At 44.3% G+C, this 125,735-nt stretch overlaps 4 protein-coding genes across 4 annotated transcripts in view; 3 read left to right on the forward strand and 1 right to left on the reverse strand.

Moving 5' to 3' along the window:
- Positions 1 to 10,416, reverse strand: part of NKX1-2 (NK1 homeobox 2) — an 11,469-nt gene extending 1,053 nt beyond the window's left edge. Inside the window, exon 1 of the mRNA XM_063433823.1 lies at positions 10,251 to 10,416. Within this exon, the coding sequence (XP_063289893.1) occupies positions 10,251 to 10,416 (166 nt within the window). The remainder of the gene's footprint in view (positions 1 to 10,250) is intronic.
- A 32,836-nt stretch (positions 10,417 to 43,252) lies between these two features.
- On the forward strand, positions 43,253 to 62,016 carry LHPP (phospholysine phosphohistidine inorganic pyrophosphate phosphatase). Its single transcript, XM_063435038.1, has 7 exons — positions 43,253 to 43,435; positions 53,964 to 54,151; positions 54,664 to 54,817; positions 55,125 to 55,188; positions 55,265 to 55,357; positions 61,143 to 61,234; positions 61,319 to 62,016. Exons 1-7 carry the CDS (start codon positions 43,317 to 43,319, stop codon positions 61,416 to 61,418), a joined length of 810 nt encoding a protein of 269 aa, XP_063291108.1. The 5' UTR covers positions 43,253 to 43,316; the 3' UTR covers positions 61,419 to 62,016.
- A 2,616-nt stretch (positions 62,017 to 64,632) lies between these two features.
- Positions 64,633 to 73,708, forward strand: EEF1AKMT2 (EEF1A lysine methyltransferase 2). Its single transcript, XM_063433938.1, has 6 exons — positions 64,633 to 64,767; positions 65,678 to 65,743; positions 69,323 to 69,437; positions 69,979 to 70,089; positions 71,398 to 71,614; positions 73,525 to 73,708. Exons 1-6 carry the CDS (start codon positions 64,727 to 64,729, stop codon positions 73,626 to 73,628), a joined length of 654 nt encoding a protein of 217 aa, XP_063290008.1. The 5' UTR covers positions 64,633 to 64,726; the 3' UTR covers positions 73,629 to 73,708.
- A 23,352-nt stretch (positions 73,709 to 97,060) lies between these two features.
- On the forward strand, positions 97,061 to 121,545 carry ABRAXAS2 (abraxas 2, BRISC complex subunit). The gene is made up of 9 exons (XM_063433590.1): positions 97,061 to 97,148; positions 108,617 to 108,707; positions 108,877 to 108,913; positions 109,093 to 109,159; positions 110,572 to 110,762; positions 110,867 to 110,986; positions 113,652 to 113,736; positions 113,880 to 113,994; positions 119,071 to 121,545. The coding sequence occupies exons 1-9, from the start codon at positions 97,077 to 97,079 to the stop codon at positions 119,445 to 119,447; spliced, it is 1,155 nt and encodes a 384-aa protein (XP_063289660.1). The 5' UTR covers positions 97,061 to 97,076; the 3' UTR covers positions 119,448 to 121,545.
- The last annotated feature ends 4,190 nt before the right edge of the window (positions 121,546 to 125,735 follow it).

Consider the following 125,735-nt stretch of genomic DNA (forward strand, 5'->3'; position numbering starts at 1 on the left):
TCAGTTATATTCACTATTTTGTCGTTTCCTCAACATAAACAAACCAGTACAAAACAAAATAAGATTTACAAAAAAAAACAGTTACCAGTAGGAGGTCAGAGTGACATCTTAACCACTTAGTTGAGGGTGGCAGACATGTTCAACCACCCCTATCTTACCCAAGATACCACCTGCATGGGTCAGGGTCTATGATCTGCTATTGCTCAGGACAATGAAAAGCATTTTGGTTATGGAAGGAACAATAAAGGAGGTCCACGGTTCAAGTGCTCCGTTACACCGTTATCATAGCGTGCATTGAAAGACCAAACTAAATTAAATGGAACAAATTAAACTAACTGCCGGTTTGCCGTAACCCCCCGCCCTCCCATACAATTGTAAGCAAGTGCTCGAGAATATGGTGAGAAAAGCCCATCAAGTAATTCATGCCAGGTGGTCTCGACCGGCCACCACCTCAGCCGAGAACCATGCCATGTAAGCCAAAGTGTTTTTTACCTTGGTCTTGAAAGATTCGTCTAGGGTGAGTATATATGATCTCCAGGTCAAAAAACATTTTTTGGCTAGGAGTTCTTTGTTAGTTAGTGTGTCCAACCAATCCTTTATAAATATAAAAGCAATCTTGGTTAGAAATAACTCCAAGGTGGATGCGTGCGGCTGGTTCCAGACCTGAAGGATGGTTTTGCGTCCCAACGCTGCTACGATAAGGAGGAATCGTTTGTTAGGCAATAGGAGCCCTGGTAAGCAGGGCCGCCATCAGGGGGTTACAACCATGACGGTTGTCACGGGCCCGGCGGTCCTTGGGGGCCCGGTCTGCACAGGTAATCCTCTGCATGACCGGGCCCCCAGCCCTTTAATCGGCATATATACATAGCGAGTACCGCTATGTATATTTGCCTCTGCGGGCCCAGCTGGCTTCCAAGCAGGGCCCAGGATATACTTACCTTCCCCTCCAGCACTCTCGCGAGCCACAGCAGTAAAGCGTTGCCGCGGGTTGTCATGACAACGCTCCGCGGCACGCAATGCATGCTGGGCTCGCATAGAGCACTGGCTGCAGGAGGGGGAAGATGGAGGGAGTCTGCTGGGCTCCTCCTTGCTGGTCCTACAAGCGGAGACACCGGACCACCAGGGAGTCCAGTGTCCCCCCTCCCTGGCTACAGGTAAGAGGCAGGGAGGGGGGAATACATGTTTTTGTTTTTGTTTTTTTATAAAAATTCTACATAAAAAAAAAAATACCTCCCAGCAGCATTTGTCACACATTCACCACACACATACATCATCAAACAGACAAATTGCATCCACTACACAACCATACACATCATCCACTACACAACCGTACACATCATTCACTACACAACCACACACATCATCCACTACAAAACCACACACATCATCCACTACACAACCACACACATCATCCACCACATAAACACACAAACGGCATCCACTACACAACCATACACATCATCCACCACACAAATCATCCACCACACACATCATCCACTACACAACCACACACATCATCAACCACATAAACACACAAACTGCATCCACTACACAACCATACACATCATCCACTACATAAACACACAAAATGCATCCACTACACAACCACACACATCATCCACTACACAACCATAGACATCATCCACTACACAACCACACACATCATCCACTACACAACCATACACATCATCCACCACATAAACACACCATAAACCACATAAACACACAAACTGCATCCACTCCACAAACACACACTCTGCATTCACTATACACACACTACATACACTACACATACACTCTGCAGTCACTATATACACACTACTTCCACTACACAAACACACACTGCATTTACTATACACACAAACACTATATCCACTACACAAACACACACTCTGCATTTACTATACACACAAACACTATATCCACTACACAGACACACTGTATTCACTATACACACACACTAGATCCACTACACAAACACACACTCTGCATTAACTATACACACTCTATACATGCACTCTGTCTCACTTAAACCTGCTTAACAAGAATTTAATGTTTTAACAATGCTTCCTCATAGCTTAGAATTAGCATTATTTTACATTGCCTTTAAAAACAAAATATATCACAAAGTTAGCGCCTGTAATGGATGGAGAACGCCCCCTATCCAGGATCCGGCGAAAATCTCTCTGAGAACAGACCCAGCGAGGTAGAATGTGGCAATGTTTTTGGAATCTGTAAAAAGTATTGAAGAGGCAGTCTAGGTACCATAACCACTACATATCAATGTAGTAGTTATGGTGCTTCTAGTGGTTATGGTGCTAGCAGTTTGTGTGCATCGTTCACCACTGCGTCCTCAACTGTTCCACTACCACATTAACAATATTAGTTTTATCCACATTTTAATTACATTAATGCACCATAACCACTGCCCTTGTATTTATTTATTACCAGTATAACGTGATGGAGTGGGCACAGAAGGGGTTAAATTGTGCCATTAATAATGTAATAACTGTTAACCTTATAAAAGCACAATGAATGTACAGACTGCTGACCCCATGTATAATATACGGTTATTAATACGGTTAGTAATACTGTCTATAATATGGATATCGCACATCATACCGAATCCATGCTCTTCATTACAGGCAAGTTGGAGAAATGCAAAAATATATCATTTCATTTTAACTCAATAAATAAAGATTCCGAGTAAAATATTATCACCCTGTTATTATATAAAACTCCCTCTGGAATAATCCATTTAATTGCAGATTTACAGAAATAGGGCCCAACAGATATAAACACACAATCTGCATTCACTATTCACATACTACATCCAGTACACAAACACGCAATCTGCATTCACTATTCACATACTACATCCAGTACACAAACACACACTCTACATTCACTATTCACATACTACATCCAGTACACAAACACGCAATGTGCATTAACTATTCACATACTACATCCAGTACACAAACACGCAATCTGCATTCACTATTCACATACTACATCCAGTACACAAACACGCAATCTGCATTCACTATTCACATACTACATCCAGTACACAAACACACACTCTGCATTCACAATTCACATACTACATCCAGTACACAAACACGCAATGTGCATTCACTATTCACATACTACATCCAGTACACAAACACGCAATCTGCATTCACTATTCACATACTACATCCAGTACACAAACACACACTCTGCATTCACTATTCACATACTACATCCAGTACACAAACACGCAATCTGCCTTCACTATTCACATACTACATCCAGTACACAAACACGCAATCTGCATTCACTATTCACATACTACATCCAGTACACAAACACACACTCTGCATTCACTATTCACATACTACATCCAGTACACAAACACGCAATGTGCATTAACTATTCACATACTACATCCAGTACACAAACACGCAATCTGCATTCACTATTCACATACTACATCCAGTACACAAACACACACTCTGCATTCACTATTCACATACTACATCCTGTACACAAACACGCAATCTGCATTCACTATTCACATACTACATCCAGTACACAAACACACACTCTGCATTCACTATTCACATACTACATCCAGTACACAAACACGCAATGTGCATTAACTATTCACATACTACATCCAGTACACAAACACGCAATCTGCATTCACTATTCACATACTACATCCAGTACACAAACACGCAATGTGCATTAACTATTCACATACTACATCCAGTACACAAACACGCAATCTGCATTCACTATTCCCATACTACATCCAGTACACAAACACACACTCTGCATTCACTATTCACATACTACATCCAGTACACAAACACGCAATCTGCATTCACTATTCACATACTACATCCAGTACACAAACACACACTCTGCATTCACTATTCACATACTACATCCAGTACACAAACACACACTCTGCATTAATTATTCACATACTACATCCAGTACACAAACACACACTCTGCATTCACTATTCACATACTACATCCAGTACACAAACACACACTCTGCATTAACTATTCACATACTACATCCAGTACACAAACACGCAATCTGCATTCACTATACACACAAGACATCCACTATTCACACACACTCTGTCCACTACACAAACATACAATCTGAATCCACTTTAAACAGCGTATCCACTTTACTCACGCACTTTGTATCCACTACACACATTCTATAGCCACTACACACACAAACAAATTCAGTACACACACACTTCATCCTTGTGGGTGGACTTAAGATGGGCCCTGTGGGTGGATTTGGGGGCGGGTCATGTGGGCAGACTTGGGGCAGGTCATATGGATTGACTTGGGGGGCCCAGATGGTGGGCTGTGTCAGGGGCCCCAAAATTTCTGGTGGCAGCCCTGCTGGTAAGGGTAACAAAAGCAAAAATTGAGGGGTAAGCGGTAAGCCACCTCTATCTAAGTAACAGATTAGTTGGGTCCAGAAAGATTGGATTAGAGCGCACTCCCACAGACTGCTCAATTTTTAAAAATATATAAATTATAAAACATATGAAGAATGGGCAGTCAAACAAATGGCGTATATATAATTTGAGCCCCAGTCATAAAATGATAAGAACCCCTGATCTAGCTGGACTTGTGGATAACAGGGGGAGGGGGGTAATTGTTGGATGAATTACCCGCTTTGAAGTGGTGACTTTAGGGTCAGAGAGAGCTGGAGCTGATGTTAAATCACGGCTGAGGAAACACGCATCCGAATGAAGCAACTATGTCTTTCACTATGTAACAATACAGTAACACAAGCAGGATCCTTTATTACATCCACAATCTTACTGTTTTGGATAACTACACACTCTTTTACAGAATGTTTGTGTGTTCTCTCTGTTAAGTCTCCATAATTCCCAGTTTAGTTGGTGTACTCCTAAATACTATGTCGCTGGTAAGAGGACGGGGCCATGTTAAACGTTTTGCTATTTGTAGAAAAATCTAAATCATTGCAATTAAAACTGGCATGGCTATTTACTAAACTCCAAATTGTAGCAAATTGAAATCTAAATAGCGAAATTAAATCTAAAATAGAAAAGCCGTGACTTGCTAAATTGGAGGAAACCTCCAAATCATCTACCTGTGTCAATTCGGATTTAAATTTATTTCAATTTGCAGTTCAGTAAATAACGATGTCAAAATTTCTAATGTCAATGATCATTATAGTAACCAGACATTTGCACCAGGGAAATTTTCGTTTCGTACGAATGAATTCGTACTAAATAAAAATGTAATTCATCCATTCAGAATTTCTTCCGTAAAACAATCCTTTTTTTTTTTTTTTTAGACAAAATTCAGTAAAAAAGAATTTGTTTTCGCCCGTTAGGACGAAAATAACACTGCACATGGGCAAAATAAAAAAGCAAGGAGGGAGCTGACAGCGCTACCAGCAACTTCCTTGTAATAATAATTAACAATTCCTACCCCCACTTCCCCCCCACATTAAAACCTATATGGGTCACTATGACTCCCATATTAATAAAAGGCAGTGTGGAGCCCACACAGATAGGAACACTGGTTTTGCCGCCAAGGATGTGTTTTTCCCTTCTCTCAGGAACTCTTTTTGCAGCAAATCTAATAGTAGTAGTAATAAAGAGTATAGTTTCCCAAGAAGTATAATTCCAGAGCAGGTATAGCTTTCCCCCACCGACGTTAGTCGAGACTGAATGCTGGGAGTGGACTGATTTTATTAAGGGCCACACACAGCCTTTTATGCATGGACCCCTACATGGTGTTTCCAACACAAAATTACAAGGTATTTTCTCCCAAGATCCTCTGTGCCTGAGAGATAATTGCGTGAGAAAAACTACAACTCAATTATCTCTCAGGTACAGAAAAATCTATAATTTTTGTAACCCAAAACAGACATATAACAACCAGGTACCCCCTAAAGTCTTATATCCCCGAACAGCCTGGATCTGAGCGCACAACGTATCCAAAAAGCACTCAGATCCTACAAACACAGCCTAATCGCCACAGGGGTAAAGTTTTGACCGACCGCACACGAGGCGCCTGCCCAAAACAGTTCCAGGAGAAAAGTGGTGGCGGTCGGTCTCTTTCGGGAGTAAGAAAACGAATAAAATACCGAACGTATGCTGTAGCTGGTATGCAGATAGTGTTCACCTAATCCATGCAAACGATTCCACCGAACAGTGCTCTTCCAGGATGTAAAGAAACAAACTCAGGCGGGAATGGAAGTTCAGCGGTGTTCGCGAGGTTGAGTGTCCAATTTTAGTTCCATGCACTCGATGACCAAACACTGCTGCCTGCGTTCGTGCAAACAAGATGGCCGCAACCACGTGTTCGTGCATAAGAACGGTGGTAACCCAGCCGACCACCTAGAACACTAAGGTGTGAATTGTTAGGGAGGTGCTAACAGGAGTGAATGAGGTTAATAAGCATATGGGTGGTCTGGGTATTTCGTAGTTTTGTTCGGTTACCGAACAAAACAGGGAAAAAAGTATGTAAACACGGTATTTACTGAACAAAACAGGGAATAGTAAGGAACAGAGTATTTCAGTGACAGTGTTCTGTCACAGGGAGGTTAAATCTTCCAACATGCCCCTACTCTCGGCATGTCGCAAGTAGGGGCATGTTGCCTAAACATTTAAAACTACTAGTGACTGGGAAGCTATTAAGCAATAAGGGGGGACCTGGCACAATCTCAGGCTGCAGGGAGAACCAGCGTTTTTTTGTTTTTTTCTCCGTGCTGTGGGGGTTAATTGTCCTGCAGCACAGAGTACACCAGCAGTGAAGTCTCCCGGTGCAGGGAGAGCTAGCAATAGCATTAGCCACCAGTGTGGGGAGACTCTCACACGCACAGGTTAAGTCTCCTGCTGCAGGGAGATAGTTTTTTTTGTTTCTCCTTAGTGCTGTGGGTGTTAATTTGTCATTTGCCCTTTCGTTTCGTATATAATTTGTATGTAGGATTTTTGTTTATGTTATAGTGAACGAATACGAAAAAGTCTGAGAATTTGGACGAAATCATATTCGTCCGATAACGAACGCACATGCCTAATAGCAACATTGTAATGATGCTACATTCGTAAAAGTGCAGTACCATAACAGTGCAGTATATTATGATGCATGTCAGTATAATGAAGGGGGGGCTTATCCCACTTTCCACAGAAGCTAGGGGTACAGTGGTGTATCCCCTAACCCAAGAGGACGCTGGAGCTTTGAGATTCTAGTATTCAAATTCTATAATTGAGGTTAAATCTGGATATAAATAAGGGTAGTTACAGCATTCTGAGACCTATGTACCCTAAGTTAACATTTCTAGTGCCCACCACTAAGTGCTTTTTAACCCTATTAACACATTAAGAATAGTGCTGTTATGAACAGATCTGTAGTGGTTTTCTTAATTTCTGAATCTTTTATGAATACACTGTAATGACACTTGACAGTTTGTAATTGTATTCACTAAACAAGAAATTGTGTTAAGCTGAGCACTGAATTGATCGAATTAGACTGAAATAGTCAAGCTACGGCGATAGATTAGTTAGAGATTTTTCCATATGCGCCATACTGCCCAAATCATGCTATTCACTTCTCAATGCCGCACAGTTCAGTGTTAATGAGTAACATCATCTATGAGCCAGTCAAGGGTTTGTGGGCTACAATGGCAGTTAGAAAAAAAGTTACATTTGGAATTTTCCAACTTTTCTATATGGCTTCTATTTCAGAATTCTCTTGCTTCCTTTAATAACCCCCTAAATCCACAAGTGGCTGATATCAGCACACAGTACTCAATACCCAGGTTCTCCTCTTCTACAAACAGCATGAGACCCATAACCTGTACACCAGAGTCCAGTTAGACCAAGCTCAGACTAACTGATCTTATTATTAGACAGAAATGATTAAGTAGAAATTGCCCGCTTCCCTACACCCTGATGGAGTGACTGGTCGGTGATGAGGATCGATAGCTGTCATCTTTATATTACAGGGTTCTCTCATCAGGCTTGGAGTCTCTGAGCCTTGTGCACAGAGATATGCAGTCACCAGTAATGGGATATTGATCACTGCCAGGGACAGGACTCCTGCATCTAAACCTCCTTGGCCCTGCATCCCATTGGGGCAGCGTAATAATTACAAAGTCTTCATACCCCACCTAATCAGTGGGCCCAATCTGTGCGTCATCGGCTCTTAAATCCTATAACCCTATCTAGACCTTTCAGGTGTAAGTGCCTATAATTCTGTCTGTGATTAGACAGGTGATAAACGTCAAATACTAACAATGGATTTTATAAAGCACTGCTCTGGATAACACAGCATGGTACTTAACAGGTTAACACAGAATAGAGGCACAAATAGATTCACATGTTTAGGTTTTTGTTTTTTTAATCACAATATATTAATTTCTATATTCTTTATTTTATATAAATATTTAGAAATATATATTTTTTTCATGTGAAGTATTTTTTTTTGTGTAGAGAACCAACATAATGGAGAACTGTATAATCCTGAATTACCTTTTTATTGAACATTTAAATGGTATATTTTTTAATAGTAAAGATGCTACATTAATAATGTTTACATTATTTTTCATATGTTTTAAACTGTTTAATCTAATATTGACTACGGAAATTGTTGGCGCTAAATAAATGCCAATAATAATAATAATAATAATATGGTAAGTCTTTGAACCATGGGGACCATAACCCATGTATTGACATAAAAAGTTGTATTTTCACACAGCGCGGCATTGTGAAGGCAGCAATCAAAAACGTGGATTAAAATCTGAAAATGATGATGTCTGTTTGTGCTTACAGGTGATGCCAAACACCACATTTCAGAATCCACTTCAACCGGTAGGAGTGTTTAATCGTGTTATCTCTCACATCAAGTATATATATGTCCTGATGAAAGTCCACAGTGGTGGACTGAAACGTCGACCCTCAGAAAAACTGGAATAAAGGTTTTTTTCTTTTTGACTATTCTAAGTCCTTGAGTGCTGGCTTTTCCCTACACGTTATACATTTGTGCAGCCGAGCACCGGGCAGACACTTGAGGAAGGCTGGAGTGCAACTCCCATCAATCTGTAGATATATATATATGATGAGCCCTAACATTTTTCCAACTCTGACTGTACCTCAACTTCCTCAGTATGTGGAATCATCAAACATCATTCTGAATAATGACAGTGTGAAGTAGTTATAGTCTTATTACTGTCCTTCTTTAAGCAACAGCAATGTTTTAAATGTGTATGGTGTCAATACTTTATTATTTTAGATTGTAAGCTCTTGGGCTATCTAGTTAAGTACTGTATAAAAAGGGTGTAAATATTAGATCGCATCTCTCCGGCTAAATCCTCTGTTTCTTTTGTGCTAGTTTGTCTATACAAAACATGCTAGAGGTTTATAAATACCAGTAATGATGATAATATTGCTAAATGTGTTTCTGTCATTGCTACCATGGGACAGAATAAAAGGGGTTACATATTACAACGGGCTTAAAGTTCAGGGTTTGTTTTTTGTTTTTTAAACTTGGCTAATTTCCTCCCAGAATATAATAAATCTATAATATTAAATTAATTAAGGTACAGACCTGAATTTCATGATCCACACATCACTGTCTAATGATTCAATCTGTCCTTGCCAAGATCTATTTCTCCCAATGGGGAAGTTATCTATCAATTAATGGCACATTACAACAGCAGTTTATTGATCTTGTGTTACAATTGCTTTGTTTAAGTGGGGATGTTATCACTGACTAATCTGATGTACCATGTGGTCAAATAAGCAACTGATGCTTCGTCCCTGGCTACTGCTGTCCAACTTATTCATTTCTCCATCGTATTACATGTGTACCAATGCTGATCTAGGGGATCCCGCTTAGCTTATCAACTGTTCAGACTACCAGTCCTATCATCCTTATAGGCAAGCAATATATTTAGCACAACGGAAGTTGTAGTAATAAAACTAAGAGCAAAGTTTCTTTACTTAAACATCACTCCCTACCAGCCAAGGTTTATTGTAGACCCTTTTGTAAAAACTCTTAACTATAGTCGTTTAGATAACAACTGAGTGCAATAATTCTGGGGAAACATGGCTTATGGCTACACAAACTTTTTGCACTACAGCTATTGTGGTGTGTAGTTTCCCATACACTTTGAAGAACCTATAGTTTGAGGACCAGTATGTGTGCAGTTCTTCAGGAAAGCTTACATTAAGAAGGGAAACATTGTATTACCTGAGTCTTCTTCCTCTGACCTGGACTCCTGCTCAGCTTCTCCTGCTGCTCTTTGTCCACTGCTCCTGGCATGATTCAAGATGTCCAAGATGGAGAAAGGAGTGTGGGGGTGTCTCTGTCCTGTGACAACCTTTTCATCCACCGGGTCACAGTTTAACATCCCCATGAAAAGTCTTAAGAGGTCACACAGCTGCTTTGGATACAACCAGGTAACTTGCAGACCTGGTGGATGGTCTACTGTCCATGAAATGTCCTCCTAGATGTTTGAATCATATGAAGGACCTCCTTAAATAACACAAGAATGGATCTCTGTCCTCCTAATGACTTATTGGTTTGAAAAGTGCTGGTGAATAAGTTGGCGCTATATAAATGCCAAAAATAATAATAATAGGAGCTGCAGGTTAGTTTCTAGATATCAACCTTTTCAGTTTCCTTTCAGCGTCTTCTCCCTTTGATGTGAACTCTGTGTGTGAGCCTAGAGTGGCTGGGCTACTGAACATGCACAAGAGGAGGAGACATTAAAAGAGCAGGAGTAAAGGGGAGGAGAACGTATTAAACTACAAGGACAAAGGCTACAAGACCAGGGGCAGGGAACAGTCTATTGATCTTGTAGTACACGGTCCATTTGATGGTTGTCAGAGGGTCAGTATAAAACTCTTTTATGTCTACATGTGACTGGACATGTATATTACCTTGTCCTACCAGCCATTCATGCCCCATCTGCTGTTTTTATATGGTTTCATTGTATAAACCGTATGTGTTTGAGGTGGTGGGTAATCTGAGCATCCCTCTGCATGTTAGAAAGACACTGTATCATCACCGCTAAGATCAAACATTCCACTCTGATTTGAAATTGTTTTGTTTACATTTTTGTTTTGCTTTACATCTAGCTATTGGCACAGATAAATGTAAGAATAAACAGAGGTGATTGTATTTGTGAATTTCTATCCAGTAAAACAAAGGACACTAAAATGTATTAGGAGCTTAAATTAAAAGGCAAAGGTTAATTATTTGGTGAGTGTTTTTTAGGATCAAATGGATAAAGATCTCTGCAAGATTGCTATAAGATCCAAGTAAATTATCATTTAAATAAACTGTTGTACTTCCCTAAGAGTTCTTTCAGATGTAATAGATAACTAGCACGTAGTTCTTTATGATTCTTAGAATAATTAGTTATTTTTTTTGTCTAGCCCACGCACTGGACACAAAGGTTTCTTGCATTCACTTGTAAGAATAAATCGTATTTGCACTTTTGCAACTGCATTGTACATAGTATTTAATGTCTCTGCATGAATAACCTGATATGAATGTGGTATGAATCATTAAAAGTATCTTTCTGTTGTTTAAAGCATGGTTGTAAAGAGGCGCTATCACTTTTAGCACAACCATGTAGCTAACTAAAAGTTTTTTAAAATTATTTTTCTGTCTTCAAATATTAGGTAAAGTATTTTTCCTGTCTAGGCTGAAATATCGCAGCAGTTCCCTTGTCTCTTGCTCACAAATATGAAGGAAACTATGCAGGTGCAATCATGTAATATCCCACATTAAAGGGACACTTCACTGACTAAATACAAAATAAATAAAAATCAATCTGTAGTAGATATACCCCAAATGAAAGCTTGCGTGGATTTAATATTGTTTTTTTTTTATCTAAAAACAGCCTGCAAAACCTGCAGTTCTCCTGTCTCCAGCCTTTGCAAGCCATCCCCTTCTAACCCCGCCCAGACCTTTTGTGACTGTCCAATCACATGTTTTCCAATGCAGCTCAATGAGTAGTCTTTGTAAGACAGGTGATCTTGGCATTGCTGCCTCTTGTGTTTAGCTCCACTGAGCTAACCAAACCAGGAAGTAAAATAACCTGTTGTCCAATCAACTGCTTGGGGGTGTAACCAGTTCAATTTATAAAAGTGAAAATTTCTATTGAAATGTGCACTTTTTTCAAATGAAAAAAATAGTACACACTCTTCACATATAAAGCTTGTCAGCAAGCTGAAGTGGTTAAGGGGTCTGGAGTGACCCTTTAAGATAGATACAGACACTCGTAGGAAGTTAAAGGAGCCCAGTACTTTGTATATGTGAGTATGCAGAGGTGTCTCACTTCCTAACTACATATCAAAGACAATCCCACAGTGCTGTGCCCAAAATGTATGCAATCTAGAGGGTGACTAAAAATAATATCTTGGGGGGGAGGGGGGAGGCTAACAAAATTGGATAAGATTTTAATTAGAATTTGGGTGGAACAAGAAAGACTTCAGAAGGAGGCAGCAAAGACAAGAGATGGTAAACAGCAATGGAAAAGTAGAAAAGAGAACAATGGTGGATATATGTTAGAAACATGAGGACTGAGGGTTAAAGACTATGAGACTGAAGAAACTTAGGTTTAAGAGATTCATGGAAAGAGGACAAAAGATGTAAGGACTGAGTGGACCAAGAGTCTGAGCATAAGAGACCTGGATTTTAGAAATAGATTGGATCCTCAGCAAGATAGGCACAATAGGACCGATAGAAAAGTCATATTATCAGAACTTAAGAGTTGCTTAACACAAGGGACAGAAATATGAAACTAAAAAGGAAGCAGAACTAACCCTATAACTACCGTATATACTCGAGTATAAGCCGACCCGAGTATAAGCCGAGGCCCCTAATTTTACCCCAAAAAACTGGGAAAACTTATTGACTCGAGTATAAGACTAGGGTGGGAAATGCAGCAGCTACTGGTAAATTTCTAAATAAAATTAGATCCTAAAAAAAATATATTAATTGAATATTTATTTACAGTGTGTGTATAATGAATGCAGTGTGTGTGTATGAATGCAGTGTGTGCGTATGAGTGCAGCGTGTGTGTATGAGTGCAGCGTGTGTATGAGTGCAGCGTGTGTATGAGTGCAGCGTGTGTATGAGTGCAGCGTGTGTGTATGAGTGCAGTGTGTGTGTATGAGTGCAGCATGTGTGTATGAGTGCAGCATGTGTGTATGAGTGCAGCATGTGTGTATGAGTGCAGCATGTGTGTATGAGTGCAGCGTGTGTGTAAGTGCAGTGTGTGTGTATGAGTGCAGTGTGTGTGTGTGTATGAGTGCAGTGTGTGTGTATGAGTGCAGTGTGTGTGTGTATGAATGCAGTGTGTGTGTATGAATGCAGTGTGTGTGTATGAATGCAGTGTGTGTGTGTGTGTGTGTGTTGCAGAGCATTGGTGGGGGGTGGGCAATTTTATTATTATTTTTTTAATTATTTTAATATTTTTTTATTATTATTTCTTCTTATTATTTTTTATTTAATTATTATTATATATATTTTTTCGTCCCCCCCTCCCTGCTTGATACATGGCAGGGAGGGGGGCTCTTCTTCCCTGGTGGTCCAGTGGCACTGGCAGTTCAGTGGGGGGGGGGGTGTGGGGGCTGGCAGAGCTGTAACTTACCTCTCCTGCAGCTCCTGTCAGCTCCCTCCTCCTCCGCGCCGTCCGGTCAGCTTTCTTGTCAGCTCACAGTGTAAGTCTCGCGAGAGCCGCGGCTCTCGCGGGATTTACACTGGGAGCTGACCGAGGTGCTGAACGGACGGCGCGGAGGAGGAGGGAACTGACAGGAGCTGCAGGAGAGGTAAGTTACAGCTCTGCCAGCCCCCACAACCCCCAGTCTGTATTATGGCAATGCAAATTGCCATAATACAGACTATTGACTCGAGTATAAGCCGAGTTGGGGTTTTTCAGCTTATACTCGAGTATATACGGTACTTAATATCAGGCCAGATAAACTAACCATGGACAAATCTAAACCCAGCGATACAAAAAATGCAAATCTGAGTCACAGCTAGCTGTGTCAAGGATACCAGGGGACAAAAAAAGGTAGAAAAAAAAATGAAAAATCCAAAAGACTGAAAAAATAACATGCTTAAAGGAGCACTATAGTGCCAGGAAAACTAGTTTTCCTAGCACTTTAGGGTTATTAGGTCCCCCCTCCATCAGGGCCCCCCTCCTGCTGGACTGAAGGGGTTAAAACTCCTCTCAACCACTTACCTTAATCCAGCGCCGGGCTGCCTCGGCGCTGGTGACCTCTCCTCCTCCTGCCGACGTCAGCTACGAATGCGCATGCTGGCCAGAGCCGCGCACACATTCAAACCGCCCATAGGAAAGCATTGCTCAATGCTTTCCTATGGACGTCAGCGTGTCCTCAGTGCAGTCATGGAAGCGGCCTCTAGTGGCTGTCAGGCAATGTAAACATAGCTGGATTAACCCTCAGTGTAAGCTATGTTTACAGCTGCAGGGTTAAAACTAGGGGGATCTGGCACCCACAACACTTCATTGAGCTGACGTGGTCTGGGTGCCTATAGTGGTCCTTTAAAGGTCAGGAACCACATGAAGACTCCAATCTCCGGGTGAATTGAGTTTAAAAAGGATCAGGTCCTGACATCATAAACCTCCATCAGTGTCAAAACTTGGCGGTGTATCAAAATTTAGCCCTTGAAGCACATGTCTTGTCTGTGAAGCTCCACCTTTTTGGCTGAGATCTTTAAGATTGATGATATCAGCCAATCCAATTCTTTCCCATAGGTATGTATTGGGAGGCTGGTGCACATGTGCGTCAAAACACCAAACTGCGCCAAGTCTCTCTGTGACCATCTGGTTGAAATAGCAGAGTTTTACTTTATGCATGGAAGCACCTCTAGTGGCTGTCAACATGTTTAATAATGATGACAAAGCATCAGGGGAGATGTAACCCACAGCATCTAGAATGCTGAAGTTTGCCTACCCCTGCATTGGAGGCAAGTTAACCCTGCAAAGAAGAAACATTGCCATTTTTGCTGCATGGTTAAATTGCCACAATGTAACCATGCAGCACCCATACATACAGAAAATATAACAAAGTTACACACCAGAAACTAGAATATAAAGAAATTCAAAAATATATATTACTCATTTGGATAAAATATTAAGATTCTTATATTTTGTATAAATATATAAAATATACAATCTATAAAAGAAAAATGTGATAGTAATATTGTAAGAGTCTATATAACTCTGGTAATAATATTGCACTTACAGGATTAAAATTGATTGCAGGCACATAAAGGTGAAGCCTTCTGTTCTTCTCTCTTATCCCCTTAGTACATGGATGCCAGGGTACCTGCGGTCTCTACCTCCGAAAGAGGTAGAGACTTAGCTGTTCCTCCATCCAGACGGCCTGATGGCTCCCTTCCCCAAGGTCTATCCGGTCATGCAAGGCCAGCCGCGAGGGAGTGACTGCCTTTTACAGCATCTAGGCAGGAAGTTGTCATCAGGACACTCCTCCGGAACGACCTGTCACTCAATTGCTGCAGGACCAATCAGGACGCCTCGGAGGCGTGGTTACTGCTCTGAACAGGGTATTTAACAGAGCTTCGTTCATTAGCTCATTGCCCTGTCGTGGTTCTAGCTTGTTCTAGTAACTCAGTGCTTGTGTATTCTATTATCCCTTTTGGTTTTGACCCGGCTTGTTTACCTTACTCTGCTTATCTCTGTTACCCTTGATTCGGCTTGTCTCTCGCTTACCTGTCTTCTGTTACCCTCGACCTCGGCTTGTCTTTGACCATTCTATACTGTACTACTTACGTTAGTCCGGCCATTCTAAGGTCCGGTATACGTATCTGGCTACTGTTTGTACTCTGCGTGTTGGATCCCTGTCCCGATCCTGACAATGGAAAAGAGAGGAGGAGACACATACTCGCTCTAGACACCCCCAGGCACTGGATGACACTCGCTTTAGACACCCCCAGGAACTCGCTCTAGACACCCCCAGGAACTCGCTCTAGACACCCCCAGGCACTGGATGACACTCAGTCCTGGGAGCTCTAGTCCTTACAAGGACTTGTCCGTTGAATCCTCCATGTTTGAACAAACTGGAACAGTGATTAGCCCTTTCCCCTCCCAGTAACCAGACAGCACATAGTTCTGGGAGTACAAGCTGAAATACTTTAATGGCAGCCACAACTAGCCTTATATGCATGTTCCCATGCATATAGGGCCAGTTGTGGCTGCCTTTAAAGCCTGGACCTGGACCTTTAAAAACAAATACACAATTACATTGGCTCTCAGGTCCAGGACAATCCCATACAAAAATCAGAGTATCCCTCCTCTGTGCTTGGCAGATAATTGGATCAGGAACTGTACTAATCTAATCTAATTATCTTCAAGCACAGAAAAAAACATACTTTTCCCAAACACCTCAAAAGTACCCTAAAAATAAAAATGGTTTGTGCGGTTGTTCGGTAGTCGAATGGCAAGAACAAGGTCTTTTATGAGCCTTATTGCATGGCCCATAGTCCTAATGCAGGAGGATGGCAAACAGGCCTCTCCAAGAACTCATGGCAAACTCACTTTAAAAGGGGAGTTTGTCACAGCTGCCTTTAATGTAAATAGGGTCAGGCCAAGGTCAGGGGAATCCAGAATTTAGAGTAGACGGTATAACAAACCAATAAGTCGGTACACGCAGCTAACAAAGAGTAATCAGGACAGGCCGAGGTCAGAAATCCAAAATAATCAAACCAACTGATAAAGTCACATACAGAATGATTCAATAATTTAGCTTTGTATGAGTCCAAGAAAGCTACAATGACCAGAAAGAGTGCTCCAACCGATAGGGAGACAAGAAGGAGCAATCTGGTCTTAGGTTTGGTTAGGAGACAAAAACATCATACCAAAGATCTTCTTACCGTCTACATTGTCTCTCTGAATTAGATAGATGTATTAGCTTCTCTTCTTTAACCTCCCTAGCGGTATTCCCGAGCGTGACTCGGGGTTAATTTTCGCTGCCAGAAGCGGTAACCCCGAGTCACGCTCGGGGTAGAAAACTCAGAGTCTCCTTACCTTCTCCCTGCGATCCAGCGATGTCCCCGCTGTGATTGCCGGTGAGAGCCCCGGCGGATGCCTCCATCTGCCCTCCCGGATCCGTCTCTGTGAGCCGCAGAGGCTCATGGGTGCGGAACTGGGCGGGTAATTCAAATGTCTAAAAGTTCTAAAAGTGACACACACACAAAGTTAGGTGATACAGTGTAATCCTGTCAGATTACATTGTATCACCTCAGATTTGACACAGTATCACCTCAGATCATCCTACACTGCCCTGCCTGCCCCTTTTGCTGTAATTTCTGCCCATAAAATAATTTTTTTTACCATGGCATCAAAGCGTCACTTTAGCATCTCCAAAGCGGCTTTGGATCAGATGAGTGACAGCGGCAGCGACACAGAGCCCCTCGCAGAATTGAGCGACGGCGATAGCGATTCGTGGCAAGATTCGTCATCCGACTCTGACAGTGACCAGAGTAGTGGCGACAGCGACGATTCTGCACCCGAGCTCAGTTATGTGCGCACTTGGTGCCTTATTGATTGCGGTATGGATGAGGTACCGCCGCCAAGATTTCCGTTTACTGGATCACCTGGGATGAAGGTAGACGTTGAGCACAATGATCCTTTGGCAAACCTAAAATTATTTCTCTCAGATGACGTCATTGAAAAGATTGTCACGGAGACAAATCGCTACAACGAGCAGCAATCAGCTACTCTGCATAGCAAGTTTTCCAGGAACAGAAAATGGAAACCGGTGACTAACGAGGACATCTGGAAGTTTCTGGGGCTAATACTTCTTCAGGGGGTGGTGGGGAAACCCCAGCAGAAATGGTACTGGACTACCAATAAATTGCTGGCAACCCCATTTTTTGGCACCATCATGTCCGAGTACCGATTTTCCCTCATAATGAAGAATTTGCACTTCACCAACAACGAGGAATTTGACGAAGCCACACATCCAGCGCCAAAACTCAAGAAGATCTGGGAAGTATACCAAATGATCCTAAAAAATTTCCAGCAGGCCTATGTGCCAGATAGAGACATCAGCATTGATGAAAGTCTGATGGCTTACAAGGGACGCCTCAGCTGGATTCAATACATCGCATCCAAGAGAGCACGGTTTGGAATAAAATCCTATATGCTCTGCGAGTGTGCCACTGGCTATATATGGAATTCCGTCATATACACCGGTAAAGGAACACAATTCAACCCCAGGTACAGCGGCTATGGGATGGCAACGTCATCAGTCCTTACACTGCTTGAGCCATTGCTGAATCAGGGGTATTGTGTGACAACGGACAACTTTTACACATCGCCTGAGCTGTACGAGTTTCTGATAAAACACAAGACTGATGGATATGGAACCGTTAGGGCCAACCGACGTGACCTGCCATCTATGTTTGCCAAGCAAAAACTGAAAACAGGAGAAATGGTTGCCTGGCAGAAAGGAAAGATGATGGCAATGCGTTGGCGTGACAAAAAAGACGTATGCCTAATGAGTACAGTGCATAACACCTCCACTGCCATGGTCCACACAAGAGGTGGGAAAGATGTCATGAAGCCACGACTTGTGATTGACTACAACAACACCATGGGAGGAGTCGATAGAGCTGATCAGGCGATGACATTTTATCCGGCTATGCGGAAACAACAAAAAAAAATTACAAAAAAATCTTCAGGCATCTACTGGAACAATGCCTCTGGAATGCCTATATACTGCACAAAGGAAAGAGTGACATGCCTCTTGTTCATTCTGACTTTATCTGGAAGGTGATGGAGCGGATTTTTGTGAACTACCAAACGGCATCAGTGGCCTTGAACAGATCTGGACGTCGTGCTGTTGACGTTGTCAACCCAGAACGCCTGACTGGTCGTCACTTTATGGATTACATCCCGCCAACCGCAAAAAAGGCAGCACCTACAAGGATGTGCGTAGTTTGCTGCTCAAAGCGAGATAGCAATGGAAAAAAAATCCGAAAGGAAACCAGATTCCATTGCCCTGATTGTGATGTCGGTCTCTGTGCAGTCCCATGTTTCAAAATTTACCACACCCAGGATGTTTACTGAATTTTCTTTGTTTGACAAATTTCATTATTTATTACATTATTGAATAAAATTATATTATTTATTAGATTATAATTCATGATTTTATGTTTCAAACTTTATCACATCTGAGAGTACTTTTGGTCAGGTTTAAGAAAGTAATTACTGGCCTACAATACATAACACCAAATTTCCATGCAAAAAAATGGTACCGCTTTTGGTACAAAATTCCTGACATAATCATACCGCCAGGGAGGTTAATAATACTTTGAGGAGCAGTGGAGGAACAGGGTCCAGTTGCACCAAAATATAATTTTAGAGCTAAACCCACAAAGGCCCTTGGGGGCCCCTCTTTCTCTCTCTTTAATATCTTGGTGAGTCCAGATACATGTGTCTATCTGATTCAGATAAGCAACCAAACCTTCAAAATCAGCAGGAAGGCCTCTAGCCACTATCTCGTGCAATATCGGATCACATAGACCCTCCAGGAAAGTGCAACTAGCGAACTGTTGTTGAAATTGAGCTCAGCTGTGGACGTTCTGAATTCATTGTACTCCCCCATTGATCTGTAGCCTTGTTTAAGGTGAAGAAGAGCCTTGTCTGCAGAGAGTGGGTTCCTTAGTGCCACTATCATGGGAAGTAGGAGGATGAGATACAACTGCTTGAAAAGCCACAGAAGCTGATTCACTGGAGGGTGGTTCATTATGTGCCAACAGGTTTTGCAAGGTTTTTCAACCTGGTCTGAAAAGAAGCTGTGGACTTATACCCATTGGATCCATTGGTGCTTTATTAATATCAGGAACTAATTTGTAAGTCAACTCCTAACAAAGGAACAGTAGGAGAGATAGAAAAGTAGAGTGGCCTGACTTAACGCTTAAAACAGAAATGAAAAATAGCAGAATCAGTGCGATAACCGATAACCACTAGGCCAGATAAGCTAACCAAGGACAAAACTAAACCTGGAGACACATAATAAATGTAATTAAAGCCAGAAGTAGCCACATCAATGATACCAATGGACAAAACCAGGTAAAAAACCAAGCCGGGTCAGTGAAACTGAAAAATACCACACACAGAATAAGAAATGTGACAGAGCTCCTGTACTCCAACTGAGTACCTCTGCCAGGTCAGTTTCCTCGTTACTGCAAGGGGTTTTGGAGCACTTCAAGCCCAGTCGCCAAAGCTTGGCTGGGGGTTTTGAGGACATCTTCCACCATACAATGCAATGCACAGTACAATTGTCCCTCCCGGGCACCACTCAGTCTGAGGACTTAATTACATCATCCCCAACTAACTCAATCAGCTCCCTCTTGTGCCCTCACAGTCCTAGAACACAGCACAAAAAATGTCCGCTAGAACCTCCTTTACCTGGACCCCTCCCCCACACAATATATATCTCTGGAAAGCCTGTGACCAAGTACCCTTTCTGTCCAAATAGCTACCTGATTGGAGAATCTGCACCCGAGTTACAGAGTGCTAAAGTTTTACTGGGTTGCGGCTGCTTTACGATCCACCAAGGAGTTCTGGCTTAGTTCCGATCTCACAAAAGGGATTCCTAGACCCCTGGGGAAGGGTGCACACTCAAGTCTCAGGAATCCTCTGATGCCTTCCTACTTGTCCCGACCTCTCTTTTTGGAGTTTGGGGGTCCGAAAGATGCCCAGTAAAGATTTACAGGGACTTGGCACAGTCTCGAACCAAGCAAGAGTTCCGGACTGTTTCAGGGCATCTCACAGTCAGGGCATCTCCCGGTCAAACAAGGACAGGCAATCCCCAGAGTTCCTCCAGTCCAGCTGGGCAGCACAGTAAGCATCCAGGGCTTCCATATACCTCCCCACAGTGACAATAACCCCTTTTAGGGGCTCTTGGGATCAGGCCCATAGACTGTGGAAGATATATAGAATTTCTCACACACTCATGGATAGTGTCCACATACAGTGCTGTATAAATCTCAATTCGAAAAGTGATTGTGATAAAAAGTGAAATAACTTCCCTTAGCAATATAGGATATGCCCGAAGATTTCCTCCTATCTTCAATTCAACATGTGTATGGTATAGGGCTATTCCAAGCTAGGGAAATAAGAAATATATGACATAGTGCAATACTGTATATACTATAATTGGATATATGGGCAAGTGACAAATGCTCACTCACACTTTAACATCCCAAGAAGTGCCTTCAGAAATATACTTGGTGTGTCTTCTTTGCTTCAAATACTTGGTAAATGTGAATCTCACATAAAAAACAAAGTGCAAAAAAATAGATTGGATGACTGTATGAGTAAAGAGTAAAAAAAAAGCATTTGTTACTTACATCAAAGTAAATAAAAGCAGGTAAATCAGTCCAACGCGTTTCTTCCCTGTTAGGGACTTCCTCAGGGACAATCTTTAACAAAGATGATGAATAAAAATACATACAAACTGTCAGGATCGGGACAGGGATCCAACACACAGAGTACAAACAGTAGCCAGATACGTATACCGGACCTTAGAATGGCCGGACTAACGTAAGTAGTACAGTAGAGAATGGTCAAAGACAAGCCGAGGTCGAGGGTAACAGAAGACAGGTAAGCGGTAGACAAGCCGAATCAAGGGTAACAGAGATAAGCAGAGAAGAGCAAACAAGCCGGGTCAAAACCAAAAGGGATAACTAGAAAACACGAGCACTGAGTGACTAGAACAAGCTAGAACCACGACAGGGCAATGAGCTAATGAAAGAAGCACTGTTAAATGCCCTGTTCAGATAAGTAGACACACCTCCGACGAGTCCTGATTGGTCCTGAACCAATTGAGTGACAGGTCGTTCCGGGTTGACGTCCTGACGTCGACTTCCGGGCGTCATGCTATAAAAGGGAGTCACTCCCTCGCGGCCGGCTTTGCATGACCGGATGGACCGCGAGAAAGAGGGAAATCAGGCCGTCCGGATGGATGAACGACTAAGTCTCTACCTCTCTCGGAGGTAGAGACCTCAGGTACCCTGACAGTACCCCCCCTCTCAGATACGCCCACCGGGCGGAAGGAACCAGGACGAGAAGGGAAGCGAGAGTGAAATGCCCTGCGGAGACGGGGAGCATGAACATCCTCCTGAGGTACCCAACTTCTCTCCTCAGGACCATATCCTTTCCAATCGACCAGATATTGTACTCTCCCCCGGGAGATTCGAGAATCGACAATGGAATTGACCTCATACTCCTCCTGACCCTCCACCTGAACAGAGCGAGGAGGGGCGATCGTGGAGGAGAATCTGTTACAAACTAGTGGTTTCAGCAACGAAACATGGAACGAGTTAGGAATGCGTAAGGTAGTAGGCAAAGCTAGACGATACGCAACTGGGTTAATTTGAGCCAACACCCTGTAAGGTCCAATATACCGAGGAGCGAACTTCATGGAAGGCACTTTTAACCGAATGTTTCTAGTACTTAACCATACTCTATCGCCTGGAACAAACACCGGTGCTGCCCTTCTACGTTTGTCAGCGTGTTTTTTCACCAGCATAGAATTGTGCAGAAGAATTTGTCGAGTCTGGTCCCACAACTTCCTTAAATTGGCAACATGGACATCAACCGACGGTACCCCTTGGGAAGAAGACTCCGAAGGAAGAATGGAAGGATGAAAGCCATAATTCATGAAGAAGGGGCTAGAATGCGTAGAATCACAAACGAGATTGTTGTGTGCAAACTCCGCCCAAGGAATCAAACCGACCCAATCGTCCTGGTGTTCAGAAACGAAACAACGTAGATATTGTTCAACCTTTTGGTTGGTGCGTTCAGCAGCTCCATTGGACTGAGGATGGTAGGCAGAAGAAAAATTCAATTTGATGCCTAGTTGAGAGCAGAAGGATTTCCAAAAACGGGAAACAAATTGGGAACCTCTGTCAGATACAATTTGGGAAGGTATCCCATGTAAACGGAAGATCTCCCTAGCGAATATCTCTGCTAACTCGGGCGAAGATGGGAGTTTAGGTAAGGGAATGAAGTGAGCCATCTTAGTAAATCTGTCCACCACAGTGAGGATAACAGTCTGCTTTTTAGAGATAGGCAAATCAACAATGAAGTCCATAGCCAAACAGGACCATGGCTTTTCAGGAACCTCTAAAGGGTGCAGAAATCCGCATGGGAGCGAATGAGGTTGCTTATTCTTGGTACAAACTTCACACGCCCCGATGAATTCTTTAATATCTTTACGTAAATCAGGCCACCAGAAATCTTTAGAGATCAAAGCATACGTCTTGCGAATGCCAGGATGCCCAACCACCTTGCTGTTATGGAAACAGCGTAACACTTCTAGTTGGAGAGTGGCGGGAACGAAGTGTCGATCCCCAGGAGTCTGTTTGGGCGCAAGATGCTGTAATTTCATGATCTCAGTAAGCAACGGAGAGTGAATCCTGAGATTCGTGTTAGCGATGATGTTACCCTTAGGAACTATCGAGGAAAGGACTGGCTCAGTTATAGTGAACGGTTCATATTGACGAGACAAAGCATCGGCTTTAGAGTTCTTAGAACCAGGTCTATAAGTAAGTACATAATTAAAGTGAGTGAGGAACAAGGACCAACGAGCTTGCCTGGCGGACAGGCGCTTAGCCTCCCCAATATAAGACAAGTTCTTATGATCCGTTAAAATAGTAACAGGGTGTAATGTCCCTTCTAGTAAATGTCTCCACTCCTTTAAAGCCTTAATGACCGCTAACAGTTCCCTATCGCCGATGTCATATCTGCTTTCAGGCCCAGATAATTTCTTAGAGAAGAAACCACAAGGGTGTAACGGTTTGTCCACCCCTAACCTTTGAGACAGAACAGCACCAACTCCCGTCTCAGAGGCATCGACCTCGAGTAAGAACGGCAGAGTCGTATCAGGGTGGACTAGAATGGGAGCAGAAGCAAAAAGTTATTTGAGAGTCTTGAAAGCAACAAGAGCCTCAGTAGACCAAGTCTTAGTATCAGCCCCTTGTTTGGTCATATTGGTAATAGGCAAGATGATAGAAGAGTATCCCTTAATGAAGCGCCTATAATAGTTGGAAAAAACAATAAACCTCTGAATAGCCTTGAGTCCTTTAGGCAACGGCCAATCTAAAATAGATTGGAGTTTGTCAGGGTCCATTTTAAAGCCTTCCCCAGAAATCACGTAACCAAGAAAGTCTATCTGCGACTGGTCAAAGCTGCATTTCTACAATTTACAGTATAGACCATGTTGCAGAAGTTTGTGTAGTACCTTTCTGACTTGTCTATGGTGAGTCTCAATCTCCCTAGAGTGTATCAGTATGTCGTCCAGGTAGACAATAACACATCATGTTGAAACTCCCTAAGTACCTCATTAATCAAATCCTGAAATACTGCAGGAGCATTGCAAAGTCCAAATGGCATAACTGTGTATTCATAATGGCCATACCGAGTATTGAACGCCGTCATCCACTCGTGTCCATGCTGGATTCTCACCAAATTATATGCCCCTCTGAGATCTAATTTGGTGAAGATTTTGGAGCCCTAAAGACGATCAAACAACTCGGTAATCAATGGGATAGGATAGGCATTTCTGATAGTTATTTTATTCAAACCTCAGTAATCAATACAAGGCCTCAGCGTGCCATCCTTCTTTTTAACGAAAAAAAACCCAGCCCCGGCAGGAGAAGAAGACCTCCTAATGAATCCTTTCTCTAAATTCTCACGAATATATTCCTCTAGAACAGAGTTCTCCTGAACAGATAAAGGATATACATTACCCCTCGGGGGCATAGTACCAGGTAGAAGCTTAATTTTACAATCAAATGACCTGTGTGGAGGTAATGAATCGGCATTCTTCTTGTCGAATACTGCCTTTAAGTCTTGGTACAGGGACGGTATCTGTTTCTCTGTGGACTGCGTAGAACTACCTGGTGTATTAATATTAGCCAATGGAGAAACCTTGCGTAAACACCTCTCCTGGCAGCTCTGACCCCACGAGAGTATCTCCCCTAACTCCCAATCGATAATAGGGTTATGTCTCTTCAACCATGGATACCCCAGAACTATGGGAACAGAAGGGGACGAAATGAGCATAAGAGATAAATTATCCACGTGTAGGATACCAACATTTAAGTTAATGGGTATGGTCTCACGAAAGATAACGGGGTCCAGTAATGGTCTACCATCTATGGCCTCAACGGCCAAGGGTGTCTCCCTTAACTGGGATGGGATATTGTGTCTAGTGGCAAAGGCTTGGTCGATAAAATTCTCAGCAGCTCCGGAATCTATCAAGGCCATAGCCTTTACTACTTCCTTCTCCCAGGTTAAGGAAACTGGTAGCAGAAGCCTGTGATCTTTATAATTAGAAGTAGAGGACAAAATAGAAACACCCAAGGCCTGTCCTCTAGAGAAACTTAGGTGCAAGCGTTTCCCGGGCGGTTTGGACAGTTCGAGAGTAAATGACCTCTGGCTCCACAGTACATACATAACCCCTCCCTTCTCCTGTACTGTCTCTCCTCCTCAGAGAGGCGGGTATAGCCTATCTGCATAGGTTCAGGGAGCAATGAGACCGTGGAGTCAGGACTTAGAAATGCGGGAGCTAACCTAAAGGAAGGTCTCCGGTTCCTCTCTCGAGTGTTCTGTCTCTCTCTTAAACGTTCATCTATACGAGAAATGAACGAAATTAAATCCTCTAAATTCTCAGGAAGTTCTCTAGTAGCAACCTCGTCAAGGATTACATCTGATAGCCCATTCAAAAATACGTCCATATACGCCTGCTCATTCCACTTGACCTCTGACGCCAGAGACCTGAACTCTAGTGCATAATCCACAAGTGTTCGGTTCTCCTGTCTCAGGCGTAACAGTAATCTGGCTGCATTAACCTTTCTACCTGGAGGGTCAAAAGTTCTTCTAAAAGCAGCTACAAATGCGTTATAGTTATATACTAACGGGTTATCGTTCTCCCATAGTGGATTGGCCCATCTCAGAGCCTTCTCAATGAGTAAGGTGATAATAAATCCCACCTTTGCCCTATCCGTAGGATAGGAGCGAGGTTGCAATTCAAAGTGGATACTAATTTGGTTTAAAAACCCACGACACTTCTCAGGAGCACCACCATAACGTACTGGTGGGGTAATGCGAGAAGAAGCACCTACAGTGGCTACCTCTAGGCCTGAACCTACAGGAGAGATAGGAGTAGTACGTAACTCCTCTGGTGGATTATTGGCACGAGATAATAACGCCTGTAGCGCTAGCGCCATCTGATCCATTCTGTGATCCATGGCTTCAAACCTAGGATCAGGAGAACCAAGCTGACTGTTTGTACTTGCAGGATCCATTGGCCCTGTCGTAATGTCAGGATCGGGACAGGGATCCAACACGCAGAGTACAAACAGTAGCCAGATACGTATACCGGACCTTAGAATGGCCGGACTAATGTAAGTAGTACAGTAGAGAATGGTCAAAGACAAGCCGAGGTCGAGGGTAACAGAAGACAGGTAAGCGGTAGACAAGCCGAATCAAGGGTAACAGAGATAAGCAGAGAAGAGCAAACAAGCCGGGTCAAAACCAAAAGGGATAACTAGAAAACACGAGCACTGAGTGACTAGAACAAGCTAGAACCACGACAGGGCAATGAGCTAATGAAAGAAGCACTGTTAAATGCCCTGTTCAGATAAGTAGACACACCTCCGACGAGTCCTGATTGGTCCTGAACCAATTGAGTGACAGGTCGTTCCGGGTTGACGTCCTGACGTCGACTTCCGGGCGTCATGCTATAAAAGGGAGTCACTCCCTCGCGGCCGGCTTTGCATGACCGGATGGACCGCGAGAAAGAGGGAAATCAGGCCGTCCGGATGGATGAACGACTAAGTCTCTACCTCTCTCAGAGGTAGAGACCTCAGGTACCCTGACACAAACCTAGTTACAAACATCCCCTAATATATACCACCCCCAATCAGTCCCAATAATGGTTCTGCAGATGATTCCATTTCTCTTCAGCTGTTTTCAATTCAAATTTGAGTTACTTCCGGGTTTCGTGTGTCCTGTGCGGTCACGTGACGTGCGTGATGACGTCATGCGTTCCAGCTATGCGTTCCACCTTCGTTTCGGCTGTCACTCATAATGACAGGCTGAGATGTTGAAAAAAAGTCCAAAAAAGACTGTTTCTGAATAGAAATACAAATGGGGGGAGTGTACAAAAGGGAATGGCAAAAAGGTTAAAGAGATATTACTAATTTAAAGGTTTTTTGAATAATCTTTATTTATAAAAGACAAAACAGGTTAAAGAGATATTACTGATTTAAAGATTTTTTTAAAATAAACTTTATTTATAAAAGACAAAACAAACACACCAGTAACCTGTGTTTCTTACATTGATATATTTATATGTCAGTGTGCATGAATGCCTAACTCCATACTGCATAAGGCAGCATGCACACTGCATAATGTAATATGCACAAGCCAAGATATTCCAAATAATGCCATAAATGCATTAAAAAATAATTCTGCAAAAAATAAATATATATAAAAAATAATAATAATAAAAAATGTGTAATAATAAAACATGGTAGTTTTTCTACCTTCAACAGAAAATCTGTAATTTTAAAATTAAGGCATATCTAATGCCACTAGAAGACCAAGTATTTATAATTTTGAGAGGAAACGTTCCTCTATATTCGATGGTAGGAAAAAATAGAATAGATTCTTGGCTTGTTCCATACCAAAAAACATATAGAGCGATATATGACAATATACACCACCCATAGAGAGCAAAAGAAAAAGAAAAAGAAAAGAGAGCAGAGGAAAAAATAATTACTCTAAGAAGCACCACAGATCTATATCTGCATTTAGTCCTCCTGGTTGAAGGGTTTTTAATATATTGATCCAATACGTTTCTCGCTGTGCCAATCTTTTAATAAGATTGCCACCCCTCCAATGATTATTAATTGTTTCTAAACATATATAGTGGAAATGTTTCCAACTAAAATTAGGACATGAGTTACAATGCATGGGAACTGAGTGTTTATCATATTTTTTTCTAATATTATTTTTATGTTCCAGGATTCGTTCTTTAAGTTTTCTACACGTGCGTCCCACGTATTGCTTTCCACAGGGGCAGTGTAGCAAGTATATTAAATTTTTACTATCACAGTTTATGTTGGTTTTGATGTTAAATTCCCTACCTGTAACCGAACTTCTAAAATGTGTTGCTTTCAGAAGCCTCTGTGTCAAACAGGCTTTACAATGATTGCATGTATTTTCTTTCTTATTTTATAAATCTTTTATACCTTTCTTATTTTCATGTTTATTTTTTAAAGCATAGCTAGGAGCCAATAAGCTTTTCAAATGTTTAGCTTTCCTAAAAATCACAGGTGGCTGTGATGTAGAATTATTTAAAAATCTTTATTGAACTTGTATTGAATTATTGTACTAACTCCATTTTAACCTTACACTGTGACAGACCCTCCATTTTGTCCTCATTACCTGGCAGATCCTCCATTTTAATCCATTTTAAACTACATTACATGACAGAATTTCCCAGCAACACTTAATACAATGAACAGAGACTGTATTTTCTATAAAGACATAGCTGACTCCGGAATTATTGAATCTCCTGTAACATGCAACAAAGTATAACCAAGGCCAGAGCCAAGGCCATGAGAACACTGTACTAATGAAATGTTCTATTCATAAAAGAACCTTGCACCTGACCACAAGACCTGACATCACTGACTGTGTAAAATGACGCTCAAGCCCCCCTTTCCACCGAGTAAAACTCATGCTGGGAAAAATGGCGCCTGAGCCTTCTGTCCACACCCTTGTCCAGAACAATACCACCTCCCGGTGGGAGGACACCTAGCTAGTCACTCAAACCCCTGAGCCAATTAATAATATTGATGGGTGGACACTGATATAGTCACATAACATTTAATCCAATTAATGATGTTTATTTGTTATTATCTGATATTCAATGATGATGTCATTTTGCCTTTAAAAAGGTCTGCATAACTGTTTTCCAACGCGATGCCATTAAATTTTCTGAAGTGCTTTTAACCTGAACTCCATGTGTCAGTGTGAGCTTACTTCTGCGTATACGCAATTTAATCATCTCAGATTTGGACAGGAACAGATAGACATTTAAACATATTTGTTTATTTCTAAATTAATCTACATCAGCTGTTTGGGTAATGTCTCTCCTAAAATCGGATCTTTAAGCGAGATTCCCCAGTGCTTATTTAGAATATTTGAAATTTTTCGATATTGGGTATTATACTGGGTGATAAATGCATATTTGAAATTTTCTCCCTTGTCTTTGACTCTTTTCTTCTTTTTAATTAGATCATTTCTGTCTAGTCTTCCTGTCTCCTTAATTTCCTTGTCTAATACACTTCTTTCATATTTTTTGGACATGAGCTTATTACATAAATGTAACGGATCGCCTGGCACCCCGACTGGGTACCTCCGTTAAAGGATGCTCCTAGCGCTCCTGAGGACTCCAAGCACTCCACCAGACACCATAACCACTGTAGACTCCCACGAACCGCCGCAGCTTGGTTGGGGTCTCGCCACGCTACCCACTCTGGACCCAAGACCAGGGTCTAGCTTCCAGTAGATGGACCTCTCAGAATTCCAAAGGGCAGGCACAATAAAATACAATATGCCCCAAATAATCCAGGGGCCATAGTCAGCAGGTAGGAGGCGGGCAAACAAGCTTCTCCAGGGCCCAGTGGCGAGGTTGGTTTCGTCACATTTCTCCCCTTTTCCAAACAGACTAACAGGGTACCTGACCTCTTGCCGGTCAGTGCCCTTGTTAGTCCAGCAGCCCACCCACAAAACAGAAACAGCAGTACAGCCCACCCACAATAAATGGTTATTACACCTGAGTAAGGGAAAAACTTGTCCAGGTCCAGGTGCCTCACCACGGCTGTGTGGGGGACTGGTAGGCTGTTTTGGTGGGTTGCTGAGTGGGCAGAGGCCAGCGGTACTCTGCCCTGGTGCCAGCACTACCACGGGAGTAGTCGGGTTGGAGCCTGGTTGCTGGAGACCGACTGTCTCCCCTTTAGCTGCGCAGCTCTGTTGTTGGAGACCGATTGTCTCCCCTTTGGATACATAGTTCCGCTGTTGGAGGGGGAGACCGACTGTCTCCCCTTTGGCTAAGCAGCCTTGTTGCTGGGGGACAGGACTGACTGTCCTTACACCCTGTGCTGTAGGTGCAGAGACCGTAGTCCCATCTGCACAGTTGTGGGGCTTACAGTCTCCCCCTGGTACATTAAGCTGCCGCTGGGGAGAGGTGGTAACCAGCTCCTCTCCCATTAGAACACCCTGCCGCTGGGGAGAGGAGGTAACAATCTCCTCTCCCATGCATACTTTCATACTCTGGGGAGGGAGACCGACTGTCTCTACTCCCAATACATGGTCCTGCTGCTGGGGAAAGGAGACTGGGCTCTCTCTTCCCTGCGGGACACTCTGCTGCTGGGGAATGGAGACTAGGCTCCCAATTCCCGGCACCTCCCTCGGCCGCTGGGGAATGGAGACGGAGCTCTCTATTTCCGGCACATCCCTCGGCCGCTGGGGAATGGAGACTGAGCTCTCTATTCCCTGCACATTACGGATCCGCCGCTGGGGAGAGGTGGTAGCAAGCTCCTCTCCCATACATACCTCCATACTCTGTGGAGGGAGACCGACTGTCTCTACTCCCAATACAGTGTCCTGCCGCTGGGGAATGGAGACTCGGCTCCCAATTCCCGGCACATCCCTCGGCCGCTGGGGAATGGAGACTGGGCTCCCAATTCCCAAAAGATCATGCTGCCGCTGGGGAGGGGGGACGGCCCCTTCAGCTCCCTGTAACTTGGGCGCAGAGACCACGGTCCCATCTGCGCTGGGGTGGGGCTTACTGTCTCCCCTTGATGTGCTAAGCTGCCGCTGGGGAGAGGGGGTAACAAACTCCTCTCCCTTACACACCTTCAGCCGCTGGGGAGAGGGGATAACAGGCTCCTCTCCCTGCACCGTAGACTGCCGCTGGGGAGCAAGAACAGCACCTTCAGCTCCCTTCACTTCACACTGCCTTCCTGGCACATTACTTTGCTGCTGGGGGGCAGAAACCACAACCTCTGCCCCCTGTAACTCAGCCTGCCGCTGGGGAGGAAGGACGACACCTTCGGCTCCCTGTAACACACACTGCCGCTGGGGAGGAAGGATGACACCTTCGGCTCCCTGTAACTCACACGGCCGCTGGGGAGCAAGGACAGCACCTTCAGCTCCCTTCACTTCACACTGCCTTCCTGGCACATTACTTTGCTGCTGGGGGGCAGGAACAACAACCTCTGCCCCCTGTAACTCAGCCTGCCGCTGGGGAGGAAGGACGACACCTTCGGCTCCCTGTAACACACACTGCCGCTGGGGAGGAAGGACGACACCTTCGGCTCCCTGTAACTCACACGGCCGCTGGGGAGGAAGGACGACACCTTCAGCTCCCTGGGGTACACACTGCCGCTGGGGAGGAAGGACTGCACCTTCCGCTCCCTGGGATACACACTGCCGCTGGGGAGGAAGGACTACACCTTCGGCTCCCTGTAACACACACTGCCGCTGGGGAGGTTGGGGCCGAATGGAGCTAAGGAAGCGGTGGTAGTCCTGCTCCAAGGCCCACTCCCGATTAACTCGGTAAGCGAGGTCTTGTCCCAACTCAATAACTGAAGGCAAGGGCAGCATCTTTTTCCGGTACCGATAAATAGCCCAGTACCGTGACACCTCTGGACTCCCAAAGTCCTCATCTTCCTGCATGGCCCTGAGCAACAGGCCGGGACCATAGTATCCCTCCCCCTCTGGCTGGACCTCCTCTGTCACCCAGGTGTCTCGCTGGACTGCGTACCACCACAGCGCCCGGTATGAGTCATCCCGTATCACCTCTCTCTGAACTAGGAACTCAAGGTATCTTACCCACTCCGTCAAGGGTTGTTCTCCCAGGATTCCCATCTGCTGGGCCACTTGTTGCTGCCAGCGCTGTGCTCTATTTGGAAGCTTCTTCCTCCGCCGCAGCTGTGCGACCTCCAGGGACTCCTGCCAGAGCTCTTGCATTATAGTCTCTCTATAACTCAGTTCCACCTTGTCTGACTCACGACCATATTTTTTCAGGGTGCCTTGCAATCTCCGCTGGAACTCCTCCACGTATGGGGTCGCTGTGTAGGGGCTCCCAAACTCCATGCTGCTGTGAACAGGGGCGCTGTACAGATACTAGCGTTGCCCTCAATTGTAATTCCAAACGTTACCAGTGTCTCCGAGCTGCTTCTCCTCGCACTAGGACGCCATCCCACCGCTGCCACCAATGTAACGGATCGCCTGGCACCCCGACTGGGTACCTCCGTTAAAGGATGCTCCTAGCGCTCCTGAGGACTCCAAGCACTCCACCAGACACCATAACCACTGTAGACTCCCACGAACCGCCGCAGCTTGGTTGGGGTCTCGCCACGCTACCCACTCTGGACCCAAGACCAGGGTCTAGCTTCCAGTAGATGGACCTCTCAGAATTCCAAAGGGCAGGCACAATAAAATACAATATGCCCCAAATAATCCAGGGGCCATAGTCAGCAGGTAGGAGGCGGGCAAACAAGCTTCTCCAGGGCCCAGTGGCGAGGTTGGTTTCGTCACAATAAATGTTTAGCTTGTTCCTGATAATCATAATTATTGGTACAGTTTCTTTTGATTTGGATTAGTTGGCTTTTAGGTACAGAATTTAGCCAATGTTCATGATGGCAACTCTTTTTGTGAATAAAACTGTTCCCTTCTGTCTCTTTGAAGTAGCACTTCGATTGAACCTTATTGTTTTTAATATAGAATGTAATGTCCAGAAAATGTATGCTTCTGGTGTCAAATGTATGTGTGAACTTTAAGTTATAGTTATTAATGTTAATGTAATTCAAGAATTGTTCTAGTTCACTCTGGGTTCCCTTCCAAATTAGGATAACGTCGTCTATGAAACGCTTCCAAAGGACCAGGTTTGCAACCCAGCCATGCCCCCTCCACACGGAGTTGGCCTCCCAATCTCTCATGTATATGTTGGCATAGCTGGGGGCAAACCTGGTCCCCATGGCTGTGCCAGTTTGTTGAAGGTAAAAAACATTGTTAAAGGAAAAATAGTTATGGTGTAAAATAAAATGAATACCATCCAATACAAAATTTCTTAAATTACTTGATGTATTAATGTCCTCCTTCATGATTTTCTCTACTGCTTGAATACCCAATTCATGTTTGATTATTGTGTATAACGAAGTTACATCAATCGTTATCCATATGTAATCTTCCTCCCAATTTTTATTTGCCATCAACTCCAAGATATGAGAAGAATCTCGTATATAGGAGGGTGCTTGTTGAGCAAATGTTTGTAAATGATAATCTATAAATTCGGAAAGGCGTGATGTAACTGAATCTATCCCGCTTATAATAGGTCTTCCTGGGGGCTCTACAGGGTTCTTGTGCAACTTGGGTAAAAAATAGAAAATCGGGATCACAGGAAATTCAACATAAAGATATTCAATATTTTATTTAGATACCACATCTTTTTCCCAAGCAAGATTTAGAAGTGTTTTAGTTCTTGATTAAACTGAATTGTAGGATCACATTTTTGTTTTAAATACATTTTATTGTCCCCTAAAATTCTATATGCCTCTTTTAGGTAATAGTCTTTAGTCATTAGGACTATTGCTCCTCCCTTGTCCGCTTCTTTAATGATGACATTTTCCATACTTTGGAGTTTTTTTATACTGGCATTTTCCCCTTTAGTCAGATTGAATTTATTCTTATTTTTATCTGTTTTTTTGCTGTAGATCTAGTTGTTCTAGATCACTGCAGACCATATTACTGAAAGTTTCCAAATGATGGCCTTTTTGGCAAATAGGGTAAAAATGGGATCTCTTTTTAAACTTTTTCTTCTCTGGCTGTGAAATTTGAATAGGATTTTCTTTAGCTGGATGTTTTAGAAAGAACCTTTTAAGAGTCATCTTTCGAACAAATTTTTGTAAGTCTATATAGGTATTAAAATAATTCATACCTTGATTGGGTGCGAATTTAAGACCCTTTTTAAGAGCTTTTAGATCGTCTGGAGTTAGCTCTATATCTGTTAAATTATAAATGCCTAATTTTATTTCTAATTCCTTTTATTCTTCCCTCCGGAGGTTTTCCTCTGCTCTCTTTCTTTTGGGTGGAGTTTCTATGGGACTTTCCAGTGGGGAGAATCTGTTTTCCCACTGGTTGTTGCGGGGTTTGAAAAACTGAGTTATTCGCCTTTCTTTTTGGTCTGGCTCCCTCTCTAAAAAACGTTCCTCCCTCTCTTGAAAATTTTCCCGACCAGAACTAGCTGTTTCTGCATATGTTCTCTGATAGGTAGAGGTACTAGGTTTCTGTGTGGAAATGCTAGATCTCTGGATGGGAGGATTTCCTGAAGCTTTTCTTGTTCTATCTTTAGTGTGAAAAAAAAGGTGGAGACTGTCCCTTTTCTCCTCTATTGCTGTTACGCTTAGGTGGTACAAATTGTTCCTTTCTATTTGGAGTTTTGTTCTCATTATTACCCCAAGTGTTAGAAGGTTTAGTATAGGAATATTTCCTCCCTCTAGGATCATTTCCATATTTGTTATTATAACGATTGTTTTCTGGACCAGTTTTTCGTCCAAAATCTCTATTCTCACCAAATTTTCTGTAATTAGATCTGTGTTTCATCTTATTTACAGTAGAGAAAGTGTTTTTAAGTTTATCGTCTCTATCTCTCAATTTCTTTTTATTTTTAATATTAGCTATTTGTTCCTCTAAATTTTGTATATTTTCATTAATAGCTTGCTCTCTCTCTTTAAATTCTAAATTGTCTCCAACTATGTCTTCCTGGTTTTCCATGCTTTTAATCTCGTCTTCTAAAGATTGCCTATTTGTTTTTTCAAATTCTATGATTAATCTCATGAGGTCCTGGGAACAATTCTCCAATATTGAAACCCCATAGACTGTGGGCAGGAGGCTGGACTTCAAGCTTCTCCAAAAGGCCGTAGTACAGGAGCGTCCATCACAGCATGAATTTTCTGAGAGGGCCTCACTGTAAGCGACGAGATGTAAATTAGCTTGGTACTGATGGTAAAAATGTTGGCACTTAGAGTACGAGATCAGGGTGTCATGATCTCTTACCTCTCACCAGCACGCCCATGTGGTTAGGCACCGGACTCCTCTTTCAGGCGGATGAGCATGTCCCACGCTGGACGCTGGATCATGCCCCTTCTTATGACGCAATGCTTGACGACATTCGGTTGATGACGCAAATTTGACTGGATAAAAACATTTTGGAGGAGTGGCCTTAAATCTAAAGACACTCCCATATAAAAAGGCCCCTTTTGCTTTGTACTTTGCCCTATTGTGGTTCTTGCTGTTCCCTATATTGTCTATTAGAATTCTCTTGGTATAATTGACTCGACTTGGTTATTGACTATTCTGTTCTGGTTTCCTGACTCCGCTTATATCCTACATTCTGGTATCCTGACCCGGATATTCCTGTATGTCTTTTATATTATATGAGTATTCTCTAAATATTCTTTTCTGTCCAACGTTAAGCCCGACCATACTAGGGTTCGGTAATAATTTCTTTGTTTTCCATGGGATTACACACTGCGTGTTGGGGTTTACCAAACCGTGATACAGAGTATTAATAGAGTCTAAATCTACAACAACTACAATTTTTTAAGGTTAAAAGTGGTCCTAACCAAAATCTTTCTGACAAAATTAAATAAATAACAGAGAGGCAGAGGGTGTCGGTGAAGTAGGACCCATCTATGTATCTTCTTTTTACATATTTACTAAGATGGGAATCAATCGTGGATACAAATTCCAATATTCTCTATATTTTGCATGCTTGCTTAAGAGTATGCCTTGTGTGTCTGTTTATCTAAAAAAGTTACATAAAGCAAATTAAGGGTGATCCCCATTACTGAAATATATCTTAAAGTGCTCCATAAGGAACACATAGGACATAAACCGTTCCTTAAATGTTCTGCAGTAGAACCCATGTTTAACTCTAAGGATGCCATGGCTACATGTAGCAGAATCTTACGCATCCCAACCTCACACCTCTACACGATATAAGGCTGCTATAATTCTGATATCTCTGCCAACCCTGTCAGATGCCTGACAGCTTGTCACTAAAATGATTTTCTCCAAAAATCCTGAATTCTATGCCTGGTATGTCTGCACAGATTACTGATTGCAAAAGGTAATATTATTATTGAAGGCAGTACATCTAATACAAGTTGTTGCTTATTATTAACATGTCTTGAGGAGACCTGGATGGTATCTCTTTTGCCTCCAATCTCATTATAGCTCCATTCTCAGCACTATTAACATTCTGCTCCAGCTCTGTCTTTAAATTGCTTTGATCCTGGGTGTGTTTCACCTCCGACCTGTCCTGATGAGTAGAGAAAGCAGAAATCAATACACTCAGCATGTGTCTGGGGCTGATAAGGCTGCTCTCTGCAGCTTGGCCTTGAGAATTTGCCGCTGGTTGGACGCACTATTAAACATAGACTTCATTCATGCCCAAAAGGCACATTACACAGTGTAGCTCAGGTGATCACGGCATGGAAAAATGACCCCCAAAATGGAAAAACCAATGTCTGTGACTGCTTCACAGACAGTAATTAAAAAGGGAAATGTAGGAGAGAACAGAGGTGAATATGTTTGGTAATATACCTAAAAGATTAAAAAAATAAAATAAAATCAATCAATCATGTAATCTCACAGGTTTAAATCTGAAATGTGGACAACACTGTTCAAGAGTCTTAAATAAAAGGATGAATTATATTGCTAAAAAAATAAAATAAGTCATATGTGCATCTGAAAGAGCCCAAAGGAGATCTCATATTTTTTTATTAGTTAAATTTTCTATGCGTATACACTTATTGGTCACTTTATTCTATGTAGCTGATCATTAACACAAATAGTCAAATAGTGAGTTATGTAGCGCGCACACAAAGCATGCAGACATGAGTAAGAGGTTGCAGAAACAGGTGACCTCCTGGGGTTTATAATCATTGCCGTCTCTAGAGCTAACAGAGAATGGCGTGATAAATATAAAGCATCTTGTGCTTATTTGTGATGTTGGTAAAAGCACCTTGACATAAGAAAGGTCCGGGGAGAATGGCAAGCCAAGCCCAAGATGAAAGAATGGCAGTAGATACTAAAATTAACCAAAATGGCAGTTTCCACTCCGTCCAGTTGAGGGCATATGATTCTCAAAACTGGACAATTAAAGATTGGACATATCAATTTCTTCTAAAAAAAAAAAAATGCAGATGATATATTTGGAATTTGGAGTACACTGTATGAGTCCTTAATGACATACCTTCCATTCCCTCGTTGCTTCCCGCATTCGGATCAATCTTGCATGCTGCACAAACTTCTAATTGGACTCCAGTCTGTCTTTCCTGCTAGACTCCAATGCCCACTACTGGAAGCCAGTCCTTTAATCCTAGGCTTATTCATAAATACATATTCATATATTATTATACTGCAATCCTGTTCACTTTCTGGATTTTATACAACAAAAACATTTATTGTCTGCAGCTCAGTTCTTCTCTGTAATTCCTGAAAGAGTCCATGGATTAATTGTGCCTTATGGCAACTGTATCCACTTGTCATGGTAGTGTCATTGTATATATTCTTTTTTTTGGGCACACATTAGAATCCTTAAATGAACACTTCCAAGCTCTATAGCCACTACAGCACACTGTAGTGGTTATGGTGCCAGGAGTGGCCTGGCGCACCCCGATTGTAAGACTTGTGCTGGCTCTGCCCCTTATCTGCCTCCTCTACAGTCTCAGACAATCCAGTGCTTTCCTATGCATTGTGATTGGCTCAGTTCAACACTTCTGATGATGTCAGTCAAGCAGACAGATCAGGTGCCAAGCCAGCAGCAGCATACTGGAATAAAAGTAAGATTTTACAATATTTAGGGGGGCAGGGAGGGGGACTAGATGGTGTTTTTAACACTATAGGGTCATAAATACATGTTCGTGTTCTTGACCCTATAGTGTTCCTTTAACCCCTTAAGGACACATGACATGTCTGACATGTCATGATTCCCTTTTATTCCAGAAGTTTGGTCCTTAAGGCGTTAAGCCTTTCAATTATTCAATGATGTTGCTTTAAAGCACCGCTGGCACCATAACCACTACAGCATGTTGTAGTGATTATTGTTCTTGGAGTATTCCTATAATACAAGTTAACTATTATTTATCATCAGGTGAGAATTATTTGTATGCCTTCTAATATCCTCTCTCAAAGCACTATATCTAGCAGAATAATGCAGCATGTAAACACACTCTTAAATTAACTCCAAGTCTTCAATTAACTCAAGAGCTCTGCATATCCCTCATATTTTTTTTTTTTTTTTTGTAATTCTTTATTTATGCGTGCAGTGTTAGGTTACAAGCTTTCTTATTGACTTTATGACTTATGACAAAAGTTGTAATGACAGTGGTAAACAAATAAGGTCAAGATGTGCTGCACATTTTTGTGTAAGAGAACAAGCTTAGTCATAGTAAGGCATTACATTAGCATAGAGGTCATAAAAACATGTAAATTGCCAGTAGATTAAACTAGAAGCAGGTATAGTAATCAATCATGCTTAGTGAACAAGACTATTAAAGAGATTTAAACTTAGGAGGGTTGCCAACTCAACAGGCATGTAACCACTGGAGCTGAGTGCGTTCCTGTGATTGTAGATGTTATTGTTAGGCATCACTGTGTTAGGCACGACAATATGGCTATGGTTTATATCAGAGTATTAGGTGGCAAATGGATCACGAGAGGCTGGTGCCCCCTGTTGAGTCTATGGGGTAGTGAGAGTCTCTGTGCTGGCATATCTCAGTATGTGATTAATCCAACAGGAGCAACATAAACATTCAGGTCGTTTGCTTAGATTACACAGGCTAAGGGACTAAGGATGCTGAACATTACTGAAAGAGAGGAAACCACCAGGTCTTTTAAGAACTGGGTACCAAATAATAGTGGGATCCAGTGGGTATTACAGTAGTATAAGCATAAAACAATATATCAGAACACATTCTGCCATTATATATCAGAGCTGTGTGTGTAAGAGGGAACAGCAGATCATTGCCCTGACATATCTAGTGTCCCCTTGTGCTTGTTCTACTCAGCCTATGCCCATGGCTGTCAGACACCGTCCAGACCCATTTGCAGGGTAGTTGGATTCCCTCCTTGGATGTCTGTAACAAGCGTGGCTAAACATAGAAATCTTTAGAGTAAAATAAGGTGATCAACGCTTAAAATTGCTAGGTTAACTTTGCTAGTGTAGTTGTAGTGTGGTAGTATAACTAGCAGTATCACAATAGCTGGGTTATGTGTGATGTATATTCAAATTGCGCTACTCTTCTATAGACTATGATGCAGTATGGAAAGAAAAACACATCACAACGCTAAGGCTTGCCTATCGTACATATGTTAACCTCACTACACAGTCTAACCATTAATATAAACAGTTATGTTGATGAGTAACTGTACATTGAGCCGTGCTGTGCCGAGGAATTGCTGGGCATGGGGCCTTTGGGGAGCGCTTTGCGGTATACCCAATGTTGTCACATCGAGTCCGAAATGGCATGGGGGCATAGTCCGCAATTGGCCTGTGTTAGACGCCTGAGTCCGGGTATTCCGCTGTAGCGAGAGTTCGTAACAGTCCAGGCCAGAAATACCTGTGAGGCAGCATGGTGGGCAGTTCAGCCTATGCCCAGCGTTGGTAGGTCTTGTGCGCTGTGACAGATAGCTTTGTGGCTCTTGTGGATGGTGACTCTACTTTGTGGGTCGGCTCCTGTCGCGCTCCGTGGGGTGAGCAGCCGCTCAGCCACCAGTTTTGCAGCGTTGGCTGTAAAGCGTTGGGTCATACGGTATTGAATGGTGCAGTTTTGGTCGGGTGAGGTGCTTGTGTGCGTCGCTTGTTTGGTGGTTCCGCTTTCGTTTGTCAGCGAGTGGAAGCGTGCGCCCAGAAAACATGGCGCCCGTTCCCGCCTTGAGGATCTCAAGTACCTGCTCCGCCACGTGGCCCCCTTGGATGCTTGAGGTACGTGCCTGTAGTATCGGTGTCGTGCCGTGGGTCTGATCCATGAGGCCACCGTCCGTTCAGCCTGGAGGTATGTTGCCCCTCTGCTAAGCAATGCATCCCTGAGGTTTGCACAAAGCCGGTCAAAAAAACCCAAAGGTGTCGTGGGTGGTTGGATGCGGGCGCTCTGCTTATTAGGACCACGCTGGGCGGCCATATTGGTTTTGACCTGGTGTCCTGGAGCCCCTGTATGCCTTGCAGCTGGCAAATCTGCTCTTTGGTCGGATCTGTGTGTCCAGTGGGGACCGGGATGTCCCCCACCGGTCCAGAGGGGGGGTATGCCGAGTTGAAGTCGCTTGAGGGCCCTTGCGCCGAGGAGAGCGGCCGCCTCCCCCCGGCTCCAGTCCCAGTAGGCCGCATGTGGTTTTCAGCGCTCCCGGCTCCGACAGGCCCCCGGGTGGTGTCTTTTGGTTCTGGGGGGCACCCGCGACGTGGGTGGCGCACCCCCGAAGGACCTTGGGCTATATAGCCGTCGTTTTTGTCCCGGGAAGTCTTCCTTTCAACAATCTTGGGATGGCATTAGCTAATCCTTATTTGTGGATGTTTTCGTCACTGACCATAATTTTAATTCCAGATGTATTTATATTATCTCATAGTTTTTAACTGTTCAGAAATAAATAAACAAAATATGATTCAATTGCATTAATACACAAATCCCATATTGTCCTACATTCTCAACCAACACATTTTACTTTTGTGTTTGAAGGAACATTGTGCTATACATGCTAGACATGGAATTTCTTTATTTAACTTCATACATAATGCACGAACAGGCTTTAAAAGGGGAGAAGTGACAGAATATATACATAAAGCCATTGATTCCAGGCGAAACGCGTTTGGCAGTAATTGAGAATGCATATTCACCAGCGGATCAGCAACGAACAAGTGAGGACAATTTCTCCAGAATTATTATTATAAGCGTTCGCCAGACCGAAGGACGGTAAACACTGTGGAGTATTATTTTAACAGTTTTACGCTTTTAGCAACTTCTTGTCTTCCCCCTCCCTGCTATTTTGTTTTTTTTCCAGTGTAAACTTGTGTACTCTCCTGAGGCTGGATTGATTTGATTACATTTTGGATAGTACTGATTGTCTGGGACTTAACATTTATGTTACACAATTTCTCTTTTGCTGTGCACTACCAGCACGGTCCTTATAGTAATGTATTCATTATTTTATAAATCTGATTTCAAGACAAAGTGGTGCTTTTGTACCAGCTGTCAACCAGACAGCGTGAAGGATTCCTCTCCTTATTCACCATGTGAGCTCACTCAAGGCATAAAGGGGGCTTTTTATGAGAACCATTGGATTGGCCAGAAGATAATCACCAGTTGTGGAGAGGACATACAAAGAGGAGACCCACTTGCCACTGATAGGGTCCCAAAGGCGGAGCGTTGCTATGGAGAAGAGACCAATTTGTCACCAGATTACAGGTACCATCTTTTCTAGAGCATTGTCGGTAAACAGGAACACTCCATTAGAAAAACGTGTTTCAGTCGAACATCAGATTGTTCCTTTTACAAAGTCGATATTTTTTTCTACATCTAGGGCTTTTTTACCCCCAAATAATTAGCAATAGAGAAGTTAAGAAATTATTTTGTTTTATTTTTTTGTACGCTCCAGGTCTGAGAGCTCATGAGATCGACCTTTCCAGGTTAAGCACTTAGATACTGGCTGTACATAGATAGATATAGATCCTTTGTGTACTATTGCCTAACCTAGGTCTGAGGGAACTTATGAGCTGGTATTGTACCATCAAATGGTTTGGAGTATAGGGTCAATATCATTAAAATAAAGCATGTTAATACTCTTATGCATGTTCTCGTCGGTCCCTATAACATTGTATCAATTGAATACTTAACTATGTGGACTGTAAATGTACACGTTACAATCTGAATATGGCACTATGCTGTAATAAGATTTTACAAATACAAAAAGAGAAGTCCTGCGCTTAAGCAGCAAGGACTACAACACACATCAGCCCCAATATATAGTAAAAACCAAAGAAAAGAAAATGTTACTTGCGCTTTTTCCTTAATCCCTATGTATATTTAGACAAATGGAGGTCATTTAGTTGCTCCAATGGCCATTGGAGGGATGCCCGCCTGCCAACGTCAAGGCAGACCCCCCTAAGCGGGTCCTAACACTGACCCTTCAGCCTGCTTCCTTGAGCTTCTGGCAAAGATATCTCTAATGAGGCCATTGGCCATTGGAGCAACTAAATGACCTCCATTTGTCTAAATATACATAGGGATTAAGGAAAAAGCGCAAGTAACATTTTCTTTTCTTTGGTTTGTAATAAGATTTTGACTATGAATGGATTCTGGGAACTGGAATGTTACTGCAAAATCATTGTTGCCTTATATTTGTCTTCTATTGAAAAAGAAAAGAAAAAAACGAGATCTGAAGAAAAAAAAACGATTTAGAGCACAGAAAAAAACATTGAGGCTAGATTTTAGTAATAATAAAATCTTTTGCCATCTTACACACTCTCTATTCTATAAATTAGTGTAATAAATATATATAGTCAAAGAGGTATGAGGGAGCACACTAGGTCTTCAAATTAGTGCAAAAAAAAAGGTATTTGTTGTATTTATAAAAAATACATTAGCTGTGCATATACGGGAAAAAAATATCAATGTTTTGACCCTCCTGGGTAGATCTTGATAAAGGAGGGTCGAAACGTCGTTTTTTTCGTATATGCACAGCTAATGTATTTTTTATAAATACAATAAATACCTTTTTTTGCCACTAATTTGACTATGGATTAGCGCGGGATTTGCACCTCGGTATCAGAGTAATGATTTTTCTATTAGGGAGGAGTGCCAAGCTTTCTTATTTTTGATTGATTTATATATATTATTATAATAAAACAATAAACAATACAAAAATATATGATTAATTAATATTTGCCAAGACATGTCATTCTGTATAATGAAAATGTAATAAAAGTTTAAATGTAACAATGAATGAATCCTAAACCTTCTGTTCATAGCAATACCTCTAAATCAAAGTGATCAGCTAGCCACTATCAGGCTCCTGACTACATGTACCGGCATCCCTCGCTCCCCCCCAGTGACGTCATCAGAGGCGGACTCTGTCCCTCCAGCTCCAGAGTTGGGCTAGCTCTGACAATGGCAGCTTGGGCTAAGGGGGTTCGGGCGGTGCTCCTGGATGTCAGTGGGGTGCTGTATGACAGCGGCGGACCGGCAGGGGGAGCTGCCATCCCAGGCTCCATAGAGGCAGTGAGCAGGTGAATGCTGGAAAACACGGTAGAAATAAATCAAGTGGGCGTGGTCTGGACTGTCATATGAAGGCGTGATAGGGGCGTGGTCTGAAGTAGTGGTAGGGGGCGTGGTTTGATGCCCAGAGACAACCTGGTCCATGAGCTGTCAGTGTATGACGTCATAACTGTGCTCCATTAAAATTATAGCTGATAACTCATAAAGAAAGGCTTTTCTACAACTATAGCTCCCATCATGCTTTGCCAGGGCAGAAGATGTCAAAGCATCATGGAATGTGTAGTTCTTCAATAACTGGGAGCTTGTATGTGTTTTAGTTTAAAACTACAATTCCCTGAATGCATTGTAAGCATAAAACCTGCCAAGGCAGCATGGGAGTTGTAGTTTTACAAGAGCCGGGGAGTGTGTTTTATGGTATACCTGCAGTGATGATTGAGCATCATGATGTAGTCCATTCACTACAAAGTCAACTGAAAAGCAGTTTGCAAAGTTTCTGCAAAAATAGTCAATGTTTGCAAATGATCCATTTTACCTATGAAGTCACCTATGTATAAGCAGACCATAAATAAAACCAACTTGGAAGAAAAGGGGGAGGGGGTCCACGGGGCAAGCTCGGAGGTCTTAAGTCCTTTCTGTTCATTTACCTTAGAATACCTAAAGCAAGCATGTCAAACTCAGAGGTTAGCACTGGTCCAATAAACAAGGTTTAAGTTGATATGGGCCGCCAACAGACAAAAACTTCAGTTTTCATAAAAAAGTAGCTTATTTAGAAAATTATAGTATAATAAAATTGCATAACTGACACTGGACGTCCTCGCGCTCATAGGGCTTCAAAAGAGCAAATTTATTTTAAGGAGACGTGTATTTTCATCTAACCAATGTTTCAGTCCAACCACCTTGACATATTAAGAAATGTTTGGTAACAGGACTGAAATGGTGAATGTATGCTGTTGCACGGCTGTAAAAAACAAAACAAATTACGTTATCTTGTTAATTTTGAAGTCCTACGAGTGTATATTCTTCACTTTGGCTGAGATTATCAAACTTCCCTATGGGAAAGAATTGGGAGGCTATTCTGCATGTGTGGCAAAAAAGCTGCGCGGCCAATCAGCATCTCCATGGGGAGTGTTCAGCGCCTCCATGCAGACCCAATCTAATACACTGCCCACAGATCCAATACATTGCCTCCCCTCCCTCCACTCTAATACACTACCCCTTCCACCCAAATACACTGCCCCCTCCTCCATTATAATACACTGCCCACAAATCCAATACATTTCCCCAAATCCAATCTAATACACTACCCCTCCTCCCAGACTTCTAATTGAATACACTGACCCTCCTCCCAGACCTCTAATTGAATACACTGACCCTCCTCTCAGCACTCTAATTTAATACACTGCCCCTCTCCCAATTTAATACACTGCCCCCCTCACTCCCCCAAGTTAATAGACTGCCACCTCTCCCCAATTTAATACACTGGCCTCTCCATCCCCCAAATTAACACCATGCCCACTACCTAAAATTACTACACTGCCCATTCCCACCCCCAATTTAATACACTGCCACCTCCTTCCAGCACACTACACAGGAAGGTCCCCCAAGCCCCTCTTACCCTACATTAAGATGAGCCACCGTCCTCTAGTTCCAGCCCTGCTCTTCTCTGCTCAAGCATGCTAGACATTACTCTGGCGCTGCAAGCAGAAGGGAAGGGGAAGTGGCTGGTCTGTTGGAGCACGCGATTGGCCGTGGGAGGGAAGACAAGAATCAGATAGGAAGTATCTTTCCTATCTTCCAGCTAGTGGCAGCCACAACACAAAGTAGCCTTCAGGGCAGGTGGGCCACAAATATATCCATTGTGGGCCGCAAGTTTGACATGCTTGACCTAGAGTATTTGCCATTGATTTCTTTTCCCCAAAAATATGACTCATTAAAGGGACACTATAGTCAACAAAACAACTTTAGCTTAATTAAGCAGTTTGGTAGTATAGATCATCCCTCTGAAGTTTCACTGCTCAATTCACTGCCATTAAGGAGTTAAATTATTATTTTTTCTGTTTATGCAACTCTAGCCACACCTCTCTTGGCTGTGACTCACAAAGCCTGCATGAAAGCAAAATGGTTTCATGTTTAATCAGATGTAACTTCCTATAAAAGTTTTTACCGCCTGCTCTGTAAGTTAAACTTTAATTACATAAAGGAGACTCCTGCAGGGTCTAGCAAGCTATTAACAGAGCAGGTGATAAGAAATTCTCAATTAAACAGAATTTGCAATAAAGGAAGTGTAAACATTAGAGGACTCTGTACAGGAAGTGTTTATGAAGGCTGTGTAAGTCACATGCACGGAGGTGTGCCCAGGGCTGCATAAACAACGTGATTTAAACTCCTAAATGGCAGAGAATTGAGCAGTGAGACTGCAGGTGCATGATCTCTACACCAAAACTGCCTCATTAAGCTAAAGTTGTTTTGGTGACTATAGTGTCCCTTTAAGGAATTTGTATCTTCATCAGTTAGCAATAAGTAGTCCTTCAGATAAAATTTATTTAGGTACAAATATATTCAGATCTACTTCTAGTTAGATCCAACATTTTTGGAGTACCGTATATGCTCTTAATTTTCTTTCCACAAAAAAATCTGACTCTTATATTCATCCGTTAGCAATAAGTGGTCCTTCAGAAAACTTTTGATTAGGTACAAATATATTCACATCAGGGATACCAACTTGTATGGAATAAGGAACTAGAATTGTGACCCATGACATTCAATTTATATAGTTTCTAAAAAATATCTGTAAAATTATTGCTTTGTAAAATAATGAGTTGAAAAAAAATCTTCAACTTGGCTGGTTTAGTATAGATTTTGCAATCCCCTTTTCAATTAAATTTATGTGTTTGGTGAGTGTAAATGTGTGTATGCGAATATCCCATATTACCTCAAAAATAAATAAATAAGGAGATAGCTAATTATTTGGAAGTCCTTGCCACTTTCACATTATTGTCCAAATTAGCAGGACTGAATACATAGCTGACTTGAAGAATTTTTTGCAGGTATTCACACGGAAAATGTTAATTGTTATATATACCTACTATATATCTTAATATGGCAACTACCATCGTAGGTGAAACTGAAGCAATATAATTTTTACTTTAAACATAGCCATTGAAACATGACCAAGTCTAAATATAACTGATATTTGACACATGGATAATCATTCTGTAGTTTACTACAAGCACTGAACAGGGATAGCATTCACATACTGTGAATCCTGTTCTGTATACTGTAAACATATTGAATATGCTTGGAGTAGTCTGCTAGGAGAGCTCAATCCACAGTATCAGGGTAGAAAATTTTTACTTTAAATGCAATGGCGTTATACAATATGTAGCAGATAATTCAAAGTTCAGAGTAGAAAATAAAGTGTTGCATTTATTAATGTGACCATGTCAAGCAATTATTTTTTACATGATTAAAACTTTTATGGGATGTTCGTATTGACTACATTGGAATGTCAACAAAATCAGTCAAAAGATATCATAAGACAAAGTCAGAAATTGTTTTCTTTATACAACAGCCTCAAGTTAACAAAACTTGACAAGTGAGCATTTCCGCCTTCAGGGTTTCTCAGTTCCCACAGCAGATGGTAACATTTATATGCAAAGACCCCAACAGCAGCAGAGCCACTTTAAATGGAACCGATAGTTCGTAAAATAAAATTCGTTATTTCGGGACTATTAGATTCCCTTCCATATACACATCTTCTGTCCAGCCTCTTCCCCTCTGTTTACATTTAAAAAAAAAAAAGGTAAAATAAAGAATACTCAACTATTTTCTAGTGACGGGTCTCCTCTGCTGTACCCGCTCAACCTTTGAAGACACCAGCTGATGTCTTCCCGATCTCCTCCAATCTAGAGTTATGCATGTGCCGCCAAACGTTATGCTCCTCCAATCAAATGCTGCTGTGAGCAGCATTGATTCCCAGACCGAGTTTTACTCAATCTGGAGGAAGAAGTACTTCTAATAGCTGTCCGAAAGACAACCATTAGTGGTGAATTTAATCTTAAAAAACTTCAATCTTTTACAAAATGACCAGACTACTGCACCCAGACCACTCAATTGAGATGAAGTGATCTGGGAGACTATAGTATTCCTTTAATATTAGTTTTTTTCTAAATTTAGGTTTGTGTGGAGAATTGGCAAGGAAATTGTACATATTAGACTCCAAGACTCTATAACGATTCTATCTTTCTGAAAATCTCAAAAAGTGACAGAACTGACTTAAAGTTGACTAATTTGGGCATGGTGGACATGGCAAAGTAAGAAATTGCAGAAGATAGGTCCAGCGCAGAAGAAGCCCCGGAGACAGGTATGAAAAGAAGATAAAAGAGCCATAAAGATCTGGAAAGAATGATGACAGCAAGGAGACACCCAAGGCTTTTATTGAAATGAGAGTAAAGATCTAGAAAGAACAGTGTTAGGGCTCTCTTTGCTTGGGTGAGGACTTGACTACTATATGGACAGTGTGGGGGCTAATCAAGTCATTGTGACTTTGTGTGTGAACAAATGTAATATTAGTTAGTATGAATGCAAGTGTACACATATATACATATATGTTTACATATGCCTACATACACGTAGACTTTGGGCAAAAATGATTGATGGTGGAAAGCTAGTTGAAGGCTCTAAGCCTGTTATTACTGTCCAAGAGTTTAAAGATTGCATACGTCCCAACACTCTGGCCTATGGAATCGGGAGAGGGTCCTAATGCCCCCTGCACAGCGCTAGTGCATTACCAGGAAACTAAAGCAGGACTTTCGGTGGGCCTGAGGTTGTGACACAAATTTGAGGTACTGTGCCATCAGACACGTCACACTTAAATGAGCTGTACGTGTTATGATGCTTAGAGTGTATCGTTCAATGTTTGTGTTTATTGTGTATCTCGGACTCTCTCACGAATCGCACGGAGTCCATAGTTCTACTGACCTTTCCTGAAGTTCTGGGGTATTGGCACAACCAGATAGTGAGCATATACCTTAGGCCTTGCAATGGGAACAGGTTTCCCTTGCACTGAAACCAGGCAGAACAGATACATATGCTTAGTGGGATGTACATTTTATACCACAGGGGTAGAGGATTCATTGCATGTGGTCCATCATATTTAAGATTGTTTTTATAGCAGTGTATAGCTGTCTAGAGTATACCTAGAAATATACATTGTATATGTAGTATACAGTTAGGTTAGCTCTGTTGGTCTTTTTGCATGAAGTATAATCAAAAGTGTGTCTTTTGTTTGTTTCCCCGTGTATTCTTTGTATACAATACAAACACACAGACCTGTCTAGTCAAAGAAGGCTGTAAAACCTTCTTAAAGCTCAGCTGGAGGTCTGTTTGCATGTTAATGCCTAGATCAGTTGGATATTTAAAGCGGGTTGTTTTCTAAATAATAAACGCTTCTGACCATAGCAACAAACAAGAGCAGTATAGCCCTGAGCATCTGCTATCGGAAGTCCTCACATTCCTCCATTCAGGTTGAGCAAGACTCTAAAAGTTAATGAAATCGAGCTGTAATAGGTCATAAAGTAATCACAAACCACAGGAGGGCAGCCATAGAGAGATATACTAAATGTAACATTTTTAAACCGGTTTTCAAAATCAAAGATTGTATGAAGAAGAAAAAAATATTATCCCACAATGGGCTAAAACATACATTAATCTACAACCTGTGGATAGACTATTTGGACATCACTGTTCTACTTTCTGCAAATTATTGGCCATCAAACCTAAATATATATATATATTTTTTTCCATTTCTTAATAAATGTAAGTTTATTTATAAGAACAAATCCTTATTACAAAAGTATTTGTTTTGCATTATCAACAGATGGGGCTAAATTACAGGCTCTTTATAGTTTTAAATCAAGATCAAAGGGTCATTCAAGGCTCCATAACCACTACATGTCAAAGAAGGGATTTTTGTGTCATTTGGAATGCGTGTGACGTCACCAGTTTCTTGGTCAAACGTTTTGAGCAATTTCACTTTGATTTAACGGTTGTCATGGAACAGGGCTGAAGAACCAGCGTATCAGCGAACCAGGATTCATTGTAATGGTATTGTTATAGCGTGTCATAAGTGTAATGTGGCCTCTAATTAATTGTGCTGTTTCGCCTGTGGTGGGGTGGCTTGGGTTTCGAGCCATATGGTGGGGACTGGGAGTAATGATATTTCAATTTAGAACAATATACCAGTGAACGTTTGGGTGATGATTGTGCCATTAAGTAATTCTAAAGACGTGTGGCATCGTAATAACTAGTGATGGAAAAGAAGGCTTCACCCACCCTTCGTTCTAGGGTTACAAAGGTAGGACAATCTGAGGGACTTTTTCCAGCCCACACTTGTACTAAGCTCAGAGAGAAGCATCCTTGCGGCTTTGCTGCTGAAACCACGCACCCAGAGCAGACATTTTTAAAGTTTATCAGATTCTATTCACATACCTCCCAACATGTCAAAAGAACAAAGAGGAACACCTTCATTTTAGGGTGTGAGTGGGGATGTGGCAAGGAACAGGGCTGTTCTGAAAAAAATTATGAGACTTACTTATAACAATTTATGTAACCAATTAATGTAAAATGCAATTTAGAACAAGAACAATGTATCCTATTTACACAATGATTTCTAAACACATTTATTGTAGTTTAAAGACACATTACTGGGAGTATTATTGCTCTGGAGCTCTGTTATACACTCAGATGCACCAACAATATGGAGCTCCTAGAAAAGAGGGACATTAGATAAAACCGAGGTACAGGGGGATTTGGCCCTAAAATAGGGACTGTCCCACCTTAATAGAGACACTTGGGATGTATGTACGCACATCCCAGTTATTACATCACTATGACATTTTTCTTTTCATTTTTTGACAGCAAACTATTTTATTTTGTTATTTTTTTTATATAGTTTTGTCTTCCTCCAGCGATTCTTTCTGTTCAACTTTTAGCTCTCCAATTAAAGTGTGTTGGTGATTAAGCATTGTGTCCCTTTAATGAGGGAAAACAGATGCAGTGATCACAATTCAGATTCCTGTCAGCAGCCAATTAATGATTAAATGGCACATAAGCATTTATGCAGGTAATTGTTTTACCAACACAGATGTTTTGTGGGACTCATAAAAGATCAGAGGGGATGATTGTCTAGTGAAATTAGGATCAGATTAACTCAATGCCTTTGAAAGTGGTATCCTCATTTCAATGAGGCAAAACAAAGCCTTTTGTAACTGAGATGCAGAAGTGTGGCTTTTTATTCTTGTGTAATAGGGGCACGCTTAACAACTTAACAGTTGACAAAGTTGTAATATTAAAATTCACTGAGAGTTTATAGCCAGTCGTAAAAAACAATGCATGTCCTGAAATAAAAGTAAAATCTAGTTACTCTTTGGGTTGCTTAAAGGGGCACTCAAAGCCGCATAACCAAAACAGCTCGGTGTAGTGTTTATGGTGTTATCAGTGTAAGGGTTCCATACCAAGTTATCTGTCAGACAGTTTTGGAACAGTTTGACAAAAAACAGAGACGTTCCAGCACCCATAGTCCAAGGTATTGATAGGCTCAGAGTAGTGAGCTACCATAGTCATTGCCATTCAAGGTTGGCTGGATATTTGCATGTGATTTTATCCGAGAGACAGGTTATGTGCTCTGGTGGGGCAGAAGGAGCATTGGTTTATGACAAACTAGTCCAAAGCAGTTTGACAATCTATTGATAATGCATGTTAACGAATACTGTAATCTATACAAATTATTGTGTCTCCTAATCAGCAGTAATTAAAAACTGTGATGTAACACATCTCACAAGCTGTAATCTACAGTATTTTTAATAAAAAAAAATAAATAAGTTTTATATATATATACGGTATATTAAAGTTTGCTTCGAGGTAGCATTTTTCATTAGAAAGTTAATATTGGAAAATGAGTGTGCTACTTCGTGTCGGAGAGTACCAGAGCTAATATTAGATAGTATTACTTAACTCGAAAGGTCATCGACACATGATACAGCTTTACACATAGGCTGGAAAAAGCAGACAAATACATTTGGGAAAATTTAAAGAAATCCAACAATCAACGGCTATTATGGTTAGTTTTTTAATGTGATAAGATTGATAAAATTAGTACTTTTTCAAAGGACATTGTAAGCACCACAAGCTGTGGGTCGGCTAATGCGAAAGTTAACTTTCCGCATTAGCACAGAGGGAGAGTTTGCTCAGAGCGTTCCACCATCCCTACCTGTCCCAAATTGAGCAGCTAATTGGAAAGTGCAGATCCACATGAGTTAAACCTAGAAGAAAGGGCAGTTTTCAGGCAGTAGAAGGCCAACCTCTCAGACATTTTGGCAAGGTTAATCTTGACACAAGAGTGATCCGGCTTACCTGAATAACTCCAGGAATTTGAACAACCAAAAATGCCAGTGTCTCCCCTGGTCAGGAATATAGAAATTAATGAAAATGAAAGACAAATCTAAAAATAAGAAAACCAGAATTCACAGAAATCAGAGAAACAAAGTAAACAAGCAAAAAAAGAAAAACACTGTAATGGAAGCCTTTATCAACTTTGAATCGGTGAACCTGTCACTGCGCTCTCATGTCACTTGACACCACCTAAGAAGGGTATATACCCCTGTGATGAAATTACTCACCTCTTTTCCAGCGTTGGGACTCCCCCACCAGTGGTTTTATCAAGCATGCTGACATCAACTGCCATCTCTTCCAATCCAGTGCTTTTTGCATCTGGAGCATTTGATTGCAGGACTGAGCTTTACTGGTTGATGGCGATGAGAGACCTCTAGTGGCTGTCCGCTAAATAGAGGTTAGCTCTGAGAATAGTTTGGCTTGGTTCTCACAGTGGATGCATATCTAGTGGCTGTAAGCAAAACAGCCACAAAAGGGCTATTTAAAGGGACATTGTAGTCAGCAAAACAACTTTAGCTCTGTGAAGCAGTTTTAGTCTACAGATCATGCCCCTGCAGTCTCACTGAACAATTCTCTGCCATTTAGGAGTTAAATAACTTTGTTTATGCAGCCCTAGTCACACCTCCCTGCATGTGACTCACACAGCCACCCTAAACACTTCCTGTAAAGAGTAATTCAATGTTTACACTTACTTTATTGCAAATTCTGTTTAATTTAGAATTTCTTATCTCCTTCTCTGTTGATAGCTTGCTAGACCTTGGAGGAGCCTCCTATGTGTGATTAAAGTTAAATACAGGAAATAAAAACATTTAAAGTAAGTGAAGTCTGATTGAAATTGAAACTATTTGTTTTAATACAGGCTGTGTCAGGCAAAGCCAGGGGAGGTGTGGCTAGTACTGCATAAATAGAAAAAAGTGATCTAACTCCTAAATGGCACATAATTGAGCAGTCAGAGTTCAGAGGTATGATCTATACACCAAAACTGCTTTGTTAAGTTAAAGTTGTTTTGGTGACTATAGTGTTCCTTTAATACAAGCATTACAGTGTCTCATAAATGACAATGTTTTTTGCTTCAATGCTTTCCTATGGGGATTTTCCTGACGATGGATGTCTTCATGGAGAACGTGGGGGACTGTACCCAGACCACTTCAATGAGCTGAAGTGGTCCAGGTGCCTATAGTGTCCCTTTAAGTCCAGCCACTCTAAAGTCTCCTTTCCTATCAGCTTTGGTATAGTTAACCTAGGTTCTGCGTGTTGGGTTATAGTTTATCCTGACACTCAGGCAGCAACCCTATAAAAAAAGCAATTTTTCTTATTTTTTTTAAAAGGAATCTAAAACAAAAAAAAAATGCAAAAAATATTTTTACATTTGCTGATATTTTTGGGGATAAAATGGGTTTTTGTTATACTGAGTTTTGGTGTCTATAGTGATTGCTCTTTATTTTGCAGTTCGTCTCAGAATAGCACCTAGTTGTTCGTGTGTAACATGGCGTTTTGTTTCCATACTCCACTAAGTGTATTTGCAGTATACTGGGTGATGGCCTATTTGTATCTGACTTGGCACAGAGCTATGGCACTTGTTGGGTGAGTTTGTTGGTACATGAAAGAACAGATGTTGTGTGTCCGTCCCTTTCTCCTGTCACACCCGCTGCTCACTGTTCTGAGAAGGTCGCATAGTAATTTATTAGAAATAATTGGTCCCTTGGCTGCTTCGCTCACCTGCATCATTACCCTCTGTATGTGCCACGCATCGCTGGCATATTAGTGGAGTAAATTGGGGACCACTTTATCTCTTTATCCAAATGACTCATTTAAAAAGAGAAAAGCTTATGTTATGAAGGGCAATTACACTGTAAGTGCTATGAATAATTTTCATCTTTCTGTTGGGCAGAGACAAACCGCAGAGCTGTATTTAACCTTAAATTATTGAGGCCAGAGGCACCGAAGGGATAAACATAATACCGTGTGCCATAATACCAAACGTACGATTCAGTATAACAAGTTTTGCAAAGCTGTGTACTATGTTTCCTATCGTCCTAGCACTAATAGTAGCTTTTGTCTCTACTTTAATGTCTCTTTACATTACAGGATAAGGGGATCTGGGTTGAAGCTGCGTTTCTGCACCAACGAGTCACAGGCTACACGCGATCACTTTGTCCGGAAGCTGCAAAGAGTTGGCTTTAGTATATCTGAAGAAGAAGTAACCGCACCAGGTCCTGCAGCCAAAAAACTGCTAAAAGATCGTGGTTTGCGCCCTCACTTATTAGTACATGATGGTCAGTGTCCGATCAACAGCATCAATTTGTCACAAAAGGGCAAAAGGGAACAGTATACTTGATCTTCAAAAATATGTACAATCATGGTTGATGGATAGAGATAAGGGAAAAATTCAATTTACCATTACTGTCTATTTTGTTCTCTCTTTCTCTATCTGTGTGTATATATATATATATTTAGCTTTTAAAGTGCTCTGTATCTTTAACCTATGATAATGCAAGAAAACGTCTGAATTCTTGGTAAGTATGTCCTATGATGATGTAAACCAGCCTCTTCACCTGCTTTTTATAAGTATCCATAATGGATGTAGACTATGTATATTGCCAGTGAGCTCGCCTATGCAAAGCTATCCGTTCTGTTTAGTTATTGATGTAAAACAGAGGTGATGAAAAAGATTTGCCCAGCTTTTGTAGCGGCTCAACAGCCATGATGGTTTGTCAGCCTACAACAGACGAGGAACTGCCTTGGGGCTAAATGTTAGACTCTGATGTTATCCTTGTCTTTGTAATAGATCTGCTGCCTGAGTTTGACTCAACTGATAAGTCTGACCCAAACTGTGTCGTTATTGGAGACGCCGCTGAAAACTTCTCCTATCAAAACGTGAACCATGCATTTCAGGTTCTACTGAACATGGATAAACCGATCCTTATTTCACTAGGAAAGGGGTGAGAGTGTATAACCTCTATAACCTGCTGCTCCATGCACTGGTGAGGGGGAGGAGAGAAGCATGCTTTGGCTGTGACGAACGAATCCACATTAAAGGGACTCTATAGACATCCATCTCATTGGAGCGGGCTGTCTTAACCCTGCAGCAGAAAACATTGCTACTCTGCCTCTTGTGACTGTAGCGCTATAGTGTTCCTTTAAATCACCTGGTTGGCAAATCTGTTTTGTTTATCGTTTATTGTTTATGTGCATTGCTATTGTATAACTGGAGACACAGAGTTCTATAACTTAACACTGTTCCCCCAGGCGTTATTATAAGGAAACTGATGGCTTGAAGTTGGATGTAGGAGCATATATGAAAGCACTGGAGGTAAGTTACCCTGCTTCTCCCCTTAATATTACCCTATGTTTCTCCAGGCTACTAATTACATTATTGTCTCTCACAGTATGCCTGCGATATAACCGCTGAGGTTGTGGGAAAGCCATCACCAAATTTTTTCATGTCAGCCTTAGCAGAAATGGGTGTAAAGCCAGAAGAGGTAAGTATATTTTCTTTTAAAGCCTGTAAGTGATATGTTGCATTAATTCAGCCATCTGTATTCTTGCTAAGATAAGCTATTGCAGCTGTTACTAATGCATTTTTTTGGTCTTTTAAATTTGACACATTAAAAACTATTAGAAGGGTTAGGGAAAGTTTGCACTAAGGATAAATGATCTCTGAATACAGAATATTCAAAGGGCAGCTCACAATGGAATTACCCATTTACACAATTAAAAAAAATACACTCCTCTGGGTCCGTGTCCTGGATCCCGATGACGATGTAAGCGAGGTTCTGTGCTGTGGAGGCCTTAAACGGAGCAATTGAACCCCAGACACCTAAGAAAACGAGCATGTCCCTAAAGCGAAAAAGAACGCAGAATAGGTGGATAAAACCCAATTCTTCACCTCGAAATTGAGTCAATGCAAGGTTTCTCTGCCATCCAAGATGGCGCCGATGAGGGCTCGGAGCAAAACCTGCCGACGGAGACTGACAGCATGACATTGAACCACATGGTAATGCAAACCATGCTGGATGCTATGTCAGCGAAAATGTTACAAACCCTGCAAAACACCATAGCAAGCCTGAATAAAGACCTAACAGAGCTTTACTGATACAGAGAGCCTCCTTCCTCCGCAGGAAGGCCCAAAAGAGAACCACAGAGATCCAGAAGGAGCTCTATGAGCTCTCTGTTCAAAACCAGTTTACCCCGTTCGTCACAGCCAGAGGCAGAATCACACAACTCACTAGAAGCCTCCACCAACAAGCATCAGAACAAATAGGCTTATACATAAAAAAAAAAAAAATTCAAATAAACCAATACTCTCAAGGCAATAAAGCCGGCAAACTATTAACACAGAGGCTCAAAGCTAGGCAGGCCTCCCAAAAAATCACGTACCTCACCTCCCACACCAAACTCATGACTCTGAAAGCCATAAGCAATGAGATTGTCCACTATTAAGCACAACTATACAATTTAAAGGACGACCCACATACACCCTAACCCCTAGAGTCTGGCATAAAGGACTACTTAGATACAATACATCTGCCTAAACTAACAACCCAACAACAATCTGACCTAACGAGACCCATAGAAGGACAATTTTAAAAACGCTGTTATTTCAGATACCCATTCCCGAACTGATTATAGCTCGGAGTTCGGGTGTTGATTCGAACGTTCTCCAGAAGAAAATGCAGTATCCAAGTAAATTCCCCAAGCAGTCAGATGTATACCCAAACATCAGCCTAGACTAGATAAAGGGTACAACAGGAAAGAATTTATTCAGGCCAACTGGACGGTTTATATGCAAGTCCCCATGCAAGGGGTTTACCGTGACATATTCCAGGGGCATTCCCCACTAGACCTGAGAGGGGACTATGGCAAAATGCACACTGTACTTACATTAGCTCTCAGATCCAGGACACTCCTACACAAAACAGGATCATCCCTTCCCTGTGCCTGTGAGATGATAGAGTCAGGAACTGTCCTATACTCAATTATCTCCAGGCACAGAAAACATACATTTTAACAACCTGCAAAAGTACCCCCAAAACACATGGAAACCCTACAAAAGTCATATCCCCTGATAGCCCCGATCTGGGGGACCAACATATAAAAAAATCACCCAGATCGGTTCAGGGGTTTGGGATTTCCATGGAAGGCATAATTTGACCAACCACACACGAGGCTCCTGCCCAAAACAGTTCCAGAGAATCAGGGCTGGCGGTCGGTCACGTTCAGTAGTTTAAAAACCGAACATAGTCAATAGTCTTACCCTGGAGCTTGTTCCCCTCATCCAGATGAAAGATTCCACCGAACAGTGCCCTTCTGAGTTGTGTGGAACTGAACGCAGGCGATGAAGTCTGGCGGTGTTCTGGAGTTTTCGTGTCTGATTTTAGTTCCAGGAACTCGGCAACCAAACACCGCTGCCTGTGTTCATGCGAACAAGATGGCCGCTACCTCATGGTCGATGGTCGTTCATGCGAACAGCGGCCACCCAGACAAACAATTAGAACACTGCGGTTAGAATCGTTACCAAGTGTTAATAAGGTTTAACAAGCTCCTGGGTGGCCTCTGGTTTGTGCAGCTGTTCGGTTCCTGAACCACATAATCCAAATTGCACGAACAGTGCCCTTTTAAAGTATATTAGCCAGGTCTATTTCAGGGGCCATAGTCCTGAGGCAAGAGGCGGGCCAGCAGGCCCCTCCAAGAACCCGTGGCGAGGTTCAGTTTGTCACAGACAGAAAATCCCATCGGTGATTAAAACTTTATCAACGGCAAATCCCCCAGCCCTGGTGGCTTAGACAATCTGTATTACAAAAAAAATTAGCAGCAAACTAGCCCCACAATTAGTTAGAGCATACTCAAATGCCATAACGATGAAGACTCACGGAAATGTTACTTGCACATATAGTCACGTTGCCAAACCCAGGGAAATCACCGACAGTCCCACAGAATTTCAGGCCCATTTCATTGTTTAAAACAGGTGCAAAGCTCCTAGCCAAGTTGTATGCAGCCCGTTTGGGATCCATTCTGCCACACATCATCCATAAAGACAAAGTCGGCTTTGTAACAGGCAGACAGGGACCGGAGAATATTAGGAAAGTAGTTAACATCCTGCATAGCCTCCGGAAACAGCCTCAGGGAGAACTATTAGTCTCCTGTGAATCGGAAAAGGCCTTCGACCACCGGCATTGGCAAATTATGAGGGCTTTGCTTCACCAGTTTGCCATCCTGGAGGGTTTTATGTCAGTAGTAGAGGCCCTCTATAGCTCGCCGAGGACACAGGTGCTCAACTCTGGGTTCTTATTGGAACCACTACAATTGACAAACAGAACACGACAGGGGTATCCCCTCTCTCCCCTTACTCTACATACTGGCCCTTGAGCCAGAATCAGGGACAATACACGTGCATGGAGGGAAAAAGGAGTACACCACTAACCTGTTCGCGGACGATGTCCTACTCACACTCACACAACCCCAGATTTCCCTGCAAAGGAAACAAAAACGTATGGGAGCCACTCTTATTATAAATTAAATGTTGCCAAGACTCATGCTATGGGATTGGTGGTCCCACGACGCACACTGGACCTAATACAGGCCTCTTTCTCCTTGGACTGGAGGAAGGATTATATTACCATCCTGGGGATCAAACTGGATAAGAGCCCGGTAAACTTACTAACTGCAAACCATGACCAGTTACTGCTGGATATGGGCGACAAAATAGAAGGATCGGAGGGAAAGTTTTTGTCCTGGCTGGGAAGACTGGTGGCAGTGAATATGGTCCTGCTATCGAAATTTCTATGTTTAATAAGGACGCTACAAATTCATCTACCAAAAAACTATTTAGATAAACTGCAGGAGTTTTTCACATGTTTTATCTAGGACAACTGCAAAATCCGGGTGGCAAAAAAAATTTATGCAGACACCCATCTAAGGGATTGGGGATTTCAGACATCCGGCTATATTATAAGGCTGACATTCTCTCCACAGTGGTCCAGACTCACGCAATGGCCTCACCACCACAGTGGGTGGAACTGGAGTCTTCTTGGTCATGCCCCAGAGGCCTGAAACACCTGTTTTGGGTGCCCCACACGCAACGCCCAACATGCCACCCACCACTGCACTGCTCCTAAAAAAGTAGGACATGATTAGAAAAACCCTGGGATATACCATTATCTAGACATGGGCTACCCCATTATACAGTAAACACATAGCTAATCTGACCTTTGATCATCGCCCCTGGATAAACGGGGGTTGTTCAACTATATGAGCAGAATAGGCTGTTGGCCTTTCCAGAGCTACAAATTAAATAAAACCTACCAGCCGAAACGCTGTTCCAATACATCAAACTTGAATCTCTACTGATGAGCTCAAAAGACCAAGCAGCAACGCCGCTCTTAGAAACATTTATAAGGCCTGTATGGTGGTGCACACTCCCAAAAAACTACTTTCCATGCTCTACAATATGCTGAACACTGCCACCAAGCATACACCTGCGGGCTTCGCACTAGCCTGGCAAGCGGACTTAGGTAAACAGTTCACTGCTACACAATGGGAAAAGGCTTTCCTAGCCCACCAAGGGAGGTCCAGGTGTGCCTCCCATATGGAGATAATGCGACAATTACTGTACAGATGATACATGGTGCCGGAAGGGCTGCCGATTATATACCCCAACACCTCAGATTGGTACTGGAGGTGTCAACTGAAAGAGGTGCAATCTACCACATATGGTGGACGTGCTCAAAGATAGAGCCCTATTGGAGAGTGGTAGAGGAGGAGGCATCTAAAGCTATGGGGGGGGAGGATCACCATCACACCGGAGTGTGGCCTCTTATTCATGACACTGGAGGAATACACCAGAATAAACTCCTGTCTAGTGTATCACATATTAGTTGCAGCTAACACTCTCATTGCAAGGGCCTGGAAACAAGCTCAACCACAGAATAGGGCAAACCTTACCCAACAAATTTCCCTGAACTTAGAATACGAAACAAAGATTAGCAAACAGATTTCCTTCAATAAACATGTCATGGAAGCTCGGAAGAGGTGGGAGACACAACATACTAGGGGGCATGGGGACGGACAGAAGGTATAATATAGAGAAAAAAAGAAAATAAATGCACTCAATATACAATAGGATCAACACCTCAAATGGAATGAATCTCTAGCCTTGGCATCACCCCAAATACATAGCAGGTAGATCTTGTACATTACCCACATGCACATAGTTATATTGTTCCTCTTTTCTTGTTCTTGTACATCAACTGTCCCGCAATACGTTGGATTCCTCGTTCACCTTTGTAGAATGAGCTCTCAATAGGTCAATTAACGACAGGTCGCACAGGCACTGGAGGGTCGGACTGGGTGAGCGGGACCTCAGTGGGTGAGACCTAAGCAGGTGGCACGCATGGAGTGAACCTGCAAGCTGGCACATGGATACTAAATTGGAGAGGTTGGGTTAGGGATACGCCAAACCCGAATCATTCCAAGCTCCCAACCACCAAGACTGTGCAATAGTGTGTACAGTAGTATAACGAACCTGACATAACAGCCTCCCGCCTTGAGTGATAATAAACACTGGGACAAACCCTAATTGAGGGATGAAACTCTGCCTAACGGTATAGCACAATCTGGGGGGTGGACCCCAAGGTTGAGTAGGATGGCCCTACGGAGGTATGCACAGGTGATGTTTTATATGTTCAACTGGTAACCTGGATATGTAAGAGATAATGATATGCAGTGTCTGCTTTGTGTTACTTCCCCCCACCTAACTACCCCTTTTTCTTTTATGTACCATTGAAACTTAATAAAAATTGTCAAATTGAGAAAAAATACACTCCTCTGAATATCCCTTTTTATGTAGTAAATCTTCATGCTGACATTTGCTGAGATCACTTAGCCGACCCCAGTCTACCTATGATATGCAACAGGATCAATATGTATTTCTCTTCATGTTTGGACTGTATCAAATATTCTATACTCTGCCCTTGGGTTTTTATGCCCAAGATGCATTATCTTGCACTTATCCACATTAAATGTCAGTTGCCACAGCTGTGACCATTTTTCTAGTTTACCTAAATCGTTTGCCATTTGGCTTATCCCTCCTGGAACATCAACCCTGTTGCAAATTTTTGTATCATCAGCAAAAAGACATACCTTACCATCAAGACCTTCTGCAATATCACTAATTAAATTTTTTTCCTGCAGATATTTTGTTAATATTGCACTGTTTCCCTTGATTTTTTTGCTGTCTTTTTCATTTTGTTCCTATATCCATGCCAGGCTCTCATGATTGGGGATGATCTAATTAATGACATTGGAGGAGCCCAATCCTGTGGGATCAAAGCTGTTCTCGTCAGAACTGGGAAGTACAGGTCAGAGATCACTGTGTTTAGTTGTATCATTTAGAGGTGCCTCTGAATTGCAACACTTAGAAACGTCTTTCTTCTCTATTCTAGACCTACCGATGAACACCATCCTGATGTGACAGCTGATGGATATGTGGACAATTTAGCTCAAGCAGTGGACATTCTCCTTTCATCCAAAGGATCTCAATAGTGACAATGATCAATTTGTATTTTTAGAGTACAAGCCCATCGGTTTATTCTAAGGACAATAAGAGTCTAAAGAAGTCTTTGTGATTCATTTCAGGATTATGTTTGAAGGTTGATGAATTAATTGTGGACTGTCAAAGTGAACCTTTTGATTTGACAGCAATTGGCATTCTAAAAAGCATTTATGAAACTTAATACAGCTTGAGATTTCTCCCCCAAACATATACTATAGTTAAGATGGAGAATTTTTCCAAATTTGCTATTTTGGTCTAAATTTAGCAATTCACATATTAGTAAATAAACCTTTTTGATATCTCAGGTGAGTTGTAGGGCAAAATTGAAACTAATCATATTGTATAAGTATAAAACTACTGATTGCAGATGGCAGTGAATCCAGGAATCTGTTGTAGACTATCTTTGATATATTCCATTATGATCTTCTGTGATTAGACTTTAAGAGATATATAGATACATTAAGTAAATGTTATTTACAAATAATCGTTGTTAATATGACTGCAGCAATAGGAAGACTTTAAATACGCTGTAGCCTATTGGAAAGTAATCAGAAATTATCCTTATTTTTTAAGTAATTTGGGATGCTCACATATTTTTCCTAAAAAATAAAAAATAGAATAAAGCTAAATGTTTACCCAACATATGAAGTGATATATCTTGACTTTTTTTCCCCTCTTATTCTATGTGTACTGACTAGCTCATCCTTACTATATGCTTTCCAACATACTAGTATTCCAGGAGTAAGATAGGCCCCTTGTAAATATGTATGTATGTTATGTGTATGTGTGACTACATATGCAATGTGTGTATGCCACGGCATGTGTAATATAACAAGTGTGTATCGGATTGCACGAGTGTGTGACTGTATATATAATGTATGTATTTATTGGACTGCACATCTGGTGTGTGGATGTGTGTACAACTGTTTATACAATGTGTGCAACAGGCATGTGTTTATTGTCTGCTTCCTAGCCTGGAACGCTTCAGCCCCGGTCGCCAAAACTTGATTGAGGTTTCTCTGGAACTCTTCCACCCGACCAGGCTGCAGCTCCCTTCTTCCAGGCAGGTATCGTCCTCTCTGCCTGTTCCTCTTCAGCTTCTTTCGAGGCAGGTATCCACAACTCTGCCTGTATTGTGATTAGCTACTGCCTTTACAAAGACACTTGAGGCTCTCATGCCTAGCTCTCTTTAATTTGTCCAAGGCTACAGGGACTGTGCTGGTACGAAAACTCTGTTACTTGGATCCCTGAACAAATCCAAACAAGACACAAAGTTCCAAAAGGAACTAAGACACTGAGCTTTATTTTCACTCAGGATTAGCCCATATGCACATAACATTAAACTTGTTAAGACAGACTCAATATAATACAAATAAGCAAATCGTATAAAAAACACACACAAACTTATAATAACATCATATTTATAAAGGCAGGTGCCAAGTCCTGCTGGAAAACGAAGGCAGCATCCCCGTAAAGCTCGTCTGTGGAAGTAATCATGACATGCTCCAAAATCTCCTGGTAGACGGCTGCGTTGACCCTGGACTTAATGAAGCACAGTGTACCAAAACCAGCAGATGGCATGGCTCCCCAAATCAACAAAGACTGTGGAAACTTCACACTGGACTTAAAACATCTTGCAGTGTGTGCCTCTCCATTCTTCCTCCACACTCTGGGTCCTTGGTTTCCAAATCAGATGCAAAAGTTGCTCTCATCAGAAAAGAGGACTTTGGACCACTGAGCAACAGACCAGGTCTGTTTTTCTTTAGCCCAGGTAAGACGCTTTTGACGTTGTTTGTTGTTCAGGAGCGGCTTGACAAGAGGAATATGACATCTGGAGCCCATGTCCAGGATCCGTCTGTGTGTGGTGGCTCTTGATGCACTGACTCCAGCTTCAGTCCACTCCTTGTGAAAGTCCCAAACACTTTTGAATGGCCTTTTTCTAACAATCCTCTCCAGGCTGCGGTCATCCCTGCTGCTTGAAGCACTTTAGCTTGCTGACAAGAGAGCTGCGTTTTTTGAAAGTTCCTTTAAGATATACCAATAAAAAACTAATATGTAATAAAATGTATGACTAGTTTCATTGGGAGTATATATATATATTTTTATTTTTTATTATGAGCAGTGGATTGTCCCGTTAACACAGCTGTCACTAGTGAGAATTTTGCACAAACTAGTACATAGCTAAAAATTAGTTATGGTTTCTGCATTCATTTTTCTTCATGTCTCAGTAGTCTTAGTAAATTGGGCATGGCATGTAAGCTGAATTAAAGGTTGATCCAGCCTCCATGACCACTTCTGCTTTTTGAAGTGGTCATGGAGCAAGCAGTCTACTCCTCTTTCCTCCATAGCTCAGAATGAGAATGTGTGAGAGACAAAGCGCGAGACAGACAGAGTAAGCAAGTGTGTGGGGAAGAAACAGTGAGAGAGCAACAGAGTGTGTGGGGGAAAAAACGTGAGAGAGTGATAGCGTGTGGGGGAGAAAACATGAGAGCGACAGAGAGAGCTTATAAGAATGCCAATACAAGTGAGCATAAGAGAGGACGAGCACAAGGGAGTGGGAGAAAGGGACACACAGAGAGTGAGTGAATGGTTAAACTGACACTGTCACATCTGGGGACTTTTCTGAATTCACAAAGACCCTTGATGGTGATATCGCCTCTGGGGCGTCCAGTGGCCGGGAAAGGTGAGATTTACTTAACTGAACCTGCCCCTTGCAGACGATGCCATCTGCTCCAGCGGGTCCTCCTCAACTCCTGGTGCTGCAAACTCTACCCGGAGTCTAAAATATCCAGGAGAGAAAAAAAATACAGAGACAAGGTGGTCCCTACTTTGTCTCTGTATATCTCTTAAATGTGTCACAGTCAAAATGAGTATTTCATAAGGATTCTCCCTTTATGAAATATCAATTTTTAAGAGGGGGGGGGAGTTGGCAATGATGCTTTAAGAAAGAAAATGTGTGGGAACAAAGAGGCTGAGTGAGTGAGTGTGTGTGAGTGATAGAGATTGAGGGACACAGAGAGTGTGTGATTCACAGGTCATGAGACAGAGTGAGGGGGTGACTGTGAGAGAGAAACAGAGAGTGATTGATAGAGTGACTGCTTATGTTCCCCAGCATATCAGCTCACCAGGATTTAATGTACATTTGAACCTCCCCACTGGCTGCTTCCTACTCTCTGTATCATGTGACCTGGGCAGTCACGTGGCTCCTGTGCTATCACATGTCCTTAAGCTGCACAGGAACCAGCACCACCGAATCTTTTATTGTCCGATTGATTCTCTCTTTTTATAATCACGTGGTATGAATGAATTCGCCCCGTCTGCGTTGGGTACCAAAGAACAGTGAGTCTCTGTGGGCGCCGCCATGTTGGTATACCCGGAAGCAGCCCTGCACGTGTAGACTTGATGTACAGTCAGAATGTGATGTAGTGAGGGCTTGTGTGACCTAGTAGAGTGTATTTATCAGAAATGTTACCACACAGATTACTTTAATCCAATCAAAACAGCTTATAAAACGGAAACTTTCCTTGACCCCTTCAGAAAATCAAGTACTAGTGAAAACTACTGCTAGGCACCAACATATATGATCACATATGTCTCACCTGTGACTTAATCACATTTTAGGTAGCATGCCTTTTACTATATGTTGAGTTATTTACATGTTGCACCTCTCTGTAAAGCATTTTATTGTATAAATAATAATACGGTGGTGTTTAGGTAGGTTTAATTACTAAAGTGAAAATTCAAGGTTTAAGATCAAAATGGACTGATTATAAAAAGTCTCTTAGCTGTGGTTTCAGTTTGGCTTAAATTTGAAGTTCACTTTGCGTTCTCACTTCAGTAAATAACCCTGTTTAAATACATCCACTATATGTTAAAGAGTACAATGGCTGGACAGCAGCTGAATGTTGGATCCTAATTTTTTATTTTTTCCTATTACGGTAACTAAACCAGGGGTTCTCAAACTCTGGCCCCCAGATGTTGCTGAACTACAACTCCCATGATTCTCTGGCTAGCTATGTAATCCAAAGAATCGTGGGAGTTGTAGTTCAGCAACATCTGGGGGGCCGGAGTCTGAGGACCCCTGCACTAAACTATACCAAAACCTCACTGTGAGAGCTAACAAAGGACACCATTTATATTACCAACCATTTTAATCACATGTGATGGTAGGGGGGAGATTCAGTCTCCCTAAGTACATACTTGGGCATCTGTCCCTTTTTTAATACATTTTTTTTTTGTACGTCTGCAGCTGGGATGCAGTTTACAGCCGAGAACTTAAGTCATTCCAAGACTTTGGCGATGAGGGAGAGATATGGTAAGTGAATGAAAGATGAAACTATTAATTGGTAATGAGATATATAATCGCTGAGGTATTGTCAATTGAGATACAGTATCTCACAAAAGTGAGTACACCCCTGACATTTTTGTAAATATTTTATATCTTTTTATGTGACAACACTGTTGAAATGACACTCTGCTACAATGTAATGTAGTAAGTGTACAGCCTGTATAACAGTGTAAATTTGCTGTCCCCTCAAAATAACTCAACATACAGCCATTAATGTCTAAACCCTTGACAACAAAAGTGAGTACACCCCTTAGTGGAAATGTCCAAATTGGGCATTTCCAAAGTGTCAATATTTTGTGTGGCCACCTTTTTTTCCCAGCACTGTCTTAACCCTCATGGGCATGGAGTTTACCAGAGCTTCACAGGTTGCCACTGGAGTCCTCCTCCTTGACAACATCACAGAGCTGGTGGATGTTAGAGACCTATGGCTCCCCCACTTTCGCTTTGAGGATGCCCTACAGATGCTCAATAGGGTTTAGGTCTGGAGACATGCTTGGCCAGTCCATCGCCTTTACCTTCAGCTTCTTTAGCAAGGCAGTGGTCATCTTGGAGGTGTGTTTGGGGTCGTTATCATGTTAAAATACTGCCCTGCAGCCCAGTCTCCGAAGGGAGGGTATCATGCTCTGCTTCAGTATGTCACAGTACATGTTGGCATTCATGGTTCCCTCAATGAACTGTAGCTCCCCAGTGCCGGCAGCACTCAGTCAGGCCCAGACCATGAAACTCCAACCACCATGCTTGACTGTAGGCAAGACATACTTGTCTTTGTTCTCCTCACCTGGTTGCTGCCACACATGCTTGACACCATCTAAACCAAATAAATTTATCTTGGTCTCATCGGACCACAGAACTTGGTTTCAGTAATCCATGTCCTTACTCTGCTTGTCTTCAGCAAACTGTTTGCGGGCTTCCTTGTGCATCATATTTAGAAGAGGCTTCCTTCTGGGAAGACAGCCATGCAGACCAATTTGATGCAGTGTGTGGCGTATGATCTGAGCACTGACAGGCTGACCCTCTACCCCTTCAACCTCTGCAGCAATGCTGGCAGCACTTATAAGTCTATTTCCTAAAGTCAACCTCTGGATATGACATTGAGCACATGCACTCACTTCTTTGGTCGACCATGGCTAGGTTTGTTTTGAATGGAACCTGTCCTGTGAAACCGCTGTATGGTCTTGCCCACCGTGCTGCAGCTCAGTTTCAGGGGCTTGGCAATCTTCTTATGGCCTAGGCCATCTTTATGTAGAGCAACAATTCTATTTTTTTTTTTTTTTAGATCCTCAGAGTTCTTTGCCATGAGGTGCCATGTTGAACTTCCAGTGACCAGTATAAAAGAGTGTGAGAGCGATAACACCAAATTTAACACACCTGCTCCCCATTCACACCTGAGACCTTGTAACACTAATGAGTCAGATGACACCAGTGAGGGAAAATGGCTATGGGCCCAGTTTGGACATTTCCACTTAGGGGTGCACTCACTTTTGCTGCCAACGGTTTAGACATTAATGGCTGTGTGCTGAGTTATTTTGAGGGGACAGCAAATTTACACTGTTGTACAGGCTGTACTCTTACTACTTTACATTGTAGCAGAGTGTCATTTCTTCAGTGATGTCACGTGAAAAGATATAATAAAATATTTACAAAAATGTCAGGGGTGTACTCACTTTTGTGAGGTACTGTATGTGTGTGTATATATATATATATATATATATATATATATATATATATATATATATATGAAAACTTTAAAATTAAAGGGACACTCCAGGCACCCAGACCAGTTCTGCCCATTGGAGTGGTCTGGGTGCCAACTCCCTCTACTCCTAACCCTGCAAGTGTAATTATTGCAGTTTTTTATAAACTGCAATAATTACCTTGCAGGGTTAACTCCACCTCTAGTGGCTGTCTAATAGACAGCCACTAGAGATCACTTCCTGCTCTATAGCACAGGAAACCTGTGCTAGAGCGTCGCTGGACGTCCTCACGCTGTGTGAGGCCCTCCAGCGTCGCTCAAATCCACATAGGAAAGCATTGAAATTCGTTTTCAATGCTTTCCTATGGGGAGCGCTAATGCGCATGCGCGGCATTGCCGCTAATGCGCATTAGGTCTCCTCGGCAGGTGGGCGGGATCAGTCTCGCCCACCGGCCGACGCAATGGAGAGGAGGAGCGTCGCGGAGGAGGAGACAGCGGCGAGGGACATCGCCGCTGCCTCAGGTAAGTAAATGAAGGGGTTTTCACCCCTTCGGTAACCGGGGATTGGTGGGTGGGAGGGAGAGGGACCCTCCAGTGCCAGGAAAACGGATCGTTTTCCTGGCACTGGAGTTTCCCTTTAAGGAGCAGTCTCTTTATAAATTCTTTATTTCAAAGATTTTGTTTTGTGGGGGAAGGGTACAGAAAACAAGAAACATAGGGAAATAATGTGAAACAGATACAGTGCACAATATACAAGTTGTCTCGTTGTTGCTTTCATACGGTTTAAACAAGTGTGCTGAAGTTATTTCAGCAATTTAAACATAGTTTAACATGTTTACTTTTTATAAATTCTTTAGTTGAGAAGTTGTCTTTTCTTTCAGTATTAGGGGGGTCTGGGTACAGGAAAAAGGCGGCACAAAAGGGTAACATCGTATACAGCGTTTCACATAAGGCAGCAATGCTTGTACAAATTTCAATCAGAACCGGTAATTTGTAAGATTCATTTCCATTTTTAACCAATGTATTTGTGTTTGTGACGTCTGTGACGGCGTCACAGTAGACTTTAGTGCCTTAGTGTGTACATGGTAGGTTGTCGCTGTGGTGTGGTAGGAGGGTGGGGGAAGGGACATAGTCGCGCCTTGTTTCCTTCTGGTAGGTCTTATTGTGCAGCCCAGGGGGTGACCGGATCTCCCCTCCTGCCTGCGTTGCGTATAAAACGTTTACTGGGCCCTCGCCCATGTCGTGGAGGAGTTTGCGTCTTTGAAGTAGGTTTGGGTGTGATGGGTGCATCCAGTGGAGGGGTATTGTAAAATTGTCGGGGATTAAGGGGCAGTCTTATCACCATAACCACACACTGTAGTGATTATTATACCAGGAATCCCCGGATGGGAGTCATCCTGGTAACAGTCAAGCAGGTGTTTGATGGTTTGTCACTAACCTGGGTACTCTGCGTGGCTGCAGTCCAGCCTCCTCTTCAGATATATCTAAAGTGAAAGTTCCTACTTCTCTATTAGTTATATCAATATTATCCATATTTAAAATTTATATAACAGTCAATTAACATCACTAGTGTGGAAGTATCAACTTCTGTTTTACCGATATTTAAAAAGGAGGCTGGACCAAGGGTACTTGGGAAGATCACGTAAGTGTCAAGCTATTCAAAATCAGTTTGACTCTTACTTGGGGGGGCAGTGTCAGGGGCCACACTAAAGTGGTTATGGTGGCTTGACTTACCCTTCTAAGAATTGTTCTCTGTTAGAATGTTATAACTAAATTTACAATGTAACTATTTTATCGATTTACTGAGTCTATACATGACAAGATGGTTGTTGATATTTCTTCCTTTCTGACAGGTTTGGGGAAGGTAGCATGGCACGAGTGGTCCGCTGGCTGAAAGCACAGAGCATACCATCCACTTCCTCAATACTTGACATTGGCACTGGGAATGGCATCTTGCTTGTAGAACTGGTAAGGATGTACCAGATTGTTAGGATGATATAAAGTACTGTTTAAGTAGCTCTAAAGGACCCTGTCTTTGCTGATTCTGACACATTTTATCTTTAGTTCAGGGGTGTAACTCCACCTCAGATTCCTGTCAGTCATATAGTTAGAAACATTTATCCAAGTTTTGCATGTGACATCTGTAAGCCATATGCACAACTTGGGCTCTTTCTCATCCCAGGAGAGAGAGTTTAGCCAGCTAGCTGAGACCAATAGCGACACACATCATGGTTTAATAAACAGATAAATATGCTGTGCCAAAGTTTATGGAATAAGAGTTTCTTCCTGTTACTTGAGGGATCTTCCTGCAGGTGCAATCAGTCCCAATAAACAGTGCACCCAGTGAAACTTTGAAGGTGAGTAGCTTCTTTGATTTTTATTTTTCTTCAATACATTATTTTTGCAGTGCATTAAAAATAGTGGTACTTTTTAATTCATGGTATCATTGCCTTTAACCTTAACTTCACAGTCTAATGAATACATTCTGCATTTTATGTTCACTTTACAGGCAAAATGTGGATATAGCGATCTCACAGGTATAGATTACTGCATGGATGCTGTTGAGCTCGCGAGAAGCATATGTGAAAAGGAAGGTGTGTCTCAAAATGTACATTTAGAGGTGAGGAAACATAAAGAATTGGCCTGATGTACTCTAACGCATGTCTTCTTCTATATTTCTAGTAGGCCACTATTATTATTTGGGGTATGGGCATTAGATTGATGTATACCTGCAGGGATGAGTTCGCAAAGAGTACCCGCAAAAGAGTAAACAGAAAAAAACTTTATTGGTAAAGTGAGACTGGAAAGCATTGTTTAAAATAACTCTGTAACATCCGGTCCATGACGTCTGAATAGCCTCAATAAAAATTGAAACACGTTCCTCTGTTCCCAAACTGCGGATATGCCAGTGTACCTTTTCTTTCTAAGAGGACATGCACACAGTATTTACTCTTATGTTTTTAATGTTTCTTGGGGCAAGTACATATCTGTGGGCAATAGATAAGTGTCTGCTGCAAAAACAGCCAGAAAAAAATATATAATGTAAATAGCAATGTAATTCGGCTTTCCTTTAGGTCCAGCCAGTTAGGTGCATGTTCAACACATTTCTTCATTTTCACACAGGGGTTACTCAAACACCATGACCACTTCAGTGATTTGAGTTGTACCCCCCAGCACACGTAACTTATGTCTAGAACTCTGTTATGGGCTACTTAATGCCAATTCTGTGCATAATAATCTTTTCTGCTCTGTGTATATAATTATTCTCCGTTACTCTGCCTGCAAGGGAAAAGTAGCTCCTTCTGCTGTACATATAGTTTTTTTGTTTATTTTTTAATAACCCTCCCTCCTTCTTCCCAACTCCCTCCCTCCCCTCATAGGCTGAAATGGTCCAATCACAGGATTTTCTATGTTGGGCTTCTCTAATATTGCATATTCAGTACCTGCTTCTAGAGGGTCCCACATTTTCCTGTCCTGACATATGTATGCCAGGGAACGAGGGATAGCTGACTGATTGACTTTACAGCACCCTGCTTGGTGCATTTCTGAATAGTCATTGTAACAGGATAATAGCCTTAATAAAATACACTTGTTTTTTTATTTTATTTTGTTCAATAAGAATTGGCTGCATATCCGCATATATCTATCCTTTGTGAATTCAGCCTAATATTCAAAAATTATTCCCCGATCGTGAAATATGAATCAAAATATTAATGAAAGTAAGGTGCACACTCTGTATCTTAAGTGCGATTCTGAATTTAACAAGCACATTTAAATAATATTATTGCAGAGACCACAAAAACATCCAAAAATCCAAATGCAGTAGCACTAACTATTGTTTAGAAAAAGCTATATGTAATTGCTTGGGTTTATATGAAATTAGTTTAAAAAGAAAAACATAACAATTTCCCGTTTGTTTTATCTTTAGGTAACAGACTTCCTAGTAGCATTCCATCCTTCAGAAAAGTTTGACATTTGCCTGGATAAAGGAACATTTGATGCAGTGAGTCTCGACCCTAGTGGATCAGAAGAGAAGCGCAGGTCGTATATAGAGTCACTGTGCCGTGTTCTAAAACCACAAGGTCTCTTTATCATCACATCCTGTAACTGGACCAGAGAAGAACTGTTAAATCAGTTTGGTGATGGTAAGAGGCACCTTTGATTTCTTGTTTGTTTACTTGCAGGTGTTGGAATGGACCTTAAAGGAACACTACAGGGTCAGGAACACAAACATGTATTCCTGACCCTATAATGTTTAAACCACCATCTAGCACCCTTCCCCCTTAAATATAGCAAAATCCTACCTTTATTTCAGTCTGCTGCTGCTGGCTATGCGCGTGATCTGCCTGCTTGGCTGACATCAGCAGAAGTGGTGATCTGGACCAATCACAATTATTTCTCATAGGAAAGCATTGGATTGGTTGAGACTGCCAAGGAGGCAGATCAGGGGCAGAGCCAGCACATGTCAAACACAGCCCTGGCCAATCGGCATCTCCTTATAGAGATGAATTGAATCAATGTAACTCTAAGAGGAAAGTTCAGTGTCTGCATGCAGAGGGTGGAGACACTGAATGTCAGTGCTGCACAATGTGCAGCACTGTCACAGGAAGCACCTATAGTAGCCATCTGAGGAGTGGCCAGTGAAGGTGTCCCCAGGCTGTAATGTAAACACTGCATTTTTTCTGAAAAGACAGCGTTTACAGCAAAAAGCCTGAAGGTAATTATTCTACTCACCAGAACTAATACAATAAGCTGTAGTTGTTCTGGTGACTATAGTGTCTCTTTAAAGCCTTACCTTTGTAATCGTATAAATAACCCTTTTAAAAGAGACAATGTGAATGCGCACTATTGGCGTCTCCCTAGTGAGGACAGACATAGAAATAAAACAATACTAAGTGACAGATTAACTTGGATTTTGGTTAATGAATTACTTCTCTTTCTTTCTTTGAATGTTACATAATATAGTAATGAGGAGGTGTTATATTAACACAGAGAGCTAGGTGAAAGGTGTACACTCCAGTGCAGTATTACAATGCTGATCCAATAAAAATGTCACAGAGTACAAGTTCTGTTGATTTGCGAACAAAACTTTTAAATTACTGTGGTCACAACACATTGTTATTGCAGAAACTGCTTGTATTTTGTTTATTTAATAGCACAACAGATTTGTAAATATAAGACCAGTTACTGATTTTTTTATTTTTTTTCTTCTTGTAAATCTGTGTTTAATTTTTTTCAAAAGTACACAAGAGAGAGCGCGGAGGCCTCTCCATATAAAGCCGAAGGATCAATACATGTAGCTCTATGTTTGAACGCACAACATTCATGTACATCATAAATTGGCTTTAGTTCTATTTTACCAACCCCTTTTACACATTACGCTTTACAGAAAATGATGTATTCTTATTCACTTACATATTTTGATCTTACCTTCCAGTTCTACACACAAAACAAATCATATTTTGTGTATACAAAACATAAACTTTGATAAATTATTTTAGGAGCCTGGGAATGAATTAAGAAAATAAACAATCTAAAAAAACATTGACGTCTCTGCAAAATCAGAGTGCAACAAAGAATGCTTTAGGATAAAATGCTCATGTCATAATCTATTTCTCCACTAAATAATTTATGGCCGCTTAAAAGGAGTCCATTATCGGTGTTCTGCAGAATCCTTTTTTCTATGTGACTTTATCTGGGCATGCTACCGCTGTACCGCTCCTAGGATTCTGGGAGGAAATGGAATTGCATGTAATCGATTTCTTGGGTCATATTTATAGTTTTTTACATCAATACACACAGAATAAAGGTAAAAGCTATAAAACAGAATATGGGAATCCATTTAGTCTATGAAATTGCTAATAGTTTGGGTAGGACAGTATATTGATTTTATTCTCTATAAACTCCTCACACCTTTACATTATCTTTACAGAACGGTATAGACTGGAATCCTGCAGTGCATTTTCAAAGTGTGTTGCTGCAGTTTCTCATTGTTACTGTTTTGATCAATATAATGTGTTGTTTTTTTGTTTTGTTTTTTGTTTGTTTTATACAGAATTTGAAATCACTGATGAGTTGCCCACACCTACATTTAATTTTGGAGGCCAGTCTGGTAAAAGCGTTACTGCGTTAGTGTTTAAAAAGAAAAGTGACTCATGAACAAAAGAACATGATAGCCTTTTGTATATAAAGTCAGACTTTAAACATATATTTATTATAATAAATCTATGCTCCTTGCGTATTGTCTTAGAATTACCTTTGTGTTTTCATGAACCTTTCATGGTGCATTTAGTGATATAATGGAGTCTTATTCATTCATTACTAGCTTTTATTATTTTTTTTGGGGGGGGGATGGTTTGGGAACTACTGCAGCAAGGTATCTGGGTCTGTCTGTTGATTTATTTATTATCAGAGCTAGCCCTGCTTATGTGGGTTTGAAAACTATAAGTGAAATTAAAACCAAAGAGACAAAATACTGGGGTGAAAGGTTAATGCTGATGGGATCCCTGTGTTCTAGGTATGTTTTGGTAAGGGAGTGTTACACCTGTGCACCTGTCCAATCAGATCTACTAACATAATGCATTGTCTCAGTTTGAATAATGCTGGGATGTAACATCTCAAAAGGCCATCTCGGCTGAAAGAGCAGAGATTGAAATGGCAAATGCTGAGATCTCCCAGTCTGACTTGTCAGGGATGACCTACACTCAATTCAACAAAAGCAGGGCTTTACGTGGAAAATAGAAAAAAAGAGTAGACAGCACTGGATACATGATTAAAAGCCTTTTCATTTAAAGTCCATAGATATTGCAATTCTATGATACTTCACAACAGCATTTAACATTTTTTTTATTTTTGTTTAGTTCTTTATTTTTTTGTGCAATTGAGTAACAGACATTCTCGCAATGCCCCAACAGCAATGGCAAGACTATTAACTTGACATGGTATAACAGTTGCAAAGCATTCGCTTGGACTGCACATTTTTTGAGTGGTATAAGTACCTTATACCAAGTACCTTGTACCAAGCTAGGCAGAACATGTCTAGAGTAGAGATTGAGAGAAAACATCTAATCTATGCAATCAAGTTCTTAGGCATGTAAACAGAGATATTAGGATAGGTTGTGAGCTTTTTTTTTTTTTTTAAAGAGTATAGTCAAATTCTGAATCTTATGCCACATCTTATGTATAAACTTCAATCTTGACTTATTCCAAAGGTGTACGAATGTGCTGCAATGGTATTTACGAAAGCAAGTTGGCTTAGTACCCTTTTCGTGGCTTCCAAACATGTTAGTTTTAAGACAATGGAAAAAAGAAAAGCTGTATAATACAGTAGAAATAATTCAAATGTATCTGTAACACAGACCGCCATATCCATTTATTAGATGGTTATTGCTTGTGCTTAGATTTTATGAGTAAAATGTGATGTTATATCAAAAGGTAGCATCTATACATAGGAAAAGGCAGACAGCAAGAAATATTCTACATCGTAAAAAGATTATATGTGTAACATATTGGGTTTATTTTCCCTAGAAGGATGTTAGTCGTTTAGTACAGGTGTGGCCAATTAGTTTTCATTAATGTACTTGCCCAACAGGGAATTACAAATTACTGTCCTCATTGGCTGTAGATGTACAGCTGCTTTGTATGACCTCAATGACTTTGTTGGCGAGATGCAAATTATTCCTTAATGAGGGCAGAGATAGATAATATATTGATATATACAGTATCTCAAAAAAGTGAGTACACCCCTCACATTTTTGTAAATATTTTATTATATCTTTTCATGTGACAACACTGAAGATATGACACTCTGCTACAATGTAAAGTAGCAAGTGTACAGCCTGTATAACAGTGTAAATTTGCTGTCCCCTCAAAATAACTCAACTCACAACCATTAATGTCTAAACCGTTGGCAACAAAAGTGAGTAAACCCGTAAGTGGAAATGTCCAAATTGGGCCCAATTAGCCTCCCTGGTGTCATGTGACTCGTTAGTGTTACAACATCTCAGGTGTGAATATTAGCAGGTGGGTTAAATATGGTGTTACCGCTCTCACACTCTCATACTGGTCACTGTTCAACATGGCACCTCATGGCAAAGAACTCTCTGAGGATCTGAAAAAAAAGAATTGTTGCTCTACATAAAGATGGCCTAGGTTATAAGAAGGTTATAAGAAGATTGCCAAGACCCTGAAACGGAGCTGCAGCACAGTGGGCAAGACCATACATCGGTTTCACAGGACAGGTTCCACTCAGAACAGGCCTTGCCATGGTCGACCAAAGAAGTTGAGTGCATGTGCTTGGCGTCATATTCAGAGGTTGTCTTTGGGAAATAGACATATGAGTGCTGCCAGCATTGCTGAAGAGGTTGAAGGGGTGGGGGGATTAGTCTGTCAGTGCTCAGATCATACACCGCACACTACATCAAATTGGTCTGCATTGCTGTCGCCCCGTAGGAAGCCTCTTCTAAAGATGATGCACAAAAAAACTCACAAACAGTTTGCTGAAACAAGCAGACTAAGGACATGGATTACTGGAACCTGTGGTCCCATGAGACTAACATAAACTTATTTTGCTTAGATAAGTACCTTAAAAATACAACCCCACAAAAGTTATATCCCCTGATAGTCCCAATCTGGGTGACCAACATATCCAAAAAGCACCCAGATTGATTTGGGGGTTCAGAAAATTCCTGGAAGTCATAATTTGACCGACTACACACATGGTCCCCTAGCCGAAAATAGTTCCATAGAATCGTAGCTGGGGACCGCAAAGTCTTAATGCCGAAAATAGTTCCAGGGCTTTCGCGGCTAAGTCCCCCTTAAGTCTATTCGCGGTTTTGGACCATGCGAACGGCCGCCAGGGAGCTAGTGTTCGGTTCTATGCGTACGAATAGAAAGTGTCAAACAAGGGGGAATAAAATATGGGTCTTTACAGTCGCTGACCTGGCCCATAGTTGGTGGGCAGGAGGCTGGCAAGCAGGCTCCTCCAGGAGCTTGTGGCAAATTAACGAGGACAGGGGAGTTTGTCACAATGACGCCCCGTTCTGACGATCCAAAGGGGGTTCACTCCATCACCATGAGTGACAGAGTACACTGTGCTCGTTGGATAGTAGGCGGGTGCTCGGCATCTACACTTCTCATGCACGCCCAAAATGGCCCAAACTCGAGAGTTAATCACTCTTCCATACCCCCAGTATAGCCGCAATTCGGGAAACCTGAGTCCACCCTATGACGTGTAGGTGGGCGGTTACTGTATAAATTATGTGGCAAAAAGGGGGAGGAGCACGACATGAAGTTACGTTCAGTCTCCAACACAGACTTAATTAAGGCAGGAATTTTATCGCACACCCCCTGCCACTGAGTGGCAACATTGTTTATAATTCTTGCAACTTCTGAAAGGTTTTTCACTGCTCAGCATGTATAGCTGCTTAAAGCGGCACTGTCATGGCCGAATCCCGTTTTTTCTTAACCCCCCTCCCGCCTCCACTGACCCCCTAGTCACCCCCAAATGCCCCTAAGCCCCCCATATTACCTCTTTTTTAATCTTTATTTTCTGCCCCGATCTATATTCAGGGCGCCGCCATCTTTGTGTGGGTAGGTGAAGTCCCTGTGGGACACACTAGACAGACTGTGAGATTCCCGCACATGCCCAGTGAAACACCTGGACATGCGAACGGGAATTCCATCTATTCATTCATTCATTCATCAGACAGATGAATGAATGAATAGAAAAATCAGACGAACAAACTAACACTGAGTATCAGTGTTCGTTTGTTCGTGCAGTTTATTACAAGGAGGGAGCTACCGGCACGCAGCTCCCTCCTTGTAACATGTAAAAATAGAAGCGGCAGGGAGCAGTGCTCCCCATCACTCCATAAGCCCCCCATGTCCCCCCTCACTCTATGGGGGTCAATATGACCCCCATAATAGCATAAGGGAGATTAAAATCTCCCCAATGCCCCTACTCGCTATACCGCGAGTAGGGGCATGTCTACTAAACAGTGAGCAGCCTACGGCTGCTCACTGTTTAAAAAATAACCTACTAAAGAGCAATAAGGAGGGGGGACCTACTGTCCTCCCCCCCGGCCCCCACCCCTGAAAAGTGGGTGGGGGCCCTATATAAGAATGGTGGGGGGGGGAACTACTGTCCTCCCCCCCTGGCCCCCACCCCTGAGCGGTGGGTGGGGGCCCTAAAAAACAATAAGGGGGGGACCTACTGTCCTCCCCCCGGCCCCCACCCCTGAGCGGTGGGTGAGGGCCTTAAAAAAACAATAAGGGGGGACACCTACTGTCCTCCACCCCCTTGCCCCCACCCCTGAGCGGTGGGTGGGGGCCCTAGAAAAACAATAAGGGGGACACACCTACTGTCCTCCCCCCACGCCCCCACCCCTGAGCGGTGGGTGGGGGCCCTAAAAAACACAATAAGGGGGGGGACCTACTGTCCTCTCCCCCTGGCCCCCACCCCTGAGCGGTGGGTGTGGGCCCTAAAAAACAATAAGGGGGGGGACCTAATGTCCCTCCCCGGCCCCCAACCCTGAGCTGTAGGTGGGGGCCCTAAAAAACAATAAGGGGGGGACCTACTGTCCTCCTCCTCGGCCCCCACCCCTGAGCGGTGGGTGGGGGCCCTAAAAAACAATAATGGGGGGACCTAATGTCCTCCCTCCGGCCCCCACCCCTGAGCGGTGGGTGAGGGCCTTAAAAAAACAATAAGGGGGGACACCTACTGTCCTCCACCCCCTGGCCCCCAACCCTGAGCGGTGGGTGGGGGCCCTAAAAAACAATAAGGGGGGGGACCTAATGTCCCTCCCCGGCCCCCAACCCTGAGCTGTAGGTGGGGGCCCTAAAAAACAATAAGGGGGGGGGACCTACTGTCCTCCTCCTCGGCCCCCACCCCTGAGCGGTGGGTGGAGGCCCTAAAAAACAATAATGGGGGGGCCTAATGTCCTCCCCCCGGCCCCCACCCCTGAGCGGTGGGTGTGAGCCCTAAAAATAATAAAGGGGGGGACTGTCCCCAAGCCCCTAGTCATCCCCCCCCCCTCACCCAAATAAAACTATCCCCTACCTACCCCCCTCACCCTAAAAATAGTGAGGGGGGATAAAATAACTAACCTGTAAACAAAAATTAAACTTACCATTTGGCGTCTTTTTTTTTTTTTTAAATCTTCACTTTTCAGCCCCAAAAAAGGCCAAATAAAAAGCCATCATACCCGTCGAACTTAAAATAAAATAAATATTGTTTTTTAGGGCCCCCACCCACCGCTCAGGGGTGGGGGCCAAACGGGAGGACATTAGGTCCCCCCCTTATTGTTTTTTAGGGCCCCCACCTGCCGCGCAGGGGTGGGGGCGGGGGGGGACAATAGGTCCCCCCCATTGTGATTTATAGCCCCCACCCACCGCGCAGGAGTGGGGGCCGGGGGAGGGGAGGACAGTAGCCGCCCCCTCATTGTCATTTAGGGTCCCCACCCGTGGCCCATGGGTGGGGGCGGGGGGGAGGACAATAGGTCCCCCCCTAATACCCTAATTGTTATTTAGGGGGCCCCCACCCGCCCGCGCAGGGGAGGGGGCAGGGAGGGGCGGTTAGTAGTTTGTTTTTTTAAACAGTGAGCAGCCACAGGCTGCTCACTGCTTACTAGACATGCCCCTACTCGCGGTATAGCGAGTAGGGGCATAATTTACTAATACTAAGTAATCTTTACTTAGTATTAGTAAAGTTGGCTGAAAGACCAATTTAGGTATTTCAGCCTTTTAGTAGATAGCTCCCTGATACCGTGGGAATTAGGGAGTTATCTACTAAACGGCTGCAAGATGCAGCCACGGCACGAATTGGATCGGAGTTTCATTCATTCTAATGAAATTGCGATCCGAACAAAGTCACGAATTGCGTTCTAACACGAATGGAGAAACTGTTCTCATTCTGTTAGGACGCAATTCGGCAGTTTTGCCGGCGTTCTGTCTAAGTGACAGGACGTTCGGCAATACTGACAGGAAGCATCGTGGGAACAGGGAGGAAAGCTAAGGATTATGTGAAAATTGCTCTGACCCCTGGAAACGAAGCACACTTTGCTCCTCCGCCGGTCACCGCTGGTCATGGCAATGGAAGCCTCCATAAGAGAAATAGTCCCTACTTTGTCTTATTTTTTAGAGAAAATTAGAGCTGACAGGAAGAAATAAAGAACAGATACTGAGAGAGGGAGAGAAGAGGAATCGATTGCTGAAAGGTAAGTTCGGCATGACAGTGCAGCTTTAACCTTTTTGTGAGTACATGTATATCATTTGCACTCACTATAACCACTTTATAATCAACTTGTGATTAGGATTTATTATATACCTGTCTACATCCACCTATCTATATACAATCCCAAAACGTCCTCCATTGCTCTATAACCCTCTCCATCCCATTCTGTTTATATAGCTTAGTTGTTCCCCTCTGTTTGTGCTTATAAGTTTTATTTTTTTGTTGGGTTTTTGTTATGTTTTTTTAATATATTTTAAATAAATTGAGTTTTAATATTACATTGTATTTTTTTACAGGTACTTTACTGTGTCCTCTGGACTTTATGTCCACTGGTCATTTTTTGTATACGAGATACTGTATATTGCAGAACTTCTAAAAAGGATACTCAAGGCATCATATTCACTTCAGGATGATGAGTAGATATAGTGTAAGGATACCATATCTGCACACTGTAACTTAAGAAACTAGACAAACAGAGCATTAAATCAGAGCCCTGCCTACAAGCCCTGTAAGCCAAAGTTGAGAATGGCTCTTTCCAGCTCTTGTACCAGTGCACCGGTATACTGGTGCTGACATAGACAGGCTTGTGGGTTCTGTTCCCCAGAAGGCAGTGCTTGCAAGTCATAAGAGTATCCTTGTCTCTATGATGATGATTGACAAATTAGTACCCTGGCATGACAACCACTTGATTAATCTGTAGTGGTTATGGTGTACATGTAACATTGCTAATATTTTTAATAAGTATTCTCACTGGCTCAGGGCCGGTGCAAAGAATTTTGGGTACATAGACGAAGATGCATTTTTCCACCCCCCAAAAAAATCTGCACCTGTGTGCCTCTTAACCTCCCTTTTGTGTTTCTTATCCCGTCTTTAAATATCTGACTCCCTTTAGTGTATTTTATCTCCTATTTTTGCCTTTGTGTGTCTCCTATGTCTCCTCTTTGTATGACTCTTACATCCTCCCACATTTTGTGTGTCTTACTCCTCCCAGACCCTTTGTGTGACTACTTTTCTCCCAGCCCTTTTGTGTCTTTTACTCTTCCCAGCTCCTTTGTGTGTGTCTCTTTCCTTCTCAAGCCCCGCTGTGTGTTTCTTTCACATCCAGCCTCTCTCCCCGTCCCTTAATGGTCCCCTCCCTTCTCTGACCCTTACTGTTCCTCTCCCCTCTCTCCTCCTTTCCCTGTCCCTTAATGTTCCTCTCCCCTCCCCCCTCTGTTCCCTGTCGCTTAGTGTTCCTTTCCCCCCTCCCTCCTTTTCCTGTACCTCAGGGTATTTCTCCCCTCCTCTTCCTGTCCCTTGGTGCGCCACCCACCCCCATAGTGGTCCCCTCCCCTTCCTGGTGTGCCTCCTACCTTTCTTGTAGCGTGGCTGAGCGGAGCGAATCCCGGTACAGTGAGCTTTTCCTGTCAGTCCTGCCAGGTACAGGAAACAGAAGTTCCTGTACCACGGTACACTCCGCTTGGCCACGCTACAGTCAGGGGTGTATAAACACTGACAAACACACAGACGTCTCTGACAGCCAGACTCACTTATCTGACACACTCATTCATTGACATACACTCACACGCACACTGACAGACACACACACACACAAACTCACAGACACACATACTCACATGCACAGACACACACACTCACATGCACACACACACACACAAACTCACAGACACACACACTGACAGACACACATACTCACATGCACACACACACACACTGACACACACACACACACACTGACAGACACACACAAACTCACAGACACACATACACACTGACATACACACTCACACACACACAAACTCAGACACACTCACATGCACACACACACAGTAATTAATAATCTAAATTAAATTTAAATTTCCCACCCAGCCTCCCTACCTGGAGAGCTGGCGTGGGTCTCTCATTGGTGGTCCAGTGAGGCTGCTGGGAGGCGTGCGGCTGAACTGGATTAGGAGGCGGCGAGGGAGCTCTGATCTCTCTGATCTGCTCCCTCGCAGGCTGTTTTCTGATGCCGCGGAAGCCGGAATATGACATCATATTCCGGCTCCCGCGGCATCAGCAAAAGGCGCGCGAGGGAGCCGGTCAGAGAGATCAGAGCTCCCTCGCCGCCTCCTAATCCAGTTCAGCCGCCCGCCGCGCCGCTCCGGGGATCCAGGAGGTGACCAGGCAGGAGGGAGCACTTCCCTCCTGCCGGTCACTGGAATTTTGCGCCCCCAGGGCCGGTGCGCCCTAAGACGGACGCCTGTGCCGCCTTATGGACGCGCCGGCCCTGCACTGGCTCCCTAGAGCCATTATTTTTATCCCAGTACATATCTGTGGCAAACCTAGCCACTTCAGGGGTTAAAGTATTTGTATGCTATTTGTACATTCTAAAGACTGCGGCATTCGTACACTTGTTTCACAAATGATATTGGATTAATATGTTCGTGAAACGAATGAACTGCCGAACGGGAGACCACACAAGGGAGTCGTGTGTCTCCAGTTAATGAACCGGCAACATTGTAACCACAGAACAGTAATGATTTTATGGGAGGCCGCTGTTCATATAACCGAACAAGTGGCGGTGGCCATCTTTGTTCACGAAAGCCCGGCGGTGTTTGGTCGTCGAGTGCCTGGAACTAAAATTGGCTACTCGACTGCACGAACACCGCTGGACTTCCATGTCTTTTGTACAAAATACTTATTCGTGCAAATAGGGCGGCATTCGACAGTTTAAAACTCACAAACCTGCATATTCTAACAGTTCACTTTCTACGGTATAATTGTAATGTGTGTTTGTATGAACCCTACATTCGAATGGCTCTCCTATTCTAGTGAAAGGATCTGAGCGGTATTTCACCAGATGGTGCGCTCAGATCCAAGCCATTCAATGAAGGGTCATTCGGCTAATTCAGAGTAAAAATGGTACAAGTTATGGATTTTTATATGAATACGGAAAATGTTATCATACTTACCGTAATTTTCTTTTCCTGGCTATTATTCATGGCAGCATCACTTATGGGTAGCTCCGCCCCAATCAGGAACAGGACAGGACAAAATCAATTAATCCAGACCAGGCTGGGTATAAAAGGTCCCTCCTCCTTCTATCCCACAGTCTAGTCCCAAAGCTAATTCCAAAAACAAAAAGGGAGGGTTGCTGATGCTGCCATGAATAATAGCCAGGAAAAGAAAATTACGGTAAGTATGATAAAATTTTCCGTATTCCTGGCTAATCATGGCAGCATCACTTATGGGTAATACCCAAGCTTCACCATAGGGTGGGAAATAAACAGAAACTCCAAACCAGATAATGCTGAAAAAAGTTTAATTTAGATAGATTCCACCGAGGACAGAACACCTCTACCAAAGGCCGTAGAGGAAGAAGCCAAATCCAGTCTGTAGTGTTTGATGAAAGTGAGAGGAGAAGACCACGTAGCTGCCTTACAGATGTCGTCAGATGGAACTTCTGCCCAATTAGCCCATGAAGTTGCTAAAGCCCTTGTAGAGTGAGATTTGATCTTGCTAGGAGGAACAAGGTCTTTTAACTGATAAGCCTTGACTATGGTATTGGAAATCCAACGTCTCAAGGTGGAAGTAGAGGCTGCCTCCCCTCTCCTGGGGCCAATCGGAAGAACAAACAGCTGTTGAGACTTCCGATATTGAGTAGAAACTTCTATGTACTTAAGAAGGCACTGCCTGACATCCAATTCATGAAGTTTCACTTCCTCTGGAGTAGAAGGAGATGGATAAAAGGAAGGAATAACAATTTCCTGTAATATGTGGAAATTCGAGACTACTTTAGGCAGAAACTCTTGTCTAGGTCTCAAGATCACCCTGTCGTGGAATACTTGAAAGTGATTTTCATCACAGGAAAATGCATGAATTTCAGACATGCGTTTTGCCGTAGTAACAGCCACCAGAAATAATGTCTTATATGTTAACAAGACCAGACCCAGCTCATCTAATGGAGCAAAGGGGTTTTCAGACAACGCCTCCAGTACCATAGGTAAATTCCACGGAGGAGAGTAGTTCCTATTTGGAGGCCTTATACGGATGTGTCAGGGTACCTGTGGTCTCTACCTCCAAAAGAGGTAGAGACTTAGCTGTTCCACCATTCAGACGGTCTGATGACTCCCTTCCCTGCGGTATATCCGGTCATGCAAGGCCGGCCGCGAGGGAGTGACTGCCTTTTACACCATCTAGGCAGGAAGTCATCATCAGGACACTCCCCCGGATCGACCTGTCAGTCAATTGCTGCAGGACCAATCAGGACGTCTCGGAGGTGTGGTTACTGCTCTGAACAGGGTATTTAACAGAGCTTCCTTCATTAGCTCATTGCCCTGTCGTGGTTCTAGCTTGTTCTAGTCACTCAGTGCTTGTGTTTTCTATTATCCCTTTTGGTTTTGACCCGGCTTGTTTACCTTACTCTGCTTATCTCTGTTACCCTTGATTCGGCTTGTCTCTCGCTTACCTGTCTTCTGTTACCCTCGACCTCGGCTTGTCTTTGACCATTCTATACTGTACTACTTACGTTAGTCCGGCCATTCTAAGGTCCGGTATACGTATCTGGCTACTGTTTGTACTCTGCGTGTTGGATCCCTGTCCCGATCCTGACATTACGACAGGGCCAATGGATCCTGCAAGTACAAACAGTCAGCTGGCTGCTCCTGATCCTAGGTTTGAAGCCATGGATCACAGAATGGATCAGATGGCGCTTGCGCTACAGGCTCTATTAGCTGGTGCCAATAACCCACCAGAGGAGATACGTAATACCCCTGTTTCTCCTGTCGGTTCAGGTCTAGAGGTAGCCACAGTGGGTGCTTCTTCTCACATTACCCCCCCAGTACGCTATGGTGGGGCTCCTGAGAAGTGTCGTGGTTTTTTAAACCAAATTAGTATCCACTTTGAATTGCAACCTCGCTCTTATCCTACAGATAGGGCAAAAGTAGGATTTATTATCACCCTACTCATTGAGAAAGCTCTGAGAAGGGCCAACCCACTATGGGAGAACGATAATCCATTAGTTTATAACTATAACGCATTTGTAGCTGCTTTTAGAAGAACATTTGACCCTCCAGGTAGAAAGGTTAATGCAGCCAGATTACTGTTGCGCCTGAGACAGGAGAACCCAACACTGGTGGATTATGCACTAGAGTTCAGGTCTCTGGCGGCAGAAATCAAGTGGAATGAGCAGGCGTATATGGATGTATTTTTGAATGGCCTATCTGATGTAATCCTTGATGAGGTTGCTACCAGAGAACTCCCTGAGAATTTAGAGGATTTAATTTCATTCATCTCTCGTATAGATGAACGTCTAAGAGAGAGACAGAACACTCGAGAGAGGAACCAGAGACCTTCTTTTAGGTTAGCTCCCGCTGTTCCAAGTCCTGACTCCACGATATCTTTGCTTACTGAACCTATGCAGATAGGGTATACCCGCCTCTCTGAGGAGGAAAGACAGCACAGGAGAAGAGAGGGTTTGTGTATGTATTGTGGAGCCAAGGGTCATTTACTCTCGAACTGTTCTAACCGCCCGGGAAACGCTCGCACCTAAGTCTCTCTAGAGGACAGGCCTTGGGTGTTTCTATTTTGTCCTCTACTCCTGATTATAAAGATCACAGGCTTCTGCTACCAGTTTCCTTAACTTGGGGGAAGGAAGTAGTAAAGGCTATGGCATTGATAGATTCCGGTGCTGCTGAGAATTTTATCGACCAAGCCTTTGCTAGTAAGAACAATTTCCCATCCCAGCTAAGGGAGACACCTTTGGCCGTTGAGGCCATAGATGGTAGACCACTACTAGACCCTGTTATCTTTCGTGAGACCATACCCATTAATTTAAATGTTGGTATCCTACACGTGGAGAATTTATCTCTTCTGCTCATTTCGTCTCCTTCCGTTCCCATAGTTCTGGGGTACCCATGGTTGAAAAAACATAACCCTATTATCGATTGGGAGTTAGGAGAGATACTCTCGTGGGGCCAGGGCTGCCAGGATCGGTGTTTGTGCAAGGTTTCTCCATTAGCTAATATTAACATACCGGAGAATCCTACTCAGTCCACAGAAAGACAAATACCAGACCTTTACCTAGACTTAAGGGCAGTGTTTGACAAGAAGAATGCCGATTCTTTGCCTCCACACAGGTCATTTGACTGTAAGATTAAGCTTCTACCCGGCACTATGCCTCCGAGGGGCCATGTATATCCTTTGTCTGTTCAGGAAAACTCGGTTCTAGAGGAGTATATTCGGGAGAATTTAGAAAAGGGATTCATCAGGAGGTCTTCTTCTCCGGCCGGGGCTGGGTTCTTTTTCATTAAGAAGAAGGATGGCACGCTGAGACCTTGTATCGATTACCGAGGCTTGAATAAAATAACTGTCAGAAATGCCTATCCTATCCCACTGATTACCGAGTTATTTGATCGTCTTAAGGGCTCCAAAATCTTCACCAAGTTAGATCTCAGAGGGGCTTACAATTTGGTGAGAATCCAGCAAGGTCACGAGTGGATGACGGCATTCAATACCCGGTATGGCCATTACGAATACACTGTGATGCCATTTGGACTATGCAATGCTCCTGCAGTATTTCAAGATTTGATTAATGAGGTACTTAGGGAGTTTCAGCATGATTGTGTTATCGTTTACCTGGACGACATACTAATACACTCTAAGGAGATTGAGACTCACCATAGACAGGTCAGAAAGGTATTACACAAGCTGCTGCAACATGGTCTATATTGCAAATTGGAGAAGTGCAGTTTTGATCAGTCTCAGGTAGACTTTCTTGGATACGTGATTTCTGGGGAAGGTTTTAAAATGGATCCTGTAAAACTTCAATCTATTTTAGACTGGCCCTTGCCCAAAGGACTCAAGGCTATCCAAAGGTTTATTGGTTTTTCCAACTACTATAGGCGCTTCATTAAAGGATACTCCTCTATCATTGCGCCTATTACCAATATGACCAAACAAGGGGCTGATACTAAGTTCTGGTCTAAGGAGGCTCTGGGTGCTTTCAAGACTCTCAAGGAACTTTTTGCCTCGGCTCCCATTCTAGTCCATCCTGATACGACTCTGCCTTTCTTGCTCGAGGTCGATGCCTCTGAGACAGCAGTTGGGGCTGTTCTGTCTCAAAGGTTAGGGGTGGATAAACCGTTACACCCTTGTGGTTTCTTCTCTAAGAAATTTTCTGGGCCTGAGAGCAGATATGACATCGGGGAAAGGGAACTGTTAGCAGTCATTAAAGCCTTAAAGGAGTGGAGACATTTGTTGGAGGGGACCCTACACCCTATTACGATTTTGACGGACCACAAAAACTTGTCCTATATTGGGGAGGCTAAGCGCTTATCCTCTAGACAAGCTCGTTGGTCCTTATTCCTGACTCACTTCAATTATGTACTGACTTACAGACCTGGTTCTAAAAACTCTAAAGCCGATGCATTATCTCGCCAATATGAACCTTCTACTGTACCTGAACCAGTTCTTTCTTCTATAGTTCCGAAATGCAATATCATTGCTAATACGAATCTCAGGATTCATTCTCCATTATTGGCCGAGATCATTAAGTTGCAACATCTAGCACCTAAACAGACTCCTGCGGGCCGTCATTTCGTTCCTCCTGCTCTTCAACTGGAACTTTTACAGTGTTTACATAATAGCAAGATGGCGGGACATCCTGGTATTCGCAAGACTTACGCGTTGATCTCTAAGGACTTCTGGTGGCCTGCTTTACGGAGGGATGTTGAGGAGTTCATCGCTGCATGTGAAGTTTGTACTAAAACCAAACAACCCCATACGCTTCCATGTGGACTCCTGCAACCCTTGGAGGTTCCAGAGAAACCATGGTCCTGTTTGGCCATGGACTTTATTGTCGATCTACCTATCTCTAAAAGACAGACTGTTATCCTCACCGTGGTTGACAGGTTTACTAGGATGGCACACTTCATTCCCCTGCCTAAACTTCCGTCTTCTCCCGAATTGGCAGAGATATTCGCCAAGGAGATTTTTCGCCTACATGGGATACCCTCTCAAATTGTATCGGACAGAGGCTCCCAATTTGTTTCCCGCTTTTGGAGGTCCTTCTGCTCTCAACTTGGTATTAAATTAAACTTTTCTTCTGCCTATCATCCTCAGTCTAACGGAGCTGCTGAACGTACCAACCAGAAAATTGAACAATATTTACGATGCTTTGTTTCTGAACACCAGGATGATTGGGTCGGTTTGATTCCTTGGGCGGAGTTTGCACACAACAATCTCGTTTGCGATTCTACTCATTCAAGCCCCTTCTTCATGAATTATGGTTTTCATCCGTCTATTCTTCCTTCCCAGGGGGTGCCGTCGGTTGATGTTCATGTTGCCAATTTGAGGAAGTTGTGGGATCAAACTCGACAAATCCTTGTGCACAACTCTATGTTGGTCAAGAAACACGCTGATAAACGTAGAAGGGCGGCTCCGGTCTTTGTTCCAGGTGATAGGGTATGGCTGAGCACGAGGAACATCCGTTTAAAAGTGCCCTCCATGAAGTTCGCTCCTCGGTATATTGGACCCTACAGGGTGCTGACCCGTATCAATCCGGTTGCGTATCGTTTAGCTCTTCCTAATACCTTACGCATTCCGAACTCGTTTCACGTTTCATTGCTGAAACCACTCATATGTAACAGATTTTCCTCCACAATAGCCCCTCCTCGCTCCGTTCAGGTGGAGGGTCAGGAGGAGTATGAGGTCAACTCTATTATTGATTCTCGAATCTCCCGGGGGAGAGTACAATATCTGGTTGATTGGAAGGGATATGGTCCTGAGGAGAGGAGTTGGGTACCTCAGGAGGATGTTCATGCTCCCCGTCTCCGCAGGGCGTATCACTCTCGCTTCCCATCTCGTCCCGGTTCATTCCGCCCGGTGGGCGTATCTGAGAGGGGGGGTACTGTCAGGGTACCTGTGGTCTCTACCTCCAAAAGAGGTAGAGACTTAGCTGTTCCACCATTCAGACGGTCTGATGACTCCCTTCCCTGCGGTATATCCGGTCATGCAAGGCCGGCCGCGAGGGAGTGACTGCCTTTTACACCATCTAGGCAGGAAGTCATCATCAGGACACTCCCCCGGATCGACCTGTCAGTCAATTGCTGCAGGACCAATCAGGACGTCTCGGAGGTGTGGTTACTGCTCTGAACAGGGTATTTAACAGAGCTTCCTTCATTAGCTCATTGCCCTGTCGTGGTTCTAGCTTGTTCTAGTCACTCAGTGCTTGTGTTTTCTATTATCCCTTTTGGTTTTGACCCGGCTTGTTTACCTTACTCTGCTTATCTCTGTTACCCTTGATTCGGCTTGTCTCTCGCTTACCTGTCTTCTGTTACCCTCGACCTCGGCTTGTCTTTGACCATTCTATACTGTACTACTTACGTTAGTCCGGCCATTCTAAGGTCCGGTATACGTATCTGGCTACTGTTTGTACTCTGCGTGTTGGATCCCTGTCCCGATCCTGACAGGATGGTAGCTTTAAAGAATCTGGCAATTAGAGGATCTGATGCCCAGGACTTGTTGCAGAGAGCAGATAAAGCCGAAGCTTGGACTTTAAGAGTGCTAAGACTCAGTCCCTTCTCCAGACCTGTATGAAGAAAGTGTAGAATATTGATGTTAGACGGTTGAAGAAAATCCACACTATTAACTTGAGACCAGGAACGGAATACTTCCCATATCCTATGGTAGCAGGAAGAGGTTGATACCTTTCTGGATTTAAGGAGTGTAGACACCACAGCTTCTGAGATCCCTTGAGCTAGAAGTCTCTCCTTTTCAAGAGCCATGCCCCCAAATTTAGCTGGCTGGGGTTGGGATGAACTGCTGGTCCCTGAGTCAAGATGTTTGGGCTGAGAGGAAGAGGCCATGGAGGTTCCAAGATCATCTTGTTTAGAAGGGGAAATCAAGGTCTGCGAGGCCAGATTGGGATTATGGCAATGACCTTGAGGCCTTCCTTCCATACTTTCCTCAGTAGTCGGTAAATCATAGGTAGGGGAGGGAACGCGTACCCCAGATCGAATTCCCATGGAAGAGACAGGGCATCCTGTCCTGCAGCTCGATGATCTGCATGAAGGGAGTAAAACCTCTTCACCTGAGTATTCTGGTATGAAGCCATCAGGTCGATCTGGGGTACAACCCACCTCAGGGTGATCAAGTGAAAAATCTTTGGGTGCAGTTTCCATTCTCCTTGGAGAATCCTTGTTCTGCTGAGGTAATCCGCCAAAAGATTTTCTGGTCCCGGAAGATAGACTGCTTTTAGGCCTTGCAAATGTAGTTGAGCAAACCTCATTATCGAGGATAATTCCATCAGTAGAGCATAGCTTCGAGTGCCTCCCTGATGATTTATGTAGGATGCCACAGCTCTGTTGTCTGTATGTAACCTTACCCAGGCATCCCTTAATAGAGGACGGAACCCTATTAATGCCTTGAGAACAGCTCTCATTTCTCTTAAATTTGAGTGAAGTTTTGACTCCTTCCATGACCAAGCTCCTTGAATCCATGAGTCGTTCAAGTGTGCTCCCCATCCCAGGAGGCTGGCATCTGTAGTTATGGTCATCCAAACCGGCTCTTCCAGGGGAAAACCATGAAGAAGGTGTTCTTCTCTTGTCCACCAGTACAGCTCTTTCGAAATCCTCGGGAGAGAATGAATCTTCTGATCCCAATTCTTGGAGTTTTTCTTGAACTGTAGGAGGAAGTGCCTTTGAATGGGTCGCATCTTCCAATGGGCCCATTTTACTAGGCCAATCGTGGACGTAAGGGACCCTAACAGGCTCATGAATTCTCTTGCTGTGACGAAGGATTTTTGACGCATGCTTCTGATCTTTTTTATTATACGTTCTTTCCTGTCTGAAGACAGAGATACCAGGCCATTCACCGAGTCTATGTTTGCTCCCAGGAAAATCATCTTCTGAGAAGGCACCAAAGAGCTCTTCTTGGGGTTTATCAGCCAACCATGATCTTGAAGGTATTTGATGGTCATTACCGTGTGGACATTTACTATCTGGCTGGATGGACCTACGATTAAGAAATCGTCCAGATAATGAAAAAGCTTGATGTTCTTCGTTCTTATAAAGGCCACCAGAGAAACTAGAATTTTCGTGAACGTTCTGGGCGCCAGACTTAAGCCGAAAGGAAGTCCCTTGAACTGGAAATGATTTCCCGAAATCCAAAACCTCAGAAACCGGCGATGACTGATGTGAATCGGTATCTGATAGTAGGCGTCCTTGAGATCGATAGAAGTCATCCAGGTCCCTGTCTTGATGTTGGGCAGGATCGTGGTAATGGACTCCATCTTGAACGTTCTTGGAACTAAATAAGTGTTCAGAACTTTTAGGTCCAGAATTAGACGCCATTTCCCTTGAGGTTTTGGGGCCAAGAATATCGTAGAGTAGTGGCCTCTGTAACGTTCTTCGTAAGGTACTTCCTCTATGACCTGATTCCGCAGTAGTTGTAAAATAATGTCGTTCAGAGCAACTTCTTTTCTTCCTCTTGCCACTCTTGAACGGACAAAGGAGGTTAGAGACGGGAATTCTTTGAATTCTATCTTGTATCCTTCCTTGAGGATAGAAAGAACCCAATAATCTTGAATACTTCTGGCCCAAACCGGATAAAAGAAGCGAAGTCTGCCTCCTATAACATCTGGCTGGGCCAGCAAACGTTCAGAAGCTTTTATTAGCTGGTCTAGATCCTCTTCCTCTGACCGGTTTTGATGAAGTGGACTGATAGTTTCTCCAATTAGAATTCCTGGAGTATTCTCTTCCGGGCCTGTATGCTCTGACATCTCGAAAGGATCGGTCTCTGAATTTTTTATCCTTCCCGTAGGAAGCACCATATCTTCTTTTCCCTTGAGGGAGAAAAGCCTTTCTTCCATCTGCTGCTTTATGGATAGCATCTTCCAGGACTTTGCCAAATAGAAGGTCGCCTTGAAAAGGGAGCGCACATAGAGAGGCCTTAGAGGCGTAATCTGCCCCCCAAGAGTGAAGCCATAATGCTCTCCTGGAGGCTACAGACAGCGCCATACTTTTAGCCACCATTTTAGTGAGATCCAGGGAAGCTTCAGAACAGAATTCTGTGGCCAATTTTAAATCATTAAGGCCCTCCAACAGGCGTTCTCTACGGACTCCCCCAGAGATATCTTCTTCTAGATTATTCACCCATATTTTAAGAGCTCTGGACAAGGTGGTAAGGGCAATTGCTGGGTGTAATGCTGATCCCAAGGCCAGGTATGCCTTAATCAGGTCGGCGTCCAATCGCTTTTCCATTGGCTCCCTCAAATATGCCATTGAATCTATGGGAAGAGTCGTTCTTTTTGCCATGTGAATGACCGCTGCATCAATTTTCGGAACCGACATCCATGATTTGCAATCCTCAGGAGCATACGGGTATAGTCTAGGAATTTTGTTCTTTAGAGTTACCTTCCTCTCAGGTCTATTCCATTCTTCACTGATGACTTCCTTGATGGCCGAATGTACTGGAAAAGAGGGTCTGTTAGGCTTCAGATCTTCAAAGTATCTGTTGGACTCCTTCTCCCTGCTCTCTTCAGAGATTCTCAACGTGTCTCTGATCAGACAAACCAGTTTATCTACAGACCTGGAATCCAGCGATTTTGAGTCACACTCATCCTCCTCTTCCTCGGAATAGTCTTCCATCATATCAGATTCCTCTTCTGATTCCACATAGCATTCCACTCTGGGACGTTTAGAGATAGACATCTTATTAGAGGCTTTAAACCCTTCAGCAATAGCTTCCGATATCCATTTCTTTAAGTCCGTCTGTGGGGAACGGTCTTTCGCTGCTTCCGTCAGGCAAGATCTGCACAAATTATTCCCTGGAGGAGCCACTTGGTTGCAGTTTGCACATCGGTTAGATTTCTCTCGATATTTTCTGGGAGACATTTCTTGAGATTTTTCTGGGCTGAAATAGAGGCCAATATGAAACATATTATAGGCCTGTAGTGGCACTCTTTTCCCCCCTTATTATAAAAGAATATATGCGGCTCACCTATGTCTTCTAGAGCGAGATCTTGAGGCAGAGGGAGAAGCCATCTAGAAAATAATACACTTATAGCAGAACCAATTATAAAGAAACTATGAAAAGTAAAGATAAATTAAAATAGGATTTTTACCTTAAAAAAACAGATTCTGGAGAAAAAGGGCAGCTTTCCTTGTTACCAGATGATCAGGGAAGAAGCAAGGATCAATTCTGAGTGATTTTAGAAATTTCATTTTTTTGGCGCGATATACCTTTAAGCGCGCAACTATCCCGCGCATGCGCAGTATCGTCGGCGTCCGGCGGCCGTTCTGCGCATGCGCCGGCAATCCGAACACAGAAGAGCAGGATCGGAGGAAGACACAGTCCCTGCCAGCCAGTCTTTACCAAGAATGAAGAATGAAGTAGGTAAGGGAAACAGACAACACACTGACCGAGGAAATAGTTAGTTGAGCAGAGAATATTTGAGAACAAGACTCAGACCTTTATTCTCCCAGGGAAAAACTCCATAAAATTTAGAAGAAAGAGATATACAAATTAAAACTTACCCTGGCTTCTCCAAAACACTGACCTCAGATCAGGGGGGGGGGGTTTGGATGTCATAAGGGGAAATTTTTAAGGCAACAGCCGACCCCACATCACGATCTATAAGATTAATTTCTCCCATATAGTACAGATACTAATCTGTACTAAACTCAGTTAGTCCTGCCCGTGCAGGCTGTTTACTGAGTTCTTCAGATGAAGAGAGGCTGAACTTCATCTGGAGGCCCATGGTACACATGGGAAGGTGGCCCAAAATAAAATATCCTGTGTGTCCTGAAAGAAAAAAGACTGTGGGATAGAAGGAGGAGGGACCTTTTATACCCAGCCTGGTCTGGATTAATTGATTTTGTCCTGTCCTGTTCCTGATTGGGGCGGAGCTACCCATAAGTGATGCTGCCATGATTAGCCAGGAAATGGTATATTTTGCTTTACGGGGAGATAATGTAATTAACAGTACATTATTGCGCAATTATCTCTCCAGTACAGCAATGCATGATGGGAAAAAGCATTGCAGGGTAAGTTTTCCACAGAGTCCACCAGAGGAAAACCCCTGCAATGCCAGTATGGAAACCCCTTGCATCGGGACTTGTATAAATACGGTGACCTTGGAATAAAAGCTGAGTTGACTTCCAAACTATGTGTCGTCTGGTTCTTGGGAAAAAGGGATTATTGTTACACTACCTGTATTTATTATGCTGAATCCTGACTACCAGCGGAGATACCGTGGATTAAAACTACTACTCCGCTACAATATCCTACAAAGAAATTAAAAAGGTATGTTTTTGTCATAGTTGCCGAGAGCAGGAGCCACTTACCTAGTCCTCAACACCTATTCCCCCTGTAGTCCCTGCATCCTTTGCATAGAGTAGTTTCCTTGCTGGTGCTGGGCATCTTTCTCGGCTCTCACATTCCCCATGACTACAGGCATCATTCCAGCATCGTTGGTGGTCATGATGGTGTGGAGTGACGCAGTATTGTCCCCATGAGCATAACTTGTGGCCAGGTTTGTGTATTATAGAGAGAGAAAGACACACTGTATTATAGAGAGAGAGACACACTGTATTGTAGAGAGACACACTGTATTATACATAGAGAGAGACACACTGTATTAGAGAGAGAGACACACTGTATTATACAGAAAGACACTGTATTATAGAGAAAGACACTGTATTATAGAGAGACACACTGTATTGTAGAGAGAGACACTGTATTATAGAGAGAGAGACACACTGTATTATAGAGAGAGAGACACACTGTATTATACATAGAGAGAGACACACTGTATTATACATAGAGAGAGAGAGACACACTGTATTATAGAGAGAGAGACACACTGCATTATAGAGAGAGACACACTGTATTATACATAGAGACACACACTGTATTATAGAGAGAGACACACTATATTATAGAGAGAGATAGAGCCACTATTATAGAGAGACACATTGTATTAAACATAGAGAGACACACTGTATTATAGAGAGAGACACACTATTTTATAGAGAGACACTGTATTATAGAGAGAGACACACTGTATTATACATAGAGAGACACACACTGTATTATAGAGAGACACACTATATTATAGAGAGAGACACTGCATTATAGAGAGACACTATTATAGAGACACACTCTATTATAGAGAGAGACAGAGACACTGTATTATAGAGAGAGACACTGTATTATAGAGAGACACTGTATTATAGAGACACACTCTATTATAGAGAGAGACAGAGACACTGTATTATAGAGAGAGAGACACTGTATTATAGAGAGAGAGACACTGTATTATAGAGACACACACTGTATTATAGAGAGAGACACACTGTATTATAGAGAGAGACACAGTGTATTATAGAGAGAGACACACTGTATTATAGAGAGAGACACACTGTATTATAGAGAGAGATAGAGACACTGTATTATAGAGAGACATATTGTATTATACATAGAGAGACACACTGTATTATAGAGAGAAACACTGTATTATAGAGAGAGATACACTGTATTATAGAGAGACACTGTATTATATAGAGAGACACAGTGTATCATAGAGAGAGACACTGTATTATAGAGAGAAACACTATTATAGAGAGACACACTGTATTATAGAGAGACACACTGTATTATAGAGAGAGAGACACATTGTATTATAGAGACACACTTTATCATAGAGAGACGCACTGTATTATAGAGAGACGCTGTATTATAGAGAGAGACACACTGTATTATAGAGAGACACACTGTATTATAGAGAGACACTGTATTATAGAGAGGCACTGTATTATAGAGACACACACTGTATTATAGTGAGAGACACACTGTATTATAGAGAGAGATAGAGAGACACATTGTATTATACATAGAGAGACACACTGTATTATAGAGACACACTGTATTATATAGAGAGAAACACTGTATTATAGAGAGAGACACACTGTATTATAGAGAGACACTGTATTATATAGAGACACACAGTGTATCATAGAGAGAGACACTGTATTATAGAGAGACACACTGTATTATAGAGAGAGACACACTATTATAGAGAGACACACTGTATTATAGAGAGACACACTGTATTATAGAGAGAGAGACACATTGTATTATAGAGACACACTATCATAGAGAGACGCACTGTATTATAGAGAGACACGCTGTATTATAGAGAGAGACACACACTGTATTATAGAGAGAGACACACTGTATTATAGAGAGAGACACACTGTATTATAGAGAGAGACACACTATATTATAGAGAGATAGAGACACTATTATAGAGAGAGAGAGACACATTGTATTATACATAGAGAGACACACTGTATTATAGAGAGAGACACACTGTATTATAGAGAGAGACACACTATTTTATAGAGAGACACTGTATTATAGAGAGAGACATACTGTATTATAGCGAGAGAGACACACTGTATTATACATAGAGAGACACACACTGTATTATAGAGAGAGACACACTATATTATAGAGAGAGACACTGTATTATAGAGAGACACACACTCTATTATAGAGAGAGACAGAGACACTGTATTATAGAGAGAGACACACTGTATTATAGAGACACACTGTATTATATAGAGAGACACTGTATTATAGAGACACACACTGTATTATAGAGAGAGATAGAGACACTGTATTATAGAGAGACACATTGTATTATACATAGAGAGACACACTGTATTATAGAGAGAGACACACTGTATTATAGAGAGACACTGTATTATATAGAGAGACACACAGTGTATCATAGAGAGAGACCACACTGTATTATAGAGAGACACACTGTATTATAGAGAGAGAGACACATTGTATTATAGAGACACACTTTATCATAGAGAGACGCACTGTATTATAGAGAGAGACACACACTGTATTATAGAGAGACACGCTGTATTATAGAGAGAGACACTGTATTATATAGAGACACACTGTATTATAGAGAGATAGACACTGTATTATAGAGAGACACATTGTATTATACATAGAGAGACACACTGTATTATAGAGAGAGAAACACTGTATTATAGAGAGATACACACTGTATTATAGAGACACTGTATTATATAGAGAGACACACAGTGTATCATAGAGAGAGACACTGTATTATAGAGAGACACACACTGTATTAGAGAGACACACTGTATTATAGAGACACACTGTATTATAGAGACACACACTGTAATATAGAGAGAGACACACTGTATTATAGAGACACACACTCTGTATTATAGAGACACTGTACTCTCCATGCACTCCATTGCCCATAGTGCATTGCGCGGGGGGCCAGAGAGCGTCATGGTAGGGCGGCGGCGCGGTGGATTCTGGGAGGGAGCGGGCTCACAATCATGGCGGCTTCCATTTCGGGTTATACGTTCAGTTCCGTATGTTATCACAGCACCAACAGCGACTCGGACCATGTAAGCGGCACACCGTGCGGGGGAACGGCCGGGGACAGCGGATCTTTACCGGGGGTAGGGAGGGCCCCAGATACACAGCCAGAGGGGGGACACTGCGGGCTGTCACCGGGGAGGAAGTGGGTGACAGACTGGGGCCTGGGCGGCTGGGAGCTGGCAATGGGCACCTAACACCGAGCACAGCCCCCCCTCCCTGTCACACAGCACAGCCCCCCCTGTCACACAGCACAGCCCCCCCTGTCACACAGCACAGCCCCCCCTGTCACACAGCACAGCCCCCCCTGTCACACAGCACAGCCCCCCCTGTCACACAGCACAGCCCCCCCTGTCACACAGTACAGCCCCTCCCTGTCACCCAACCGCCCCCCCGTCACCCAGCCCCCCCCCCGTCACCCAGCCCCCCGTCACACAGCACAGCCCCCCCCTGTCACACAGCACAGTCCCCCCCCCTGTCACACAGCACAGTCCCCCCCGTCACCCAGCACATTCCCCCCCTGTCACCCAGCACAGTCCCCCCCCTTGTCACCCAGCACAGTCCCCCCCTGTCACCCAGCACAGTCCCCCCCCTGTCACCCAGCACAGTCCCCCCCCTGTCACCCAGCACAGTCCCCCCCCTGTCACCCAGCACAGTCCCCCCCCTGTCACCCAGCACAGTCCCCCCCCTGTCACCCAGCACAGTCCCCCCCCCTGTCACCCAGCACAGTCCCCCCCCTGTCACCCAGCACAGTCCCCCCCCTGTCACCCAGCACAGTCCCCCCCTGTCACCCAGCACAGTCCCCCCCTGTCACCCAGCACAGTCCCCCCCTGTCACCCAGCACAGTCCCCCCCTGTCACCCAGCACAGTCCCCCCCTGTCACCCAGCACAGTCCCCCCCTGTCACCCAGCACAGTCCCCCCCTGTCACCCAGCACAGTCCCCCCCTGTCACCCAGCACAGTCCCCCCCTGTCACCCAGCACAGTCCCCCCCTGTCACCCAGCACAGTCCCCCCCGTCACCCAGCACAGTCCCCCCCTGTCACCCAACACCCCCCTGTCACCCAACACCCCCCCTGTCACCCAACACCCCCCTGTCACCCAACACCCCCTGTCACCCAACACCCCCTGTCACCCAGCACAGTCCCCCCCTGTCACCCAGCACAGTCCCCCCCTGTCACCCAGCACAGTCCCCCCCTGTCACCCAGCACAGTCCCCCCCTGTCACCCAGCACAGTCCCCCCCTGTCACCCAGCACAGTCCCCCCCTGTCACCCAGCACAGTCCCCCCCTGTCACCCAGCACAGTCCCCCCCTGTCACCCAGCACAGTCCCCCCCTGTCACCCAGCACAGTCCCCCCCCGTCACCCAGCACAGTCCCCCCCCCGTCACCCAGCACAGTCCCCCCCCCCGTCACCCAGCACAGTCCCCCCCCCGTCACCCAGCACAGTCCCCCCCCCGTCACCCAGCACAGTCCCCCCCCGTCACCCAGCACAGTCCCCCCCGTCACCCAGCACAGTCCCCCCCCGTCACCCAGCACAGTCCCCCCCCCGTCACCCAGCACAGTCCCCCCCCGTCACCCAGCACAGTCCCCCCCCGTCACCCAGCGCAGTCTCCCCCCCCCCGTCACACAGCGCAGTCCCCCCCCCCGTCACACAGCGCAGTCCCCCCCCCCGTCACACAGCGCAGTCCCCCCCCGTCACACAGCGCAGTCCCCCCCCGTCACACAGCGCAGTCCCCCCCCGTCACACAGCGCAGTCCCCCCCCCCGTCACACAGCGCAGCCCCCCCCCCGTCACACAGCGCAGTCCCCCCCGTCACACAGCGCAGTCCCCCCCCCCCGTCACACAGCGCAGTCCCCCCCCGTCACCAAGCGCAGTCCCCCCTGTCACCAAGCGCAGTCCCCCTGTCACCAAGCGCAGTCCCCCTGTCACCAAGCGCAGTCCCCCCCTGTCACCAAGCGCAGTCCCCCCCTGTCACCAAGCGCAGTCCCCCCCCTGTCACCAAGCGCAGTCCCCCCCCTGTCACCAAGCGCAGTCCCCCCCTGTCACCAAGCGCAGTCCCCCCCGTCACCAAGCGCAGTCCCCCCCCCTGTCACCAAGCGCAGTCCCCCCCGTCACCAAGCGCAGTCCCCCCTGTCACCAAGCGCAGTCCCCCCTGTCACCAAGCGCAGTCCCCCCCCTGTCACCAAGCGCAGTCCCCCCCCTGTCACCAAGCGCAGTCCCCCCCTGTCACCAAGCGCAGTCCCCCCCTGTCACCAAGCGCAGTCCCCCCCCTGTCACCAAGCGCAGTCCCCCCCTGTCACCAAGCGCAGTCCCCCCCTGTCACCAAGCGCAGTCCCCCCCGTCACACAGCGCAGCCCCCCCCCGTCACACAGCGCAGTCCCCCCCCGTCACACAGCGCAGTCCCCCCCCCGTCACACAGCGCAGTCCCCCCCCGTCACCAAGCGCAGTCCCCCCTGTCACCAAGCGCAGTCCCCCTGTCACCAAGCGCAGTCCCCCTGTCACCAAGCGCAGTCCCCCCCTGTCACCAAGCGCAGTCCCCCCCTGTCACCAAGCGCAGTCCCCCCTGTCACCAAGCGCAGTCCCCCCCCTGTCACCAAGCGCAGTCCCCCCCTGTCACCAAGCGCAGTCCCCCCCTGTCACCAAGCGCAGTCCCCCCCCTGTCACCAAGCGCAGTCCCCCCCCTGTCACCAAGCGCAGTCCCCCCCTGTCACCAAGCGCAGTCCCCCCCCTGTCACCAAGCGCAGTCCCCCCCCTGTCACCAAGCGCAGTCCCCCCCGTCACCAAGCGCAGTCCCCCCCCTGTCACCAAGCGCAGTCCCCCCGTCACCAAGCGCAGTCCCCCCTGTCACCAAGCGCAGTCCCCCCCCTGTCACCAAGCGCAGTCCCCCCCCTGTCACCAAGCGCAGTCCCCCCCCTGTCACCAAGCGCAGTCCCCCCCTGTCACCAAGCGCAGTCCCCCCCTGTCACCAAGCGCAGTCCCCCCCTGTCACCAAGCGCAGTCCCCCCCTGTCACCAAGCGCAGTCCCCCCCTGTCACCAAGCGCAGTCCCCCCCTGTCACCAAGCGCAGTCCCCCCCTGTCACCAAGCGCAGTCCCCCCCTGTCACCAAGCGCAGTCCCCCCCTGTCACCAAGCGCAGTCCCCCCCTGTCACCAAGCGCAGTCCCCCCCTGTCACCAAGCGCAGTCCCCCCCTGTCACCAAGCGCAGTCCCCCCTGTCACCAAGCGCAGTCCCCCCCTGTCACCAAGCGCAGTCCCCCCCCTGTCACCAAGCGCAGTCCCCCCCGTCACCAAGCGCAGTCCCCCCCCTGTCACCAAGCGCAGTCCCCCCCTGTCACCAAGCGCAGTCCCCCCCTGTCACCAAGCGCAGTCCCCCCCCTGTCACCAAGCGCAGTCCCCCCCTGTCACCAAGCGCAGTCCCCCCTGTCACCAAGCGCAGTCCCCCCCTGTCACCAAGCGCAGTCCCCCCCTGTCACCAAGCGCAGTCCCCCCCTGTCACCAAGCGCAGTCCCCCCCTGTCACCAAGCGCAGTCCCCCCCTGTCACCAAGCGCAGTCCCCCCCTGTCACCAAGCGCAGTCCCCCCCTGTCACCAAGCGCAGTCCCCCCCTGTCACCAAGCGCAGTCCCCCCCTGTCACCAAGCGCAGTCCCCCCCTGTCACCAAGCGCAGTCCCCCCCCTGTCACCAAGCGCAGTCCCCCCCTGTCACCAAGCGCAGTCCCCCCCTGTCACCAAGCGCAGTCCCCCCCGTCACCAAGCGCAGTCCCCCCCTGTCACCAAGCGCAGTCCCCCCCTGTCACCAAGCGCAGTCCCCCCCTGTCACCAAGCGCAGTCCCCCCCTGTCACCAAGCGCAGTCCCCCCCTGTCACCAAGCGCAGTCCCCCCCTGTCACCAAGCGCAGTCCCCCCCTGTCACCAAGCGCAGTCCCCCCTGTCACCAAGCGCAGTTCCCCCTGTCACCAAGCGCAGTCCCCCCCTGTCACCAAGCGCAGTCCCCCCCTGTCACCAAGCGCAGTCCCCCCCTGTCACCAAGCGCAGTCCCCCCCTGTCACCAAGCGCAGTCCCCCCCTGTCACCAAGCGCAGTCCCCCCTGTCACCAAGCGCAGTCCCCCCCTGTCACCAAGCGCAGTCCCCCCCTGTCACCAAGCGCAGTCCCCCCCTGTCACCAAGCGCAGTCCCCCCCTGTCACCCAACACCCCCCTGTCACCCAACACCCCCCCTGTCACCAAGCGCAGTCCCCCCCTGTCACCAAGCGCAGTCCCCCCTGTCACCAAGCGCAGTCCCCCCCTGTCACCAAGCGCAGTCCCCCCCTGTCACCAAGCGCAGTCCCCCCCTGTCACCAAGCGCAGTCCCCCCCTGTCACCAAGCGCAGTCCCCCCCTGTCACCAAGCGCAGTCCCCCCCTGTCACCAAGCGCAGTCCCCCCCTGTCACCAAGCGCAGTCCCCCCCTGTCACCAAGCGCAGTCCCCCCCTGTCACCAAGCGCAGTCCCCCCCTGTCACCAAGCGCAGTCCCCCCCTGTCACCAAGCGCAGTCCCCCCCTGTCACCAAGCGCAGTCCCCCCCTGTCACCAAGCGCAGTCCCCCCCTGTCACCAAGCGCAGTCCCCCCCTGTCACCAAGCGCAGTCCCCCCCTGTCACCAAGCGCAGTCCCCCCCTGTCACCAAGCGCAGTCCCCCCCTGTCACCAAGCGCAGTCCCCCCCTGTCACCAAGCGCAGTCCCCCTGTCACCAAGCGCAGTCCCCCCCTGTCACCAAGCGCAGTCCCCCCCTGTCACCAAGCGCAGTCCCCCCCTGTCACCAAGCGCAGTCCCCCCCTGTCACCAAGCGCAGTCCCCCCCTGTCACCAAGCGCAGTCCCCCCCTGTCACCAAGCGCAGTCCCCCCCTGTCACCAAGCGCAGTCCCCCCCTGTCACCAAGCGCAGTCCCCCCTGTCACCAAGCGCAGTCCCCCCTGTCACCAAGCGCAGTCCCCCCCTGTCACCAAGCGCAGTCCCCCCCTGTCACCAAGCGCAGTCCCCCCCTGTCACCAAGCGCAGTCCCCCCCTGTCACCAAGCGCAGTCCCCCCCTGTCACCAAGCGCAGTCCCCCCCTGTCACCAAGCGCAGTCCCCCCCTGTCACCAAGCGCAGTCCCCCCCTGTCACCAAGCGCAGTCCCCCCCTGTCACCAAGCGCAGTCCCCCCCTGTCACCAAGCGCAGTCCCCCCCTGTCACCAAGCGCAGTCCCCCCCTGTCACCAAGCGCAGTCCCCCCCTGTCACCAAGCGCAGTCCCCCCCTGTCACCAAGCGCAGTCCCCCCCTGTCACCAAGCGCAGTCCCCCCCTGTCACCAAGCGCAGTCCCCCCCTGTCACCAAGCGCAGTCCCCCCCTGTCACCAAGCGCAGTCCCCCCCTGTCACCAAGCGCAGTCCCCCCCTGTCACCAAGCGCAGTCCCCCCCTGTCACCAAGCGCAGTCCCCCCCTGTCACCAAGCGCAGTCCCCCCCTGTCACCAAGCGCAGTCCCCCCCTGTCACCAAGCGCAGTCCCCCCCTGTCACCAAGCGCAGTCCCCCCCTGTCACCAAGCGCAGTCCCCCCCTGTCACCAAGCGCAGTCCCCCCCTGTCACCAAGCGCAGTCCCCCCCTGTCACCAAGCGCAGTCCCCCCCTGTCACCAAGCGCAGTCCCCCCCTGTCACCAAGCGCAGTCCCCCCCTGTCACCAAGCGCAGTCCCCCCCTGTCACCAAGCGCAGTCCCCCCCTGTCACCAAGCGCAGTCCCCCCCTGTCACCAAGCGCAGTCCCCCCCTGTCACCAAGCGCAGTCCCCCCCTGTCACCAAGCGCAGTCCCCCCCTGTCACCAAGCGCAGTCCCCCCCTGTCACCAAGCGCAGTCCCCCCCTGTCACCAAGCGCAGTCCCCCCCTGTCACCAAGCGCAGTCCCCCCCTGTCACCAAGCGCAGTCCCCCCCTGTCACCAAGCGCAGTCCCCCCCTGTCACCAAGCGCAGTCCCCCCCTGTCACCAAGCGCAGTCCCCCCCTGTCACCAAGCGCAGTCCCCCCCTGTCACCAAGCGCAGTCCCCCCCTGTCACCAAGCGCAGTCCCCCCCTGTCACCAAGCGCAGTCCCCCCCTGTCACCAAGCGCAGTCCCCCCCTGTCACCAAGCGCAGTCCCCCCCTGTCACCAAGCGCAGTCCCCCCCTGTCACCAAGCGCAGTCCCCCCCTGTCACCAAGCGCAGTCCCCCCCTGTCACCAAGCGCAGTCCCCCCCTGTCACCAAGCGCAGTCCCCCCCTGTCACCAAGCGCAGTCCCCCCCTGTCACCAAGCGCAGTCCCCCCCTGTCACCAAGCGCAGTCCCCCCCTGTCACCAAGCGCAGTCCCCCCCTGTCACCAAGCGCAGTCCCCCCCTGTCACCAAGCGCAGTCCCCCCCTGTCACCAAGCGCAGTCCCCCCCTGTCACCAAGCGCAGTCCCCCCCTGTCACCAAGCGCAGTCCCCCCCTGTCACCAAGCGCAGTCCCCCCCTGTCACCAAGCGCAGTCCCCCCCTGTCACCAAGCGCAGTCCCCCCCTGTCACCAAGCGCAGTCCCCCCCTGTCACCAAGCGCAGTCCCCCCCTGTCACCAAGCGCAGTCCCCCCCTGTCACCAAGCGCAGTCCCCCCCTGTCACCAAGCGCAGTCCCCCCCTGTCACCAAGCGCAGTCCCCCCCTGTCACCAAGCGCAGTCCCCCCCTGTCACCAAGCGCAGTCCCCCCCTGTCACCAAGCGCAGTCCCCCCCTGTCACCAAGCGCAGTCCCCCCCTGTCACCAAGCGCAGTCCCCCCCTGTCACCAAGCGCAGTCCCCCCCTGTCACCAAGCGCAGTCCCCCCCTGTCACCAAGCGCAGTCCCCCCCTGTCACCAAGCGCAGTCCCCCCCTGTCACCAAGCGCAGTCCCCCCCTGTCACCAAGCGCAGTCCCCCCCTGTCACCAAGCGCAGTCCCCCCCTGTCACCAAGCGCAGTCCCCCCCTGTCACCAAGCGCAGTCCCCCCCTGTCACCAAGCGCAGTCCCCCCCTGTCACCAAGCGCAGTCCCCCCCTGTCACCAAGCGCAGTCCCCCCCTGTCACCAAGCGCAGTCCCCCCCTGTCACCAAGCGCAGTCCCCCCCTGTCACCAAGCGCAGTCCCCCCTGTCACCAAGCGCAGTCCCCCCCTGTCACCAAGCGCAGTCCCCCCCTGTCACCAAGCGCAGTCCCCCCCTGTCACCAAGCGCAGTCCCCCCCTGTCACCAAGCGCAGTCCCCCCCTGTCACCAAGCGCAGTCCCCCCCTGTCACCAAGCGCAGTCCCCCCCTGTCACCAAGCGCAGTCCCCCCCTGTCACCAAGCGCAGTCCCCCCCTGTCACCAAGCGCAGTCCCCCCCTGTCACCAAGCGCAGTCCCCCCCTGTCACCAAGCGCAGTCCCCCCCTGTCACCAAGCGCAGTCCCCCCCTGTCACCAAGCGCAGTCCCCCCCTGTCACCAAGCGCAGTCCCCCCCTGTCACCAAGCGCAGTCCCCCCCTGTCACCAAGCGCAGTCCCCCCCTGTCACCAAGCGCAGTCCCCCCCTGTCACCAAGCGCAGTCCCCCCCTGTCACCAAGCGCAGTCCCCCCCTGTCACGAAGCGCAGTCCCCCCCTGTCACCAAGCGCAGTCCCCCCCTGTCACCAAGCGCAGTCCCCCCCTGTCACCAAGCGCAGTCCCCCCCTGTCACCAAGCGCAGTCCCCCCCTGTCACCAAGCGCAGTCCCCCCCTGTCACCAAGCGCAGTCCCCCCCTGTCACCAAGCGCAGTCCCCCCCTGTCACCAAGCGCAGTCCCCCCCTGTCACCAAGCGCAGTCCCCCCCTGTCACCAAGCGCAGTCCCCCCCTGTCACCAAGCGCAGTCCCCCCCTGTCACCAAGCGCAGTCCCCCCCTGTCACCAAGCGCAGTCCCCCCCTGTCACCAAGCGCAGTCCCCCCCTGTCACCAAGCGCAGTCCCCCCCTGTCACCAAGCGCAGTCCCCCCCTGTCACCAAGCGCAGTCCCCCCCTGTCACCAAGCGCAGTCCCCCCCTGTCACCAAGCGCAGTCCCCCCCTGTCACCAAGCGCAGTCCCCCCCTGTCACCAAGCGCAGTCCCCCCCTGTCACCAAGCGCAGTCCCCCCCTGTCACCAAGCGCAGTCCCCCCCTGTCACCAAGCGCAGTCCCCCCCTGTCACCAAGCGCAGTCCCCCCCTGTCACCAAGCGCAGTCCCCCCCTGTCACCAAGCGCAGTCCCCCCCTGTCACCAAGCGCAGTCCCCCCCTGTCACCAAGCGCAGTCCCCCCCTGTCACCAAGCGCAGTCCCCCCCTGTCACCAAGCGCAGTCCCCCCCTGTCACCAAGCGCAGTCCCCCCCTGTCACCAAGCGCAGTCCCCCCCTGTCACCAAGCGCAGTCCCCCCCTGTCACCAAGCGCAGTCCCCCCCTGTCACCAAGCGCAGTCCCCCCCTGTCACCAAGCGCAGTCCCCCCCTGTCACCAAGCGCAGTCCCCCCCTGTCACCAAGCGCAGTCCCCCCCTGTCACCAAGCGCAGTCCCCCCTGTCACCAAGCGCAGTCCCCCCTGTCACCAAGCGCAGTCCCCCCTGTCACCAAGCGCAGTCCCCCCTGTCACCAAGCGCAGTCCCCCCTGTCACCAAGCGCAGTCCCCCCTGTCACCAAGCGCAGTCCCCCCCTGTCACCAAGCGCAGTCCCCCCCTGTCACCAAGCGCAGTCCCCCCCTGTCACCAAGCGCAGTCCCCCCCTGTCACCAAGCGCAGTCCCCCCCTGTCACCAAGCGCAGTCCCCCCCTGTCACCAAGCGCAGTCCCCCCCTGTCACCAAGCGCAGTCCCCCCCTGTCACCAAGCGCAGTCCCCCCCTGTCACCAAGCGCAGTCCCCCCCTGTCACCAAGCGCAGTCCCCCCCTGTCACCAAGCGCAGTCCCCCCCTGTCACCAAGCGCAGTCCCCCCCTGTCACCAAGCGCAGTCCCCCCCTGTCACCAAGCGCAGTCCCCCCTGTCACCAAGCGCAGTCCCCCCTGTCACCAAGCGCAGTCCCCCCTGTCACCAAGCGCAGTCCCCCCCGTCACCAAGCGCAGTCCCCCCCGTCACCAAGCGCAGTCCCCCCCGTCACCAAGCGCAGTCCCCCCCGTCACCAAGCGCAGTCCCCCCGTCACCAAGCGCAGTCCCCCCCGTCACCAAGCGCAGTCCCCCCCGTCACCAAGCGCAGTCCCCCCCGTCACCAAGCGCAGTCCCCCCCGTCACACAGCGCAGTCCCCCCCGTCACACAGCGCAGTCCCCCCCGTCACACAGCGCAGTCCCCCCCGTCACACAGCGCAGTCCCCCCCGTCACACAGCGCAGTCCCCCCCGTCACACAGCGCAGTCCCCCCCGTCACACAGCGCAGTCCCCCCCGTCACACAGCGCAGTCCCCCCCCGTCACACAGCGCAGTCCCCCCCCGTCACACAGCGCAGTCCCCCCCCGTCACACAGCGCAGTCCCCCCCGTCACACAGCGCAGTCCCCCCCGTCACACAGCGCAGTCCCCCCCCGTCACACAGCGCAGTCCCCCCCCGTCACACAGCGCAGTCCCCCCCGTCACACAGCGCAGTCCCCCCCCGTCACACAGCGCAGTCCCCCCCCGTCACACAGCGCAGTCCCCCCCCGTCACACAGCGCAGTCCCCCCCCCGTCACACAGCGCAGTCCCCCCCCGTCACACAGCGCAGTCCCCCCCCCGTCACACAGCGCAGTCCCCCCCCGTCACACAGCGCAGTCCCCCCCCCGTCACACAGCGCAGTCCCCCCCGTCACACAGCGCAGTCCCCCCCGTCACACAGCGCAGTCCCCCCCCGTCACACAGCGCAGTCCCCCCCCGTCACACAGCGCAGTCCCCCCCCGTCACACAGCGCAGTCCCCCCCCTGTCACACAGCGCAGTCCCCCCCCTGTCACACAGCGCAGTCCCCCCCCCGTCACACAGCGCAGTCCCCCCCATTGTTTTTGCCGAGGGTCGGTCTGTCACACTGTGTTTTTGCCGAGGGTCGGTCTGTCACACTGTGTTTTGGCCGAGGGTCGGTCTGTCACACTGTGTTTTGGCCGAGGGTCGGTCTGTCACACTGTGTTTTGGCCGAGGGTCGGTCTGTCACACTGTGTTTTGGCCGAGGGTCGGTCTGTCACACTGTGTTTTGGCCGAGGGTCGGTCTGTCACACTGTGTTTTGGCCGAGGGTCGGTCTGTCACACTGTGTTTTGGCCGAGGGTCGGTCTGTCACACTGTGTTTTGGCCGAGGGTCGGTCTGTCACACTGTGTTTTGGCCGAGGGTCGGTCTGTCACACTGTGTTTTGGCCGAGGGTCGGTCTGTCACACTGTGTTTTGGCCGAGGGTCGGTCTGTCACACTGTGTTTTGGCCGAGGGTCGGTCTGTCACACTGTGTTTTGGCCGAGGGTCGGTCTGTCACACTGTGTTTTGGCCGAGGGTCGGTCTGTCACACTGTGTTTTGGCCGAGGGTCGGTCTGTCACACTGTGTTTTGGCCGAGGGTCGGTCTGTCACACTGTGTTTTGGCCGAGGGTCGGTGCTTTGTCTGTCACGTTTTTTTTTCTATTTTTTATTTTTATTTTTTTTTGGACTGCTGGTGCAAAGTCATGTTGTTTCGAGTCTCTGGCTGTGAGGGTCTGTCATGGTGTGTGTGCGCCTCTGGCTGAGGGTCTGTCATGCTGTGTGTGGCTGCGACTGAAAGGGTCTGTCATACAGCAGCTGAAGATTTATTGTTGTTATGCTGTGTGTATAGCTAATGGGTTGTTGGAAAGCATGGGAGTTAAAGGGACTCTCCAGTGCCAGGAAAACAAACAGTTTTCCTGGCACTGCAGGTCCCCTCTCCCTCCCACCCCCCATCCCAAGTTGCTGAAGGGGTTAAAACCCCTTCAGTGACTTACCTGTATCCAGCGCCGCTGTCCCTCGGCGCTGGGTATGTGTCCGCCCACGCTCCTCCCCCGCCGACTTCATCCGGAGGGGGAGGGCTATTGAGCATGCGCGGCCGCTGGCGGGGAAGACCTAATGCGCATGCGTGGCAATGCTTTCAATGCTTTCCTATGGGGATTTCAGCGACGCTGGAGATCCTCACATAGCATGAGGACGTCCAGCGACATTATAGCACACTTTTCATGTGCTATAAACAAGAAAGTGCCCTTGTTTTGCTTTAAACTGGATGATTTTTGCTCACACCTCTCTTCAAACATTGGAGTGATGGAGGATGTTGTCTACTCTCCAGAGATAAGGCGTTGCTGAAATTTGTAAACAGTCAAAAGTTGAGGGGGTATATAGTGTAGCATGGAAGGCACCAGTTGATTTTTAGTGGATATTGCAGAATGATATTCAGTACCTGTGCTTGAATTGAATTGTTTTAGACCTCTATATTTAAACAGTAATATGATGTTACAGAATTGTCATGCACAGATTTCAATAAACAAAGCTGGACAATCTTCTATATTAATATTTATGAATTTCCTTTGACTTTTTTTTTATTTATTTTTTAACATAGGAAGGGTTCCTGCTGGGAGAGGTGAGACAGGAGGAAACCTTCTCGATTAGTGATTCCCAGATTAATAATACAGAACTTCTGCAGGTTATTGGTGAGTTCACATTGGATAGAACATATGGAAGTAGCACTGAGCATGCCCTCTTCATTCACTGCTTTTTTTGTCACTGCTTCTGGAAGTACTTTCATGCCTACTGCTCATGCAACTAAATTTGCATCTGTCATTAGGAGATTTTATTTTATCGAATTTCTTTTCCTTTCAGAGATCCATAAACATGAACCATGTTCCAATCTGTTCAGGTAGGTTTTTATATTACATGCTTAGAATATTGCATACAAATAAGCAAGACATTCTCTCTGGAGTGGTAACGGGCATACCGTAATTCATATTTTGCATATGTCTGTAAACAGAACATGTTGAAGTTATAGTTTTAGCATTAATCTAAATTATATATACCTGTGTTGTTTTTTTTTTACAGTTTTTATGATTACGCTGGCACGGTCAAAGAGGAAAGTCTTGATCGGATCCTCAAAGATAGACGGAAAGTATGAGCTATTTTCATAGAATCTTCCATGTTTAAGTGATTTATCTATAGTTCTTCTGAATCTGCTATGTTGGAATACTGTTGACATTTGGTTAGTTAACCTTCATGTCTTATTGGTTTGGATAAATATCATTAAAGGAACACAATAGAGTCAGAAACACAAACTTGTATTCCTGACCCTATAGTGTTAAAATAACTATTTGGCTAAATATAGTAAAATCTTACCTTATTTCCAGTCTGCCTGCGCTGGCTCTATCTCCTATCCCCATAGGTAAGCAATGGACTGGCTGAGCTCATCAATGCATCAAATCATATTTTTTATTTATTTTTATAGTAAATGATATGATATGTTGAAAAAAATAGGGTTTTTTTAGAAGGACCATTTAATGGCAAGAAAAACAGTATTTAAAATGTGTGGGTACAGTAAATGAGTAAGAGGAAAATTACAGCTAAACACAAACACTGCAGAAATGTAAAAACAGCCCTGGTCCTTAACGGTAAGAAAATTGAAATGTGGTCTGGTCACTAAGGGGTTAAAGTTTGCTCTTTGCCCAGCCTGTGTTTGAGTAAATATATGGGTTTATGGCTACAATAAAATATTATGCACTTTAACAGTCATTTAATGATTTATTTACAATGTCTTTGCTCTGCAGTGGATTTTGGGAGACTGGAGTAATCATGTCTGCTTCGTAAATCATCCTCTTATTAATGTAAATCCAACTCAAATAACTGCACTGTGGAATCTGCTATGACTCTCCACAGTGTTTTTTCACTTGGAAGTCTTTCCCAGTCTTTCACTAGTCCACCCATGTCAAATTGATATCTTTTGCTTTCAAAACCTTTCTTCATGTCTGAGACTTATCTGGGTACCCACTGTCTTTCTCCTATACACAGACATCCCTAAAACATAAAGTTCCTACTTCGATATTAGAAAAGTAATTTCTATCCATTTTTGTGTCCGCTGAAACTCCCATACCACTGGATTCTAACCAAAGTTTGACAAAATGATATTGCTAAAGAGACTCCGGTTTGGGTGTACGAGCTGCCTACTCTCAACTAATACTAATGGACATCTAATCCACCTTATAGACTTAATATACCCTGGACCATTGGTGGGCCCTGAAGATTGGTTTGGGAACCACGGAGTTACCCTATAAATCAGTTACCCTATAAAGCTAGTTATCTAGGGATATATTTTAATTTAGTATTTTTTATTTGAAAGGAAAAACGTGTTCTTATTTTTGTCCCCCCTATAATGCATCGCTTTTAATTTTATTTCAACCTTTTCATTATTTATGCCATTTCAAGAAGGCTTAAATTTATTGTTTCCTAAACTAATGCACATGGTTAACATTATTTTTAGACAGTACCAATCTGCTTTTATTATATTGTGCTATATTGGTGTTTTGACAGAATGTGATTGGATGGTACAAGTTTCGGAGAAATACACAACAGCAGATGTCCTATAGAGAACAGATTTTGCACAAACAGCTAACTAGCCTTCTTGGGGTTCCTGACCTCGTCTTCCTGCTGATCAGCTTCATTTCCACTGCCAACACATCAACCCATGCCTTGGAATATGTGCTATTTAGGCCCAATCGCAGGTAGTTATCCGGAAACCATTTTTGCAAGATGATTTTATTTTCCAAGGCACTCCTATTTGTCTAAAAATGCATCATGTCTGAACAAGTTGTAATTGTTTTTTTAGATATAACCAGAGAGTCTCTCTTTCAATTCCAAACTTGGGTACGACGAGTCAGCAAGAATACAAGATATCTTCTGTGCCAAACATCTCACAAAACTATGCCAAAGTAATCAAAGAACATGGGTGAGCAAGTGCATTAACAATCTCTTTCTTGCTTTTTATTTTCAGAGTTTTTTGGGGAATGAAGCTGGCTCCTAATGCATTGGTTGAAGTTTGTTAAATTGTATTTTTCTACCCTTGAAATGGGACACTTTAGTCACCAGAACAACTACAGCTTAATGTAGTTGTTCTGGTGTGTATAGTATGTCACTAAAGACTTTTTAATATAAACACTGCCTTTTCAGAGAAAAGGCAGTGTTTACATTACTGCCTTGTAATACCTAATACCTAATAATAGTGGCAGTCACTCTGAACGCCTCTAGAGGTCCTTCAGTGCTGCACAGTGTGCCACACTGACGTTCAGTGTCTCTATGCTCTGCATGGAGGTGCTGAATGTTCCTCAAAGATGCATTGATTCAGTGTATCTCAATGAGAAAATGCTGATTGTCGCAGCGTGGTGTTTTACCGCATGTGTGCAATAGCCAAAGCATTGGATTGGCTGAGATCATCAAGATTGATGATCTCAGCCAAGGAGGTGGGGCTTGGGCAGAGCAAGCCATGAACGGACCCGTGATGCTGGAAAAAAGTACGTTTTATACCTTTTTTTTTTTTTATAGCTGGGGACAAGGGAGGCCGGGGATTAAATGGAGGTTTCTAAACTATAGTGTCAGGAATTCAAATTTGTATTCCTGACACTATAGTGTTCCTTTAAAATATTACTTCGTAGATGAAATTACTGTTTTCAGGCAAGGTTAATTTTTATGGGAACAGCATCATAAGTCAAAGGGTAGCAGCAAACTCCATGACCAAAAGGTTATTTTGTAGTGTCGTGGTCCACGAAGGCTTGGCTGTCTGTGTTCAGCATTTCCATGTGGCCAAGTTATGCCTACCCACATATTTTGGACAAATAATAAAGAAATGTTAGTCTTGAAATTCTTCACTTTTTATCCATCTAGAAGGCCTTCACACATAGCTTCCCTGTACCATTACCACCACAATACACTGTGGTGGGTATGTTGCATTGAGTGTTCCTTTTTAATATGCAATAGAATGTTGGCATTATGCAGAACCTCTTTCATAAAACATTAGTTCACTTTGTTTGAGGCTGTGAGGTGCTTTAAAATCGGTATCTTCTCTAATGAAATCTCTATGGTGATATATGACTGAGCTTGTATTGCTAGGCTGCAGGGAAGGGAGGCTGACAGAACTGGTGGACAGGAGAGATGGATGATTTACTAAACGACAAGGCATGTGGCAGCAACTTAATATGTGAAACATGGAGGCATAATTATGAGATTCAATAGTAAAACCTAAGAAATAGAGTGGTAAAGATGTGCGATATACGTACACATGGCTATGATATGATTACTGGTGCCTGAATTCGTGGTTCTAGCATTTCCAGGGAGTTTTGCAAACTTCAGTTTATGGTGTGTACAAAGGCCAGTTTGGTGTAATCGTGTGAATGGAAGCTTTTGGTCAAAAGTTGTTTAATCAGGACAGAGACACACTGTGTGAAGTGCCTGAAGCACTGTGTCTGATGCCATTAATGACATTTAAGGTCAGTGTCACTAAAATAAAGCATCTTTCCCTAGACTAATGTTTAAACTAAAAACTGTTAATTCTCTTCACCATATATGTAGTGTAAACTATTTCTGCATTGTAGGATATTATCAATGCTCATGACTTTTGTCCAATCATGTTTATCATAGAGTAGCCAGTAACACAGCGCATGCATATCAATCCAAAGCTTCTTTTTGAGAAGCAATTACTCAAATTTTCCTTGTAGAGAAATAATGGACACACACAGCATCTAGTGTCGGCATTCTTTGCATGCATGGTTAACATTGGCAAGGCTGCAAGGGCAGCATCTATGGCCCAAAATAGCTCCAATAAGACCAGTTCAAAATAGCTCCAATAAGAGTGTCCCTTTTAATATTGAATACAAAATGACATTTCAGTTGTTTTGTTATTTATTGATACTGGAGAATAGTCTAAATACTTTTGCAAGGTCCTGTATGATGTTAAGATATATTTTATTGTAGTGTATTCTATCAGGGTTATGCATTAAAGAATGAATTGTTGGTTATTTTAATTTCATATTTTAGGCAAAATAGCTGAAATTAAAACATTGCTTATTGTGGCATGAAATCTGGAATTCTCTTTGAATCCCCAACAATTCACACTTATTAAATTTGACAGCAAATCTATAGATTAAACTAGTTTGCCTGAAGTGCACTTCTTTCTCTACAAGAATACCTACTACAAATACTTGAACATCAGCCCACTACCCCAAAACTATGCGAAGTGTTCCATTTAAGCAGGAAACAGACTCGTGTATTACCGTAGCAGCTATTTTTACCATTCTGCCTTTATATTTGTTGAATTATACAACTATGCATTGATACACTTGGAGTACTTTAACACCTTAAGGACACATGACATGTGTGACATGTCATGATTCCCTTTTATTCCAGAAGTTTAGTCCTTAAGGGGTTAAAGGTGCAATTGTGGTTTTGATTTGGATATTTTATTATGGCATTCAGTTTGTCTTCTGCTTTTTTTTTTTATTGTACATGGGTCTGTGGGTGTTATGTGTATGGATGTGTGGGCAAGGGCAATCAGGGAAGGCACAGTGTGTAGAGAAAATATTTTCAGTTTCTATATCAACACTTCTTATTGCTTCTTTCAGTACAAATTTCTTTGACAAGGATGGTGTGATGAAGGACATCAGACTTATTTATCAGGTCTATAATGCTCTACAAGAGAAGGTTCAGGTGAGTTTGAACGTGAAGTTGTGAATCTTGTCGGCTACACAGCCAGCTAGAAAGAAACTTTGTGAGTAGCTAGAATGCCAGATCTTAGCCATGACTGCAGTAGCTTTTACATTGGCTAACATGTTTAATTATCTTTCTGCTAGGCTGTTTGTGAAGAAGTAGAGAAGAGTGAAAGGATAGTGGAATCCTACCAGGCAGAAGTGAATAAATTGCGTGCTCAGATTTGTGAGAGGAAGGCAGAGAAGCAGCACGAACAAAGTAAGTTCCCATGTTCTGTAGGTAAAGTCCATTTATATTGACTAACATGGCAGAGCTTAAAACTCCAAGTTCTATGCTACTAGCCCAGGCTTAAACGTTACTCGCCACTGCAAGCCTGAAGAGTCCATGACACATTCACCAGGGTTATATTTCTTCTTGCCGGTGGCAAGTGGAAATTTTGAGCCCTGAACGTAGCATAGCATGAATCCCCAGCAGTGCAGTCTTTACTGGATTTTCTATGGCTCTTATTAAAAAAAATAATATAATAATAATTTTTTACCAAGTGCATGATATGATTTATGATTAGTATTTTAGTTGGTTAACACAATTTGACGATGATGTCATCTTTATATTTATTCTCTGTAATGAACAAAATAAATACTGATCACCTCTATGCAATACACTAAGGGTACTAACCTCATGCAGAGTTATGTGGGCGTTAACGTCGCAATATTTAAATCCAGTTCATTCCCAAGCTGTATTAATGGCAGCAGCTACAATAGCTGCCTCCTGAGACTTTAACGCTCCTTGGTCTTGAGCAGCACCCGCTAATCAGAGGAGCAAAGGGACAGGATTAGGATTGATGCATTGGTTTACAAGATGTTGCTTGGGGAACAGTCATGGAGTGCTTTATAGGAATATGCAAGGTTTTCAGTTCAATCAGCAAACGAAGAGAATATCTGTGAATGTTGACAGAGGGATGATTTGTTTTCACAGTGAGTGGGAATGGAACATAGGCTGTCAGCAGTGTTCATTAGTCATTGTACAAGATAATGTCTTGGGAAATTAAGGTTTTGTGTTTTTTTTTTTTTTTTTTTTTTAGTTTTTATTATTTATTTTTGCAATAGGCAAAACTAAGAAGTGACTCCTATTTTTAAATCATTATATAGATAACTCTGTAAAAGTTAAAGTAAACATGATTTGCAGCTGTTGCAATGAGATCTGCAAAACTCGGCCAAGTACGTGAAAGCTTGTAGAGAATCCTGACTCCCATTATGTTCAATAGGAGAACTAAGGAAATCTCACAAACGTTTGCCAAGTAGCATGTAATAAAATTCATGTAAAGCATTTGGTTCAGCGTCACTAGTGGTTCTATTCATCCTGAAACTTTTGAGCAAACATATTGCACCATTATATACAAGTCATGGATATTAAATTAACCATTCTTTACAATAATAGTGTGCAGAGGACCATGGTGATTTCCAATGTAAGCAAACAGAACGATAAGGCTACATTGAGCAATAAACTGAAGGAACTATTTTTTTTTTTTTTTACTGCAAAATACAGAAGACAGGGTCAAAATTTGGAATGAAACTCACGGATGTTTCCTGTTAAATGTCAACAGAACATACTAGGTAGTGGTAGTATGATGATGTATATGGAATGTTTTCTTTACACAATTCATCCACTTCATACCAAACTGAACATAATTTGATTACTACAACTTACTGAAATAGTTGCTGCCCACAATATTTTTTATTTTTAAATGGATACTTCAGGTTACTTTAGTGTTAATGCTTTAAGGCACATTTGGGATAAGGTGGAACTGGAGGTTCATAATATGAATGTGTCTGAAAACATGGCAGAAATGATGTGATGTTATTGATCTGGCATAGCCTAAGTGTTTACATCCCCTTGTTCAATCTATGCCACAAAGAATTCAGTCTAGAGACAAAAGGGGTTCCTGGCCATTACTAGACAGGTGTAAATTGGCCACTGAGTGTATTACTTGTCTCTATGGTGGTCTGCATTGTTTACATTAAAATATGAACCCACAAATTACTGGTTTAAAATGGTAACACTGTATTTTTCACAGTAGGTGGCACTTTTTTAGAATGTGCTTTTTGAATTCTAGCTATCGGAATAATAATAATAATGTTCATAACCTTACCTGAATCTTGCTGTTGTCTATTATTTAAAGTACATCTTTCATTCAAACACAACTTGGCGTCACTTTCAACAACAAGCCATTTGATTTATTCTGTATGTTGCTTCATTTAAATTTCTTGAAAATTTTTAATGTAAGTATGTTTCGTTTTCAAAATGCTCATTTACATCTGGCAACATTTCTTGCGCATGTACATTCACAATACTTCTCTAATTTTATCTATTTGCGAATAAAAATACTTAATTTCCAAAACAACACTTGCATATGGCTAGATCTTTATAAAGGTCCAAGTGGGACCAAAACCTTCATTGAATATGTAATTGCAGTTTTTTTTAAAATAAGTGTTTTTTGTTTTTTTTTATGTATCCACCATTAAGAAGGTCTATGAGTGCACCAATTCAGAGTTTTATAGATTCTTTCGAGAGGGAAAGGACCAAGTGTTGTTTGACACGGAACAAACACTTTTTATTTTATTTTTTCTAAAAGAACGTGAGTGCCTATATTATGGATTATATGTATGATACTTCGTATCCTCATTTTTTTGCAGATGTGCAGCTTTTCTGTAGACCAAAAGGTGGTTTAAAATTATCTTCAATCCTGGCCTTCCCATTGTATTTCATGGGAACACTTATGTCTACGGAGGATCTTCCATAGACAGAGCCTTTTTCCGGTCAGCCATTGGTGTGACAGCAATAGCTCTGTCTTTTTGTCAAGCGTAGGAAAAATACATAAGACAAAGTAGTACCTACTTTGTCTTATAAGATGCTATAATATGAGGTGTTGGTTTTTGTCAATCTGATTTTTATTAAGGCATATAGTATGGGGTACAGAAGAGAAGACGGAGGAAACGTTAAAGCGAGTTACATTATAGGGTCGGTACAACAATACACAAAGTTAAAGTACATTTCCAGATTTTCAATGCCTAATTTTTTTTTTTTTTTGTTAAGGTAACGTAGTTAAACTCCAATTTGAAATTACAAGCTAAGGATCGTAGGATCCGGATTAATATCTCGCTAGGTCCTGCTAGTCAGGCGACAGATTACACATAGATAAATTTTTAAATTTTTTTTAGTCGTTAAAACAGTAGTTAGAAAATACAGGCTAAGGATCACAAGATCCGGTAAGCAACTTGCCAAAATATTAGAGGTCCTACAGGTGATTTCACGTGTGTAGACAATAAGCCCACAGTTTAAAGAAACAGTGGTTAAACATTAGGTTAAATGTTATAAGTATCAATCAGTGGATTAAAATACAGGCTATGGATCATAGGATCCGGTTGGTAACATGCTAAAACATTAGAGCGTAAAACTTGTGGGGATCAGGCAAAATAGGTAGCACCTCGCTAGAAATAGATCTGCTTAAGCATTGATTAGTAGTGACTACTCAGACAGGCTGTACATCGCTGGTTATAGGAACAGTGGTGATAGGACTAGTGCATTTAGACTCTAGAATATCATCCAAGCTTAGAGTAAAATTATAAAGGTATATACAGGCAGCCAACACCATCTCTATGTGCCCGTGTAAACTATGGTTGCTCGATAGGGGTCAGTTGGCAAAGTGATATCATAAGTATGCAATACGGGTACATAAACTGATAGACGTATGCCGGACATTTTACATGAGTTAGTGACTGCTGAGTGAATATCACGGTAAAACATGTGATGGCCAATAGAGAAGTCCATGAGCGTCGGGGCTCTTGTCACAAATAGAAAAAGGAAAACGCTTAGGACACTTAGAAAAAACATCATTTTGACAGTAATTAGTGTTATTTTAGCGTCAATTATTGTCGGGTCGTCCCTTGATATAGCAGGTTGTCGGTATCCGGTAGGCGAGCTGTTCCCCTCTCGGGGATTTTTCACCCTACTCCCTGTTTGGGCATTACATCAAAGCAGCTAATAAGTCCTCCAGGGAGAGATCTGTATTGTCTCGTGCATGAGGTGCCCCTTGGCACACCAGTCACTGCTTGCTGACCTGTAAGTGGTTGCTTCCATCCCCTTAGAGTTGTGGTCACCCGTGGGGGTAGATTGTGCAGTGATTTAGGGCGGTTGCTGGCTTGGTGCAGCCTGGTTGTCTCTTGTGCTGTTGTTCGGCGCTTGGTGGTTAGCCGGTCTGGCTTGCTGTGCTCTGGCATGCTGTTGGGGCTTTGTGGCCGACCGGCGTTCTCCTTGCCGCTTGTGTGTGTGCAGGACCGTGCGCTCGGGTTGGCGGGATCAGCCTCCTGCCTAGCCACCTGCCGGTGCCTGCGTGGAAGGATGCCCGCCTGGAATACCTGTAGTGGGGTACTATAATGGCGTCTGCGGGTCGTCGGTCGGAGCCACCTGGCCACTGCCTGTGCCGCTTGAAGGTTGGGCATACCACTGCTGCATTGTAGATCGTACATGGCTGAGCATAGTCGGTCGAGGGCCTCTAAGGAGGAAGGTTGCATATGGCTGCTCATGGCTCCCCTCTGTGAGCTGCGGCGGGCGGCCATCTTGGACACACTCCGCCTGGCTCGTGTGTCTTTTGAGTTTGTGTACCTGTTCGATCAGTCTGTTAAGCGATCCGTGCCTAGTCCAGAGGCTCCGTCTCAGAGTGCTGGGAGTTTGCTCCTTGCGTGATAAGCTGGGCCGCCATTTTGTTTGCTTCTGTTGTGGCAGTATCCCAGACAGTTAGGGTGGCGGTATCTTTGTCAGTTGGTGCCAGATTCAGGCGAAGGAGGACCGGGATAACCCCCGCCGGTCCAGAGGGGGGGGAACAGGGCTGTGTTGCAAGCTTGGGAGGGCACTAGGTCGCACAGAGCGGGGGATCGGCCGCCTCACCCGTCCGGCGATACTACTAGGCCGCACTCCCGACAACCTCGATGGACGCTCCTTGTACTCGCGGGCGGCAGACCCGGGGCACATCGGCTGGCTCCTGAGGTAGGTAAGTCCGAGTTAAGGTGCTTGTGTGGGTTCTGGCACGAAATTTGTATTTTTAGAGGCTTATAATTTCGAAAGTTGCAGGAGCTGTTGATTTTCGTGACCGTCCAGCTCAGCGGTCCGGCCCCGCCCCCCGAGGTGTTGGTTTTTAATCACCCGAACCTACATCTTATAATATTTTCCATATGGTTGTGTTGTAATCATATAGCCAGATTGAGTAACTGTATGCTGGTTCTTTTGTCTGAAAAATAAGAAAGTACATGTTTTCAACTGCATTTTCTCTTTTCCCAGATCTGCGTCAATCCCTGTTACTCCGGCCTGAAGGACCCGCAGACAGCATGTTTGTCAGTGGAGACTCTATAGGTGCTGCTTCTAGGCCACATGACCTTCTACCACATCCATACTTGGAAGATAGTGCAAGCACAGATGATGTGGATAGCCCGCCTGATATGCCAAGGCCACAGGCAGTGGGCTCCTCTTGCCAACATCTGGTAAACAAACATGGTGGGAAAGGTACCTCTAAGACATCAGTTAGTGAAGATATGGAGGAATCTCAAGGTGACTACAAAAAGTCACGGCATCGTACGGAGTCAGCTGACAGTGAAATGGCAGAGGATCAGCCCTGCCAACCCAGCACACAACCCGATAGAGATGTAGCACTCCAGTGACAGCCTCCTGTGTGCCAGAAAGTACAGTGGGAGATTCTGGCAATGTTACATGGAATGTAAGCAATGTGAAGCTGCCAGCCTTTGGGAGTAAAGTCTCCCTGCTGCATACTTGCAGCACCTTTTACTCCCCAAGCAGCTACCTGTATTCATGGACTTCTTAATCAGTGATGCTTCTATGGAGCAGAAAATATAGACAAAGCTGCGTGTCGTATGTCATGTAAATGTCGAGCCAGTACTTTTGACCTCTTGAAGTTGTATAGAATTGAAGGGATTATTAGGTAAATAAGGGAGTCGGGAAATCTTAACAGCTCGCATTATAATTTTAGCTAGGAGTTTTGGCTAAGACGTTGTTCATCCCATTAACTGCCAGAATAAGCCTTGCTCTGACAGTGAAAGATTTAATGTCTTCAGTCTTTGTCCAAACTTCCTTGACTGCTGAAGTTACAATCTTCCAAATTCAGATGCCTCTCTTTGGTGGTTCATACTACCACCCACACATCACATACTTGTCTATGTCCCACTGCTGTCACTTTCCTTCACTTTAAATTTGATGTGTTTTTACAAAAGTTATATAAAAAAAAATATTTAACTTATTTACCTTTCTACAAACATAATTGTACACCACTCCTTAGCATCAAATCTATACAGTCTACTCGTTACACTTAAGATGCTATCCATTTCCCGCATGTCACATTATTCTGGAATGTCTTATTGCTTAAGTTTGACACACATTTTAGACCTCTGACATTGAACCCCAGTAGGTAAATGAGCACAAATACAACCTTATTGACCAAACTCAACATGTTACAGTGAAAACCAAAGTAACCAACACCTTCAGCGGTGCGTATGTAATGAGAAACAAAGTTAACCCATTTCTACAGATTCAGCCCTCAGAACACATTGTATCTAGTAGCAACCTTTGGTGTAAATAGAAAGCATGATAAGGTTCTAATCACTTGGAGCTTGGACTATTTATGTGGATATATTTTTGCTGAGATGCTTGATCTACAAAACATTGAAGATACAATCCAGATATAACAGACGTGGGGAATCATTAAGTGACTGTCTTCATATTTACGCTCACATTCTTCTCTTCTAAACAAATTCCATTATGTGCCAGATGGTTGAGTGGAAGGATATTTTTAAGATTAGCTGCACTTTTTAATTTAACTAAATGTTAGTTTTCACTCAATCAGTTGAGGAGGAACAAGGCTTTGGAGTGAGGTGTCTCATCTTGTAAATTGAACATTTAAGCACATAGATGCTTACCACTAGGTTAATTGCATTGTGGTTACAGTAGTAAACTTTGTTCACATGCAGACGAAGGAAGCAAAGTGGGTTGCTGCTGAAAATCTTGCCTGAAAGATCGTACAGAAAAACTTGTCTCATTCTCCGAATGGTGCACAATTTTTCAGCCTTAAGACTGGTACATATGTTGCAGTCAAACATAATAAATGTGTTTTAGTTTGTTATTGTGTACAGAAACTTTATGCCCATCTAAAGGTTCATATTCCATCAAAACAAATGCTCAATTTTACATTTGTTTAACTGATTTCCATGGCTCACTTAAATAACTGGTAAGAGCACTGGTTGTGTGGCCATTCAGATGGGACATCCTATTTTTGCACCTTTTAAAATACAAATGTACTTAAAATGAATCCACAGCAGGGGTAACCAATTGATCCATGGTGGAGTTACATCTTCCATGATGATTTGCCAACCTCTAGGAAATGTAGTTTTGACAACATCTGGAATGTTTGGACTACAGGGTAATTTCTTTTATGCCATAACCAACCTTCACTTTAAGGCTAGAAGGTTGTCTTTGTTCTCTATATTGATTTTACCAGTCTATAAATTGAGATTTTTTTTATTTTTATTTTAATCCCAGCACCTAATTTCCCCTAAATTATAGTCTAAGCTTAAGAAAGGTTCTTCAGGTTTAGCAAACATTAAAAATGTTGATGTGAAGTAATAAAATGTGATCAGATTTCTGCTCAGTGTAGAATTTTATTAAACCATATCCACCGTACTTTCATTGACCATATCAACTGTACTTGCAGTTGAATGCAAAAAAAATAAACTGGAAATCCGAGACCAATCTTTTTTTCTTTGTGTGTGGTGAGTTTACTAAAAGATAAAATGTTAGATTTATATAAAAAAAAGTCTTGTGTTATTTTGAAAGCATATTTAAATGTTGGAAAAAGTAGATTCCATGAAGTACTGAGGCTTTCACCTCCCCTGACCTGGCTCGGAGAGAAACAAAGTGAGATTTTCAAGAACTGTCTGTTAATGAGCAAATTTATAGAAGTGATTGCCATCTACACAACAGAAATATAGCTATTACTCCAAAGAGTTTGGCAATACTATGTTAATGACTCGCAGAAATGTAGCATATGACACAAGTGTGTAATGATAAGAGGGTAACTGTAGAGGGCGCAGTGGCATGATTAAAGACTAGAATGAAACAGGTCACTGAGGTTCCTATGCCTTGCAAAAATATCTCAACTACGTCTGTTATTTGATACGTCTATTGCAAGCAGTAAATCAAATTTCCTGTTGGATGTCTGTTTAGTGTGAGATGGAAAGACAGGCAGATGTTCTTCTTGCTTGTCATCCCTTGTGTTAAACAACCTTCAATTGACTACCCATCTACATTTATGAATTTGTCATTGAAATCCTGACTTCCCACGATTTGCAGCTGCTTTTCATGCTATCACATAAACTTGATGATCCCTCATGCCTAATCTCCTAAATCTTATAGCTTTGTTTTCCATTAACAGCCACGTAGATGAATGCTCCGATCACCATAACTACTACAGTTCTCTGACACCCCCAATGTAAGTAGTGGAACAGTTTGACTCCTTTCCTGATGTCCACCAGGCATTGCTCCCGGTCTGTGAGCCAGAAGCTCCTACCAGGAGCTTTCTTTACCTTTCCAGAGCTAAACCAAGCAGTGCAGGCTTTAGCTTATTGGCTGAGAGAGCATGTTAGACAGCTTCTAGCTTTCTGAGAGGTGGATGGAGTAACTCATTAAGTAGTATGAGCTGTCGTAGATCCTTCTAATGGAAATGGCGAATAGACCAAGGATCGTAATTAAAATTTTGCCCAGCTGCCCTTTGAGTGTTGAGGCAGCATAATACTAGGACATGAGGAGACTTGTATTAGAGCTTGCATTTTACATTTACCAGGTAAAATTAATGGCAGGAACTGTCATTGACATATGCATGGCTGGGATGCGTAAACAATGGTTTTACTAGCAGGCTTTGTGTCACAATACTATTGCATTGCTTTCTAGTTTCTGTTGCCACATGTAATGGTCTTTAAATTTGCTCTCGTGAACCACAGTAATTTGTGAAACTAAGTGAATATCAAAACGTTTTTAAACTGATGGTCTGTACACACAATGCCCCAGAAGTAACAGTGGACAAAATAATGAAAACGGCGCGTGTTAGCTTAACATTTAAGTAGCTTAATTGCATTAAAAAGTGATGGTGGGTCTTTTCCGGTTGTTGGCAACTGTATGTATTCATAAGCCATGAAAGCGGATGTACAATTATAATTTTGATTTAAAAAAAAAATTTCAAGACAGCATGAAATAACTATAGAGGTGTTTAAAAGAGCCCAAACTGTACTAGGAATTGCTGGCAAATCTTCAAAATTCCAAATTACGACCACACACTTTATAATAAGGGATCAACACAAGGGTACCTTAACCATAATAGATGAAGGAAATTATGTCTGGGCTCACACAAGATATGTCCCACATTGCAGACTGTATTTGAGTGAAAGGGCAATGTTTTGACTCCCACATGAGCCTTGGTAGCTTGAGAAAGGCTTATGTGACAGCCAAAGCATTGCTAATCCCCTACAATAAAATCTTCAATTTGGGATATATCCTGTGTGTGGACAGACATCTTTCCTTCATCTGGATTGCTGGCAAATGACAGAATATCTCTCACACACACTCCCTGCATCCACAGACATAGAATTGAAGTGTATAGTTTCTCTCTGAGCTAGTATGCTGCAAGCTCTTGACTCTTTGGAGACATTCCACTCATATTCCACTCAATCCTCTTGTGTCAAGCTAGGGCACAAAGATGTTTAACATCCTGGTTCCTGATCAATGAGTTGGTTAAAAAAAAAATAATTCTATTGATTTGTCCCAATTTCATAAATTCGGACAATTTTGCTTTAGAGGAAGGTTAAAGGATGCATTCAACTCACGTCTCCCAATCAGACCTGGTGGGCGAACATGATGGAATGGATAGCTATGTCGTGGGAGTCATTAGGTTCGATTATTGCTCTGCATGGCTGGATAATGACCAAGGAATATGAGGTTATCCCGCAGGGCCAGGTGCTTTCTAATTTTTTCCCATGACATACTTGAAAACGAGAGAAGTCTCACAAGGTTATTCACTAAAGAATAACCAGCAAATTTAAAGTGAATTTCAAATAGTCAAACAGAAAACAAGACAATAAAACTATTTTACCATTTGGCTATTTTGGTATAACTTTTGGAATTCACTTTCACGGTTATTTACTAATGAGAGAATTGAAAGGAATTCAAAGTGTATTTCAAATTTAATACCAGACTAGCTAAACTGGAAGGTACAGCTGGCTCGGAGATTGTTTCCACGTCAGCTATTTTGACCTTAAATTTTAAACTTTTTAAAATTACTATGCTTTTGTTCAGAGTAATCCTTTCTAAACTGCCACTCCACTCCCCCATCCCAAAAAACGAACCTCTTTGATCCTTCTCTGCTGACATCACCACCCTCAAGGAATGGCAGCCGGGGGTCACATACTTCGTATTAGCAAGAAAAACACCCCAATGACAATGCTGGAGGTGGAGGTACACGTTTGCCCACAGAGGGGTTAGACGCTGTGCAACATTTCATAGCAAAACACTGAATGTACTGACTGCAACTAGTAATGGTCTAGGGCAGGGATAGGCAACCTTCGGCTCTCCACATGTTGTGGACTACATCCCCCATAATGCTCTTACACACATAATGCTGGCAAAGCATCATGGGAGGTGTAGTCCACAACATCTGGAGAACCGAAGGTTGCCTATCCCTGGTCCAGGGAGTAAGTAACCTTTTCATGGAGAATAATAGTTTGTTTTTTTTCAATATATAATTTTTATTGTGATGCGTTAATGGTAAAAGGATTACAGTATTACAGAAACATTTGTCATAGGCATGAATTGCACAAAGTTACAGATTGACAGTCTGTATCAAGTATGGGTACATGTAACAATGCAATTTAAACAGTAACATAGGCAGGAGCTGAGAAAGTGGAACAGGTTATTGGGGTAACTAGAACTCTGCCGTTTTGGCAATCAACTTTATTGTAAGCGGTTCTCATATCTCCACAATCTAAGTCAGGCATAGGCAACCTTCCGCAATCCAGATGTTGTGAACTACATCCCCCATAATGCTGCTTACATCCATAATGTTGGCAGGGTAGTCCAAAACAGCTGGAGTGCCGAAGGTTGCCTATGCCTGATCTAGGTCATGGTCCTTTGGCTTGGTCACTGTAATGCTAGATAGGTAATCAATTTTGGAGTTTTGAAAATAAAAGAACAGCAACAACGTAGGAGTAGGGTGGGAAAGGTGAGGAAAAGTGGGAGGGCATAATGGGGTTTTATATTTTAAGTAGATTTAAATGTCCTCCTTCCCATCCTTCAAAGAACTGGGTGTTTGTTGAAAAATCCTACTATGCATCACTTTTGACATGGCATGTAAATAAGGACACGCTGTCCTGAAGACAAAGCATATGAACACTAATATTTAGATCTTTAATAACTTATTGTCAGGTGATTTCATTGTTATTTTATCCATTTGCATACCACATTTGCATTGTTTGGTGGCCTCATTACAAAGCAAATTACTCCAATTATAACTACAACTTTCAGCAGCTGCCTACATTAGTGATGATAGAGAAATAATTTATATTTATGAACCAAACCTAATGTGTGATTAGGGTATAACGTTAGTTTACCCTTTAAAAATATAGTGTTTGAAAAAAAGAAAATGTAGCAAAGAACGGTAATTTGGTACAGAATTATAGAAATGTGCAACCAAATGATGATCATCTATAATAATTCACCTGAAGTGGCCACTATCTGCCAGCAAATTAGATTGAATTGTATTTGCAGGCAAATAGTGGCAAAAAATAAAATACAACATCTGTCATTAGCACTATTTAGCAATCTAATCCTAGGGACAAAGTGTTAACTCCGTTGAAGGGTACATATATCCCAACAATGAATTCATAAACATTTCA

This window comes from Pelobates fuscus, chromosome 10, assembly GCF_036172605.1.
Source record: "Pelobates fuscus isolate aPelFus1 chromosome 10, aPelFus1.pri, whole genome shotgun sequence".
NCBI lineage: Eukaryota > Metazoa > Chordata > Amphibia > Anura > Pelobatidae > Pelobates > Pelobates fuscus.

What these genes read in the sequence shown, in the direction of transcription:
- LHPP (XM_063435038.1), top strand. Translation starts at nt 43,317, where the DNA reads ATGGCAGCTTGGGCTAAGGGGGTTCGGGCGGTGCTCCTGGATGTCAGT. An exon ending in TCCATAGAGGCAGTGAGCAG is followed by an intron (nt 43,436 to 53,963) that starts GTGAATGCTGGA and finishes TTTACATTACAG; the next exon opens with GATAAGGGGATCTGGGTTGA. An exon ending in CATATATGAAAGCACTGGAG is followed by an intron (nt 55,189 to 55,264) that starts GTAAGTTACCCT and finishes TGTCTCTCACAG; the next exon opens with TATGCCTGCGATATAACCGC.
- ABRAXAS2 (XM_063433590.1), top strand. Translation starts at nt 97,077, where the DNA reads ATGGCGGCTTCCATTTCGGGTTATACGTTCAGTTCCGTATGTTATCAC. An exon ending in AGAACTTCTGCAGGTTATTG is followed by an intron (nt 108,708 to 108,876) that starts GTGAGTTCACAT and finishes TTTTCCTTTCAG; the next exon opens with AGATCCATAAACATGAACCA. An exon ending in TCCTCAAAGATAGACGGAAA is followed by an intron (nt 109,160 to 110,571) that starts GTATGAGCTATT and finishes GTGTTTTGACAG; the next exon opens with AATGTGATTGGATGGTACAA.
- EEF1AKMT2 (XM_063433938.1), top strand. Translation starts at nt 64,727, where the DNA reads ATGAATGAATTCGCCCCGTCTGCGTTGGGTACCAAAGAACA. An exon ending in GCGTTGGGTACCAAAGAACA is followed by an intron (nt 64,768 to 65,677) that starts GTGAGTCTCTGT and finishes GTACGTCTGCAG; the next exon opens with CTGGGATGCAGTTTACAGCC. An exon ending in GTTAAATCAGTTTGGTGATG is followed by an intron (nt 71,615 to 73,524) that starts GTAAGAGGCACC and finishes TGTTTTATACAG; the next exon opens with AATTTGAAATCACTGATGAG.